The sequence below is a fragment of the Pleurodeles waltl genome, chromosome 6 (assembly GCF_031143425.1).
Source record: "Pleurodeles waltl isolate 20211129_DDA chromosome 6, aPleWal1.hap1.20221129, whole genome shotgun sequence".
Lineage (NCBI taxonomy): Eukaryota > Metazoa > Chordata > Amphibia > Caudata > Salamandridae > Pleurodeles > Pleurodeles waltl.
Window position 1 is genome coordinate 401669626 of NC_090445.1, and position 144179 is coordinate 401813804.

The window sequence follows — 144179 nt, forward strand, 5'->3', positions numbered from 1 at the left end:
TTCGGGTTGCATGGTTTTCGGATGCCCCGGGGGCAATGCAGAGAAATTCGGGGTGTGCAGGACGAAGTCACAGGGGCTGTGTCGCTCCGCTGGGCAATGCGTTGAAATTTCGGTCACGCAGCAGGCACTGTGTCGATTCCTCTCGCAGGAAGTCAGGCTGCGTCAGTCCAGCTCAGCATTGCATTGATCCAGTAGGCCGTGCGTCAAAGTTCCAGTCACAATGCTGGCACTACGTCGATCTCCTCTCAGGGATCTGGGCTGCGTCATTCCGGTTCGACGTGCGGTGATTTTCTCACTGCGATGCAGGCTGTCCGTCGTTTCTTGCAGGCTATGCATCGAATTTTCACAGCACAAGGAGTTCTTTTGCAGGATGAAGTCTGTTTGGTCCTGAGACTTCAAGGAACAGGAGACAAGCTCTATCCAAACCCTTGGAAAGCACTTCTCGGCAGAGCCAGAGAGCAGCATGGCAGCAGGGCAACAGCAGGGCAACAGTCCTTTGCAGACAAACAGTCAGGTGAGTCCTTTCGGCAGCCAGGCAGTTCCCCTTGGCAGAGTGCAGGGTCTGGTTCAGAGTTTCTTCACCAGTTGTATCTTGTCCAGAGGTGTCTGGTTTGGTTGGGTCAGAGGCCCGGTTAAAATAACCAAATGTGCCTTTGAAGTGGGGGAAACTTCAAATAATGGTATAGAAGTGCACCAGGTCCACTTTCAGTTCCATCCTGTCTACCAGGGTCTCAGTAGGGGGTTTTGCAGTCCATTGTGTCAGAGCAGGCCACTTTCCTTTGACATTTAAGTGTCAGGCCCTCCAGCCTGGTAGTGGGAAGGCAAAACGTTTGGGGGTGACTCTGCAGAAAGGCCATTTCCAACACTATCTATCTATCTATCTATCTATCTATCTATCTATCTATCTATCTATCTATCTATCTATCTATCTCACAAAAACTCTATTTATATCCGTCTAACAATTATGTCTACATCTTTTTTAGCAACTGTACCTTTCTGTCTATCTATATTTGCAACCATATCTGTCTGTCCAATCATACCTGTCTGGCTGGTTATTAAGCTGTCTACCTATCTGACTAGGTATCTACCTCTCTATCTCTCTGCCTGTCTATCTATCTAGGTGCTTATCTATGTTATGTTATATTAAAATATTTGTAGATCGCATAGATGCCACAAAGTAGGGACTTCCCAGTGTTGGCCTATACTAAACACACTGCTGAATCTACCTGTCTACTAACCTTCCTATCTACCTGTCTACTTGTCAGTCTATCTACCTACATATATATATATCTATCTATCTATCTATCTATCTATCTATCTATCTATCTATCTATCTATCTATCTATCTATCTATCTATCTATCTATCTATCTATCTATCTATTTTAGCCACCCTCTCTCACCATCATAGCAACCCTATCCTATCTATATCTATTGTAACAACACTATCTTTGCAACCCTATCTATCTGTATCTGTCTTTGCAGCTCTATCCATTTCCATCTTTGCAATTCCATCTATTTATATATATCTGTTATTACAACCACATCTACCTCTATCTTTGCAAACCTATCTGTCTGTCTAGCTATGTGCCAGTCATGTCTGTCCATCTACCTATCTGTTTATCTACCTTGCTGTCCATCTATCTGTCTACCAACAAAGCTAGCTACCTATCAGTCTGTTTACGTATCTGTCTATATACCACTTCAGATATTGGCTAACTCTACTGTGAGCTATGGCATGCTGCCCTTTCACATAGAGCATATCCACACACAAAGTATTTTCCTTCAGTGCCAGGGACTATTTTGGTAATGTGTGCTTTTTTGACAACAAAAACATTTTTGCCTTTGGACAACGTTTTTAAGACTATTGATGGCCCATCAGTTTCCCCAACAATAAAGTTTTGCAAATACCTGGGAGAGCAAAATAAGACAAAAGGCTGGGAGCCCGTTCCAGACCTACTGGTTTTGCCAATGCTTGTTTTGAACAGGTTGTGTTGTTTCACACAACAGATTTAGGACCATGCACATTTACATTTTGAGCATTCCGTCCTATGTAAAATGTTATGATTAATTAAGGGAGGTTTTACCTGTAGTGTTAGTGCACGCTAAACTATAAATTGTCTGCTCCTCCAATATCTTCAGAGCTAGGAATTGCTGAGTCAAAGTCTAGTTACGTCTTTTATGAATTGCCTGTGCTTCCTGCACTCGAAACTGTTGAAGGCTACCAATTTTCCACTCTCGGTTCCTCTTTTTCTTCTTTGGATCTCAGGGCGTTGTAGCCCTCAGCTAAAGCATTAAAGTCAAAAGAAATTTTGCTGCAAGCTATTTCACAAAGAGGTAAACATGTGGCCCAGCTTATTTTTAGTGCTCCATGCATTAATGATTCACAGTCACATATTATTTGATAAATAAACTGATCTGTGTGTACTGTATAAATTAAGTTAACAATAAGTGGCTGCATATATTTTAGTGACAGTCACGCATTTATTTGAAATGTAATTGTAAGCCATTTTCTCATGTTAATTGCACAAGTTTGGAAACTATTTTTTGATGCTAAGGTAGCTTAAAGTGTGACCAGGTAGGAGTAACCAGAATTTCATTTTAATAAATGTTGTGGCAGTGTTTTTTTTCTCTCTTCTGCAGCTGTCCTATTGTAAAATTAGAAAATTATTGCATGAGACATATAGGCAACTTGATCAGTATAGGGAAAGGTGCGGAAGACATTGTGACACGAAGGGTTAATTGGCTTGAACAGTGTAGATGAGCGTGATGCCTCCTGAAACCTGAACAACGTGGAAAAGTCCACGATGTCGTTTTTAAGTTTGTTTCCCAACATTCCATAGATAAAATTATTCGCAGCTGCATGTGTAAGAAACAGGACGTGTAGGAGAGAAAGACAGAGGTCATCTCAACCTTGAGTACAGGAAAAAGATGGAATAAAAACAATGGCTAGGGAATGGCAGAGCAGCCAAGGGACACGTGCTGATAACATAGCTAGAAAATGCGAGAAAGGGATAGAATCCAAGCTTCAGGTGATTTAAGCACGGAAGTGCGGGTGAGGGGATTGAAGCTCGCGGATGGGTTTATGAAAGCTGCAATCGGCAGGCCCACAGTGCTGCCTCCCTGGTTTTGCTGTTCAGAGACCGTGACGCTCGAAGGCGAGAGAGGTCCAAGCGGGCGGTAGAGGGCTTCCCAGCATTTTGTGGATTAAGTTAAGTTCCACCCAGGGATAAAAGGCCTTTGTTTCTCTGCTCTATTATCATGATTGATTATTATGCTTGCACTATGTTTATATACTGAATGTTGGAAAATGGGTTATTGGTAGGGCAGGTAGGTACCTACACCTAGCAACAAGCCACTAACCTCCACATAGGTACAGTTAGGTCTCAGTAAATTAATCCCAGCTCAACCCTTGGTAGCTTGGCAACGAGCGTCAAGGCTTAACTTAGGAGACAAAGTGTAAACAGTTTAAAAATCCAAAACCAATTAATAAAAATAGTTTATATTTTTATCTTTAAAATGACACAAAAACGATTAAAATCGGTTCAGGGGAACCGGAGATATGAATTTTTAAAGAATTATTACTTTTCTAGCGCTTAGAAACAAAAAGCGCCCATCGGGTCATCTGGTTGCACCTCGACCGGGGCAAAGTCAAACTTTCAGGCCGACCGCGATGGAGCCCTGCTCGGCTACAGGTCGCGGGAGGCCTCGGTTAAAAAGTTACCTTCTGACTTAGTCTTTATTTTGAAGTTTTTCTTCACCGGGACGAACCTGCCAGTTGAATCCGACCTCCTGGAGCCCTTGTCCGGATACGCGATGTGGGTTTCCTCGGTGGAGACTTTTACCTTCGGACTTAGTCATTTTTTCGAGATGAAAATCCTTCGACCGGGGTAAACCTGGATCTTGATCCGACGTCCATGGAGCCCTTCTCGGATACGATGGCTGGGAGGTCCCAGTCAACTTTTTACGTTCGGACTTAGTCTCTTTTTTGGATGTTTTTCTTTACCGGGACGAACCACGAAGTCAGGCCGGGTCGCGGTTGAGGCAAGCCGGCTAGAATTTCCGCGGTGGGTCGGTCCCTCTCTGGAGCTTTTTTCCAAAAATTCTCAAATCTTTTCCAAACTTCTGGGGCTTCACCCAGATGTTCTTTTAAGGTTCTTTTGGGGTCCACAGCTCACCCTAAGGGTCCAGAAGTTCTGTGATGGTCCTTGGGGGGTGCGGACTTCAACTCCCAGAATGCACCTGGCGCAAACTCCTTTTTGGCCACTGGACAGTGGTCAGCTGGTCGCTTTCTTCAGGAGTTGGTGTAGGGGACTCTGGTTTAGCAATTTTTCACATGTAGCAAACAGGGAGTCCCTCCTTGAACCAGTTGAAGCCAGGCAAAGTCCTTCTTGTGGTGAAGCCCAAGTGTGCAGATGGTGCAGTCCTTCTGAGTGCAGGGTCCAGGTGCAGGCCAGGGGTCCAGCAGGGCAGTCCTTCTTCTTCTTTAGTTCCTTTCTTGTTGAATTCTGGAGGGGATCTGAGGCGTGGGTGCAGGTCTGCCAGTTTTATCCTTGCTCCTGGGTGAAAAGCAGGGGGGCCCTGGTTCTCCAATCAGGGACAGGGTCGTCCCCCTGTGATGACCACTTCCTGGGAAGTTTGGCAAAAATCCATCCCAGAAGGCAACAGTCTCTAAAAATCCAACATGGATGAATCTGATGTTTGGAGGTTACATCTGGCTGAGTCAACCCACTGGTGTGGCTAAAAATCATAAACACACCCCTCTCCTAATCTAATCAAGGGGGCACCTAATTGTCTGGGGTTGCAGGATGTGGGGGTGTTGCTGGGTGCTGCAAATGTCCTTCTCTGTCTTTGAAGACCAGTTTGGCAGCCCTCCCCCTTCCTGCCTCACCATCTGCTGAGGGGAGATTCTCTCCCCCAAGCACATTCCTTTGTGTGAAGCCAGGCCACTTCACACCTAATCAAGGCAGCCTGGCAGAAGCTGCTGCAGGCTGGCCAATCAGAGCACAGCAGCAAAAACAATGCAGAGCTGAAATTGGCAACTTTTTAGGTAAAGTCTAAACTTTTTACCTGAACAAGTTATATTAAATCCAACAACTGGAAGTTGTGGGATTTATTACAACAATTAATTTGATACCAAATTCTTGGTATGTAACATTTAAGGAGACTTTAAAATTTAAAATAAAGTCTGCCCATTCTAGCCTATGAAGGCCATTTACTTCAATGAGGGAAAAACGAATTTGGCTGTTTTTACCTCACCAGGGCTTATAAATCTATTTTTATAAAGTCCCTGCTTATAGTTACATGGCACCCAGCCCTAGGGGCACATAGGGCACACCTTAGGGGTGACTTATATGTAAAAATAAGGTAGTTTAAGACTTTGGAAGTACCTTTAATTCCAAAGTCGAATTTGCAAATAACTTTAATTTAAAAGCAGCCAGCAAGGCAGGCTTGCTTTTAAAATGACACTGGGCACCTCAGCAGTGCACCTAGGTGTGCACCACCTATGCTGTGGTCCCTAAACTTACATGCCCTACCATATACTAGGGACTTATAGGTAGGTTAACTTAGCCAATTATAATTAGCCTAATTAGCATATCCATTTTACACAGAGCACAGGCCCTGGGACTGGTTAGCAGTACCCAGGGCACCATCAAAGTCAGGAAAACACCAGCAAAAAGAGGGAAATGGGGGCAAAAAGTTATGGGGCCTCTGCAATCAGCCCTGTTTTCCCACACAACCCCCCCCCCCCAGCCCACACGCCCAGGAGACTCAGCCCAACCCTGGGAGAGTCTTCCTGGCTTGTTAGGCGAGGAAGACAGTGAAGAAAACTGGCTGTCCCTTTGCAGGGCCTACTCTGCCTTACATCCTCCTGTCATGGTCACTCCCTCTGGGTAGTGAAGCCATCCCAACAGTGAAAGGACCCATCTCAAACTGAAACTTCCCTCTAGGGGGGTCTTCCTCCTCTCTCTCTGCCAACTTGAGTAGTGAGGTGCCCACCTCCCCAACTTTGCTAGGGCAACACCTAGCTTACCCAAAGAGGTTACCCAACACTTGAGCAACCCCACCATGACCAATAGGGTCAGGGGGCCTACTTTGCTATTGGCCCTGGGGTCTGCCTCCCAGGCCAAGTACAGTGCTGCCAGGAAGGCTAGCACCCAGCAGATGCTACTGACAGCTGTCAGTACCCAGAACCACACCCTAAGCTCTCCACTGACAGGTGGCTGAGCTGCTTTAGGGACATCTCTGGGGTCCTGGCACCCCTCTTGCTGTCTAGAGTGGGGGGCTACCACCTCCTGTGGCAGACACCCTCCTTCCACTCTCCCTTCTGTCAGTTCAGGGGCAACACCTTGCATCTGGACAGCTGCCTGACTACTCAGGACTTCCTTGGGGTCAGGGGAGGCCTCACGAGTGCCAACTCTGGGCTCCCCCCCTACTGGGGCAGAAGGCCTTTGGCTCCCTGGAACTCTTTTTAAGAGTGGCCTACCCTTCCTTTTCTTCTTTCCTTTTCTTGGGGACCCCTGTCCCCTAACTGTAGGGACTGACTCCCCAGGACTTTGGTTTGGGGGGGCGCCCTGGGCGACCACCCCATCTGGGACCAGACCCACCTCTGGGAGGTCATTGCCCAGGATACAATCTAGGGGGAGGTCAGCACTGACTACCACCCTAAACCAGTCAAGGATACCCTCCCTCTCTAGGGGCACTATGGCTACAGGTTTGGTGGTGACCTCCCCTGTGGCTATCCTGACTTTCTTTGTCTCTCCTGGGACATACATGTCTGGGGTCACTAACCGGTCACTCACTATAGTGTGACTGGCGCAGGTGTCTCTCAGGCCAGTGGTAGGGATCCCATTCACTTGAATGTGGTGGAAGTGCCTACTCCCACCCTCAGGGATCACCAGCTTACCATCTGGTCCTGTCTCCCAGCTCAATGCTAAGAGGACTTCATCATCTGAGGAATCCTCCTCTATGGCTACACTGGACAGCCCAGTGTTAACCACCTTCTTTGGACAGGCTGCATCTCCTCTGAAGTGACCTGTCTGCTGACAGTCAAAGCAAGCCCTACTGTCCAAGAGCTTTTTTAACCCTGGGTCTAACTGTCTCTGCATATGTCAGAGTGGGATTTACTCTCCTCCTTCTTAGGGTTCTGGGGTACAGAGGGAGTCTCTGTGGTGGGCTTACCACCTCCCTCCTTAGGTTTTTGGGGACCTGTCCCCCCCTTCTTGGAGTCTCCCCCCTGGGACTTGACAACCACCCTGGTTCTCAACCACTCATCAGCTGCCTCCCCTAGCTCTCTAGGGTTGGTCTGCTTAGAGTCCACTAGATGCTGGCGTAACCTTTCTTGGGTACAATTGGTCAAGATGTGCTCTCTCATGATCAGATTGTATAACCCCTCATAAGTATCTACTTTGTTACCAATAATCCAGCCCTCTAGTGCCTTTAGTGAAATGTCCACAAAGTCAACCCAAGACTGGGTACTGACCTTCTGGGTGTCCCTGAACTTCATTCTATATTGCTCTGGGGTCAGACCAAACTTCTTGGCTAAGCACCTCTTCATACTAGGGTATGAATCTGCCTCCTACCCCCTTAAGGTCAGAAGCCTATCCCTCCCTGAGTTGGGGACCAACTCCCACAAAAGGGAACCCCAGTATTGAGGCCTAACCCTTCTCATTTGGAGTGCCCTCTCAAAGGCCCCCAGCCACTTATCTATGTCATCCCCCTCTACATAAGCAGGAACTACCCCCTTGGGTAACCTGGGGCAAACTCCCCCACCCATGGACACCTCAGCTTCTTTATCGCTGCCTCCATCTCTTTTCTCTTTGTATGCCCACTTTTTCTTTTCTAGGGCCAGCTTCTCTGCTTCCAAAGCTATGTATGCTAGCTGGGCCTCCAGCTCTCTTTCTCTGATGGATGGGTTCTCTCCTCCTGAAAGGACCCTCTTCCCACCACTAGCTTTGGGTCTGCCCCTAGTGACTGTATTTACTGAGGACCGTTCTTCCTCATCCTCACTTGGGCTCAGATGCCTTCCCTCCCCTGAGTGGTTAGAGCTTGCATCCTCCCTCCTCTGGAGCTTCTTCTGACTCTACCTCTTGGGCCTCAGCCCATGCTGTCAGGGATGTGATCAGGATTTGCTTCCTGAGATCAGTGGTTGCAGGCAACCCTGTTTCAATACACAACCCCCTAAGCTGGACTACTGTCAGTGTGGGTAGGCTAGCCAGATCAAGCTCCATGGTTCCCTAGTTTTGTGTCAACAAATACTTTTTGCAAAAATTGGAAACAAGAATTTAGAAAAATTTCAAAAATTCAATAATTGAAATTAATCCAAATTAAAAATTAAAAACAATTTTTGCACTAGGACAATTTAAAGGATTTTTAATTTGTTTTACTTAAAACTATAACGTGATATTGAACACAAGTACAGGATCCCTTCGCTGCTTCCAATTATGTTGGAAAATGGGTTATTGGTAGGGCAGGTAGGTACCTACACCTAGCAACAAGCCACTAACCTCCACATAGGTACAGTTAGGTCTCAGTAAATAATCCCAGCTCAACCCTTGGTAGCTTGGCAACGAGCGTCAAGGCTTAACTTAGGAGATAAAGTGTAAAGCATTCAAATATCACAAAACAGTAATTAAATAAAACACAGGAAACAGTTTAAAAATCCAAAACCAATTTATAAAAATAGTTTATATTTTTATCTTTGAAATGACACAAAAACGATTAAAATCGGTTCAGGGGAACCGGAGATAACAATTTTTAAAGAATTATTACTTTTCTAGCGCTTAGAAACAAAAAGCGCCAATCGGGTCATCTGGTTGCACCTCGACCGGGGCAAAGTCAAACTTTCAGGCCGACCGCGATGGAGCCCTGCTCGGCTACAGGTCGCGGGAGGCCTCGGTTAAAAAGTTACCTTCTGACTTAGTCTTTATTTTGAAGTTTTTCTTCACCGGGACGAACCTGCCAGTTGAATCCGACCTCCTGGATCCCTTGTCCGGATACGCGATGTGGGTTTCCTCGGTGGAGACTTTTACCTTCGGACTTAGTCGTTTTTTCGAGATGAAAATCCTTCGACCGGGGTAAACCTGGATCTTGATCCGACGTCCATGGAGCCCTTCTCGGATACGATGGCTGGGAGGTCCCGTTCAACTTTTTACGTTCGGACTTAGTCTCTTTTTTGGATGTTTTTCTTTACCGGGACGAACCACGAAGTCAGGCCGGGTCGCGGTTGAGGCAAGCCGGCTAGAATTTCCGCGGCGGGTCGGTCCCTCTCTGGAGCTTTTTTCCAAAAATTCTCAAATCTTTTCCAAACTTCTGGGGCTTCACCCAGATGTTCTTTTAAGGTTCTTTTGGGGTCCACAGCTCACCCCAAGGGTCCAGAAGTTATGTGATGGTCCTTGGGGGGTGCGGACTTCAACTCCCAGAATGCACCTGGCGCAAACTCCTTTTTGGCCACTGGACAGTGGTCAGCTGGTCGCTTTCTTCAGGAGTTGGTGCAGGGGACTCTGGTTTAGCAATTTTTCACATGTAGCAAACAGGGAGTCCCTCCTTGAACCAGTTGAAGCCAGGCAAAGTCCTTCTTGTGGTGAAGCCCAAGTGTGCAGCTGGTGCAGTCCTTCTGAGTGCAGGGTCCAGGTGCAGGCCAGGGGTCCAGCAGGGCAGTCCTTCTTCTTCTTTAGTTCCTTTCTTGTTGAATTCTGGAGGGGATCTGAGGCGTGGGTGCAGGTCTGCCAGTTTGATCCTTGCTCCTGGGTGAAAAGCAGGGGGGCCCTGGTTCTCCAATCAGGGACAGGGTCGTCCCCCTGTGAGGACCACTTCCTGGGAAGTGTGGCAAAAATCCATCCCAGAAGGCAACAGTCTCTAAAAATCCAACATGGATGAATCTGATTTTTGGAGGTTACATCTGGCTGAGCCCACCCACTGGTGTGGCTAAAAATCATAAACACACCCCTCTCCTGCCCTCTCCTAATCTAATCAAGGGGGCACCTAATTGTCTGGGGTTGCAGGATGTGGGGGTGTTGCTGGGTGCTGCAAATGTCCTTCTCTGTCTTTGAAGACCAGTTTGGCAGCCCTCCCCCTTCCTGCCTCACCATCTGCTGAGGGGAGATTCTCTCCCCCAAGCACATTCCTTTGTGTGAAGCCAGGCCACTTCACACCTAATCAAGGCAGCCTGGCAGAAGCTGCTGCAGGCTGGCCAATCAGAGCACAGCAGCAAAAACAATGCAGAGCTGAAATTGGCAACTTTTTAGGTAAAGTCTAAACTTTTTATCTGAACAAGTTATATTAAATCCAACAACTGGAAGTTGTGGGATTTATTGCAACAATTAATTTGATACCAAATTCTTGGTATGTAACATTTAAGGAGACTTTAAAATTTAAAATAAAGTCTGCCCATTCTAGCCTATGAAGGCCATTTACTTCAATGAGGGAAAAACTAATTTGGCTGTTTTTACCTCACCAGGGCTTATAAATCTATTTTTATAAAGTCCCTGCTTATAGTTACATGGCACCCAGCCCTAGGGGCACATAGGGCACACCTTAGGGGTGACTTATATGTAAAAATAAGGTAGTTTAAGACTTTGGAAGTACCTTTAATTCCAAAGTCGAATTTGCATATAACTTTAATTTAAAAGCAGCCAGCAAGGCAGGCTTGCTTTTAAAATGACACTGGGCACCTCAGCAGTGCACCTAGGTGTGCACCACCTATGCTGTGGTCCCTAAACCTACATGCCCTACCATATACTAGGGACTTATAGGTAGGTTAACTTAGCCAATTATAATTAGCCTAATTAGCATATCCATTTTACACAGAGCACAGGCCCTGGGACTGGTTAGCAGTACCTAGGGCACCATCAAAGTCAGGAAAACACCAGCAAAAAGAGGAAAATGGGGGCAAAAAGTTATGGGGCCTCTGCAATCAGCCCTGTTTTCCCACACTGAAGTATTCAGCTTGTTTATATTTTATATTTTGCTTCCTGAACATCTTAATGTGAGCTTGCTGCAGTAATTGAAATATATGTTTCGTATACAGTTAAACAAAGCGTATATCTGTCAATGAACTCTTTGCTCATATATAAATAGATGTCAATAAACTCTTTGCTCGTATATAAATAGATGCTCTTTATTGCTGTTTTTTTTTGTTTTTTTTATTCTACTTCGTTGATGTGCGAAATGCATACATGAAATTCTAGTAAAGCTAAATTGTGTTCATAATTGGCGTATGGTCCTTCATTGAGTGTCCTTATTGACTTATATTGAACATATCGGGTGTCAATCATTCACCTGGATAAGACACAACTGAACCTTAATTTGAAGTTGGCATCAGATATGGAGACTGAGACGTTGGAGAGATCTGCCTACAGAGATCCTCCTCTACCAGGCAGATAAGACTGATGTTATATTGAAGGTCGCCCAGCTGATTGCTCCTTTGTTGAGAGTTGGGAAATTAGGGAGTCTTCCCAGTTCCAGATAACACCGTTTTTGGGTTGGTTGATCTGGGGAAAAATGATACAGAGAAGTCTTATATAATATGCTTTCAAGTTTTAATTGTGTAATCTTTTAAATAGTACAGCAGACGCTGCCCTGGCTTTGCTGAAAGAAGACTTCTTATCAACTCTGCTGACTTCCTTTGTCCAAAGTGTTGAGCTTTATGCTTCAGCATTCATATTTTCCCTTAGAACTTTAAACTTAGTTAATCTGATTCTGACACTTTCCTCTTGGAATTTCCCTGCTTGATGTGTGTGAGTCTGTTTGCATCTTTTCCTAATAATGTACAAATTCAGATTGCATGATCATTTACATATGTGTGTTCTTAAAATTATTATTTTTACTTGTAACCTGAACTAAATTGTGAATAAAATACCTAAGGCTTAGATACCATCTTCTCTAATTCTTATGGTGTAACACTAGTTTTACTGTACTTGACAAGTATTGTGGATGTTAGCACCTTTCTTATACTTCAAGTCAACAATCAAAGGTCCACATGACCACTGAGGTATTCACTTTGATGATTTTGCTAAGAGATTAAGACTCAAAAAAACCCTCTCTCTATCAAGTGGTACTGACAAGGATGGCTCATCTCTGAATTAAAGGGGGCTACAATACTCTAGAAAAGATATAGAGCATGTACAAGTCCAATCCATGTCCCTAAGATTCATGACCTAGTTAGCAGTATATCCTTTCTTCGGCAGTTCGGAAGGTGGTTGTGGTGGCTGAGAAGTTAGTATAAATAGGGATGGCAAGCACATTTTGTCCATTTGAAGCTTGCGTTGCAGTGTTGATGTGTGTTTTGTAGTGAATCGATGTATTTGGTTTGATTTTGTAAGTGCATATATATGCTTTATGTTGAGCAGCTCAAGTTGTTATCGGGCTCCTCACTGTCCCAGGTTCCTGGATAGATTAGAAATATGTTGTTTTATTAACTGCTAACATTTGTGGTGTCAGTCTGTGAGGTCATATTGGCTGCACAATTAAAATAGGGACCTATTCCTGATTGTTGTGAGTGTATTCATGGTGACTGGTTCTGGTAAAATCTGTTGGGCAGAGGAAAAACCCCATTAGTCAATTTTTTGCTGGTTGAGATTTCACTTGTGTATGTGTGTTAAAATTAGAAAGCGCTATTCACCATTATCCTCTTGAATAAGTGGTTACTTTAAAATGTTTTAGGTGGGGCAGACAAGAGTTATTTGTTAATTGTGCTTCAACTGGTGTTTTTGTAAGTTTGCTGCACAAAGAGAGAGTAAAGGAGGGAGAGCATCTGTGAGGGGCTGTAGTCTACATCATCAGGTGCCGTGCTGATATTGGTTGGTCAGTATAGGTGCCACACTAGCATTGGTTGTTGCAAAAATACAATGTTTTAGGTCACTAAGAGAAGGGTGATGTGAGAGTTCCTTTCTGAGACTGTGAGGAAGCCTGGTGGTGATGGCAGTGCCAACAGTGATGGTAATGGAACTACTGCTCCTGCTAACCAAGATGTAACTCAGCTAGGAGGACCTGTTTCAACAGCCCTAGTTGTGACTATCCCAGCACCAACAGCTATTGTTATGATTGTCCCTCATTCAACTGTCCTATTTGTGAGAAAACTGTGATGATTGCAGAGGCCTCCTAACGTTTTGCCACCATTTTTCACTTTTTGCAGGTGTTCCCCTGACTCTGATGGTGCCCTGGGACTGCTAACCAGTCCCAGGGCCTGTGCTGTGTGTGAAATGAGTACGCAAAAGAGGCTAATTATAATTGGCCAGGTCAACCTACAGATAAGTCCCTAGTCTATAGTAGGGCTTGAAGGTTTAGGGAGTCCAGCATAGGTGGTGCACCCATAGGTCCACTGCTGAGGTGCCCAGGTTCATTTTAAAGGCAGGCCTGCCTTGCTGGCTGCTTTTAAATTAAAGTTACATTCAAATTCAACGTTAGAATTAAAAGTACTTCTAATGTCTTAAACAACCTTCTTTTTACATAAAAGTCACCCCTAAAGTGGCCCTTAGGTGCCCCCAGGGTTGGGTGCAGTGTAACTACCAGCAGGGACCTTATAAATATGTTTTATAAGCCCAGGTGAGGTAGAAAAGCCAAATTTGGTTTTCCCTCATAGTACTGAATTGACTCCTTAGGCTACCATAGGGAGACTTTATTTTATATTAATAAAGTCTCCAGGCTTATTGTTATGATAAATGCAACAACGTGCCATTGTTGAATTTAATATAACTAGTTCAGGGAAAGAGTTTTAGACCTCTACCTGAAAGATGCTAAGTTCAGCTCTGTAGTGCTCTTCTCTGATTGGCCAGCCTCTGGCAGCCAGGCCAGGCTGCCTTGATGAGGTGTGTAGTGGCCTGGGCTGAAGACAACGACTGTGCATGGGGAAGGACATTTGCCTCAGCAGATGGTGAAACAAGATGGTGGGAGAGCAGCCAAACTGGTGTTCTAAGGAGAGAAGGAGCAGGTCAGGGCCTCCTCTATTTCATGCAACCCAAGACAACCAGGTGCCCTCTTGATTAGATTAGGAGAGGGCAGGAAAGAGCTGTGTTAAGGATTTGGAGCCACACCAGTGGGTGGACTCAGCCAGACCTAACCTTCAAAATGCAGTTTCTGCCATTTTGGATTTTTGGGTAATGTTGCTCCCTGGGATTCATTTTTGCCACACTTCCAGGGAAGTGGTCATCCAAGAGGGTAGTGGTCTGTCTGTGATTGGACAGTTGCCCCCCATGCTTTTTACCCTAGGAACAAGGATATATTTGCATAGCTGCATCCAGACCTGAGATCCCTGCTGGAAGAAGATACTGGAGAAGAAGGACTGCCCTCCTGGACCCCTGGCCTGCACTTGGACACTGCAGTCACAAGGACTGCCCAAGCTGCACACTTTGGGCTTCTACAATAAAAGGACTTTGCCTTGCTTCTGAAACTCCAGGAGTGGACTCCCTGTAAGCTACAGGTACAAAGGAGCTGCCCAGAGTCCCCTGCATCAAGTCTTGCAAGAGGAGCCCAGCTCACCAGCATCCAGTGGCCGTTTGAGGATTCTGACCAGGTGCAGTCTGGGAACTGTAGTCTCAACTCCCTAGGAGCAACTCAAATCTTCTGGAACCTTATACCTTATATCAAGTTGTGGACACCTCAAGGACCCACAAAGGACCTCTGGAAAAAGATCCAGAAGTTTGGAGACATTTGGAGCAACTGTTATAAACAGCTCCATAAGTAGAAGAAGTGCATTGTTGGACTTGTAGTCCCAGATCCCATGAGGCAAACCAGATCCTCTGAACCCTTGGCTGGTGCTGTCGGACACTTTTCTGTATCAAGAAAGAATTCTGAAAGTAAGGGTAGCAATGTTACATCATGGTTAGACTGAACTCCTGACTTTGTAATCGTGTCACCTTTTTTTATCCTTTTAGTGCTATTTGTTAATAAGTGCTAGAATTTCTTTTATTCTTTAAAAAGTTCTTATCTCTGGTTCCCTACATTTGATTTTTGTCTTTTGGAGTCATTTTAAAGATACATATATACTCTATTTATGTAAAATGGTGTTGGATTTTTATTGTGTTTTGTGTTTTACTTATTTACTGTTTTGTAATGTTTAAATGATTTACACACTTGTCTCCTTGTTGCCAAGGTACCAAGGGTTGATCTGGGTTTAATTTATTGAGGCCTAACTGGACTTAAGTGGGGATTAGTGGGCTATTGCTAAGTGTAGGTACTTACTTGCCCTTACCAATAATCCACTTTCCAACACTACTGTTTACAGATCAGTTCAGAAAACTGAGGAAAAGTTCTGATTTGCGGTGCACCCAGGTTTACCAATTTGTGAACATTTCAAAAGTGTTGTATGCTGTTATTAACTTCCTTTTCAACATAGTTGGTTCCTAGTCATTTGTAGGCTGTATGTGCAGTGTCAGTGCAGTGGGCAAATGCTGACCATCAGAGAGTGGCTGGAGAAGTGTGCCATCTCCTATAATGATGCAGAATTATGATCAGGTGATATATTTCTTGAAAGGAAACATCCAACAAAAAGAGAATGACTGGTTGCAGGTTAATTAAACTACTCAAGAGGCTAAGGAGTCAGTGCATGCTTGCTATGAGTACTTGTTGCAGGTGTTGAGACAGCATAACGATATTGATAAACCAAAAAAGGGTGATCTGGTAAATGTATGTCACAGTTTGTTCCCAGCTTGCATTCAGAGATCAGCCAGCATATTCAACAGAATGTGAATTACTGGCAAAGCAAGCCTTTGGATGAGATACTTCAATATGCAAAACACTGCAGCAACAAACAAGAAATGAAAAGGTCTGTAGAAAATGTCATGTTTGTTCAAAGTGGACTTGTGAAGAAGGGATTTCAGAATGAACCGTACATGGGAAATGTTGGTGGAATGCAAGGTGTGGGATTTCAAGGAGGAAGACAGATGATGCAAGATCGAAATGGTGTTCCAGAAGGATAGAGAACATGGGGTTCCAGTTGATCTGAGAACATGGATAGAGTTTGCCTGATGGTCTAATTCATGTCATTATTGTAATAAGTTTGAACATTGGAAGTGGGTTTTTCGACTGAATCCTAACCAAATGTCTGGCAATGGGCAAATGCAAAATGTCAATCTTACGCAGATGCAAAACGCACCGATGCAGAGACCTCAAAGTTCTAACATGTCACAAGATCCATTGATGCAAGTTCCCCAAGCACCAATGCCCTGACAAAATATGGTCACATATGTGACCCAGGTTCCTAGAGTTAATCAGAACCCTTCTGCAAATCAAGACACTTTTCAACAGTTCTTAGTTTTTATGCTCCTGATGGTTACAGTTCAGATCAATCACAATTACGTTGCTTGAGAGGGGAGGCATGCTTGAAATGGTACCAAGCATGCCTGAGATAGTTGGCACAGTCTTGGAGGTAGACCAGAGTGATCCATTCATAGAAAGTGAGGTGAAATTCCACCCATGGTCCTTTTTTATAGACACGGGTGCTACCGGTTCAACTATTAGAACAGTGGAAGTCAAAACTCTACCACTCTCTGAAAAACAAATCGAAGTTGTAGGTGCTGTAACTAAACAGATTTTCAACCCTGTGCCAGAAGAGGTCCCAGTCACGATAGGTTCCTTTGAAGGAGACCATTAATTTAGATATGATATTCTAGTCCAGTCAATTTATTAGAATGAGATAATTGTGGAGATTGTTGGGTTGATTCCCCTGATGAATGTGTAAGAGTTAACCTGATCTGAAAGACATTGGGAAGCCTGAAATCAGGAATTTCTCAGGTAAAATATAGGACATGTTAAAGGTGTAGAATGTGTCTAAATTACTGTGAAACCAAATTCTGAATATCCTTGAACACAACCAAATAATTTCACATCAGAAACTATTGCAGGGATTATGGAAGGGCATTATGGAGAATCCATGTAACTCCTGCAGAAACTGAACGTCAAGTATGACATTGTGCAGGACATGCAAAAGATGAATGACATAGCTGTCCAATGTTGTCCTTTGGTGCAGAATCCTGCAGTACCACGGTTTTAGACACCTTTCGAAGCAGAGTGGTCCTTAGGAATTTATCTGTGTCAAACATTCTTTTCTAGCCCCCCTGCACAAAGAGAGACAGTTTCTCTTCAAGTTTCAGTTCCAAAGTAGAACTTTGGCATGGTGCAGAGCTCCACAAGGGTATAGGAAAGTCCCTCAAACCAGATCTTAAACAGGATTTTAATCTCTGAATGTACTGTGTAACTCAGTCATTGTGCAGTATATCAATGATTTGCTGATAGTGTTTATGTTGCAAGAAAAGGCAGACAAGACACAATTGCATCACTTAGCTGGGAATGGATGCAAGTTATACCTGAGTAAAGAATTGTCAGAAAGACGTCCTGTACGTAGAACACCACATTGAGAAGGGAGCATGCAAGGTGTTGCAAGGGAGAAGCTCTGTCATTTTGAAAATGATCCCGCCCACTATGCACGGAGATGTCAGGATGTTTCTGGAAATGTTGAGCTACTGTCATCAGTGGATACCCAACATTTCTATAGCGACCAGACCTCTACGGAAGTTGACACAAGCATCTAACTGATCCAATACCATGGGACAGTGACAGCATGAATGCCTTCCTAAAGTTCAGAAAAACCCTCTGTCAAGCCCCAGCTCTTGGAATTGCACATTAGAGTGAAGAATCCATACTTTATAAAGTGTTAGGGAGGGTGGTGCTCTTATAGTGCTTTCTCAAATGCATGTTGATTCCCAAAGATGTGGGGAATACATTTTGGCTGTACTTGACTGAGTAGCTGCTGGTTGGTGTCAGCATTGAGCAATAGTGAAAATATAGTTAGGGGTTATACTGTTTCAGTGATGGTCCCTCACTCTGTAGAAATATTGCTTGTTTGTACTGAGACCTGTTGTGAGCAGTTCATGCTGGCTGCTGAAAATATAACATTTAAGAGGTGTTGCAGCTTCAATTCTGCTACAATGTTACCCCGGCCTAAATCAGATGCTGAGCGGGTAGATTGAACATGCCTTTTTCAGTGTCACGGAATTGCACATCAAGGCCTAATATTTCTGATGAACCCCTTGCAAAGATCGATTATGTGTTGTTTGTGGACGGATCATGCTTGAGAGATGATGAGGTGAATAGGAGAGCTACTTATGCTGTCTGAACTGGGTTAATCACTGATTCTCAATCCTGGCTAAGAATTTATGTCATAGGTGTGTTGTTTGTCAGAAGTTTAATGATGTGAAAAGAACCCCAGTCACTGTGATTCACATAAGGAGATCAGGTGGACCTTCAACAGAATGCAGTTGTATTTTATTGACATCCCTGTGTGCAATGGGCTGAGATATGCCCTGGTTACAGTGTGCATTTTCTCCTGCTGGATCAAGCATGCCTCACTAGGAGGAATGACAGTCTTACTGTAGCTAAACAACTCTTGCATGAACTGATACCAAGGTCTGGATTCCTGGTTTCTGTGGAGTCAGACCAAAGGAATCATTTCAATATTGAAGTCCTCCAAATTCTGTGTGAAGTTGTGTAGGTAGAAAAACAACTTAACTGTTGTTATTGACCCAAGGTTTCTTGCATTGTCAAACAGATAAATGGGACTCTGAAGTTCTAGTTTGCTAATGTATGCGTAGCTACCTCTTTGGAATGGACAGATATGTTGCCATTGGTGTTGATGAGTCTCCAAATTACTTCTGATCAGAGAACAGAGCTGTCTCCCCATGAGATCCTCAAATCTAGGGCTATGAGGCTGCTCGTTGTGCCTACAAATGAGCTAGTGAATATCACAGATAATAAGGTTTGGACTACTGCAAGGGACAAACTCATATGGTACATTCTTTCTCTCACCAGGTTGAAGCTGCCACTGTTTACCTACATCAGGAACAGTGTCATGACCTCAGTCCGGGACCGGGTCCTCATCAAGAGGCACATCCAAAAGTCCTGCCTGGAGCCCCATTGGAAAGTCCTGTAGCACGTAATGTACCGCCCAACTAAGTACACACCTCCCTTACCCAATGAGTGAGCAGTCTGGAGGAGGAGGTGGCGATATCTGCTACTCATCTGCAACCCCCACCTTGTGATCATGCTGAAGGAGCAGAGGGGAGCTGAAGAAAGCACCCAAGAGTCTTAGAAGCCACTTGTGGTCCATGTTCCAGACGTAATGCAACACTACGGTCAACCTTGGTGGACCGCCCAACTAAGTACACACCTCCCTTACCCAATGAGTGAGCAGTCTGGATGAGGAGGTGGTGATATCTGCTACTGGTCTGCAACCCCCACCTTGTGATCATGCTATAGGAGCAGAGGGGAGCTGAAGAGTGCACTTGAGTGTCTTAGATACCGCTTGTGCTCCAAGTTCCAGACGTAATTCAAGATGAAGTTGAGTGAAGCTCTGAGTCTGTGGTAAGTGATTCAGGAGTTACCACAATGAAGCAGCCTCCTGAGCAGGTAGATGACTACGCTGATCCTGGCAAAGGGCCGAGTAATGTGACCAGGCATAACTAGGGTGGAGGAGAGTAGCCAAAAGGCAGGGAAAGACCAAGACCAAACCTATCAGTTGAACATTTTCCATAGATTGTCACAAAGTTTAGTAGGCTAGCGGACAGTAAAGATGAACAGCCAATACACAGGAGGTCAAAAAGAGCAAGGGTGCTTTGTCAAGGGTACTATAACTCTGTCTATAGTGAACGTTAGATCTGTTAGCCTTTGAGTGGTCTTCCGCCAAACATTTGCCTTTGTCCTACATGTTTTGTTGATCTTGTTTTTGCTGACCTTTGGACTCTGCTCACTGTACCATTGCTAGCCAGGGCTAAAGTGCATGAGCACACTCCTTAAAACATGATAACATTAGTTTACACCCAATTGCATATTGAATTGACTTATAAGTCCCTTGTAAAGTGGTACCAAATAACACATGGCCTGTAAATTAACAGCTACCAATGGGCCTGCAGCACTGATTATGCCACCCACTTAGGTAGCCTTTTTCGATGTTGTCTCAGGCCTGCCACTGCAGGTTTTTGTGCAGTGTTAAACTGCCCATTTGACTTGGCAAATTAAACCTTCTTCTTTAATACATCTAGTATATGCCCTCGACAGCCCAGAGGGCAGGATGCAATGCATTTCAAACATAGGACATACACTTTTAAGTTTTCTATATACTGACTCTTAAATTAGTTTTTCACTACTGCAAGGCCTAATGACCCACCAGGATAACATTGAAGTTATCTTATTACATTTAATAAGCTGTAACTTCCAACTGGGAGCAGGTACTAGTACATGTTTGGTGTCTTTAACAATGTAATGAAAAATCTTCTCTTATGATAAGTTGGACTTTTAGTTACAATTTGAAAATGCCACATTTAGAAAGTTGGCATTTTCCTACCTCTGCTGTTTGGTGCTTGCAGCCTGTCTCCGGTTCACATGACAGGGTGTAGTTGAAATTAAGACTTTGGTGGTCATTCCAACCCTGGCGGTCGGTGTTAAAGCGGCGGCCAACCCGCCAACAAGCAGGCGGTCCAAAAAATTGAATTCTGACCCTGGCGGAAACCGCCAACAGAGACCGCCACTTTAACATTCCGACCGCCACGGCGGGACAAACAAACAGCGCGGCGGTCACCGGCAACAGACAGGCGGGAGACAATGTACCGCCCACCCTATCACAACTCACCAATCCGCCACCTTTTCCGGGGCGGGAGCCCCGCCGATAAAAACACGGCGGAAACAGACTACGAACGGGAAAACGCTCACCTCTACACACTCCACGAGGAATCTAGATAGCATGGAACCCGAACTACACATCCTACCAGCAATTGTCTCCCTGCTCCTCTACCAGGAGCACGAACACCGGCGCAGAAGACATCGGTGACTACTGCACCTACGACACAGGGGAGGGGGAGGAGAAAAGATTACGGGCACACACATACGCGACACCCCCCCCCCAACTACCTACACACCAATGCAGAGCAACAACTCAGAGTGACACCCCCAAGCCCCCCGGAAGAATGCAAAGACAAAAAAATATGATATCGAAATCCAAATATATTGTAAGGCTAAGTAAATAAGTAATTCGAACATCCTATAACTATATACACATATGTAAATTGTCCCGTCAAAATTGTCTTACAGTCATCGTACGTGGGCGAATGGTCCTCAACACATGGGCAAAGCCCACACAGGAGACCCGAATCCATTGGAGAGAACACTGCAGGGGCATCAGATAGGAAAACTACAGGCACCTCAGGGGGAAGGGAAGGGGGGGCACCTCAGCCAGATGAGTCCACGACGCTAGATCCACGAGGGGCCTCCATGGTCACTGTTCAATCCTGGGGAGTGCAAAACCACAGTCTCTCATTTCTCTACAGTGGGTGGCCTGCCCACTGTGCCATCCTGGGGAGTGCAAAGCCACAGTCTCACAAGTCTCTACAGTGGGTGGCCTGCCCAGTGTGCCATCCTGGGGAGTGCAAAGCCACAGTCTCACAAGTCTCTACAGTGGGTGGCCTGCCCACTGTGCCATCCTGGGGAGTGCAAAGCCACAGTCTCACAAGTCTCTACAGTGGGTGGCCTGCCCACTGTGCCATCTGGGGAGTGCAAAGCCACAGTCTCACAAGTCTCTGCAGTGGGTGGCCTGCCCACTGTGCCATCCTGGGGAGTGCAAAGCCACAGTCTCACAAGTCTCTGCAGTGGGTGGTGGCCTGCCCACCGCTTTATCCTGGGGAGTGCAAAGCCACAGTCTCACAAGTCTCTACAGTGGGTGGCATGCCCACTGTGCCATCCTGGGGAGTGCAAAGCCACAGTCTCTCAAGTGGATGACAGACTCCACTGGTACTGGAGGAGTCCTGGTGCCCAGAGTGTATCGTGCAGCCCTGCCCGACACTGATCCGGGCCTGCCCCTTCTGCCAATGGGCCAGCGGTGCTTGAGATGAAGGGCCCAGCGGAGCGGTGCAGAGACGGCGGTGCCCAGCGAAGCGGTGCTTGAGAGGAAGGGCCCAGCGGAGCGGTGCTTGAGAGGAAGGGCCCAGCGGAGCGGTGCAGAGACGGCAGTGTCCAGCGGTGCGGTGCTTGAGAGGAAGGGCCCAGCGGAGCGGTGCTTGAGATGAAGGGCCCAGCGGAGCGGTGCTTGAGACGAAGGGCCCAGCGGAGCGGTGCAGAGATGGCGGTGCCCAGCAGAGCGGTGCTTGAGAGGAAGGGCCCAGCGGAGCGGTGCTTGAGAGGAAGGGCCCAGCGGAGCGGTGCTTGAGAGGAAGGGCCCAGCGGAGCGGTGCTTGAGAGGAAGGGCCCAGCAGGGCGGTGCTTGAGAGGAAGGGCCCAGCGGAGCGGTGCTTGAGATGAAGGGCCCAGCGGAGCGGTGCTTGAGATGAAGGGCCCAGCGGAGCGGTGCGTGAGAAGAAGGGCCCAGCGGATCGGTGCTTGAGAGGAAGGGCCCAGCGGAGCGGTGCTTGAGATGAAGGGCCCAGCGGAGCGGTGCTTGAGATGAAGGGCCCAGCGGAGCGGTGCAGAGACGCCGGTGCCCAGCGGAGCGGTGCTTGAGAGGAAGGGCCCAGCAGAGCGGTGCTTGAGAGGAAGGGCCCAGCAGAGCGGTGCTTGAGATGAAGGGCCCAGCGGAGCGGTGCTTGAGATGAAGGGCCCAGCGGAGCGGTGCTTGAGAGGAAGGGCCCAGCAGAACGGTGCTTGAGATGAAGGGCCCAGCGGAGCGGTGCTTGAGATGAAGGGCCCAGCGGAGCGGTGCAGAGACGGCGGTGCCCTGTTCAGCGGTGCAGCTCTTGAAGGGCCCTGTTCAGCGGTGCAGGTCTTGAAGGGCCCTGTTCGGCGGTGCAGGTCTTGAAGGGCCTGTTCAGCGGTGCAGGTCTTGAAGGGCCCTGTTCAGCGGTGCAGCTCTTGAAGGGCCCTGTTCAGCTGTGCAGCTCTTGAAGGGCCCTGTCCAGCGGTTCTTGTCTTGAAGGGCCCTGTTCAGCGGTGCAGCTCTTGAAGGGCCCTGTTCAGCGGTTCTTGAGACGGTGGTGCCCTGTTCAGCGGTGCAGCTTTTAAAGGGCCCTGTTCAGTGGTGCAGCTCTTGAAGGGCCCTGTTCAGCGGTGCAGCTCTTGAAGAGCCCTGTTCAGCGGTTCTTCACATGTGTCTCCAGGGCACCAGATCCGGATAATAGATGGTGTTCACTCACCATCCGACTTTTCGCTTGCGGGGCCCTCCTGTGCTGGTGTCCCGTGCCCGTGGGTGTCCTCCTTCACCCCAGGAATGGGGCTGGTTGGGCCCTCCTGGGCTGCTCGCCTGCTGCCGGACTTGTCGGCCGTGCTGCCCTTGCCATCCTTCCGTGAGTCTCTGTGGCCCTTGCCTCCCTTTGTAGATGTGCCAGGTGGCACCCCACTTCCTGACGGTGCCAGGGTGGTGGCTGTGGAGGCTGCCGTCTCTGTCCTCTCGCGCCGGGCCTTCCCTTTTTGAGATTTTTTCCCAGGGGGTGGGCTGGCTGTCCCTTTGCTGCTGGCCGATGTGGCTGCCCTCGAAGGTGGTGGACTCCAATATCCCTGGACTATGGTCCTTGTAGGTCCAGGGGTTGTGGTGGCTGAGGTGCTGATTGGACTTTTACGAGATGGAGGGGGTGGGTCAGGTGATGGAAATTAGGTTAATTTTTTAGAGGAAAAACTTTTTAGGAGCAATGGGAAGGGTAGGTGCAGTGGGTATGGGAGTGGAGGAAGAGGATGTGGTTGTAGGAGAGTCAAGTGTGCTGTCTTTGGGTGCAGGTGCTTGTGACGGAGGCTGTCGTGAGGTGGATGGCTGTTGGGTGGGTGGCTGCCTGCGTTTGTGTGGTTTGGATGAGGGGGTGACAGACACAGTGGGAGAGGACACAGGGGACGTGTAAATGGCAGTGGGGGTGGTGACTGCACGTGTGCGGAGTGTTCTGGTGGGTGTGCTGGTGATGGACGTAGTGGATGATGATGTTGTGCAGGCAAGTGTGAGTGGAGACATCACAGGGAGGGAGGAGGGAGACGAGGAGGAGGGGGACACAGAGGAGGCAGTGGCTGTTGTCATGTCTGCATGTGTCTGTTGCTTGTGTGAATGCTTGTGGGATGTGTGGTGCTTACGTCTGGATCAGCTGACCTTGGGTGTTGAGGTGTGTGCAGGCTGGTCTGTAGGTGTGTCTGAGATAGGCAGAGGAACAGGGGAGTGGGACTGGGTGGAGGGAGTTGGAGATGGGAGGCTGGAGACAGGGACAATGGCTGCCGTCAGTGCTGAGGCCAGAGCGTTGAACGATCGGTGATGGGCAGCCTGACCCGAATGAATGCCCTCCAGGTATGCATTGCTCCGATGCACCTCCCTTGCCACCCCCTGGATGGCATTCAAAAGGGTAGACTGCCCAACAATGAGCATCCGGAGGAGGTCAATGACCTCCTTACTGAGGGCAGCAGGGGTAACTGGGGCAGGGCCTGAGGTGCCTGGGCGAAGGAGATGCCCCCCTTGCTGTGCGAGCGGGCACGGGGCGAACGCTGAGGGGCTGCTTGGAGGGCAGAGCTGGTGCGCTGGGTGGCGGCTGTACCTGTTGTTGCGGTGGGCACGGATGTTGCCGCCACCACAAGGGAGCTCCCTTCCGAGGACGTGTCGGTGTCGCTGATGTCTCCACGTGTCCCCGTTGTGGAGCCCCCCTCGCCCTCTGTCTCACTGGTGAAATCAGAGTCCGTTGCATGGCCCTCCGGGGCCATGTGAGATGCAGCTCCCTCGTGCTCCAATGCCACTTCTCCTCCGCCAGATGATGCTAATGCACACATGAACAGGAAGAGCAGACAAAAAAAGGGGGGGAGAGAAATAAAGACATGTTGAGTGCATGCATTGGCAACACAGTTGGCGGAGAGGACAGAAACAGAAGCCCCCTGCACTACGCCGCGCACTTGGGGTACACTACTCAATCAGTGAGCCTTGGCCTACAAGCCAATGGACGACAACTGCACACATAGGTGACACAGGGCCATGGATAGCTATACTTGGCACCCTACAGAGATGGGGGGCGGGGGCACAGGGCCATGCCTTACGGAGGGGCCTAGCCTACAGAAAGCGCCCTGGCCTACGGATACCCACATCCCTTCTCCCCCACCCAGACACCTCCACTGCGCGCTAAGATAGCAGAATGTGCTTGTACTCACCCCCTTGTGTCTGCTGTGATGTCCTCATGCGCCCATCCAAATCTTAGTAGGCCACCGCCAGGATCCGGGACATCAGGGGGGTCAATTGACGACTGGCACCCCTCCTACGTTGGGAGGCCATCCCCAGCAGAGCCTCCGCGGTCTTTCTGCTCCCGCGGCGGATGTCCTCCCACCTCTTGCGTCAGTGGGTGTCCCGTCTGTTGTGGACCCCCAGGGTCCGGACGTCCTTGGCGATGGCACGCCAAATGTCTATTTTCTGATGGGCGCTGCCCTATGTGACATGTACAGGGAGAGAAAATAAAATATCAACATTTTCTGCATGCTCGATGTGAGTGGCCCCCCCTCCCCACCCTTGCCATGTGGCACATGCTCTCATCTGTTGTTTGATGCATGCCTCATTCGCTCCCCTCCACACCGTCGTTCATTCACCCCACTCAACCCAGGCATTGGCCACAAAGCATGGTCCCAGTGTACTAACCTGTTGGTCTGGAGGACCGTAGAGTAGCGCATACTGGGGGAGGACCCCATCCACGAGTTTCTCCAATTCTTCAGAAGTGAAGGCAGGGGCCCTTTCCCCAGTCGCAGCAGCCATTGTCTCTTCCAGACCGAGGTCACAGCAGCACTTCAGTATAGGTCCTCTCCTGTGGATGATCAGGTCTCGAGTGATTAATCAGATAGAAAATGGCGGTCACGCCCGCGGCGGTGCGTACCGTGGCGGTGCGTACCGCGACCGCCGGCGCACTTCGTCATTGGCTCCTGAAACCCATAGGGTTCAATGTTAACCAATGCGGCTTTGCACCGCGGTCTTCAACCGCCTACCACCACGGTGTGCTACGCCAGCGCATTGACCTCACATCCCATTGTCACACTTCACAGGTCAGGGAGCCACCATTTCAAGGGCCCATATGGCTTAATTCCTACTGCGTCACACAGGCCTAGGCCTTGCATTGCCACTCATACAAGCCATTCAATGCATAGAGAATCGTGTACTGTGCAAGCTATGGGAACGTACCTGTGGGTTGCTTGACTCTGTCCTCCATGTTGTCCTTCCTAGTCACCGTCCGCTGGGACTTGCGAGGAGATGGAGGAATGTTCCTGTGTACAGACCGCTGGTGGACCTGCCGACAATGGAAGAAAGACATGTCATACTGACATACAGACTTGACCGAGCCACTTTACAGGAACTGTGTGCCCAGCTGGAGCCAGACCTGATGTCACCCATCCGCCAACCCACAGGGATCCCCCCTCTAGTGCAGGTTCTGTCAGTACTCCATTTTTTGGCAAGTGGGTCATTTCAATCTACAGTGGCCATTTCATCAGGGATGTCTCAGCCTATGTTTTCAAAGGTGTTGTCCAGAGTGTTGTCTGCCCTGATGAAATACATGCGGAGCTACATTGTTTTCCCTGAGGTGGGCGATTTGGCTACAGTGAAGGGTGATTTCTATGCCCTTGGACATATTCCCAACATCATTGGTGCCATTGATGGGACCCATGTGGCTTTGGTTCCCCCCAGAGAAAGTGAACAGGTGTGCAGGAACCGAAAAAGTTATCATTCGATGAATGTCCAGGTGGTCTGTTTGGCTGACCAGTACATCTCCCATGTAAATGCCAAGTTCCCTGGGTCAGTGCATGACGCCTATATCATGCGAAATAGCAGCATCCCTTATGTGATGGAACAGCTACAGAGACACCGTGTGTGGCTAATTGGTGACTCTGGTTACCCCAACCTGTCTTGGCTACTGACCCCAGTGAGGAATTCCCGGACCAGGGCAGAGGAACGCTACAATGAGGCACATGGGCGTACTAGGAGGGTGATCGAGCGGACCTTCGGCCTCCTGAAGGCCAGGTTTAGGTGCCTGCATATGACAGGTGGATCCCTAATGTACTCACCGAAGAAGGTATGTCATATCATCGTGGCCTGCTGTATGCTTCACAACCTGGCTTTGCGACGCCAGGTGCCTTTCCTGCAGGAGGATGGGCCAGATGGTGGTGTTGTGGCAGCGGTGGAACCTGTGGAGAGTGAAGAGGAGGAAGACGACGGGGACGACACAGAAAACAGTGACAGAGTGATACTACAGTATTTTCAATAACACACAGGTAAGAATCAACACCGGCATTTTACAATTACTTACAGTCTCCTGCCTCTCTACTGTCTGGCCTATTCCGCCAGTGTATGTTAACTGAGTTGTGACTTTCCCTTCAAATTTCAGAGATGTGGGCCCCACTGCGTGACCTCTGCTTTGTTTCCCCATGGACTACAGCTGTGTGACAGTGGTATGTTCTCTTCACTATGTAACTGGACATTTTGGCAGCGTTAGGTCTAATACAATTGTTCACAATACAGGCAGACTCCTGATTATTTTTGTTCAATAAGTGATTTTATTAAAGTGCTGAATTTAGGGACATGGTTGAAATTCGGTGATGGGTGATGGTGGAGGAATGTCCATGGCAGAGTCTAGATTTTCAGTCTCACAGGTGCATTGTCCATATGCCTGTGGAAGGATGGAGCAGGGGCAGTTTAAGGTTGGACAGGGTGACAATGTGGGACAGTGGGATGACATCAGGGGGTATCCTTTGCTGGCGGGTGTCTTGGCATCCTACTCTGTCTTCTTTTGAGATCTCAGGCCCCGCTTGCGGGGTGGTTCTTCTTCTGCAGGGGGTGGGGTTCTGGTGGCCTGTTGTTGTTTGGGGGCCTCCTGTCCACTAGCGCCGGCGGAGGTGGTAGCCTGTTCTTGGTCCATGCTAGTGACAGGGGCCCTTTGTGGTGCCACATGGTCCCGCAATGTGGTGACAATCTGGTTGAGTGCCCCGACGATGGTGCCCATTGCGGAACTGATGCTTCGGAGTTCTTCCCTGAACCCCATGTACTGTTGCTCCTGCATGACCTGGATCTCCTGGAACCTGGCCAGTACCGTCGCCATTGTCTCCTGGGAGTGGTGGTATGCTTCCATGATGGAGGAGAGAGCCTCGTGGAGAGTGGGTTCCCTGGGCCTGTCCCCCCCCTGTCGCTCAGCAGCCCTCCCAGTTCACCTGTTTCCCTGGGCCTCTGTCCCCTGGACCGTGTGCCCACTACCACTGCCCCCAGGTCCCTGTTGTTGTTGTGGTAGTGGGTTAACCTGGGTGCCCTGTAGTGGTGGACACACCGCTGATTGACGTGTCCTGGAGACAGAGGCATGGGCCCGCTGGGTGGGAGCTGTGCTGGTGTTCCCAGAGGGGGTTAGGTCTGCTGTGGCCTGAGGCTGTGTGAGGGGAACCGACTGTCCCGAGGTCCCCGATGGGCCGGGCTGGTCATCTGGGTCCAGGGAGACAGAGCTGCTGTCATCACTGGTGGCCTCTTCTGGGGGTGGGATGAACATTTCTGGACCCTCCTGGGCGGTGTGGTGGTGTTCGGGTCCTGCAGGGGTATAGAAGTATGGTTATTGCTTCAGTGTGTGCCATATCGTGCAATGGGTGGGTGCCCGTGTACCCCAGGGCTGGCATTCCTGTGTGGGGGCTTTTGTGAGGGTGGCTTGTGGGTGAGATGTGTATGTGCAGTGGGCATGCTTTGGTGATGGGTGTCCATGCTTTGTGGACGCATGCAGGGCTAGGTGTTTGGATGGGTAGGTTGTGATGGTGAGCCATTTGCAAGGAGTTGGGGTGATGGAGGTGGGGGTGAGGGTGGGGGTATGATTTGGCATGCAGGTGGGGTGGGGGGAATGAAGTGGTGAAGATGAGACTTACCAGAGTCCATTCCTCCAGGTACTCCTGCGAGGCCTTCAGGATGCAGGATGTGCAAGACTTGCTCCTCCCATGCTGTAAATTCTGGTGGAGTAGGTGGGGGTCCGCCGCCAGTCTTCTGCACCGCGATGTTGTGCGTTGATACCATGGAACGCACCTTCCCCCGTAGGTCGTTCCACCGCTTCCTGATGTCGTCCCGATTTCGTGGATGCTGTCCCACAGCGTTGACCCTGTCCACTTTTCTTTGCCATAGCTCCATCTTCCTGGCAATGGTGGTGTGCTGCACCTGTGTCCCGAAGAGCTGGGGCTCTACCCGAACTATTTCCTCCACCATGACCCGGAGTTCAGCGTCTGAGAACCGGGTGTCTTTGGGGTGCCATGGGGTGGTGTGGATGAGGTGTGGGGTGGTGTATGTGTTGTAGAGTGTGGTGAGTGTGGTGATGTGTGGTGTTTTGTGTGGATATTGTGTGGGTGATGGTGTGGTTTGCCTCTGTGTGATGGTGTTCTCTATTCTGTGCTCTCTCTCACTGGCTTTCTGTCGGGTTTTTTGGTCGTAGGGGTTTGTGGGTGATGTGGGTGTGTGTTTTATATAGTTTTGGGTGTGTGGGAGTGTTGTGTGTATGTGTATCAGGTGTTTGTATTTTAAATTGTCCAATGTGGCTGTGTTTTGAATATGTGTGTGTATTTTGACCGCAGCGGTGTGTACCGCCAATGGAATACCGCGGTTGAAAGACCGCCGCGTGGATTCGTGGGTCGTAATGGAATGGGCGTATTTCTGTTGGCGTGGCGGTGGAGGTTTGGTCATCGCCAGTTTTACGCTGGCCTTTGGTGTGGCGGACTTTTGTGTATGTCGGGTTTCTGGTGGTTTGCCAGTTGCGGGTCAGAATGACCGTGGCGGTTTACCGCGCCCGCGGCGGTGGTATGGCGGTCTTCTGACCGGCGGTAAGCGCCTTTTACCGCCGAGGTCAGAATGACCCCCTTTATCTTTCTTCTAGACAGCCACACACAATAGAGAGCGTAGGTGTACCTGCACAGGCCATCACTGGCAGGATGGGATGGAGGAGCTGGGCACTACCCTCCTTATACTTGAATAGGCTTTGTCCTGCCCTGCACAAAGGTATGCATATCCAGTTTAGTTAGTTTTAAGCCAGGAAAACAGGACACCAGTGTATTTCAGAGTGGAATGTCTAGAAGCTTCTCCCTCTTCAAAGGCAGAACTGGGTATAAGTGTTGGCCCCCAGACACCAACTCTTTAGTACACAGCTTGGAAAATAGATACTCTGCTAGTAAGAAGAATGTCTGGGCTGCTGAGATGACTGCCACCTTGCTGGACTGCTTCTCTGAAGGGACTGCTGCCTTGCTTTGGTGACCTGCTTCCCTCCTACTTGGATGAGAAGGACTGGACCTGTATCTGTTGAACCCAGGACAATAAAGTGGCTCCAAGGGCTATTTGGCTGGCCTCTTGTATTGAGCCCCAGGAACATATGCTCCAACAACACTGAACCCAGCATCTGGACTCTGACATCTATGAGACTACCCTGCTAATTGTTGTCAGCCTGGCTGTGGATCCTTGGAAGTGGGCCTAAGGTGCTTTGCCAACCTCTGTGGATCCAGCAGGTATGTGACGCACTGTCCTCTGCTGCACAGCGCAAACCTGAGCGAGACCGGCACATTGTCATTACTGCATGGATTGTCTCCTTGGCAAAGTCCCACAGAGCATTGCAGTCTGTTGCCTCATTGGAACTGGCACTGCACAATGCATCCTTGCTGCAGGCCCTCTCTCATTGGGGACAGCATCAACAATGACACCGGATATCCCCTTGGAACAGATGTTTAGTCTCAACTGTGCAACTCATCCTTGCCAATGGACTTTGTATCACAAGCACTCATTGATGGGATCCTTGACGATGATGCAGGAACTTGCACTGCAGCCTCACTGCATCTTAGATCCAATACTGTGCTTTGGCTGCATGATAGATCTTCAACATGGACCCTTGCAATCCTCCTCAAACTAGGATTTAAGGTAATTTGTTCAGCGGGTTGAACAGGGTCCCTTTAACCAGCCCGCTCTCCATCACAGTTGGTTTGAACTTGTGACTTTAACTAGGACTGGCCAAAAAGATATCCATAGTTATTGCTTTGTGCTTTTCATTGCCATTTTCCCTGAAACCTTTGAACTAGCATATCTCTGGTTCTACTGATTGGATTTTGTTCATTTTTGTTTTGTTTTATTTATTCAAAATAACCTGTTGTCTAACATGGTATGGGATCCTCTTGTGTTGTATTAGAGCAGGTCCAGCAGATAGTGTTGGGATATATTTGGAGAGAGCGAGAAGAGTTGAAAAAAGCATATGATAAACATAGTAGATAGTTTGCGTAGTGCTAGCATTGCAAGAGGTGTTGTGTATTTTTGACCAAATATAATTCCATGTTTAGACAGAAAAACAACAATGGAGATCAGATTCCCATATAAATTCTATTTTATGATTGGGGTGAATTGGGAGTTGATAGTGAAGATATTTACATATATGAGAGGCTCTTATTGCAGTAGAAGAAGGGAATTGCAAAGAAATTGAAGTTGGGGTGAGACATTAGTTCTGTGATAAATATTTTTGTGTAAGAAAAGTACTTAAAGATGGTATTTTAACACGTAGGTGGCTGTCAGATTAAGTTTAGATTGGAATTCAGAAGAAGAGAGAGGTTGCATGCTGTGAAATAATTGTTTGACTTGTAAAATTCCTTTAGCTACCCATTCTTTCCATAAAAGAGTACAATTGGATCATTTAATAGTTTTATTGTAAGGAGTCTAGAAAAGTATGTAAAGATGATAAAGGTTTAGTAAAAAATGGGAAGATGAACGAGGTAGAATGCATGACAGTGGGAGATGTAAACTATATCACCGGGAGCATCATAATTTTAATTCAATCCAACCTACCCCACCAGGGTAATTAAAGACCATTTATCTGACATATTTCAAATTTTTTTAAGAAGATCATCCAAATTAATCTGAATAGTTGTTGAGACTGAAGAAGTGTATTTTATATATTTGGAATTCCATTTAAAGTTCTGGCAAACATATATTTGAGAAAAAATGTATTCAAGCTAAGTACTTCAGTTTAGTTTCTAGCCTGAAATATTAGAGTATGTGTTTAAAAGACCTACAGATGCGGGTAACAATGTCTGTGGGTTAGAAACATATACAATTATGTCATCTGCATAAGTAGTACATTTAATGTGCAAATCTTTATGTATAAAACCAGTAAATGAAGGAGAATATTTCAGAGAATATTAAAGGGGTTCCAAAGATAAGATGAATAATACCAGTGATAATGAACATCCCTGCCTGGTACCTCAATGAAGGGAAAAATAAGAAGATTGGATACCATATAAACAGATGGAAGTTAATGGGGAAGAATAAAGTATGTTTATGTATTTTAAGATTCTGGGGCCAAATCCACGCCATTTAACGGCTTGCATCATAAAAAGCCAGTTAAAGTGATCTAATGTTTTTTTAGCACCCAATGTGATAGAAGCCAAAGGGGTGGAACTTTTAGAAGCTAAATGCAAAATATTTAATAAGGCTCTGGAAGTATCGGTAATCACTATGCCTTTAACAAAACCAGTTTGTTCTGCACCTATTATATCAGGAATAATCTGATTAATGCAAATCTAAGTTAATCAAACAAATTGGTCGATTTTTGGTGCAGAAGGAAAGACCTTTGTCCTTTTTGGGAATGAGGCAGAGCATTGTTACAGAAAATGTGCCTTGAGCTTTACCACTATGAAGAAAATTATAGTATAACGAGTGTAATTGTGGAGTAAGGATGTGGGAAAAGTGGAGATAAAATTAATTGGTAAAATTGTCCCAGCCTGGATCTTTATCATTAGGTAGCTTTTTCAAAGCCATCTTGATATTCTGCAGAGATATTTCTTTATCAAATTAAGAAACTTCCTGTAATTGGATTCAGAGAAGGAGTCAAGGATTGCTTTTGATGGGGAGGATTCGGGTGTGTAAGGATTTCAGTAAAAATCTGAAAAGCTTTGTAAGATATCCTCATCTTTGAAATTAATAATACCTTTTTCATATTTTATTTTTGAAATTTTCGACTTTTGGGATTTAACTTTGAGATAATTTGCAAGCAATTTGCCAGTATTATTATGCCCACCATAGAACTTTGAATTAACCCTCAAAAGTGTGCCAGAGGGTTCCTCAGTAGCTTTCTTATTAAAATCCAGTTTGGCTTGGATAAGAAGTTTAAAATGTTCAGAATTACTTGAAGTATAATATTTATGTTCAAGATTTTTAATAGATGATAAAAGCAGTGCAGAGTCTTTAAGAATTGTTTTCTTCATTGTAGCCACATAATCAATAATAAAACGCCTAGGAGTGGCTTTGAAAGCATTCCAAATGACATGGAACTGTAAAGTTGGGGTAAGGTTGAATTCAAAATATTCTCAAGGAATTTTTCAAATATTTAGATTAAATTCTGATATTTCAAATGCTAATCATTAAAACACAATTTCCTCGATCTGTAAGGTTCAGATATGTCAATAAATATAGGTTTGTGATCAGATATTAATATAGAACCAATTTCAGCATGCACTAGAGCTGTGAGTAAGTGGGGTGTCAAAAATATGTAATCAATCCTAGATTTAGATGTGTGTGGATTATGTATTCTCCAAGCATCAGTTAAACCTCTGGAATAAATGGTGTTCTTGAATATATTTTTGTATTTTATTAGGAACATATCTGGTGAGCAAGCCTTCCAAGATACAGTACACATAACATGAACCATATGATATGATAATGAAGAAATATTCTAATGACATTATCTTCAATTTAGCAAGTTTTACATGACAACAAATAAAGAACCACTGGATCATAGAGTACAATGCCCTTTATATAATGGTAAGGTAGAATTTAGTTAAGTAGGAGAGAAAAAGAGATGGAAAAAAGAAAACGTGAAGAAATGTGATACAGGATATGAACAAAATAGATAGCTATAAGCCAAATGGCTTAAACTATAATTAAACAAGGCAAATCAAGTGTGAAACAATAAACAGGGGGAAGTGGGACCACACAAAAGAAGAAAAGATGGGCAGCGAACCGGAACCTCACAAAAAGGGGTGACAAGAAGTCACTGAGACAATAAGTGAACAAATATGAAAAAGGGCATTTACAATAACACAGTTGACTAATACACAACATTTACCAACAAATGAGAACATATTGGCGAAAATAGGTCAGTGACAAAAGGCATTAAAGCGACATACATCTGGGATAAGAAATCAGAGTAGGTGCAAAATATCTGTAAAGAAGAAGAAATGGTTATTAAACACTATAGGATACTCTACAGCAGTGGTTCCCAGCCTTTTGACTTCTGTGGACCCCCACTTTATCATTAATGGAACCCCGGGACCCCCACTGAATCATTATTGGAATCCAGGGACTCCTCACTAAGTCATTAATGAAAGCTGTGGGCCTAATCTGTTAATATCATTTAATTTTCTAAGCAGTCGCGGACCCCCTGAGGAGGCTTCGCGGACCCCCAGGGGTCCCCAGACCACAGGTTGGGAACCACTGCTCTACAGCATCATTAAATCCTTATGCAACACAACAATATGTATGTACTCATTATATAAGAAGTCTATTGGGCAACAAAAATGCAAACAAATAAACTGTCAAGATTTTCCAAGCTCCATTTCTTCACCCTTGCTTTGGCCAATGAACTTTCTCAAGTCTGCAGGAGAAGAAAATGAAAAAGACCTTTCTTTATAAGTCACCTTCAAAGAGCAAGGATGTACATGCAAAGACCCTAGCTCAGGAAGAAATGAAAGGAATTCCTTGCATCAAGTGTGCTGAAGTGTGCACCACATCTTGTGAGAAGAAGACTCCATGGCCAGAGAATAACATTTGTTTCCTTTGTTTAGCCGCAGATAAGACCATAAGTAGTTCAGTACACTTCAGGAAATGAACTATCATGCCTCTTGGGTGGTCGCACGAAGAAGTACCAGATTCTGTGGGTCACAAATAATGAGCATATTGTAGAATGAGAGCAGTACCATCCTGAAGACCAACTATCTTAGGAATGTGTGTTTTAAGAAAAGCAATAATTTTGTTGTCCTCAGCTCCCTCAGGAATTCCATAAATTCTAAGGTTGTTGAACCTATTATGATTTTTCAAATCTTCAGTTTGCTGTTTCAGAAGCAAAATTTCTTTGGACATATTATCTATCTTGGTTGCTGTATCCTGTTGATTACTTATCCTTTGCTCAGCCTCTATGATACTAGATTTCAAATTAGACCACTTTTCAAGTTGTAAGCAAGAAGAATGCCGATATGCTCAGTGAAAGCACCTCCTGAGTTCCTAAATTGTATGAGGTACTAACAACAGTTGCTTAATGCCTGCAAAAATTAACAATATCGCAGTGTTTCAGTCTATGTTGCTATAATAAATGTAGAAACAAAAATGGTTGTGAAAGGTGCCCAAAAAAAGGATACATTATTGAGTAGAAGGCCCTCAAAATTTATATGTAACAAAAAGAAATGTTGAAATGAATGACATTCTGTTAGTAAATCCAAAATGGCGGCTGCAACCACCAGGAGTGAGGAGAGCCTTTGCAGGGGGAAAAAAAATCAATATAATAGGTACAAAAGACAATTAAAAAATGAAATACCTGTTTCCCCTGTGCTTCCATCACTCTACATCCCAAAACAAAGCTTTATAATGCTCATAAAACTGGCAAAATCTTGATAAAAGCTCTGTGATAATGCAGAGGCTTAATGGACTGCAGGCGCCCCGACCACGCCCCCTTAAAGTCTTGCTTTGATATACTCCAAACACATCTGCCTTCTTTGCCTTTTAGTAAAATCAAGCACAGCCACAGCATTTATTTTTTCAGGAAAACTGTGGCTCATTTTTGTTGTGTTCCCTGCATGATTTTTAAACTATATAGTTTCAAATTCAAAGGCAAAACATTTGAATATTCTAATTTTTCCAAGTTAATGATTCATAATATTATTTGTTGGACACTATATAATAATGAAAGAAAAGTATTGAAATCTGGTATGGTAATGAACTAATATTTTCACACTCAATAATTAATAATTGATTTCAAATTAATATTACTAAAATACCCTTGTATATTCTGCAACCCACAGTAACAATGTGATAGTTTGTTTAAACATATAAACACATAACTCAAAACATTGAATAATAAACATGCTAAATGCCTAGTTTTGAGTTTTAAGTAAAGGAAACACTTTGTTAAGTGAATATTTAAAGTTAATACATATTTTCATTGTAACACTGCATACCCAATCCCCAATAAACACTGCATTCCAAAACGGATTCTGGTATTGCAATATTTGCATTAGTTTCAAATCAAAGCTTACAAAAAAGACTTTACACAATTTCACACTCCATTCTACAGTAACAAAAGGTCAAAATCACATTTCATCAGTCATGATGAAGCACTTGTATAAAATTCAATTTCTGAGGTCAAGTACATTCCAAAGGAGATTCCTGCTCCTGAATTTCAGAAGTTCTACTCTGAAACTCAACCACAATTGATATTGATAGTATATTTAGAGTGTGTGATTGCCTGCATGCGTCCTGGCGCTAATGTCAGTTATATGTCATCAAATGTTCAGCTAGTTGAATAGTGAAGATGTAAAAAGCCAGTTTTTAAGTTGTTTTCTGAAGCAAAGATGATTGGTCTGATTTCTGAGATGCAAGGGCATTTTGGTCCAAAGTTTACAGGTGGTGAAGGTAAAACTTCGATCACCCCAAGATGCTTTTTTTAAATGGGGAATTACAACTGTTCTTGATGTGGCAGAATGGAGGGCTCAACTGGGGATGTCCCTTTTGTATTTAGTTTTAAGATACTTAAGGCCTATGTGATGATTTGATTTGTGGGCAGTGTATAATGCCATAAAGGTAATTCATTTCCTCATGGGAAGTAAATGCAACTGCAATAGCTCTTCTGAGGCTGACCACAAGAACACAGATCATGCAACCACTGGATTTAGCTGGTGCTAAAAACCTTCAGTGCCTCTCTTTTGATGCTCAACAGTGTTACACCTCTGGTTTTCCTCTGGTTTTCCTTTAAAGAGAACGGTCTGATTTGATTTTTTTTCACTTTGTCTTAACACCGTGTGATGTCACTAAAGCAGGAAGACTCATGTGAAATATTACAGCAGTCAACTTTGCTCTACTAATATGTAAAGAGCAGGCTACCATTGATTGTGTGTAGATCGACCTTTGACCCTGTCACCAGGCAGGTCGCTCCCCGCATCTGCCACGCAGCCCCCTGTGGGTTGAACCTCCGTTGCCACTTTTGCCGCCTGACTACTCGCTCCCTTTTTTCTATTCCCCTGAGCTTGTGCTTCTGTGCCACTTGTTTTTTCCATTCTGTGCCCCTGTGTTTTGCTTTCTGTACCCCTGTGCTCTGTTGTTCCTCTCCCGCCGTCTTTTCCCGCCGTTTTTTCCCCGGGTTTTCCCCTGGGTTTTTCCCCGGGTTTTTCCCTTGCTGCTGAGCCCCTGCTGCCCCGCCCCTTTCACTCCCATTGGCCACCCCGCTCCCACCTCCCAGCTGCTCCTCCCTCCCTCTGCCCTCATATGGAGGCCGCGAAACGGTGGTAGAGAGCGACCTTTGACCCTGTCACCAGGCAGGTCGCTCCCCCCATCTGCCACGCAGCCCCCTGTGGGTTGAACCTCCGTTGCCACTTTTGCCGCCTGACTACTCGCTCCATTTTTTCTATTCCCCTGAGCTTGTGCTTCTGTGCCACTTGTTTTTTCCATTCTGTGCCCCTGTGTTTTGCTTTCTGTACCCCTGTGCTCTGTTGTCCCTCTCCCGCCGTCTTTTCCCGCTGTTTTTTCCCTGGGTTTTCCCCAGGGTTTTTCCCCGGGTTTTTCCCTTGCTGCTGAGCCCCTGCTGCCCCGCCCCTTTCACTCCCATTGGCCACCCCGCTCCCACCTCCCAGCTGCTCCTCCCTCCCTCTGCCCTCATATGGAGGCCGCGAAGCGGGCGCGCCACTGGCGCGCCAAAGGCGCACCTAAGGCAGCCCATCTGCGCCCGTCCGCGCCTGGACCGCTCCCAGCACCAGAACCCCTGGAACCCGCACCCCCGCAATGTCAGACTGCACTACGACGCAAGCACCCTCCACGCACTCAACACCAGACGAGACCACCCCTGCTACCGGGCCACACCGAAACGCACCCAGGAGCCTTTCACCTGCCGGAACTGCAGATTCACCAGCATCCAACCCTCCACACCACCAGCCAGAGAACCCAACCACCTCCGCTGCATCCTCCTCAACACCCGCTCCGCTCGCAAGCACGCCATCGAACTTTGGGACCTCCTAGACTCCACTGCCCCTGACGTTGCCTTCCTGACGGAGACCTGGCTGAACGGCACCTCAGCACCAGACATTGCCATAGCCATCCCACAGGGCTACAAGATCTCCTGCAGAGACCGCACCAACGGAGTGGGAGGAGGAATCGCCATCATCCACAAAGACTCCATCAAAATCTCAACGAACACCGATGACACCCTCACCACCGCCGAGCACATGCACTTCCAGATCCACACCGACCCCAACACCACCCTCAGAGGAACTCTCATCTACAGACCTCCCGGACCCCGCCCACAGTTCAGTGACACCATCGCTGACCTCATCAGCACCCACGCCCTCGCTTCCATGGACTACATCCTCCTCGGGGACCTGAACTTCCACCTCGAGAACAACAACAACGCCAACTCCACCGCCCTGATCGACAACCTCGCCAACCTCGGACTCAAACACCTAGTAACGACACCCACTCACGCCGCTGGACACACGCTTGACCCCATCTTCTCCGCAAGCCCCCACGTCTCCTTCAACCACACCACCGAACCAGACTGGACCGACCACAGATGCGTCCACTTCACCTTCAGAAAACCCACCACACACCACCGCACCCAACAGCTACCACGCCGCTGCTGGGGCAAGGTCACCGGGGACCAACTGACTACTGCCCTCGCCCTGAGACCACCCACCGACCCCACCGACCCAGACACTGCTGCGACCAACCTCACACAGTGGATCAACGACTGCGCCAACACCCTCGCCCCTCTCAAGACCTTTACAACCAACCACACCAACAAGAAAGCCGCCTGGTTCACCGAGGACCTCCGGATCTCCAAGCACACCTGTCGGAAGCTGGAGAAGAAATGGCTCCACGACCGAACACCAGACAACCACACAGCCCTCAAGAGCGCCACCCGCAGACATCACCAACTCATCAGGACCGCCAAGAAGACCGCCTTCAAGGACCGCCTAGACAACAACGCACACAACACCAAAGAGCTCTTCAGCATCGTGAAAGAACTCTCCAACCCCAGCTCCATCACCAACGTCATCCCGCCATCTCAAGACCTGTGCGACTCCCTGGCCACCTTCTTCCACCGCAAGATCACCGACATCCACGACAGCTTCAACCCCGACCCCCCCTCACCCACCACCGAGTCCACCACCCCTGCGACTACCACTCGCACCAGTCGCCTGACCGTCTGGTCCAGCGTCAGCGACGAAGACACCATCAAAACCATGAACTCCATCCACTCCGGATCCCCATCGGACCCCTGCCCTCACCACGACTTCAACAAAGCCAGCGCAGCCATCGCGCCCCACCTCCGGAAAACAATCAACTCTTCCTTCGAGACAGCAACCTTCCCAGAAAGCTGGAAGCAAGCCGAGATCCACGCCCTTCTGAAGAAACCCAAGGCGGACCCCAAGGACCTCAAGATCTTCCGTCCCATCTCCCTGCTCCCTTTCCCAGCAAAAGTGACCGAGAAGATTGTCAACAAACAGCTGACCCGCTACCTCGAAGTTAACAACATCCTGGACCCGTCCCAATCTGGTTTTCGCAGTAACCACAGCACCAAGACCGCCCTCATCGCCGCCACTGACGACATCCGGACCCTGATGGACAAAGGAGAAACAGCTGCCCTCATCCTCCTGGACCTATCAGCAGTCTTTGACACGGTCTGCCACCGCACCCTATCAGCATGCCTCCATGACGCCGGTATCCAAGAGAAGGCCCTGGCCTGGACCACATCCTTCCTCTCCGGCAGAACCCAGAGCGTCCGCCTCCCACCCTTCCGCTCCAAAACCACTGAGATCATCTGCGGCGTCCCACAGGGATCCTCCCTCAGCCCGACACTGTTCAATATCTACATGGCCCCCCTCGCCCACGTCGCACGACAACACAACCTCAACATCATCTCCTACGCCGACGACACCCAGCTGATCATATCCCTCACCGAAGATCCCGACGCCGCCAAAGCTAACCTCCACCGAGGAATGAAGGCCATAGCCGACTGGATGAAGGACAGCAGACTGAAGCTGAACTCAGACAAGACGGAGGTCCTCATTCTCGGACCCACCCCATCAGCCTGGGACGACTCTTGGTGGCCCACGTCACTAGGCACAGCCCCGGTACCCACGGACCACGCACGCAACCTGGGGGTCATCCTCGACTCCACTCTCTCCATGACCAGGCAAGTCAACGCCGTCTCCGCGTCCTGCTTCAACACCCTCCGTATGCTCCGCAGGATCTTCAAATGCATCCCCCTCGACACGAGAAAAACCGTTACCCAGGCCCTCATCACCAACAGACTCGACTACGGGAACGCCCTCTACTCAGGAACTACAAACAAGCTCCTGAGACGACTCCAACGCATCCAGAACACCTCGGCCCGACTCATCCTCGATGTCCCCCGCCGCAGCCACATCACACTCCACCTGAGAGGCCTGCACTGGCTCCCCATCAACAAAAGGATCACCTTCAAGCTCCTGATCCACGCACACAAAGCACTGCCCAACACCAGACCCACCTACCTCAACAACCGACTCAGCTTCCACCCCCCCACCCGAAGCCTCTGCTCAGCCAACCTCGCCCTCGCCACAGTCCCCCGCATCCGAAAAACCACCGCCGGCGGCAGATCCTTCTCCTACCTCGCCGCCAAGACCTGGAACACTCTCCCCACCATCCTATGACAGACCCAGGACCTGCTGGCCTTCAGAAGACTCCTCAAGACCTGGCTCTTCGACCAGTAGCACCCCCCCTCCCCAGCGCCTTAAGACCCTTGCGGGTATGTAGCGCGCTTTACAAATGCAGTGATTGATTGATTGATTGATTGATTGATAGATGAGATGATTGTTTCTAATGTGAAAGTACTATTCATTCATTGCAAGGTATGAAGATTATGGAAAAAAAACCAGTTAATTTGCATATATATTGCTACTTTAAAGAGAACCTTAAGGAGGAATCAAGTCTGCTATGAAGCAGGAACTGCTTAATGAGCATTCAATCTTTAGGACTGCAATGCGTTATGTGTCTACAAGTTTTGCAAATGAATCACAGAGGCAGTCATTTTGTTTTTTTTAATACAATCACTCAAGGAACTGAGTGGAGGCTCAACAAAGGCCAGGTAGACACCAACCAGCCTGTCACTCTCTGCATTATTACTTGTCTTTAGTCCAAGAAAGAGAGTGTACCAGTACCCTCATTTATAGGTGGCTTACATCATGCTGGTTGGCTGACATCTAAATCAGCCACCTTCTATTGGCTGATATTTTCAGCTGGGCGGGCTCAGCTTGGGCAGGATAAGCACACATGTTTGTCTGTCTGCTGGTGCAGAGGTTAGTTATCCTTCATCCTAAGTGCTTTAAGTTAAGACTCCAGAATGGGCATGTCACAAAGCCAACAATCTTCCACATTCCACAACTACATGAGCAAAAGCAGTAGACATACTCAGGCTGTTATTCTGCTAGTCTGAACTTCCTCTGCACTGGCATTGTTTTCCATGGCAAACACCAAACATCGGTGGCTTCCAAAGGACTTTGTATTAATGGCTCTAGGTAGGTAAAGTAACAAACAAAAAAAATGAGTGACAGTGACTGCTTATTATAAATGGGTGCTGCACAAAAGAAGGTAAATGTGTGGCACACCAGCAAGCCCCATTGTCATGCACCTAGTCACTGCTATCAAGAGGACAAACCGATCCGTGGGGCTGATACTTTCATAGCAAGACGTAGGCTTGTCCTTGGTCAGCTAGAACTTGCCTTCTCCCACCAGCTAGAGTTCAGAGTTTTGGGTTTCTTGTGTTCTGGTTTGGAGGGGCCTGGCTTAGCAGTTCGGGTTGGACTGTTCCTATTGGAGCAGGATGAGAGTGATTAAGATAGGGCTGTGTTGAATCTGAGGTGGCATGGTAGACAAGAGCGCCATTGCCAGTGGATAGACAAACTGCAAACATTCATACCATCACATTTTGTGTCTGAGAATTCAGTGCTTCACGTTGTCTGACCTTTTAATGTACAAATTAAAATATCAAAAAACATGCATCACAAATTTCTTTCAGCTCACTGTTTATAATGTATTATAGATCAAATGATGACATTTGTTGGGGTTATGTACCTGAAAACCAAGGTGTAGCACTTGCACCTTCTATGTCATCATGGTGTAAAATGTAATCCATTTATTGGTCAGATAAGCTAATACAGGTACAATTATTATTTCTGAGTCACATCTCATAAAAAAAAATACAATGTAGACACGTATGTTTGTCTCTCCGTTTTGTGCTAGACCCTAAAACAGAAATCAGTTAGTTTATAAGGGATTCATAACATTTGTGTCAAGGATAACATTGCTTAAGTATTTAAGTTTCTAAGTAAACCACACAAATGTGGCTTGGTATGCATACCACATTTCTTCTGCCCCTGACCGATGCATATATTTATGTGGGAAAAATAACTAGTTACAGATCCATGAATAGAACAATTAATGTGATACTAAATTGTCTGAAGGCCTACATTACTTGTATGTGCATTTATTTTTTCATTTGTATTTATTAAACACATGTTAAATTAAGTTTCTTGGTGCTGAGACATACTCAAATATGAGAAATGACAAGCACAACACCTAAACCTATAGCTTAAAGAGGTTGTTTTTTAAACGTTTAGGACATACAAGGAGTGCCGATGAAGAGCAAAGGTCAATAGGGAGTTTGTTCCACTACCTGACTGTGATCATAGAAAAAGTTAAGATCCATATGTATGAAGTACCATATTTACAATGACCAAATAGCGATTTTTATTGAATCACTGTTTGGAATTCGCAAAATGTTTTGTAACAAGGTAATCAAAAAATATTTTGTGATTACCAAAAAATCACAGTCGCAAATAACAATAACCAAATAGTGATTCAGTAAAATACTGAATCACTATTTGGTAATCGCAAATTGCAATTTTTGCGTTCTGGAGCAGCTTTATGGCATTACAACCAGGAAGTGAGTCAGTGCATGCTGTTTCCAGAAGCCTAAGCCACAGGTGGAGAAAGACATAGGGCCTCATTGCGAATCTGGAGGTCACTAGACTGCCAGACTTGCTGATGGCAGTCGAACCTCCGCCATTGAGGTGATCTGAACAACACATTACAACCCTGAGGGTCAGGCCACCATGGAATTGGCAGCTCTATCAGGATCAGAGATCCCGGCAGTTTGGAGATGGGTGGCAATCCTAATACACCAGGGCAGCACTGCAAGCAGCGCTGCTTTGGGGATGAAGACCTCATTCCCCACCAGCCTTTTCACGGCAGTAGCACTTCCATGAAAGGTTGGCAGAGAACAGGCGCAGGGGGACCCTGCACTGCCCATGCACCTGGCATGGGCAGTTCAAGGGAACACCTGGCCAGCACCATTGTAATCTTCACTGTCTGCTGGTGCATCCTGCAGGCTACAGCATTGCAGCTGGCTCGATTACGAGCTGGAGATAATGCTGTAGCCAGTTTATCACTAGGCCAGGGGATGGAAGCTCAGGTTTCTGCCTATTGACCTAGGGGTAAACTCTTAATCACTCCGGAGGGGAGGTTTTTATCACTTACATAAAAAATAATTGTGCAGAATCTCTGCATGTCTTTGTCTAACTCCTGCTGCCCTGGAGCCATCTGTTGGGTCTGTGGGTGGTAATGAATTGTCATCCTCATCTGACTCTGTATCTGTGGGCTCCAGGGGTACAACTCTTGAAATTAGGATATTGTGCAGCATAGCATATGTAGCCACAATCTTGCAGCAGGTCTCAGCACTGTATTGTGGTACCTCACTACTTTTGTGCAAGCACCAGAAGTGACTCTTCAGCAGGCCAAAGATCCTCTCAATGACACTTTGCGTCCTCCTATGTGTTGCATTGTAAAGCTGTTCACTTGGTATGGCTGGATTGAGGTATGATATAAGGATGAACGACCCCACTACATATTCACGGTCTCCTACAATGACAGAAGTGAATACTGTACACTATGCTAAATTGTTCTGTGTAAAATTACCAAGTAGCTATCCTTCTCAAAACTCTCCACCAAGTAGCCATGTGTATATTACACTATGCCTGAAGATATAGGAGTCATGTGTGCTATCAGGGAATCTGCCCACTAAATCTGGGATGATATGTGAGTCATTGCCGATGACCTGTATGATCATGGAATGTCTATTTTTCCTATTTCTGTAGATATACTTATTGTCAGATTGTAGACAGTTTGCAACATGTATCCCACCAATGCAGGCAATGATGTGGGAATTGGGCTACCTGATAAAAAAATTATTTTGTGAGCTGCAAATCCTGTGGGGTGTTCGGGAATTTGATATACTCATTGATTTTTGATAATATTACATTCAGGAATACATGAAAGAAGCGTGATAGTGCCTTTTGGGACACACCTCAAGCTGCTGCTATTACCCCCTGAAAGCTTCCTGAGGCTAGGAGGTACAGGGAGCATAACACCTACACATGAGTTGGTATAGTATTGGCTCTGTGTATGTGTCACTGCAGTTGTGGTTGTAAATCTGCTATTAGGTCTAATATCATGGCAGAATTCAACCTATACTTGTCATAAATTGCTTCATCTGTTTGTTCAAAAGAAGTAACGTGCACTCTGAAAATGAGCTCCTGTCTCCTCCTCCCTCTCCTCAAACCTGCCAGGATGATTATCCTCCTCTCCATGACGTAGTGTGTAGAAATTGTTTAAAAGGGGTGATGCACTCTGGGCCTCTTGATATAGGTTGCACCTGATTACCATCTGATTTGATATGGTGGTAATTGCACATGCAAAATCCCCATCCCCATCAACCATTTTGCATACATTCGCAATTTGCAAATGGTTCAGACAATGATTTTGTGATTACCTATTTGCGAATCGGAATTTGCAATTCGCAGAAGGGAGTCACAATTTTAGGGAATCACTCTTCTGCGATTCTTTAAAAATGCACTGAGAATGCCTGCAAATGCAAAACACTTTGATACATCCAGTCCGTTCACAAATTCTTTGATCTGAGTTTTTGGGTTGAACTAGCTGAAAATGGCCACGTCAGTAGAGTCTTGTTGGTGGATTGTGGTTTGTTTAGTGCCGGTGCACAACCATGGATTACTCACTGTAAAATAACCAATGACATAAAAAGAGTAATTTTCTAAATGGGTAGCTAGTACAGATGTTTAAGAACAGGAGAAATGTGATCTATACAGTGTTACGAGAGATGAGACGAGCAGCTGTATTTTTGAACTAGCAGCAGGTGTTTAAAGAGTTTGTCTGGGAGCCCCAAGTATGAGGCGTTTTCGCAGTCCAGGTGGATTGCACCAATGCTAGGTTACAGGAATATGATACTGTTGATGTGCGGCAAATATTTTTCAACAATTTTTATTGCCAGAAGCAAGTCCAATGAATAAGTTACACTCCAATCTACCATCCTTTAGAGAATGGGCCTATGGTTTTGATCTGGATCGATGTGTGCAAATTAGGCACATAATTTCTGGAAATCATTAATTCCATTTTTGAAGGGTTCTGTATCAAAAAATTGTAGCCATCCAATGGCAGACTGTAGTAACAATATGGTCCGAATGGAACTTGTCAAGCGCTGAGGCTGTTTTGGAGCTTTTTGACTGCTAGAGTTTAAACATTAATTATGTATCTTTTCTATACATTTCGAAACAAGAACCCATAGTGTATAAAAGTAGTTTTGTAGGATCAAATAGATATTAGGAAGCAGCAGACATTGGCCCTCATTACGACTTTGGTGTTTTTTTCCGAAGACCACAGCGGTGACGGCTGCGGCTGCCAAAAGACTGCCATGTTGGTGGTCATCCGACTGCCGTATTAAGAGTCACACACTGAAGACTGCCAGAAAACAGCCACAAATCCGACACCACCAGGACACAAGACTGCAGAAGACACCATCCTTGCATCGCATTTCTGTATATGTTAGTCATGTACGACACATATCACATGTGTAATGTACCATATGTGGCAGCCTGAGCTGTCTTGCACTGATCAAAAGAATAGTTATGTGCCTTCAGGTATCTAAACATGCCCATCATCAGAGATACTACCACATCACATCACTGTGTCATGTATGTCATATTTATTAGCACTACTGTGAAGGCACAGCATAGGCTTACTCGGCGATTTGGGTGAATATGGGTATGGTGCACTCAACTTGACACATCAATGCATTATGGCGGTCATTCTGACCCTGGCGGTCAAAGACCGCCAGGGCGGAGGACCGCGGGAGCACCGCCGACAGGCCGGCGGTGCTCCAATGGGGATTCCGACCGCGGCGGTAAAGCCGCGGTCGGACCGGCAACACTGGCGGTCTCCCGCCAGTGTACCGCTGCCCCATTGAATCCTCCAAGGCGGCGCAGCTTGCTGCGCCGCCGAGGGGATTCCGACCCCCCCTACCGCCATCCAGATCCCGGCGGTCGGACCGCCGGGAACCGGATGGCGGTAGGGGGGGTCGCGGGGCCCCTGGGGGCCCCTGCAGTGCCCATGCCACTGGCATGGGCATTGCAGGGGCCCCCGTAAGAGGGCCCCTACAAGTATTTCACTGTCTGCTTGGCAGACAGTGAAATACGCGACGGGTGCAACTGCACCCGTCGCACAGCTTCCACTCCGCCGGCTCGATTCCGAGCCGGCTTCATCGTGGAAGCCTCTTTCCCGCTGGGCTGGCGGGCGGCCTGAAGGCGGCCGCCCGCCAGCCCAGCGGGAATGTCAGAATTACCGCCGCGGTCTTTCGACCGCGGAACGGTAACCTGACGGCGGGACTTTGGCGGGCGGCCTCCGCCGCCCGCCAAGGTCAGAATGAGTGCCTATATGTGCACAAAACGGCAGCTAACTGCCGTACTGACCTGGACAGTTGGAAGTGACCTAAGTCTGCCGGCATATGTCATCATGGCGGTAGGCAGTCACAACTGCCATGCTACGTGTCATTGGTCAACATTGCTGGATATGGACTGGGGCCAATGGCGATGACCGCCTGCGGTGACGGTCCTGTACCTGTGGCAGTGACTGCCATTTTCTGCAGCCTTGCTCACTTGAGTCCTGACACTGTTGTTAGGAAGACCTCAACGACCTGAGCTGCTGTGTACTGTCTCTGGGACCCATCATGCCACATCCTGCAGGTGACAGGGCCCTAGCCTTCATCCCAGAAGAGCTGGAGAAGCTTGTGGAGGAGGTCCTACCAGTCAATGGACTGCTATTTGGGGCACCAGTGGAGCAGGTGGGTCCAATGCCATAGTCATGTGCGATAGGGGTTATGTGTGATGATGAATCGGTCAAGTGTACTGGTGAGGGAGTATATGCATGCAGAGGACATAAAGTGAAGGCGTGAGAGCAGAAAAGATGGACATGTGTGGGCACTTGTTGAGTCAGATGTGTATAAGCCACTCCTGTTTGTATGGTGCCAGTGTACATGACTTTCCTTTGTCTGTGTCACCATGCAGGTGAACGCCCATCAGAAGAAAGGGACCTAGCACGCCATTGCCAACCAAATGCGGACCCTGGGGGTCCCCAGCCAGCAGAAAGCCCATTGTCGCAAGCGGTGGGAGGACCTGACACCCTGGGCCTGGAAGACTACGGAGGCCCAGCTAAGGATGTCCTCCCAACGAGGGAGGGGTGCCCATTGAACCCTGACCTCTCTAATGGCCCACATGTTGGCAGTGGCCTAACCTGAGGTGGATAGGCGTTTGAGGACAGCATAGCAGCCACAAGGGGGTGAGTACTGGCTGTATCCTGGGACTTGGCTTGGGTTGTATGGGATTAGCCTCCTCATTGTAGCTTATCTGGCAATGTAGTCAATGCAACATGTAAGTAGACTAGTGGGAATGGGTAGTAATCACCCAGCCTGAGTATAAGTTGCAGATGGGTTTAGATGGTTTGCTGTCAGTGGATGTAGATCTCCCATATCAAGACTTCTCCATGTCTGCATTGTGGAGATGGTCTAATGACATTGGCACATATGTGACTCCATCAGACATTTTCTATGGATATGAGGTTGTGTATCACCCAACCCAATGAGTATGCCATGCTCCATCCATCTGCATTTGAGCATTTGTGGCTCTAAGGTGTCAGTCCACTTCAATCTGTCTACCACGCCTATATAAGGAACTGTGTACTCCGGTTTTATCACAGGTACTATATACATTAGGTATTGGTATTGACTCCATGTGAGGCAGCCATTACATTTCTACCACACATATGGCCTGTATAGGACTGGACTAATGGCTTGATAGTTGTATCCCCATATATTGGTCATTGTGAGAAAGTAGCCTCTTTCTAGCATAGTTACCCCCATGTTTGACCTGTTTGTCAGTGTGTTTGACTGTGACACTTGGATCCTGCCAACCAGAATCCCAGTGCATATGATGTTTGGCATGTTTGGCAGTATGTTTGACTGTGTCACTGGAATCCTGCTAACCAGGACACCAGTGGTTATGCTCTCCCCCTTTACATTTGGTTGATGGATACTATTAACACAGTATTCCACTCATAATTGGCATACTGGTGCCCCCTTAAAAGTCCCTGGTATATGTTACCTAGGTATTGAGGGCATTGGGTTGCAAAGGGATGCCATTTTACACATGCACTAGACATAGGTCAATACCTATGTGCAGCTTCACAATGGTAACTCTGAATATGGCCATGTAAGGTGTCTAACATCTTGGGATTATACCCCAATGCTGATTCTAACATTGGTTGTATAATTCCATACACTCTGGGGGCTCCACAATGGACCCCTAGTACTGCAATACCAACCCTCTGAGGTTTTCCAGGCAGCCCCACCTGCTGCCACCTCACAGACAGGTTTCGGCTCTCCTGTTGCTCAAGAAGCTCGAGCCCAGGATGCCTATTCTGTGTCTATGGGAAAAAGTGTTCGTACATATGGCCCTAAGTGTTGAAGGCATAGAGGGGTAGCCTCCCAGAGCCTCTGGAAATGCTTTGAAGGGCACAGATGGTGCCCTCCTTGCATAATCCAGTCTACATCGCTTCACGGACCCCCAGTCCCTGCTCTGGTGAGAAACTGGACAAAGGAAAGGAGAGTGACCACTCCCCTGTCCATCATCACCCCAGGGGTGGTGCTCAGAGCTCATTCAGAGTGTCCCTGGATTTTTCCATCTTGGATTCCAAGTTGGCAGGGCACTCTGGGACCATCTGAGTGGCCAGTGCCAGCAGGTGCCGTCAGAGCCCTCCCCTGATAGGTGCCTACATGTTTAGTTGACCAATACCCCCTTTCAGGGCTATTTAGGGTGTTTCTCTTGAGTGTTTCCTCAAATTCAAATTGCAAGACTCCAGCAGAATCCTCTGCATCCTTTATTGCACCTTCTACCGACAAAACTATATCAGGACTCTCCAGGAACTCTACAAACTGCAACAAAGAAGCAAAGACGACTTCAGCAACATTTAATCGTCAGCTCCTACCAGCAACTGTAAACTGTTTCCAGGTCGTGCATCCTCTGAGGACGGCCTGTCTTCAACCTGCACCAGAAGAACAAAGGAATCTCCCTTGAAGTGAAGGAGTCACTTCCTTGCTTCTGCAAACACGCCTTTGCAGTGACGACCGGTGGCATGGGTCCCCTCTCCTGACGAAGTGTGTGGATCGAGGGTCACATGTGGTGGACTGAAGTGGTCCAGAGGGTCCTAAGGTCCAGCTGTCCAACTTTGGTGGAAATAAGAGCTTGCCTCCTCATGCAAGTGTTTTGCAGTTGCCAAGGCTTGTGTGCAACCTTACACAAAGTTCTTCATGCACAGCTCCAGCCCCCTGTGTTCTCCTGTGGCGTGGGATCCCTTTATGTAGTGCTGTTTGGACCTCCATTTGCACCTTCTTTGTCCCCATGCAGTGGGACTCCTGTGCATGCTGCCTGGCCTACTGAGGGCTCTCTGAGTTGCTGAGAGCCCCCTCTTCCTCCCCCTCCTGGAAAGAGGCCACCAGGTCCCTCCTGGTCCCGGGCAGTGCCATTTTCCACCAACTGCGAGCTTTATGTGTGCCAAGGCTTGTTGATGGAATTCAGCGCTGCAAACCGGACTGAAATCATCCATCCGGGACATCGCCTGCACCAACCAGGAACCCGCATCTGTCTTCTTGGGTGCAGTACTAACTGTTCTTCTTCACCGGTGGTTCTTCTTTTGCACCATCATCCGGGTTAGCAGGGGCTTGTGTTCTCCCTGGAGTCTTCAGTGCAGCTTGGACTTGGTCCTCTACTTCAACAGGTCTTCAGGTCCAGGAATCCATCATTGGTGTCTTGCAAAATTTTCTATCACGTGTTCTTGTGTGTTCTAGGAAAGTTACTGATTTACTCCTGCTTTCCTGGTCTTGCAGGTGGATTCTATTAGTTACCTCTGGTGTTTTCTAATACTCCCAGAGACCCTCTGCACACTACACTTGCCTAGGTGGGAAACCGACTTTCAACTTCCACTATTTTAGTATATGGTTTCTGTTCCCCCTAGGCCCATTTGTAAATATTGTGATTTTCACTATCTGCATTCAAGTGTATATAATGTGTATATTACTTACCTCCTAAGGGAGAATCGTCTCTAAGGTATTTTTGGCATTTGTGTCACCAAAGTAAAGTACCTTTGTTTTTGTAACACTGAGTATTTTTTTTCATGTGTGTGAGTACTATGTAACTACAGTGGTATTGCATGAGCTTTGCATGTCTCCTAGTTAGGCCTTGGCTGCTCATCAACAGTCCCCCTAGAAATCCTAGCTTCTAGACACTGACTACATTTCACTAATAAGGGATAACTTGTCCTGGAATAAGGTGTAAGTACCTTAGGTACCCACTACAAACCACACCAGCCTCCTATATTGGTTATGCAGCGGTGGGATAAGTACTTACAATTGCCTTATCACTCTGTCACCAGTGCTTTCCACAGGAAAGTATACTCTATACCTAGAGCTATACATACTTATACCTAGTACAGGATCTAGTTTCTTACTTTCCTTTCTAAGAGACTAGGGGTTAGGTAAAGTATATTTTTCTTTTCACTTACTCTACTATAACACTCACTACACTATGGCCCTCATTCTGACCCTGGCGGTCTTTGACCGCCAGGGCGGAGGACCGCGGGAGCACCGGCGACAAGCCGGCGGTGCTTCAATGGGGATTCCGACCGCGGCGGTAAAGCCGCGGTCGGACCGGCACCACTGGCGGGGTCCCGCCAGTGTACCGCGGCCCCATTGAATCCTCCGCGGCGGCGCAGCTTGCTGCACCGCCGCGGGGATTCTGACCCCCCCTACCGCCATCCAGATCCCGGCGGTCGGACCACCGAGATCCGGATGGCGGTAGGGGGGGTCGCGGGGCCCCTGGGGGCCCCTGCAGTGCCCATGCCACTGGCATGGGCATTGCAGGGGCCCCCGTAAGAGGGCCCCTACATGTATTTCACTGTCTGCTGCGCAGACAGTGAAATACGCGACGGGTGCAACTGCACCCGTCGCACAGCTTCCACTCCGCCGGCTCGATTCCGAGCCGGCTTCATCGTGGAAGCCTCTTTCCCGCTGGGCTGGCTGGCGGTCTGAAGGAGACCGCCCGCCAGCCCAGCGGGAAAGTCAGAATTACCGCCGCGGTCTTTCGACCGCGGAACGGTAACCTGACGGCGGGACTTTGGCGGGCGGCCTCCGCCGCCCGCCAAGGTCAGAATGAGGGCCTATGTCTACTGCTGGGCCTAGCTCTGAGGTCATGGGTATTCCTTATAAGGGCATGCCCTTCAAAGAACTCAAAGGGCTTTGCTCAGAGAGGATCTTAGATGTAGGGAAGAACCCTAACAAGAATTTGCTTTTGAGTCTCCTTCTTCAGGGTGACCAGGAACAGACTGGAAACCAGGAGGAGGAGGAGGGAGATTCTAACTATTTAGAATCACAGGATTATCCTGAAGATTCAGAGGAGGGCTCTTCAAAGTATCTTCCTCCCAGCAAATCATCTATTGTAGCTGGCAGTGGGAGGGGTAGTCACTGTGAGAGGGCTTCCTTCACACCTAGAGGTCAGGTTACTAGGGTAACTAAGGTTAGGGAAAGATCTACCTCTGCTTACTCTCATAGCACCTCAGTTTCTGAGGGATCCCATGATTCAGTTCCAGGGGATGACTCCATAGATAGGGAGCTCAGAAAACTGAGAGTGGAAGAGGCCAGGATGAGGCTGCAGCAGCAACAGCTAGCCCTAGATGGGGAGGTTTTGGCTGTGGAGAGAGAGAAGCAGGGGTTGGGAATAGTACCCCATGGTGGCAGCAGCTGTTTCAAGAGTTATAGGATCAGGGAGGACACCATTGACTCTAGAAACCTACATACAATTGTTCCCCATACAAGATGGGGGATGGCACCCAAAAGTGGTTTGCTGCACTTGAGAGGGCCTGTAAAGTTCAGAGGGTCCCAGACTCCTCACTGTCAGAGAGGAGGACTCAGACAACTATGGAAATCTTAAAAATGCATTCATAGATGGGTTTCGGCTCACCACAGAACAGTACAGAGTAAAGTTTAGAGAAACCAAAAAGGAATCCTCGCAGGATTGGGTTGACTTTGTGGACTGTTCTGTCAAGGCTTTAGAAGGCTGGTTACATGGCAGCAAAGTGTCTGACTATGAGCGTCTATATAATCTGCTATTGAGAGAGCATATTTTGAATAACTGTGTGTCTGTAATGTTGCACCAGTACTTGGTAGAGTCAGATCTGACCTCTCCCCAAGAATTGGGAAAGAAGGCAGACAAATAGGGTCAGAACAAAAGTGAGCAGAAAAGCTCGTGCAGGGGGCAACAAAGAAAAGAAGGAAAGATGGTAAAGAATCACAGCACAAGCATGGGGACAAACATAAACATAAAGATTCCTCTTCAGGTCCACACCACTCCTCTGGGGGTGGAGATAAAACCTCTTCTTTTTCCTCTTCTACATACAATAAAAAGCCTTGGTGCTATGTGTGCAGAGGTAAAGGCCAGAGGCCAAGGGACAGGTCCTGCCCAGGTAAAGCCCCTGAGACTACCACCACTACTACACACACTTAAATGTCTAGTGCACCTAGTAGTAGTAGTAATAGTGGTGGGTCTATAGTCAAAGTAAACATGTGGTTGGGTTTACCTTTGGGTCCATCATAGAAACTGGTGTAGAAACCCCCAAGACAGTTTCTGTCTCACCTGGTGGCATTGGCCTTGCCCCCTTGGCTGCTTGTCCCTTTAACATGGATAAGTACAAGCAGTCAATTGAAATAAATTGTCTTGAGGCCCAGGCCTACAGGTACACAGGTGCTAGTATCACTTTAGTGACAGAAAGTTTGGTGTCACCTGTACAACACCTCCTTGGACAGAAGTACCAGGTTACTGATGTCAACAACTCCACTCAGTCTCCACCCTTAACTGCAGTGCAACTTAGTTGGGGTGCAGTTACTGGCCCTAAGCAGGTGGTGGAGTCATCTAGCTTGCCTGTAGACTGTCTCATAGATAATGACCTAGAGGCCTCAGGTCGGGCTGAAGTAAAGTTCAGGACCCATGCATCCATGCTGGGTATCCCTAAGGAATTGCTTCCTTTAATCTCAGGTGGGATGAAAAAGCAAAGAAGAGAAGGAGTCCTGAAGTTAAAAAGAGTATCAAAGTATCCCCTACCAACCCTACCACTAAGAATACTATTCCTGTAGTGGGAGATACCTCTCCTAGGGTGGAACCTATATCAAAGGAGTCAACAGCTACTACAGCTGAACTCCCTGAGATAAAAGTCCCTCTCTCTGGAAATACTAAAACAGACAAGCCTACCTGCCCTGTCTTAGTAGATTTGGAGCAACCCTCCAGCCCTCCCAAAGAAACTTTAGTGCTGCACCCCTACACTACCTCTAAAAACATAGGGCAGCAGCTCTGTCCTTATGTGGAGCCTTTAGGACAGCAACCCTGTCCTGTTCCAACCCAAGAGGGACAGCAACCCTCTCCTCTCTTAGAGCCATGGGGACAATGTTTTGCCCTGCTCTGGCCTTCCTAAGACAGCATCCCTGTCCAGCAGTGCAATCCTTAGGACAGCAGCCCTCTCTTGACATAGGATCCCAGGGAGAGTCACCCTCCCCCACTTAAAAACCTCTCAATAACGTCACAAATAGGGAATCTCAGAGTTCACACTTGCACTGTTCTCTAGCTACAAATCTCCAAAGAGGGTGGTTCCCCTCCCCACAGGGAAGGGACTACATAGTGGATGATAAAGGGAGTAACCACTCTTGCCGATCTACTCTCCACTAATTACCACTTAGACAATAAAGGCCCTCATTACATCGCTGGCGGTCGGTGTTAAAGCGGCAGTAATACCACCAACAGGCCGGCAGTTAAAAAAATGGAATCACGACCATGGGGGAAACTGCCAACATAGACAGCCACTTTAACAGTTCGACCGCCACGGCGGTAGAAACAAACACCGCAGCGGTCACTGCCAACAGACAGGCAGAACACAATGTACTGCCACTGTATTACAACAGGCCTATCTGCCACCTTTTCCGGGGCGGTACCAAGCCATCAAAAGCACGGCGGAAACAGGACTTGGAATGGAAACCACTCCCTCTCGACACCCAACGAGGAACCAGGACGCCATGGAGCCCGAGTTACAGGTCCTGCCCATGTTGGTTTACCGGCGACGACCACGGTGAGAACTGCACCTAGCACACAGGGGAGGGGGGGAGAAAGAGAGAGTGACAAACACGCACTCAACACGCAACACCCCCGCCCCCACCCTCACCCACAACAACATACACACAAATACATGCAGCAACATGACATTTACACCCCATCACCCCCTGGAAGAACGCATGGACAAAATAAAATGATTGTAACGAGTGTTATCATCGAAAAATCAGTTAGGCCAAGATAACTTAAAATCATTAGTATATACAAATATGTACAGCAACTACACAAGTCTGGATAGTGTTGCAATCATTGTCCGTGGACCAGTGGTCCCAAAATGCATGGGCGAAGCCCACACATGATACCTGACTCGAAACGGAGAGAACACTGCTGTGTCATCAGATCGAAAATAAACAGGCACCTCAGGTGGAGGAGGGGGGGGGGGCACCTCAGCCAGATTAACTGACCACACCACTGCTCCACGAGGGCGCTCCATGCCCACTGATTGGTCCTGGGGAGTGCAAATCCACAGTCGCTCAAGTCTTTCAAGTGGGTGGGTTTCCCACTGATTGGTCCTGGGGATTGCAAAGCCACAGTCTCTCAAGTCTCTCAAGTGGGTGGTTTGCCCACTGATTGGTCCTGGGGAGTGCAAAGCCACAGTCTCTTAAGTCTCTCAAGTGGGTGGTTTGCCCACTGATTGGTCCTGGGGAGTACAAAGCTGCAGTCTCTCAAGTGGGTGACTTCTTCCACTGGTTCTGGAGGGGGCTTTGTGCCCAGAGTGCTTCATCCTGCCAAGGAGTGGGGTAGTGGATGCTGTTCTCCACTGGTTCTGGAGGGGGCCTGGTGCCCAGAGTGCTTCACTCTGCCAAGGACTGGGGTAGTGGATGCTGTTCTCCACTGGTTCTGGAGGGAGCATGGTGCCCAGAGTGCTTCATCCTGCAAAGGACTGGGGTAGTGGATGCTGTTCTCCACTGGTTCTGGAGGGGGCCTGGAGGCCTATGGGAACCTACAGCCCACTTTCCCCACCCATACACCTTGTAAAGCATGCGGGGTCAGCTGAATGAGACTGTACTCATCCCCTTGTGGATGCTGTGATGCCCTCAAGCGCCCATCCAACTCAGTATATGCCACCGCAAGGATCCGGTACATCAAGGGGGTCTTGGTGCAACGGGCACCCCTTCCACGTTGGGAGCCCATCCCCGGCTGGGCCTCCGCAGTCTCCATCGGCGCAGGTCCTCCCATCTTTTCCGGTAGTGGGTGCTCAATCTATGGTAGACACCGATGGTCCGGACTTCCTTGTCGATGGCACGCCAAATACCATTCTGCTGGTGGGCGCTGACCTAGAGGAATAGTGAAGTAAAAATGGATGTTACTCCCCCGTCCGGTTCTTCTCACTCATTGCCCACTAATCTCCCACCTTCGATCAGAAAAACATACACTCACCATCCTCACATGCTGGCCTGTGCCCCCTGTCTCTTCCATCCACAACACTCGATACAATCATGTGCCATCCACCATGCACACAGTTTACTCACCTGTTTGTCTGGTGGACCGTAGAGTAGCGTGTGCTGGGAGAGGACCCCATCCACCAGTTTATCCAATTTCTCCACAGTGAAGGCAGGAAGCCTTTCCCCGGTTGCTCGAGCCATTGTTGCTTGCAGACTGAGGTCACAGCAGCACTTGCAGTGTAGGTTCTCTCCTGTTGTAGGTCAGGTACCAAGTGAGTGAACAGATAGGAAATGGTGGTCACGTACGCGGCAGTGCGTACAGTCACCGCCGGCGTACATCGTCATTGGCCCCTGGAACTCATAAGGCCCAATGATAACCAATGTTGAATTGCACAGCGGTCTTCAACCGCCTACCGCGACATTGCAGAACACCAGAGCAGTTACCTCATTTCCCCTTGTCCCTCCTTACAGGTCAGACAGCTGCCATTTCAGGCGGCCACATGGCAGGCCAACTAACTGCGTCACAGCACTTTTGGCCAGGAATACGGACAGACAAAGGCACACAACGAGTAGATCATGATTGTGCTAAACAGCCTTGTGAAACCTATGTGGTGTATGACCCTCTGCTCACCCTTCTCCTCCATAGGGCACGTCCGCTGGGGCAGGTGATGAGATGGCGGTATCCTCTGGTGTACAGACCCCTGGTGGACCTGTCGACAATGGAAGACAGACACATAATTATTACCTAAAGAATTGATTGTGCCACAATCCAGGAACTGTGTGCCCAGTTGGAGCCAGACCTGATGTCAGCTATCCGCCAACCCACAGGAACCCCCCCTCTAGTGCAGGTCCTCTCAGTGCTCCATTTCCTGGCCAGTGGTTCCTTTCAAACAAAGGTGGCCATGGCATCAGGGATATCACAGCCAACATTCTCTAACGTGTTGTCCAGAGTGTTATTTGCCCTGCTGAAACACATGTGCAGCTACATCGTGTTCCCTCAGGTGGAGGATTTGCCCACAGTGAAAGGTGACTTCTATGCCCTGGGACATATCCCCAACATTATTGGTGCCATTGACGGTATACATGTGGCATTTGTCTCCCCCTCGAAGGAATGAACAGGTGTACAGAAACCGCAAAAGCTACCATTCTATGAATGTGCAGATGGTGTGTTTGGCAGATGAGTACATCTCCCACGTGAATGCCAAGAATCCTGGCTCTTTGCATGACGCTTACATTTTGAGGAATAGCAGCATCCCTTATGTGATGAGCCAACTCCAGAGGCACTGTGTGTAGCTAATAGGTGAGCCTAATACCCCTACACAGTTGACATAGTTGTCTGGGTATGGGAGAGTCCCTAAGGGTTGGAGGATGTCTAACAGTTGTCCCTTGATATTTGCAGGTGACTCTAGTTACCCCAACCTGTCATGGCTACTGACCCCAGTGAGGAATCCCAGGACAAGGGCAGAGGAACGCTACAATGAGGCACATGGGTGTACAAAGAGGATAACAGGGCGCACCTTTGGCCTCCTGAAGGCCAGATTCCAGTGCCTCCATTTGACAGGTGGCTCCTTATACTACTCAGCGAAGAAGGTGTGCCAGATCATCGTGGCATGCTGTATGTTGCACACCCTTGCTTTGCGGTGCCAGGTGCCTTTTCTGCAGGAGGATGGGCCTGATGCTGGTCTTGTGGCAGCTGTGGAGCCTGTGTACAGTGAAGAAGAGGAGGCATAAAAAGAAGATATAGACAACCAAAACAACATCATCATGCAATACTTCCAGTGAGACACAGGTAAGAGGATGGCACTGCTTCTCACATCTCATACTACTGTAGGACATAGCATTAATCTGCCTTTTTATCTCTGTGTATGGACCCTGACATGTCACTTTGCCTTTCCATTTCACAGATCTGGGTCCCACTTTGTGCCCTCTGCTATGTTTACTGCTGCCCAACAAATGTGTGACATTGGTATGTGAACAAGAACATTGGCATTGCTATATTTCTGAGAGGTTGCAATAATGCATTTGTGAAAGTACAGACTGACTCCAGATTGATTTGTGATTCAAAGGTGTTTATTTCTGTGCTAATAAGTGGAGGGGGGGTGTGCAATGGGCTGGGGTGATAGTGGAGGAATGTCCATGGTAGAGATCAGTGTCTTGGTCTCACAGGTGTATTGTCCAGGAGGGCATAGGAAGTGGAGTAATGACAGGTCAAAGTTGTCAGGGTGACAAAGTGGGACAAAAGGGTGACAATCAGGAGAGTCTTATTTCCTGGCAGGGGTCTTGGCAATGTTCTGTCACATAGCAGTCCTCCCAGCTTCCCTGTTATCCAGTGCCTCTGTCCCCTGAACTGGTTGCCCACTGCAACTGACCCCAGGTCCCTGATTGTCTTGGGTTGGTGGGTTTGCCTGGGGTCCCTGTTGTGGTGGACACACTGCTGATTGACGTGTCCTGGGGACAGAGGTATGGGCCCGCTGGGTCGGTGCTGTGGTGGTGTCTCCTGAGGGGGGATGCTCTGTGGTGGTTTGTGACAGTGGCCGGGGAATCGACTGTCCAGAGGTCCCTGATGGGCTGGGCTGGTCATCTTGATCCCGGCGTGCAGAGCTGGGGTCATCACTGTGGACCTCTTCTGGGGGGGGTGATTGGATATGTCTGGCATCTCCTGTCCGGTGACATTGTGTATGGGTCCTGTTGGGGTGTAAATGCATAGTTATTGTATCTGTTTGTGCCATCTTGTGCATTGAGTGAGTGACCCTCTACTCCTGTGCTTGCATTGTTGTGTTTGCCATTGTGTCATTAGTGTTTTGGGGTCTGTGTGGGTATCTGTACTGGGCATGCTTTGGTAATAGGTGTCCATGCTTTGGTGTTGCATGCAGGGCTTGGTATTGGGATGGCTGGGTTATGATAGTGGGGCATATGTGAGGTGTTGGAGTGATGGGGGTGAAGGGGAGGGGGAGGGTATGTGATGGCATTCAGGTAGGACATTGGGGATATAATAGTAAAGATATGACTTACCAGAGTCCATTCCTCCTGATACTCCTGTGAGGCCCTCAGGATACAGTATTGCCAATACTTGCTCCTCCCACCGCCAGTCCTCTGTAAAGCAATTTGGTGTCTGGATACCACTGAATGCACCTTCCCCTGTAGGTCATTCCACATCTTCCTGATGTCGTCCCGTGTTCTTGGATGCTGTCCCACTGCATTGACCCTGTCGACGATTCTCTGCCATAGCTCCATCTTCCTAGCAATGGAGGTGTGCTGCACCTGTGATCCGAAAAGCTGTGGCTCTACCCGGATGATTTCCTCCACCATGACCCTGAGCTCTTCCTCAGAAAACCTGGGGTGTCTTTGAGGTGCCATGATGTGGTGTGGGTGATGTGTGAGGTGATGTTTGTTGTGCTGTGTGAAATGTTGTGTTGGTGTGTGTTCTTTGAGGTGCGTGGATGTTGTATGAGTGATGGTGTGGTGCGCTTGTGGATGCGGGTGTAGTGTTAGCTATTCTCTCTTTCTGCTTTTTCACAAAAATGTCATTGTAAGGGTTTGTGGGTAATGTGTGTGTGTGTTTTATAGTGGTGGGGGTGTGGGGGTGTGGTGTGTGTATGTGTATCAGGGTTGTGTATTTCTATTTGTCCAATGTGGTTGTGTGTAGTAAATGTGAGTGTATTTTGAGTGCAGCAGTATGTACCGCCAATGGATTACCGCGGTTGAAAGACCACCGCGTTGATTCGCTGGTCGTGATAGTGTGGGCATATTCTTGTTGGCGTGACAGTGTGGGTTTTCCTATCACCAGTTTATCACTGATCTTTGGTGTGGCGGACTTGTGTGGGTGTCTGTATTGTGGTGGATTACGAGATGTGGGTCGTAATACCTGTAGCAGATTTCCGCCTTGGCCACGGTATGTTGGCGGCCTTCAGCAAGTCGGTAAGTGGGATTTACCTCCAAGGTTGTAATGAGGGCCAAAGTCTTTACTGGCCAAGGTTAATCTTATTGTCCTTTGTTTGGGGGGGGGGTTTGTGTGAGAAAGTAGCCTCTTTCTAGCATGGTTGCTCTAATTTTTGGCCTGTTTGTCAGTGTGTTTGACTGTGTCACTGGGATCCTGCTAACCAAGATCCCAGTGCTTATGATGTTTGGCCTGTTTGTCAGTATGTTTGACTGTGTCTCTGGAATCCTGCTAGCCAGGACCCCAGTGCTTATGCTCTCTCCCATTTAAATTTGTTTGTTGGATACTGTTAACACAGTATTCTACTCATAATTGGCATACTGGTGCCCCCTTATAAGTCCCTATTATATGTTACCTAGGTACTGAGGGCACTGGGGTTCTAGGGTGTTGGAAAATGGGTTATTGGTAAGGGCAGGTAAGTACCTACACTTAGCAATAGGCCACTAACCTCCACTTAGGTCCAGGTAGGTCTCAGTAAATTAAACCTAGCTCAACCCTTGGTAGCTTGGCAAAGAGCGACAAGGTTTAACTTAGGAGACAAAGCGTAAAACATTTGAATATCAGAAAAAAGTAATTAAGTAAAACACAGAAAACAGTTTAAAAATCAAAAATCAATTTATGAAAATAGGAAATATATTTAGCTTTAAAATAACACCAAAACAAATAAAATCGGATAAGGGGAACCGGAGATACGATTTTTTAAAGAATTAATGCTTTCTAGCGCATAGAAACAAAAAGCGCCAATCTGGTGATCTGGTCGCACCTTGACCGGGGCAAAGTCAAAGATTAAGGCCAACCGCGATGGAGCGTGGCTTGGCTACAGCCTGCGGGAGGCCTCGGTCAAAATTATACCCTAGGACTTAGTAGTTTTTCTGGAGATTTTCTTCAGCGGAACGAACCTGCCAGTCCAATCCGACCTCCTGGAACTCTTCCTCGGATACGTGTTGCGGGAGCCCTCGGTGGAGATTTTTACCTTCAGACTTAGTTGTTTTTTCGAGGTGCAATCCTTCGACTAGGGCAAACCTTAATCTTGATCCGACGTCCTTGGGGCCCACTTCGGATACACTGCCCGGGAGGACCTGCAAGTCAGGCCGGGTCGAAATTGAGGCAAGTCAGCTAGAGTTGCCGCTGCGGGTCGGTCCCTCTGTGGAGCTTTTTTCCAAAACTTCTCCAAACTTCTCCAAACTTCTGGATCTTCTTCCAGTTGTTCTTTTAGGGTTCTTTTGAGGTCCACAGTTCACCCCAAAGTTCCAGAAGGTCTGAGATGCTCCTTGAGGGTGCAGACTACAACTCCCAGAATGCACCTAGCACAAACACCTTTTTGGCCACTAGACAGTGGTCAGCTGGTTAGTTTCTTCAGGAGTTGGTGCAGGGGACTCTGGTTAGCAAGTTTTCACGTGTAGCGAACAGGGAGTCCCTCCTTGAACCAGTTGAAGCCAGGCAAAGTCCTTCTTGTGGTGAAGTCCAAGTGTACAGCTGGTGCAGTCCTTTAGAGTGCAGTGTCCAGGTGCAGGCCAGGAGTCCAGCAGGGCAGTCTTTCTTCTTCTGTAGTTCTTCCTTGTTGGAATCTGTTGGGGATCTGGTGGGGAACTGAGGTGTGGGTGCAGGTCTGCCAGTTTTATCCTTGCTCCCGGGTGAAAAACAGTGGGGTCCTGGTTCTCCAGTCAGGGGCAGTGTCCTTCCCCCTGTGATGACCACTTCCTGGGAAGTGTGGCAAAAGCAATCCCAGGGATCAACATTCCTCAAAAATCCATCATGGCTGAAAGTGATTTTTGGGGGTTACATCTGGCTGAGCCCACCCACTGGTGTGGCTAAAAATCCTGAATACACCTCTCCTGCCCTCTCCTATTCTAATCAAAGGGGCACCTAATTGTCTGGGTTTGACAGATGTGAGGGTGCTATTGGGTTGCTCCAAATGTCCCTGCCTTTAAAAACCAGTTTGGCAGCCCTCCCCCTTCCTGCTTCCCCATCTGCTGAGTGAAGATCTCCTCCCTCAGGCACATCTCTTTGTGTTGTGCCAGGCTGCCAGAGGCTGGCCAATCAGAGCAAAGCAGCAAAAACACTCCAGGGCTGAAGTTGGCAACTTTTCAGGTAAAGTTTGAAACACCTGACCTTAACAAGTTATATTAAATCCCACAACTGGAAGTTGTGGGATTTATTATAACAATTAATTTGATACAAAACTTGTGGTATTTGTTACTTAAGGGGACTTAAAAATTTAAATAAAGTCTCCCCATTCTAGCCTATGGGGGCCATTCACTACAACTAGGGAAAAACAAATTTGGCTGTTTTACCTCACCAGGGCTTGTAAAACTATTTTTATAAGGTCCATTCTTATAGTTACATGGCACCCAGCCTTAGGGGCACATGGGGCACACCTTAGAGGTGACTTATATGTAAAAATAAGGTAATATAAGGTTTTGGAACTACTTTTAATTCCAAAGTCGAATTTGCATGTAACCTTACTTTAAAAGTAGCCAGCAAGGCAGGCCTGCCTTCAAAATGACACAGGGTACCTCAACAGTGCCCCTATGGGTGCGCTACCTATCCCTAAACCTACACACCCTACCTTAGACTAGCGACTTATAGGTAGGTTTACTTAGCCAATTATACTTAGCCTAATTTGCATACTGGTTTTACACAGAGCACATGCCCTGGGACTGGTTAGCAGTACGCAGGGCACCATCAGATTCAGGAAAATACCAGAAAAAAGTGACAAATGGGGGCAGAAAGTTAGGGGGCCTCTGCAATCAGCCCTGTTTTTTTCATACAGGGGATCCCTATGGGCTGCAGTTTTACTTTAGCCACCCGTAGGGAGCTGCAGCATTACTTTTGCCAACCATAGGGAGTCCATACAAAGGATTCTACAGGACTGACATTGCAGCCTGTGTGAAATGGTGCATGCACCATTTCACAGCCATTTGCACTGTACCAGGTCACTTATAAGTCACCCATATACCAGGCCTTCCAATCCTGAAGGCTGGGTGCAAAGTACCTGTGTGTGAGGGCACCCCTGCACTAGTAGAGGTGCCCCCACATCATCCTGGACTATTTACCCAGACTTTGTGAGTGTGGGGACGTCATTCTATCTGTGCACTGGGTATAGGTCAATACCTATCTCCAGCTTGACAATGATAACTCCTAATATGGCCATGTAAGGTGCCTAACATCATTGAATTATAGCCCACTGCTGATTCTAACATTGGTTGCAGGCACTCTGGAGCTCCACAGTCGAACCCCAGTATTGCCATACCAGACATCTGAGGTTTTCCAGGCAGCCCCAGCTGCTGCCACTTCACAGACAGGTTTATGCCCTCCTATTGATCAAGCAGCTCAAGTCAATGAAAGCATAACAAAGGATTTCCTTTGGGAGAGGGGTGTTATACCCTCTTCCTTTGGAAATAAGTGTTACAGGCATGGGAGGGGTAGCCTCCCAGAGCCTCTGGAAATGCTTTGAAGTGCACAGATGGTGCCCTCCTTGCATAATCCAGTCCACACCGCTTCAGGGACCCCAACTCCCTGATCTGGAATGAAACTGAACAAAGGAAAGGAGAGTGACCACTCCCCTGTCTATCACCACCCCAGGGGTGGTGCTCAGAGCTCCTCCAGAGTGTCCCTGGGTTTTGCCATCTTTGATTCCAAGTTGGCAGGACACTCTGGGAGCATCTGAATGGCCAGTGCTAGCAGGTGACGGCAGAGCCCTCCATTGATAGGTGCTTACCTGTTTAGCTGACCAATATCCCTTTCAGGGCTATTTAGGGTCTCTCTCTTGGGTGTTTCCTCAGATTCAGATTGCAAGACTCCAGGAGGAATCCTCTGCATCTTTACTTGACCCTCTACTCACGAAACAGTATCTGGACCCTCCAGGAACTCTAAAAACTGCAACAAAGAAGCAAAGACGACTTCTGCAACATTGTATCTTCAGCTCCTGTAAGCAACTGCAACTGTTTCCAGGTCTGGCATCCTCCGAGGACTGCCTGTCTTCAACCTGCACCAGAAAAAAGAAGACATCTCCCTTGAAGTGAAGGAGTCACTTCCTTGCTTCCGCAGGTACCCCTCTGAAGCGATGACTGGTGGCGTGGGTCCCCTCTCCTGATAAAGTGAATGAATCCAGCAACACAGGTGGTGGACTGAAGTCATCCCGATTGTCCTAAGGTCTAGCTGTCAAACTTTGGTGGAGGTAAGAGCTTGCCTCCCCATGCAAGACAGTACCCCCGTGCACCATGTGTTTTGCAGTTGCCAAGGCTTATATGTGATCTTCCACGAAGTTCTTCATGTACAGCACTCCTTCCTGTGAAGCACAGGTTCCTGAGTGGTTCTCGGGCAGTGTGGGATCCCTCTGTGTAGCCTGCTACCTCGAGAGCCATGAGCTCCCACATCCCACCCAAATGGGCTTTAGAGCCCTGCAAAGCACCGAGTTAGCCCTTCTCACAGTAACTGAGTCGGCTCGTCAGCTTCTGGTTCAAGGGACTCATGTGGCTATTATTCTACTTGACCTGAGCGCAGCCTTCGACACGGTCGATCACGATCTTCTCTGCTGCAGACTCTCAGTAATAGGGATAAGAGGATCTTCCCTGTCCTGGTTTTCTTCTTTTCTTAAAGGTAGATCCTTTCAAGTTCTGGATCGTACCTTTTTCTCTAAAATTCTTCCACTGACCTGTGGAGTTCCAGGGCTCTTCTCTCAGCCCAACTCTTTTTAATGTCTATCTGTCCCCGTTAGCCAAAGTGATTGCTCCCCACAACCTCTCACTGGTCACTTATGCTGACGACACTCAAGTAGTGGTGTCCCTCTCCAGCCTTGGAGATTTGTCTGCTGCTAAACTCTCCTGCTGCATGAAGGATATCGGCGACTGGATGATTAAATCCAAACTTAAATTCAACAATGGGAAGTCGGAAGTTATGGTCCTAGGCAATGGCCCCCCTGCTTTTCCCCTTTCGTCATTTTCAGAAACATTTAACAACCTTCCCCCTCCCAAAACACATGTTAAAAGTCTTGGCTTTTGGCTGGATCCTCAGCCTACCATGGATATTCAAGCTAACAAAGTCTCCTCCATTTGTTTTGGTCTCCTAAGAGCTCTCAGGAAGATTCTTAGGCCCTCATTCTGACCTTGGCGGGCGGCGGAGGCCGCCCGCCAAAGTCCCGCCGTCAGGTTACCGTTCCGCGGTCGAAAGACCGCGGCGGTAATTCTGACTTTCCCGCTGGGCTGGCGGGCGGTCGCCTTCAGACCGCCCGCCAGCCCAGCGGGAAAGAGGCTTCCACGATGAAGCCGGCTCGGAATCGAGCCGGCGGAGTGGAAGCTGTGCGACGGGTGCAGTTGCACCCGTCGCGTATTTCACTGTCTGCGCAGCAGACAGTGAAATACATGTAGGGGCCCTCTTACGGGGGCCCCTGCAATGCCCATGCCATGCCCCGCGACCCCCCCTACCGCCATCCGGATCCCGGCGGTCGGACCGCCGGGATCTGGATGGCGGTAGGGGGGGTCGGAATCCCCGCGGCGGTGCAGCAAGCTGCGCCTCCGTGGAGGATTCAATGGGGCGGCGGTACACTGGCGGGAGCCCGCCAGTGGTGCCGGTCCGACCGCGGCTTTACCGCCGCGGTCGGAATCCCCATTGGAGCACCGCCGGCCTGTCGGCGGTGCTCCCGCGGTCCTCCGCCCTGGCGGTCTTTGACCGCCAGGGTCAGAATGAGGGCCTTAATCTTCTACCCTCCACAGCCAGAAGAATTCTTATTCAAACCTTAATTCTCTCCTGGCTTGACTACGGGAATTCTCTGTTTCTTGGGGCCAGATGTAGCAAAGGTTTGCGACTCGCAAACGGGCAGAATCGCAATTTGCGACAGTGCAAAATCGGAAATGGGATGCAAAAAGCCCATTTCCGACTCGCAAAAATCGATGGGACCCGTTTGCGAGTCGCATCCGTTGCGACCCCATTTTGCGACCCGCAAATAGCAAGTCGCAATTTGCGAGTCGCAAACCTTATGCAATTGCAACTCGCAAATTGCGACTAGTCGCAAAAAGCCCAGTTTGCATGTCCCATTTACCACTAACTCAGAGCAGGTGGTAACCATTACCAAAGTATAAAAGGGGACCCAGAAGCCATCTGGGTTACTCAAGATGGCGGAGATATACCTGATAGCAGTGAGGAGGAGAGTCTACGCAGCCCAGCAGAGGAGGAGGAGGGGCCACAGACAGGAGAAGATATATAGAACCAGGCAGACTCTTTTTCAGCAAACTGAAAAGGAGATCTATGACAAATACCGCCTTAACAGCGCAGCCATTCTAGAATTAATAGATTTACTCAAACCACAGCTAGAACACCAGACTCTGCGTGGCTGCGCCAATCCTACGCATGTGCAAGCACTATGCTCACTGCACCTCTTGGCCTCAGGGAGCTATCAGTGGGTCATTGCTGTGGCAGGTGGGGTATCCCAAAGTGCAGTGTCAAGGTTCCTCAGGGCCTTCCTAGATGCCTTAGTAACGCACATGTCTCACTTCATATACTTACCAAGGAATGAGGCAGAAATGAACAGCACCAAGCTGGACTTTTACCACATTGCCCACTTTCCCCATGTCATAGGGTGTGTAGATGGGACACACATTCAAATATGCCCCCCTGCTAATCTGGAACACATTTTCCGCAACAGGAAGTGTACCCACTCACTCAACATACAGGTTGTTTGTGATGCCCATTATGTCATCACCGACATCGTAGCTAAGTTTCCAGGCAGTACCCATGACTCATACATTTTTAGGCATAGTGGGATACATCAACGCCTGGAAGGTGGGGAATTCGGAGACGGTTACCTCCTAGGTAGAGCCACAGACACTTGCAGACATACACACAGGTCACTGTGCACGACTATCTGGACTTCCTAACAGTGTACTTTTGTGCCCAACAGGTGACAGTGCATATGCTCTCAGGCCTTGGATCATGACTCCGTTTTTAACACCCAGAACTGAATCAGAGAGGCAATACAACAGTGCGCATAAGAGGACCAGGAACCTCATCGAGCGCACCTTCGGACTCCTGAAGGCAAGATTCAGATGCCTCCACCGCAGTTGAGGCGCCCTCCAATACACCCCCATTACCGCATTCAAAATTGTGGTCGCATGCGCCATCCTCCACAACATAGCCACCCGACGTGGGCTACCTCTCACCCCTGCAGACCCAGATCCTGATGATGAAGAGCAAGAACAACCACATCGCCATCATGGGGATCGGAGTCTAGCTAATCAAGGCAGACTGAGACGGGACCACATTGCAACACAATATTTTGGACGGTACGTGTCAACTCCCACCATACTCACCTATTAACCAAAAACTCCATTTGTTAAGTGGAACAAAAATAACTGTTTTATTACTGTAATTAAGAAACTATATACAAGTCGAAATTGTCCATGGGCAGGAAAATGCCAACCAGTCATGTGGCACATTAACGCCATGTGCCACATTTAATGGTCCTGGGTGTTATCTATGATCTCCTGCCCCTCCTGCCAGCCTGGCTGGTCCCTGCTGCGTCCGTGGTGCTCTGCCTACCACTCCTCAGCACCCTGCGGTCAGTGGCAGAGACACTGCTCACTGTTGAGCCCTCTTCACTGTCTTGGGGGGTTTCCCCTGTGGCCCTTGACATTTCCTGTGTCTCCATAAGTTCAATTATGTGGGTGAGACGTCCCAGGCCCCTGGCAACATCCACAGCAAAATGGCCCATCTCTACTTGCAGCCCAACTGTCCTCCTCGACAGGCCTGTTGTATTAATGGCGAGCCTGCCGATCGATGTGGCCATCCTGTCCAGTCGTTGCATTATCTGGCGATCGCTGCGCCGCCTAGCCTCTGCCTGGGCCAGCAGTCCTCCCGCCAGTTCCCTAATGGCAAGGGCAAGGTCCCCAGTGTTCTGACACATCATGTCTATGCGTCTGTTGAGGTGCTGCATGCTTGCATGGTTGTTTCGCACAAAACGGTGCAGCACACCACTAATCCTGCCCAATATTCTGTTCTGCAGGCGCTGACCACGCAGCAGATGTGCCTCACTGGTTGTTGGAGGAAGTATCCAGGATGCAGACTGCAGCCCAGATGGTCTTGCCCTGCGACGCCTGCGCAGCGGTGGCTGCCCTGTGCTCCCACCTGTGTCCTCCCTGCCTGTTGCTGGGGCAGCTTCTGGCGTGATTGTTGCAGCAGGTGTTACTACTGCAGGGATGCTGCTGACCGTGAAGGTGGGGGTGCTGGCGGGTCCTGGGGTGTCCTCCTGGGCCTGGGTGCTTGGGGTGTTGGGGGTGTCTTGCTGGAGACCTGTGGGACATGGGGAACAGACTGTCAGTGTCTACTATCTATTGCACACATCCTAATAAACATTTGCCTATGAACTGCCTATTTGACTACATTTCCCACAATGCATCATTCTGGCAATTTCTACCCTGAAATGGAGCTATTTTGGTTGTGCATGCACCTGTGTACATGGTGGCTGGGGTATGACATTGATAGGGGTACAGGCTTATCACATGGTACTCACCGGTTGATGTGCTGCGCTCTGAGGTGTCCAGGTCCCCAAATCCACACACTGCCTCCTGCTCAAATGTTTCTTCCACCCTTTCTTCCAGGGGTGTGGGTGGTGGCACAGATGATGGTCCCCCTCCAGTGCCTCTCATCTCCCGGAGCCTTTCAGCCACCCTCTCCTTGGTCCGGGAGCAGAGGTCATACCACCTCTTCTTAATGTCCTCGATTGTCCTGTGGCTCACACCCAGGGAATTGATTTTATCTTGAATGTCCTGCCAGAGTTTTTTTTTTGTGGCCTCAGGAACATTGAGGGCTGCTCTCCCAAAAAGCTCATCATGGTGCTGACAGCATTCCTCTGTCAGCACCTCCAGCTCCCTCTCTGAAAATTTGAGTGTTCTTTTTCGTGGGGTTCCCTCCATGGCAGCTGCTGTCTGTTCTGTGTGAAGACTGGCAGTTATAAAAGGGTGTGGTCCTCCCTCCTCCCAGGTGTATTTGTAAACTTACTGGCTGTGATGTCATCATCATGTGCCAGGAAGTGTTTCCAGGGTGTTCTGGTGTGTTTTCTGGAGTGTTCTGCTGCACCTGCAAGCAATTTTTAAGGTAATCGCAATTTGCGACACCTACTCGCTAATTGCGAGTTCGTTTTTTGCACACTCGCAAAAAGCGACCTCGCAATCTGCGGACTCGCACACTGCGTTGCGAGTCCGGCTGCGAGTCGCAAAATCGGTTCGGTTTTTTTTCTGGCATTACAAATTGCGACTCGCATTTTGCGAGTCGCATCAACTCGCAAAATGCGAGTCGCAATTTTTCATTTTGCTACATCTGGCCCCTAGTTCCCCGCTTTACGTAATAAAGAAGCTGCAGAGAGTGCAAAATGCAGCAGCCAGGCTTCTCATTCAGTTACCAAAATATTCTTCTGCAAAGCCGGCTATCTCGACTCTTCACTGGCACCCTATTAAGGAGCGGATCCACTTTAAATCACTCTGCATTGTTCACAGGGCCCTACACGGTAGGGGTCCAATCTTTTTCAGAAAACGGATTTTCCTCTATATTCCATCTAGGAGCTTGCGGTCATCTTCTCTTCAGAATGTTCATAATTTCCGGCCCAAGAGAGCCTGGGGAAGTAATTCCTTCTCCAGTAAGGCTGCCCGCCTCTGGAATGCTCTTCCCTCTGAGCTCCGCCATGAATCCTCAGAACGACTTTTCAGAAAAAAACTTAAAACCATTCTTTTCTGCAACTAACTCACTCCTCTTCTTCCCTTACGAAGCTCATGCTGTTGTCAGCACTGGGATGACCTTGGGTAACTATGCGCTCTATAAATCTATTAAACTGAGCTAACCTAAACTGTTTGGGCCTCCATTTGCACCTTATTTGTCCCCATGCTGTGGGACTCCTGTGCATGCTGCCTGGTCTTCTGAGGGCTCTCTGGGTTGTTGAGAGCACCCTCTGTCTCCCCTTACTGGGGAGAGACCACAAGCTCCATCCTGTTCCTAGGCAGTGCCATTTTCCAGTAACCGTGAGCTTTGCATGTGCCAAGGCTTGTTGGCAGAATCCAGCGACACAAACCAGACTGCAATCATCCATCCGGCGTGGGACATCACCTGCACCAACCAAGAGCCTGCATCTGTCTTCTTGAGTACAGTAGTGACTGTTCTTCTTCACCAGTAGTTCTTCATTTGCACCCTCATCCAGGTTAGTAGGGGCTCCTGTTCTCCCTGGACTCTTCAGTGCTTCTTGGACTTGGTCCCCTTCTTCCACAGGTCTTGAAGTCCAGGAATCCATCATTGGTGTCTTGCAGTCTCTTCTGGATCTTGACAAATCTTCTATCATGTGTTCTTGTGTGTTCTAGGAAAGTTACTGTGGCTTACTCCTGCTTTCCTGGGGTCTGGGGTGGATTCTATTACTTACCTTTGGTGTTTTCTAATACTACCAGCGCTCCTCTACACACTACACTTGCCTTGGTGGGAAACCGACTTTCGCATTCCACTATTTTAATATGTGGTTTGTGTTCCCCCAGGCCCATTTATAAATATTGTGATTTTCACTATTTGCACTGTTTTCTAACAGTTTTTACAGCTATTTCTACATTCTAGTGTATATACTGTAAATATTACTTACCTCCTAAGGGAGAATAGTCTCTAAGGTATTTTTGGTATTTGTGTCACCAAAATAAAGAACATTTATTTTTTGTAACACTGAGTATTTTCTTTCATATGTGTGAGTACTGTCTGACTACAGTGGTATTGCATGAGGTTTGCATGTCTCCTAGTTAGGCCTTGGCTGCTCATCCACACTACCCCTAGAGAGCCTGGTTTCTAGATACTGACTACATATCACTAATAAGGAATAACTGTACCTGGTACGAGGTGTAAGTACCTTAGGTACCCACTGCAAACCAGGCCAACCTCCTACAGTCATCTGCTATCTATAGTGTGTCTGAAGGTTGCTAAAGTAGTATATTTTGAAATGCATGTTTGATGTGGTCTGATTTTAATCATAATGCATTTCTAAATGCTAGAGTTGTGGGGATGAAATCTTGAACCACATGGGTTAGTATTAGAGGTAGTAAGTGCCTGGGCAGACCCCCTCATTGTCAATATGTAATGTAATTGCCATGTATGACAATGCCATAGCAATTATAGTGCAATATAACTTAGTTACTGCCTACATCATGCCTTAATGGTTACTTGGTGGCACATCTGATGGAGTGGAACAATGTCTGCAACCCTTGGCCTGGCTGAAGTGGGTGATTAGAATAGGATTGTGTATTGTGTGACTTATGTGATGTTAATGTGAAATAAATGTTGTATTTTCTCTCTTGAGGCTGCCCTACGTAATAGTGGGATGTGTTGTCAGTGCAAAGGCAGTGGTGTAGGTCCATGTGTGCATAATGCTTAAATGTATTTACCGTCTGAGAAGTGTGTTGACTGGACTTAGGTACAGGTATTCACAATTCTGAAATGGTGTGAATGAAGGTGATATTATGTTGTGAAGTCCTACTGGTAAAACTGCATGTGTGGTGGTATACTGTATGTGGACAATTATGTCATATGTGTGTTCCTGAAGTTCATCAATTGTGACACTGCATTCAGTGATTGAGTATGGATATATGATATGTGCAATATGGGCCATTGTAGGTGCCCTTAGATATATGATTAGTTGTCATATATATGTGTTTGGTGTCTGCAGATCTTGCTCTGTGCTGGGTCAGACTAATCACATGCATGTACCCCAGACTTGTATTGTACACATCAGTTGTCACCAGTATGGGTGTCTAACTTGTAGTGGCCAAATCAGTTATTGGTTCTATATTGACATTACTGTACAGAGTGTTAGGTCAGCCATGTAATGTGACAGGCAGATGTGTGGTGTGTGAGTAGAGTAGTCTTCACTGTCATGGATATTTAACAAAGGACATGGACTGATCAGCTGATGTAACTGAACAGGCCTGCTGTGTTTTGTTCAGTCAGCTGCACTTCCAATAGGTGATAGGAGTATGGCGAGGTATGATGTGAAATCGGGGAGTCATTTGTACTTCATTCTGGGCATGATGTGCATTCAAAAATACCTTTGGTGGTGATCATGTAGATGACTCTGGTCGTGCTGACCTACTTGGATTTAAATGTAGATGTGAGGATTGGCATGCAAGGCTCGGTATGAGTGACATGTTGTGACATGTTGAAGGAAATGTGTATTCTCACAGATGTGCATGTTTACACGTGTGTATGTGAGGTATATGTTAACCCTCTATCTCCTCATCTCCCTCTCTTCCTCCCTCTCTTTCTCTATTTGTGTGCACCAGCATATGGAGGCAAAGGAGAAGGGGCACAGGCGAGTGGGGATTCTGCAGGCACAGGCCCAGAGCACTGCTATCAATGACACCAAGGGACCCAGTGGCACGGAGGGTGAGGGGAGTGCCACAGGGGAGATCGGATCTTCCATTTCATCTTTGGAATCCTTCTCCAGTGGACACTCCCTGGCGGTGGTGCACCCTTCTGGGACCACCCCAACACCATCTCAGTCTGCCACCCCCTTACTACCACTGCCATTCCTGTAGCTCCCCACCTAGTTACCCGTGCCTACTCACCCAAGAGGGTGGGCATCTCCTTCGCTGCTGGCATCTCTGCCCCTGCCCCATTCAACCCTGCTGCTCTCCGTGAGGAGGCTATTGACCACCTAAGTTAGATCTCTGTGGGTCATTTGACCACTGTGAATGTCATCCAGGGACTAGCAGCTCAAGTCCAGCAGAGCAATGCGTTCCTGGAGGTCATTCATGGTGCACTGGCTGGCCTAAAGAAATCCTTTCAGGCTGTGGCCTCCACAGTGATGGCAGCCAGTCACCCTTTGTCTACCGTAATCCCCTCCACCTACCTCTTAACAATCCCAAACCTGTCTTCCTAAACCCAGCCAAAGCACACACAAGCATGCATCCACCTTAACATCCAAGGGAGGCGCAGACAAACACAAGCACTACAAGACCCATCACCAGCACGCACACAAACAGCACCCACCTGAAGATACACCAACATCCACTACCAGCACTGACTCCCCCACCACCCTCACCTTCACAAACACTATACCAGACACACATGCAGCCACCACACCAATATTCACTGATCCAGCCACAACTCCTATTTTACTCACAGAAAGCAAAATATCAGACCCACAGACATGCACCCCAGTCACCACAGACATCACAACCACCACATCCACATGCAGCACATCTACAATACCTGTAGACACCAATCCAACAGACAGTCACCCATCCAGCATGGCATATCCCAGCACCCCCTCCCAAGACACATAAATGCCCACACTCACCCACCCAGCCCCCCAGCCCCCCAAAGCATTCCTTGCATGCACATGCACCCAAGACATCCATCAATGCACTGCCTGCAACCACTCCCTCCACTCCTAAACCTTTTTGCCATGACTGTTCCGTGTGTCTAAGAAGCATTTATGCTCAGAGTTTTCCCTGTTCCATACTCCTCTCCCACCCTGTGATACTCCAAAATGATCTGTGTCCCTACCCAAGTCCAGCCCTTTGAAGTCCAAGTTCTCCCCTGTCCCCCTGCTATTACCCATGCCCCTCCCCCTGCCAAGAAGTTGACCCCTCCCAAGAGTTCCCAGCCCTCCCCTATAGCTTGCCATAAGCACTCCCTCCCAAGCTCAAGCACAAAGACCCCCCTCCAAAACCTATACCCAAACCACTCAACCTCCCCCAATCACTGAGGTGCCTGCCTGCTCCTACCCTGTGGAGGTCATATAGCAATCAGGAGTCATGTAGGGGCACACAGAAATGGCATTTGAACCGTTAGCAATTTGAACTTTGGACTGGGCAATGGCCTTCTCTCCGTACAAAGGTATTTATTTACTGTCATACATATTTATTTAATAATATATCTGGGCTAACCAGTTGTTGGTTTGATGGTAACATATTTGTCCTGCCTTTCTTTCCACATGGCTGTTTTGTTTTTAGCTGCTTTGGTTTGTGTGTGTGAGACAGATGTGTGTGTGTATTGGTTGTGCTAGCTATTGTTTCTGGGCAGCATGTGTTGGTGTGGCCCTGCCATTTGTCCCACTGTGATGGCTATGTGTTGTGTGTAGGATATATTTGTGTTTGGAACTTGCATGTATGTTGATTATTTGTCATGTGTAATGGTGGTATGCCCTTGTGTGGTTGTTGTGTGTGCGTGCATGTGTGTGGTGATGGGTATGTCAAAAGCGTTCTTTGTTGTTTTAGAGTGGTATGACACATGCTCAATTGTATGGCTATGTGATTGTGTATATGGGTTGTCAGGTGTTGTTACGTGTTGTTGTATCTACAAGGTGTCATGTGAAGGTGTGTAATGTGTTTGCTTGCCAAAGTGTTTGTGTTGTTGCAGTTGTGGTGTAGTTGTGTAATCAGTGGTGTTGTGCATTGTTGTGTTGAACTGTGTCTGTGCCGTGTGTCTGTGGATTGGTGTGTGTATTATATGTTTGTGTTGCCCATGGTGTGTGTAGTATGGGTGTGCCTGTATGTGTATGGGTGTGTGTGTGTGTATGGGTGTGCGGTTACGTGTGGATTGTGCAGTCGCCAGCCATCCCGGATGTGTATGTTATGTGTGTGTGTACTTTGGCTTTCCCTACAGTATCAGGTAGGTGTGTGTACTCATGGTTGTGGTGGTCGTCAATGGTTCTGGAGTCATTATGCGAGCAGGAGCAGTGGGAGGACATGCAGTTCAGGTTCCATGGCGTCTCCAGACAGGTATGTTTTCCAGAAGGTGAGTATCTCCTTTTATTGAGTTGGTTTCCACCAAGGTTTCCGTGGTGGTGCAACTACGATGGAAACCTTGGCAGTGTGCAGCCTCTTAATATGTCCAGCAGAAACATGGTGTCTGCCGGCCTGAAGGTAGCTACCGCCGTCCGGTGGTACTGCCGGTGGTTTGGCTATCTTCTGTTGGGAAGACCGCCATGGTCATAATTTGACAGTCTTAGTCAACAGCCCATTGGTGGTATGACCGCCTCCGCCAACATGACGGTCTTGGTTCCGCCAAACTCGTAATGACCCCCTAATTATGAACCTTGTGGTATCTTACAAGATGACAAAATAAAAGCATTGAGGGTCATAAACCAGTTTCTTTTTAATCTGGAGAGAAGATGGCACGATCAATTGTGTTGAGTATTCTGACATCTCGAGTAAAACCAGAACATCTATATCTCCATTGTCTACACTGCCTCTACGATCTGTAGTACTTACTCCTCTGAAGGCAACTTACAACTGATTGAGGTTATTAGATTCAATGGTTGGAATGGATTGAACACCAGTTTTTATGCATGTTAGCAAGGAATGGTGAAAGGCTGATGGGGCAAAACATAGGATCTCTAGGGAAGAGCATGGGCTTCTTTAGGAGAGTTTTTTCCATGGCTGATTTCCAATTATCCAGTGGCATGCCGTATTTAAACAGAAGATTGAACAATAATGTGAAATCTATAGTGAAACAGCAAGCACGTTGTTTCATAACTTAAGAAGGACATGGGTCTAGAGGGAGTCAGGGGGTTTAGGACTACATATAACCCTCAGGGCTTTCAATGCTGAGGTTTTTCTGATGGAGAAACTGCTGCGTAAAATATCAATGGGCGCCATCCGAATTCTGCTGCACCACCATATTAGTTTCAGCATGAGCGAGAGGATATTTCAAAATTGTCTTCTTGATCTTAGTGATCTTGTCAATAGAAGAATCTAAGAGGAACCGACAAAGATATGCAAAACTGGAAATTTAGCCCGTTTTGCCCCTGGGGCTGCAAGATCATTATTAACCTTCAAGAAACTTGGAGGATCCGGTGTGAGTAATATTTCTGTATGGCCAGCTAAATCTCCTGAGCTAGAGCATTGGTTAAACAGTTATCTTTATATAGAAAGGGAGTCTCTGCATCACTGGCATTTGACGCTTCTTGCATAGAAACTAATGTTTGAATACTGGGTGATTAAATGCATACAGACAAATGTGATTTATTGGGCTATATTTTCAATGTACAATTGTGGCATGCACCAAGGCCACTAGGGGTCGCTTGCAGCTGGCTGTTGAGGAAGAAGCCATGTACAAGATAACAGGATTCGTCCAACAAAGATTGCTGGTGGGGTTATGATTTGGATTTGTAAATTAGGGATTTCTACACTAAAGGAACTGTGAGCCCCACCACATACCTTAGGGGCTATCATGATCACATTCTGAGTATTACACAGATACAGAAGGCATCCTTGATTTTATTTCCAAAGCTTTGCTGTCAACAGCATGTATCTTGATCTAAAAATCTAGGGCTACACCCAAAAAGAAATGCCACTGGAGGCTGATGAGAACATCTAACCGCACAGCATGTACATAGCTATCATAGCATTTCACAGGGTAGTGTCAGAAAAAACGTGATGGTAAGCACTTTTCTATTAAACCTATATCAAATATATCAAGTGTCAGAGAGTACACCTTTTTGCAGCAGCAAATCTGTTATAGCAGGATGTTGTGGAGAAGGAATACAGCTTTAGTACAGCCCTTTTCAGCTACAGTTAGCAGCCTTGCCTGGTTGGAGAAATCCGAGTTCAACTTCACTTACATGTGTCAGAGAAGGGCTGTGTAATGTGCCTAAACAATCATTTTGAATATCAATGTCACCTCTGATTTAAAATGCCTTTTTTAATGGTCACCCCCATTTTTCCTGGACTGATTCTGCTTTTAACTCTGCACAATAGGACACTGCTAACCAGAGCCCTGTGCATGTGCCCTGACCCCTAAATCATTTCAAATGTTGCTACCCTAATGATTGGGATATTTAACAATGAACTGCTGTACATATTGAGCCATCACTAGAGTGATAATGCAAGGCATGCCTTCAGGACTTCCTTTACTGAAGGCTGTGTATGTCGTTTTAAAATTACCAATTCAAGCTGGCAAAATAAAACTTTTGTGAAGACTAAACCTTCCTTTTTGATACTTATAGGCCACCCTTAGTACCCAATGTGTGAAGTGCATCGTACTTAAAAAGAAGGAAATGTGTGTTTTATATTTTACATATCCACATAGTGAAAAACCCATAAGACGTGTTTCAATGTGGCCAGGATGACTCTCCCATAGGAAAGCACTGGGTTACATTATGAAATCTTATAATGATTATTTCAGTTTGGGAGTAGCTACAAAAAATGATTCAAGGACTCATTTTCAATGATCACTGGTTGTTAGGAGCTACTTGGTTGCTGCCAGGATCATAAGAACTAATACCTCTAGGCTGGTGGTACTTACTGTTGCAAGATACCTCCAGGCAGCATGGATTTGGTGCTCCAAGTGTACTTGTGCTACTGATGTTAGAACACCTTACAACATTCCCCCTGAATACATTTCTTAAATTACAGAATCCTATTCTAGTTTTTTTAAACCCCATTTATTCTGTGTTTTATAGATTGTATTTTAGGAACCTATTCAGAACACTGCTTGATCTGCTGAAGGCTTAAGATGGACTGCACCTCCTCTTGTGACGTGTGAGGAGAACCCTAAAGGATGGCCCTGCTCACGCATACCTCAAACCAGGAAGTGCACTCCAAGTGTCAGTTGGCTGATCTCCTGTTAAGTAACAGGAACACAAAATCTGCAAAAATAACACTTTCCTGAAAAACCTAGCTGGCCAGTTCCCTCTGGTTGCTTCTACTGGAGTGAGTCTTGACACCCTAAGTAGTATTCCTTGGGCTCCTACATAAGTGTCAGAGTGTTGTCCTCCTGCCTAACTCTATAGACTTGGACGTAGCTAACTTCTTCAAGACTTTTTGTGAGGAGACCCAACAAAGGACTGGAACAAATCTGCCAAGTCAATCCAACAAAGGCACGGTAATGCTGGGCGAAAGATTCAGGTTGTTCCTGCCCATAGGCTTTCTGCAGCAGCAAATCCATTATAGCAGGGTGTTGTGGGGAAGGTATACAGCTTCAAAGAACTCTTTTAAGATACAGTTTGCAGCCTTTCCTGTTTGGAGAAATTGGAGCCCCAAAAAGTGACTAAGTCCTAAGGTAGAAATCAACACTGGACGAAGATACCAAAAGTATCTAGTCAGAAAAAGGACCTTCCTTGAGCATGAATTTTGAATCTCTCCAACTCAAAGCCAAACATCAATTGCTTCTTCTGACAGCTATCTGGCCTTGCGAATCCCATCTAGGTCACAGCCTGCTGCCTTGCCCTGGTGAGGACTTTTGTCTTCTATTTCAGAGACCAAGGCCTACATGTACAAAATCCGGGATTCACAATTTCCAAATTGCAAATCTGTAGAAATCGCTACTTGGGAATCTCAAATCAGTAGGTATGTACCCGCCTATTCTGCAACTAGTGATTTCTACAGATTCACATTTACAAATAGGTAATCACAAATTAGGAAAATGTAAAATTGAGATTTCCTAATAGGAAATCGCAAATTAGGAAATCAGAGCTTTCTGGATGCAAAATGATGATGACAGACTAGGAAGTCCATAAGTATAGGGTATGGCCACACACCAGAGGCCCAGGAAGATAATGCAAGCAAGGAGTGCCCCTGCATCATTACTGACAGTTCATTACACCGTCTCCAATGGAGACCATGCCTGCTGAAGAGAGGAAGAAGGACTAAGGGAGCAGTAAGAGAAAGGTGAACTTCTTTGAGAGGGAGCTTGAAGTCCTGATAAATGAATGTGTCTTCCACATGAACCAACTCCTCAAGAACACCTATTTCACAGTACTTAAGGCACAAAAAACATAGATCTGGACCAGCATCCTGGTCAAATTCCCAGTAGTCACCCAGACGACCATCCCAGAGATCTACAAGAGATGGTACGACCTGAGGTCCTGTACAAAGGAGAAGGTAGCCAGCAGAATAGTAGAGGGACGTGGTACTGGTGGAGGACCCTCACAACATCTCCCTCCGACTCCCATGAAGAGCCTCTTGGAGGGGACCTTGGAACCCAAGAGTGTGGCAGGAGTAGGAGACATTGACACCTCAAATCCAAAAGGCACTTGCCAGGGTAAGTCATCTTCAATTTATGTACCATTTATAACATAATGTTAATCCACATATCATAAGTCATAGCATAAATTACTCAATTGAGATGCTTGATCAACCCAGTCAATGCATCATGAGAGTTGTAGTACACATCATTATCACGCTAACAATAACATTAAAAATGCTAATGACTACACCAGACATATCTGTACAACACAGACATATCCCAAACACACACAGCAGTGTAAAACAATATTGTAAACATTTAGTTAAACTAACTATATTCATATGTTTCTACAAATCACAGTCTGGATGTGTCAGGACTTGTGGCAGCCAAAGGGGCTACTGACAGCGTGGTGCTTGATGTCACAAAACCTCCATCCCCACAACCCATGACCCCAACTCCAACTGGCAGGAGACCCACCATTGCACCTCTGCCATAATTTTAAGACAGTGGTGAGGGACAGTCATAGAGCAGGGACCCCATAATATTCAAGACCAGGACACAGCAAAGGCATAGAGGCCAAACCTCAGCAGGCTGTCTAGAGACTGTGTCAAATGCACATCCTGTGTATAGTGGCCTGGAGAGGTCAGTCATCTGAACAAAGTCACAGCACCTGAAGACAAGGCAAATATGCACAGTCAGTAGTCACAGTCAGTAGACACATGCAACACATGTCCCAGTCACTGCAGAACATGGAGAAAGGGCAGGAACTAGCAGCAACGGAGAGGGAGCACAGTGTGCAGTATCAGAGGCCCAGGCAGTACCTGTCACCGTTTGACGCATTCCTTTGACCAATTAACTCGCTGACAGCCGCAACCTCGATGTTGGCAAGGCTTGTCTGATGCCAGTGCAGACTGTGTGCATTCCCATGGTGCTGGGCAGAGGGACCCCCGCGCTGCCCATGCAATAAGCATGGGCAGTGCAGGGCACCCTTTTGTCCCTGGCACTGGCTTTCCACCAGCCTTTTCATGGCAGGGTCCCCGCCATGGAAAGACTGGCGGAAAGCTGAGTTATAATCAGCCAGGCAGCACTGAGTTTTTCAACTCACCTGATGGACTGTCATGAACTGTGTACACACACTCAGGTAATCCCAACATCTCCAGGTGAGTCCTGAGCTCCACCTCCTGCCAGATAGTGTGTTCTAAGTTATCCTCCAAAAGACAGTCTACAGGCATTGATGGACTTACAGGTACTTGCAGAAAACCTGAGATCCCACCCCACTCAAGGTAACCAAAGCCGTAGGGCTTCCCTGTCTGCTGTCTCTGTCAGTGAACTACATTAGGGATAAACTACTTGGAAAACTTCAGATGTCATGATCCAGTAGTCATGCTGGTGACTGTGGTGCTCTCATAGCCTCCATCCTCCGCCCATTGAAGATGAGTCACTGCCTGTGCTTCTTAGTTTTGTTAGGCATGTGAGTTGTAGTCACCATCTATTTGTCATCCAGGGACACTAGGGTGACCTCTGCACTACTAGTGTAACCTATGCACTACCTCCCAAGCTAACTGGGCAACCTCATTTCCCAGGGCTACATTGACAATACCCAAGGTATGCCCCCAAGATGGTGGGCTGTTTCTTCCTAGGATAGATTGCATCTATTTTCTTGTGCCCTGACTGATAACAATCATAGCATTTGGGCTAGTAAAATCCCTGGGGTTTCATTTCACTAAAACATCCAATCTTGTGGCTACAGTAGGACTTGGAATCCTTCCCCTGGAAACTCTTTTTTGGGCCTTTAGCAAACTTAATTTTCCCTGTTCCCCCACAACCTTCTTTTGTGGGGGGCCCAAATCACCTTTCTTGTGGTCTCCCCAGGAACCTTCCTGGACATTCTGGTACTGGTTGAGAAGTTAGGGCCTGATTCTAACTTTGGAGGACGGTGTTAAACCGTCCCAAAAGTGGCGGATATACCACCTACCGTATTACGAGTCCATTATATCCTATGGAACTCGTAATACGGTAGGTGGTATATCCGCCACTTTTGGGACGGTTTAACACCGTCCTCCAAAGTTAGAATCAGGCCCTTAGTCTCTTCCCTAAGCTGTCTGGCTGCACATATCTTGGAATCAATTAGTTGTTGGTGCAACTCTGTCAACTAATTAATCAAGATGTGCTCCATAATCATCAATTTATAAAACCTGTTTTAATTACTCCTTTACTGCTTTTCACCCACTATCTGGTGCCTTAATTGATGAGCCCACAAAATCAATCTCGGACTAATGTGACTGCTTGTGGCTGCTTGTGGCTCTTCCTGAACCTCAGACAATATTTCTCAGGAAGTCAGATCAAACCTTTTGATAAGGGTATATGCCATCTGGTCAGCTACTTCAAGGGTCAAACAAGTATTCCTGCCCAGAATTAATATATGATGCCAGCGACTAGCACCCAGCCCTTCTTTGGGATTCTATGCATACACAGAACCACCTGATGTACTGCTGCAAACCCCTTATCTTATCAAAATCATCCCCACCACATAGCTAGGGATCAACTTTTGGAATGTGAATTCTTTAACCTCTCTGTTACTGGGCTGGGCACCCTCTGATGTGTGTGGTCTGTGATGAATCTGCGTATGCAGAGACTCTTTCACTGTGTCTACAACACTACTGGAATGTTCTTTTAACAATGTCCTGGTTTTCTTCTTGTCCCCTTTATTTTCTCAGACTGGCTGGGCTCCTTTGCTCCTTCCGTGTCTTGTCACGTCCTGCGTCTTCTTTCCCTGTGGCTCCTGGCATCTTCTGCTCCTCTGCTTCCCACCTCTTCAGCTGGTTGCTCATTTTTGGCATCCTCTAGATCCTTCACCCCTTCTCTTGAACTTGGACTCACCCGGATGTTCTCAGGACGTCCGGGTGATGGTTGTTTTGGCATCCCTGGGGCTACTTCAAAGTGCTTTCACCATCGGGAACTGCAACTGCGACCCTGCGACAGTACCCCTCATCCCGGCACTGCCAAGTGGGCCATGAGGACACCTGTGTCCAAGAAAGGTAGACCAAAGTCATCTGAAACTTGCGAGGAAGATGGAGTGTCTGAAAAGCAGAGGGTTGTGGAGCTAGAAAACCACGTAGAATCCTGGTTTTAGTGTTCTTATTACACAAAGTTAAGGGGGCATGGTCTGAGAACAGGTTAAAGGATCAGCCCAGTAGATAATACTGGAGCAATTTGACAGCTGTCTTAATCTGATAACTTTTCCTGGTTCATTATGGATGTCATGTTGTTTTTCCAGCTGTCTTGGAGAAGATGTCCTTGTTGTGTTCAACCAAATCTTTTACTTGCTTTCTCTGTTTCTCCATTAAATTGTTGCCCAAAGTGGGTATTAGTTCTAATTTCCTCTCCTTTTGGGGTGGTAATGTCAAGGAGTTGGTTTTTAGTGATGAAAAGGGCAGACTGAGGCTGAGGAGGTGAATTGTTTCATGGTCCAACACTTCTTTTCAATTTAACAAATGCCCATATTCATAAGACTGTGGGTCACCAAATGAGGCGTGGACCACATTTCCTCAGATACGTTCCTTGTATCAGGAAGAGATAGGCAAACCCACCCGGTCCAGGCAAAAATAATCAAATTATAAAGGCAGTCTTTCAGTCAATAAGCTGAACCAAATTGGTAATCCAATGGTATTTTATTTCAGAAGCTTAAAAAACAACAGCCATCACCCAAAGTGCAAGATTACCGAGCTGACCAAGGAACTATCAACCTGTGTTGGGAATGATGATTTAGACGATATGGCCTAAGAGAATAAATCTAGGAAGATGAAGGACCTTCACCCAGTGCTGATCACAAAGTGGTACACAAAAAAGGGAGAGTCAAAAGTCCTAAAGTGTCAAAAGTACAGAGGTGTAATTATTAGTGATAAAAAGGGCAGACTGAGGCTGTGGAGGTGTTGCTTCTGTCACCTTCCACTCCTTTAACAGATTAATGTGGCCTCTCTGTCCATCTTTACGGGCATGTGGGACTGCAACCCTATAGGTGATTGGTGTGACCTGGGATGTGACTTCAACAGGGCCCAGCCATTTTGCGAGGATGTCCCCAGTGAGGACAGTAACTCTGGACATCTAGATCTGTATGAACTTCCTGGCGCATCAGGGACCACTGGTCAGTCGGACATCCCAGCCCACTCCCAGTCCACCACAGAGCCTCCTCCTCAGTATCCAACTCAACATCACCCACCCAACGCCCCAACACCTCTGTCCCCAGGAAACGTCAATCAGCAGTGTGCCCACCTGCACAGGGACCCCAGTCCACATCTCACAGCCAAGAAAATCAGGGCCCTTGGGTCAGTGACAATGGCAGTGGGCACTCCATTCAAGGGACATAGGCACAGGGGGACAGGGACACTCGGAGGACAGCTGTGCACCAGGGGGAGGACAGGCTCAGGAAACTGACTGTCCTGGAGGCAGTCAATAAAGTCCTGGGGTCCTACCAACAATCCCAGGACAAGATGAGCCAGATTCTTGACATCATGCAGGAGAACCAGCGGCTGCAAGAGGTGCACCATCAGGAGATCGGGAAAGATTTGCTGTCCCTCAACGCCACCATGGTCTCCTTAGCAGGGTTGCTGGCTGATATGGCCAACATCATGAGGGAATATACAGCAAACCAGCAGGCCCCTTCCACTAGCCAAACATCTGCTGCAGCCAGTGGACAGGTGGCCCTGCAACAAGACCCACAGGCCACCAGCACCCCTCCCTCTGTTGCCCCCACCTCCAGCAGAAGGCATGTAGGCCACCCTCCAGGGACTGCTGTACAAGGAGCCCCCTCCAGGGCAAGTTACCCACTTCAGAGGCTATGGCCTTGCACTCCCGGCAAAGACAGATGGTCATGGAGCCCCCTCCAAAATCATTGGGCAAGTTCCCCACTTCAGAGACTGTGGCCTTGCACTCCCCGGCAAAGACAGATAGGCATGGAGCCCCCTCCAGAACCAGTGGGCAAGTTCCCCACTTCAGAGACTGTGGCCTTGCACACCCCGGCAAAGACAGATGGACATGGAGTCCCCACTTCAGCTGAGGTGCACCCGTGCCCCCCACACCTCCCCGTGAGGTGCCTGCCTATTTCCAACATGATGCCCCTGAACAGTGGATTCCGAAGTGTGTCAGGAGTCAAGTTGGGCCTTGGACTCTGTCCTGTAGCCATGTGGCCCTTTTGTACTTTGGACTGGCCATTGGCCCATTCAGCACATTTTTACCTGCATTTATATTTATATGGACAATATGGTGGATGTTGGCATAAAATGACCGTGTTTGTTGATAATCATTGTCATCCTTGTTTCATTGTGACGTGTATCCTGTGACCTTAGTTTAACTTTGAAGGTGGTTCTGTGTATGGTGTTTATGTGAATGGTGTGTGTTGTTCGTGTGTGTGCCACTCTCCTTTTCCTCCCTCCCTCCCTTGTGTGCTAGGTGGCTGTACTAACCATCATCATCTTCATCGGCGTTGGTGTTCCAGGAAAGCCATAGCATAGAAGAACATCAGAAAGACTTGAGGTTCCGGTTCCCTTGGTGGTGGTGGACTCTTCTGAGTACTTCTTGGTGAGTCTTTTGTTTTCTGTGCTCTGTTTCCGCCAGGCTTTTGGCTGGTACCTCCTTAGGGTTGTAATTTCCCAATGTGTTGCCTGCCTCCCTCCACTTTTCAGACACTGTTTTTGCTGGTTTTACGACTCTGCTTACTTTACCACTGCTAATCAGTGCTAAAGTGCACATGCTCTCTCCCTTGAACCATGGTAACATTGGCTCATACTCAATTGGCATATTTGATCTACTTGTAAGTCCCTAGTAAAGTACACTACATGTGCCCAGGGCCTTTAGATTGAATGCTACCAGTGGGCCTGCAGCACTGGTTGTGCCACCCAAATAAGTAGACCCTTAACCATGTCTCAGGCCTGATATTGCAAGGCCTGTGTGTGCGGTTTCACTGCCACTTCTACTTGGCATTTAAAAGTACTTTCCAAGCCTTAAACTCCCCTTTTTCTACATATAAGTCACCCATAAGTTATGCCCTAGGTAACCAATAGGGCAGGGGGCAGTGTAGTTAAAAGGCAGGACATATAGCGATGTGCTTTATATGTCCTGGTAGGGGAAAACTCCTAAATATGTTTTCCACTACTGTGAGGCCTGCTCCTTTCACAGGCCACCCTCATATACTGTTTGAGTGGTAGATTCTGATCAGAAAGGAGTAAACATGTTTAGTATGGCCAAAATGGTAATAAGAAATCCTGCTTTTTGGTGAGGTTGGATTTTATATTATTTTAGAAATGCCACTTTTAGAAAGTGAGCTTTTCTCTGCACTTAAAATCCATCTGTGCCTTACAGCCTGTCTTCAATCCACATCTGGTTTGGTCTAGTTGACAGCACCCTTGTGCATTTCACCCAGACAACCACAAACACAGGATACTCAGTCACACCTGCACTCATTTGCATACTGAATGGGTCTTCCTGGGCTGGAAAGGTGGAGGGGCCTGACACTTACATTTCAAAGACTAGTTGCCTGCCCTCACACAATGGACTGCCAAACCCCCTACTGGGACCCTGGCAGACAGACCTGCACTGAAAGGGGACTGCGTGCACTTCAAAACCACTCTTTGAAGTCTACCCCACTTCAAAGGCACTTTTGGGTGTATAAACTGGGTGCCTGACCCCACCAACTCAGACACTTCTTGGGACAGACACTCTAAACTAGATGCTACAACATGCCAAGAGGAGCTGCCTGGCTGCCCAAAGGTCTCAACTGGACTGCTTTGCTGTGAAGGACTGCTGCCTTGCTGTTGTCCTGCTGCTTTGCTGGACTCTGGCTCTGCTCAGAAGTGCTCTCCAAGAGCTTGGATTGAGCTTGCCTCCTGTTCCTGAAGTCTCAGGGCCAAAAATAATTTTCCTCTTCAAGGAAACTCCTTTTGTGGTGAAAATCAACACAGCCTGGTGGAAATGATGCACAGCCTGCCCAGCATTGAAAGAATCGCCGCAACGCTGAACCGAACCAGGCTACCCAACTAGAGGTCAACACAGTGCATGTGTTGGGACCGGAACTTCGACGCACAGCCATACCGGATCGACGCGTCGTCGAACCAGATTGACACAGCCCAACTTCCAGCATGAGGATTCAACTCAGTGCCTGCCATGCGACAGAAACTCTGACACACCGCCATACCAGATTGACGCAGCACCTGTGACTTTGTCCTGCACGCTCAGGATTTCCACTTATCGTCCCTGGGTGTCAAAAGACCCCGCTTCGGAGTGAGGATCCAAGACTGCACGCCAGAAATTGACGTAAAGCCCTTGCAGCGTGGGAAGAATCAACACATCGTCTGTACGCATCAGGAAATCCAATGCACACCTTCCTTTCTCCATGCAACTCCTCCTCTGTGGTCTTTGTGCGTTGAATTTTGATCCATACTAGGTTGTTTGTGCACGCAAGAGACATTTGTTGATTTCTAAAGACTTAAGACTCTTCTTATCATTGCAAAAGTGATATTTTTATCCAATCTTGGTCATTTTGACCTTAATTTATTCAGATAAATATCTTATATTTTTCTAAACCTGTATGGTGTATTTTTGTGGTGTTTTCACTGTGTTATTGCATGGTTTATTGCACAAATAGTTTACACATTGCCTTCTATTTGGATTGAATGTGACTTACCCTGACTAGGATTGTGGTCCCCACTTGGACAAGGGTGAATACCTCTGCCAACTATAGACCCCATTTATAACACAGGCTTTCTAGCATGCTCTAGTACACCTCTTTTTTACACCTCTCTGCAAGCTTCAGCTCTCCTTACACAGCTTTGTCAGCTATGCTATGCTGAGGCTTTCACTAATTCTCAGATCTACTTCCAATCTATCAAAAATCACAGCTGAAAAATGGAAGGGTAGCAATAATATGTAGGAAAAATCAAAATATGGCCAGTTAAAACCAAAAGCAAATTTGAAAAAATAAAATGTAATTTTGATGTCTCAACACGAAGAGCATTTTGACTTAAATCACGGGGTGGTACTAAAAAACACAAGTCGTATATTCCACCACTCATCACAAATGTATGGGCAAGTTCCCACCTCAAGTTATTACCTCAGCCCTCGTCAGGGTGAACTCTTAAAGTCACTAATTAACCTGAGCTAAACCCATGGTAGCCATGGTGCAGAGCAGATAGGATTGACTTAGAGGAAATGTGAAAAGTGTGTATTAATTCCAAAACAGTAATAAAGTCAAAACCCAACCCAAGAAAAAGATCTCAAACCAATTTAGAAAAAGAGAGTCAATCTTAGTAATAAAATGATACCAATATGACTAAAAAACTTTAAGGGAAACCAGAGTCTTGAATTTTAAGATTCAAAATAGAGCAAGAAACATTAACCGCTAACCATGGTCATCTGGTTGCACTTCACAATGTCTAGGTGAAAGTTACTAAAGTTAAGGGGGTCGGATACAGAAACCAGGTTCAACTGGGTCAGAAGATTTAACCTTCAGACTTAGGCCCTGATTACAACCCTGGCGGTCGGTGTTAAAGCGGCGGTAATACCGTCAACAGGCCAGCGATTAAAAAAATGTAATCACATCCATGGCGGAAACCGGCAACACAGACAGCCACTTTAACACTCCGACCGTCACGGCGGTAGCAACAAACACCGCGGCGGTAACCGCCAACACCCAGGCGGAAGACAATGTACTGCCCACTGTATTTCAAGGTACCAATCCACCACCTTTTCCGGGGCGGTACCAACGGCATCAAAAGCACGGTGGAAACAGGACTTGGAACGGAAACCACTCGCCTCTCGACACCCAAAGAGGAACCAGGACGCCAGGGAGCCCAAGTTACAGGTGCTACCAAATGTTGGTTTACTTCCTCTTGTACCAGGAGCAGCAAAGACGGTGTCAACAACCACAGTGAGTACTGCACCTAATACACAGGTGAGAGGGGAGGAAAAAGAGAGTGACAAACACACACGCAACACCCCCACCCCCACCCCCACCCACAACACCATACACACAAATACATGCCGCAACATTACAAATACACTCCGTAACCCTCTGGAAGAACGCAAGGACAAATGGAAATGATTGTAACAAGTGTAATCATCTAAAATTCAGATATGGAAACAGGTCCGTAACAGATCAGTATTTACAAATATGTACAGCAACTACACAAGTCAGGATAGTCATCCATTCATTGTCCGTGGACCAGTGGTCCCAAAATGCATGGGCGAAGCCCACACATGATACCTGCCTCTAATCGGAGAGAACACTGCTGGGGCATCAGGTCGAATATAAACAGGCACCTCAGCGGCAAGGGGAGGGGGACACCTCAGCCGGATGAAGGGGCGACGCCACTGCGCCACGAGGGGGCTCCATTCCCACTGTTTGGTCCTGGGGAGTGCAAAGCCGCAGTCTCACAAGTCTCTCAAGTGGGGGGTTTGCCTACTGCTTGGTCCTGGGGAGTGCAAAGCCACAGCCTCACAAGTCTTTCAAGTGGGTGGTTTGCCCACTGCTTGGTCCTGGGGAGTGCAAAGCCAAAGTCACAGTCTCACAAGTCTCTCAAGTGGGTTTTCTGCCCACTGATTGGTCCTGGGGAGTGCAAAGCCACAGTCTCACAAGTCTCTCAAGTGGTTGGTTTGCCCACTGCTTGGTCCTGGGGAGTGCAAAGCCACAGTCACTTTAGTGGATCCTTTTCTCCACTGGTTGTGGAAGGGTCTTAGTGTCCAGAGTTCTTCATCCTGCTAAGGAATGGGGTAGTGGATGCTGTTCTCCACTGGTTGACTGGGGTAGTGGATGCTGTTCTCCACTGGTTCTGGAGGGGGCTTAATGCCCAGAGTGCTTCTTCCTGCAAAGGACTGGGGTAGTGAATGCTGTTCTCCACTGGTTCTGGAGGGGGCTTTGTGCCCAGAGTGCTTCACATGGTGTGTGGCAGTTCCCATTCCCACACATGGGTGTCAGAGCCATGAGATTTCCTGGGAACAGGTAGCATGATACTCCATGGAGGAAGAGACTCACTCCACCTTGCAGCGACTCAGCCTGCTAACTGCTGGTACTGCCAGTGCTGGTTGTGGTGCCTCATGTACGCTGTGCAGGGTCCCGGACGTCTCCTGAAGCCTCAGACGACTTCCCACTGGGGATGATGTCCATGTCAGCTGTGGTGGCACAGTCTGAGTACGTCACAGGGCAGGTGGCGGTGGTTACGGCGGTGTCAGCAGCGAACATGCTGGCAGTGGTGCATGTGTCAGCACCTGTGGAGGGAGACACCAGGACGTCTCCTGCAGCCTCGGACGACTGCCCACTGGGGATGATGCTGGGGACTGGAGCAGAGTCAGCAGGCGTGCAGGCGGCAGTGCAGGTGGCGGTTTGCAGGTGGCGGTGCTTGCGGCAGTGTCCACAGTAGTACAAGTTGCTGTTCTGACCTGCAGAAGGGGTGTAACCAGTCCCTCATCCTGAGGCTCCGTGCCCTGAGCTGCCTTCCCTTTAGCCTTGTGTCCCTTCCCCACCTTGGAAGTCGCTGCTGGGACCTTGGCACTGTCCTCTTTTGTCTTGGAGGAGGCCTTGCTGCTTGGTTGGTGCGGCTTGTCCTTACGGCATGTTGTCCCCTTCTTCACCTTGGCAGGTGACGAAATAGGGTGATCTTTGGCCTCATTAGGTGGCACACTGGCAGCTCTGATGGGTGCGGCCTGCGATGTTGCAGGACTTGCAGGGACCACAGGGCTGGAGGATGTCGTGGCTGAGGTGCTGGGCTGGGATCTGGACATCTTGGCCCTGGGGAAGGACGGGGGAGGTGGAGGGAAGGGGTCAAAGTTAGCGAGGAAAAGTTTTTAAGACACACTCGGACGGGAAGATGGAGGGGGTTTCGGAGTCGAGAAAGAGGTACTGGTTGTAGGAGGTGTACGTCTGCTGAACTTGGGTAAGGGTGCATGGGCTGGAGGCTGTTGTGAGGTAGATGGCTGTTGAGTGGGTGTGTTCCTGCGTTTGTGTACTTTGGGAGGAGGGCTCACAGACACACTGGGAGAGGACACAGAGGACGTGTGAATGGCAGTGGGGGTGGTGATTGCACATGAACGGTGTGAGGTGATGGGCTTGCTGGTGATGGAGGTAGTGGCTTATGATGTAGTGCATGCAGATGTGAGTGGAGACAAGACTGGGAGGGAAGTGGAGGATGCGGAGGAGGGGATCACAGTCGAGGCAGTGGATGTTGCGGTGTCTGCATGGGGATGGTGCTTGTGTGAGTGCCTGTGGGCTGTGTGGTGCTTATGTTTGCCACGTCCACTCTTGTGTGTTGATGAGTGCGCATGCTGGTCTGATGGTGTGCTTGGGATAGACTGAAGTACAGGGGATTGGGTCTGGGTAGTGGAAGTTGGAGGGGGGAGGCTGGACACAGGGACAATGGCTGCCATCAGTGCTGAGGCAAGAGCCTGAAATGCTCCCTTTTGGGCCACCACACCAGAATGAATGCCCTCCAGGTATGCATTTGTTGCTGCAAATGCCTCTCGAAACCCTAGATGGCATTCAAAATGGTTAATTGCCTAGCAGTGAGTGATCTCAGGAGGTCAATAGCCTCCTCACTGAGGGCAGCCGGGCTGACTGGAGCAGGGCCTGAGGTGCCTGGGGCGAAGGCGATGCCCACCCTGCTGGGTGAGCGGGCACTGGAAACTCGATGAGGGTCTGCTGGGAGGGTGGCGCTGGTAGGGGGGGTGGTGGCTGTATCTGTTGTTGCGGTGGGTACAGAGGTGCACGCCACCGCAATGGAACTCCCATCAGAGGAGGAGTCGCTATCTCTGGTGTCTCCTCCTGTCCCCGTTGTGGAGCTCCCCTCACCCTCCATACCACTGGTACCTTCAGACTCCATATATTCATCCTCCAGGGCCATGTGGGTTGCAGCTCCCTCCTGCTCCGGTGCCACTGCTCCTCCACCAGATGATGCTAATGCACACACGGACAGGGTGACAAAACAAAAAGGAGGGGAAAGACAGAGGAGAGACATGATCAGTGCCTGCAACAACACCACCATTGGTAGACACAACACACAGGGAGCAGCCCTATGCACTAGGCCATGCACTAACAGTTCAGGGGAAAATCACATGCTCATAATGGACTGTGCCTATACCCATTTGATGCACAGCTGGAACCCACAGGAGCCTGCTAGGTGTAGAGGGCCACTACCACTTGTGGGGTTGGACTGGCACTGAGCCTGCCTAACAATGGATCTACCCTGGCACGCTTGCCCTGCCCTGACGGAACCCACAGCCCTCTTCCCACACCCAGAAACCTCATAAAGCGCACAGAGTCAGCTGCATGAGACAGTACTCACCCACTTGTGGCTGCTATGATGCCCTCAAGCACCCAACCAACTCCAGATATGCCACCGCCAGGATCCGGTACATCAGGGGGGTCATGGTGCGACGGGCACCCCTTCCACGTTGGGAGGCCATCCCCAACTGGGCCGCCGCCATCTTCGTGGTCCAGCGGCGCAGGTCCTCCCAACGTTTGCGGCAGTGGGTGCTCCGTCTCTGGTAGACTCCCAGGGTCCGCACTTCCTTGGCGATGGCACGCCAAATACCCTTCTTCTGGTGGGCGCTTACTTAGAGGAAGTGTCAAGTATGAATGGATTTTACTCCCCCAGTGGGTTCATCTTACTCATTGGCCACAACCACTCACCCTAGCCCACAAACACATCCACTGACGATCCTCTCATGCTGGCCTCTGCCCACCCCCCACCTGTATCTTCCATCAACGCCACTCCATACAATCATGTCCCAGCCATCATGCTCACAGTGTACTCACCTGTTTGTCTGGTGGACCGTAGAGTTGCGTGTACTGGGGGAGGACCCCGTCCAACTCATCCGCAGTGAAGGCAGGGGCCCTTTCCCCAGTGACACAGCAGCAGTTGCAATGTAGGTCCTCTCCTGTTGAAGGTCAGGTATCAAGTAAGTGAACAGATAAAAAATGGCAGTCACGTCTGCATTGGCAGGCCAACTAACTGCTTCACAGCAGTTTTGTGCAGGAATACAGACATACAGCACTAAACACAGATTACATCACATTTGTTCTAAACATCCTGGTGAAACCTATGTAGTGTAAGACCCTCTGCTCACCCTTCTCCTCCATAGGCCACGTCCGCTGAGGCAGATGATGAGATGGTGTCATCCTCCGGTATACAGACCCCTGGTGGGCCTGTCAACAATGGAAGACAGACACATCATCATCACCTACAGACTTGATTGTGCCACAATCTATGAACTGTATGCCCAGTTGCAGCCCGAACTGATGCCAGCTATCCGCAATCCCACAGGAATACCCCCTCTAGTGCAGGTCCTGTCAGTACTCCATTTCCTGGCCAGTGGGTCCTTTCAAACAACAGTGGCCATAGCATCAGGGATGTCACAGCCAATGTTCTCTAACGTGTTGTCCAGAGTGTTGTCTGCCCTGCTGAAACATATGCGCAGCTACATCGTATTCCCCCAGGTGGAGGATTTGCCCACAGTGAAAGGTGACTTCTATGCCCTGGGACATTTATCCTCCCCCAGCAGAAATGAACAGGTGTACAGAAACCGCAAAAGCTACCATTCAATGAATGTGCAGATGGTGTGTTTGGCAGACCATTACATCTCCCATGTGAATGCCAAGTATCCTGGCTCAGTGCATGACGCTTACATTTTGAGGAATAGCAGCATCCCTTCTGTGATGGGCCAACTCCAGAGGCACTGGGTGTGGCTAATAGGTGAGCCCAAGTTCCCAACACAGATTACATAGGTGTCTGGCTATGGTAGAGTCCCTCATTGTTGGTGAATGTCTCACAGTTGTCGCTCTATATTTGCAGGTGACTCTGGTTACCCCAACCTGTCATGGCTACTGACCCCAGTGAGGAATCCCAGGACAAGGGCAGAGGAACGCTACAATGAGGCACATTGGCAGACTAGTGCTCCATCTGACAGGTGGCTCCCTATACTACTCACCGAAGAAGGTGTGCCAGATCATCGTGGCATGCTATATGTTGCACAACCTGGCTTTGCGAAGCCAGGTGCCTTTTTTTCTGCAGGAGGATGAGCCTGATGTTGGGCTTGTGGCAGCTGTGGAACCTGTGGACAGTGAAGAAGAGGAGGCAGAAGAAGAAGATATTGACAACCGAAACATCATCATCATGCAATACTTCCAGTGAGACACAGGTAAGAGACTGACACTGCTCCTCTCATATCAGACTACTGTAGGACATTGCATGATTCTGCATTTTTGCCTCTGTGTATGGACCCTGACAGTTCACTTTGGCTTTCCATTTTACAGATCTGTGTACCACTTTCTGCCTTCTGCTATGTTTACTGCTGCCCAACAAATGTCTAACATTGGTATGTGAAAATGAACATTGACATTGCTATTTTTCTGAAAGTTTGCAATAACACATTTGTGAAAGTGCAGACTGACTCCAGATTGATTTGTGATTCAAGGGTGTTTATTTCTGTGCTAAAAAGTGGAGGGGGCAGTGCAATGGGCTGGGGTGATGGTGGAGGACTGTCCATGGTAGAGTCCAGTCTATTGGCATCACAGGTGCATTGTCCAAGGGGGCATAAGAAGTCGAGTAATGGCAGCTGAAAGTGGATAGGGTAACAGAGTGGGACAGAAGGGTGACTATCAGGAGAGTCCCATTTCTTGGCGGGGATCTTGGCAATGTTCTCTGTCTTGTGGCTGGATTGCAGGGACCGTTTGCAGAGTGCTTCTCCTTCTGCAGGGGATGGGGTGTTGGTGGTCTGTTGTTCCTGTGGTGGGACCTCCTGTCCACTAGCGCCGGCGGAGGTGGAGGTACATCGTTCAGGCTAGTGTCAGGGGCCCGATGTTGTGCCACTGTGTCCCTCTTGGAGTTGGCCCTTTCTGCCAGCACCCCTGCAATGGTGACCAGGGTGTTATTAATGGCCTTCAAGTCCTCCCTGATCCCCAGGTAGTGTTCCTCCTGCAGCCGCTGGGTCCCCTGAAACTTGGCCAGTACCGTGCCCATGGTCTCCTGGGAATGATGGTATGCTCCCATGAAGTTGGAGAGTGCCTCGTGGAGAGTCGGTTCCCTGGGCCTGTCCTCCCCCTGTCACACAGCAGTTCTCCCAGCTTCCCTGTTGTCCTGTGCCTCTGTCCCCTGAACCGTGTGCCCATTGCTACTGACCCCAGGTCCCTGAATATCTTGGGTTAGTGGGTTTGCCTGGGGTCCCTGTAGTGGTGGACACACTGCTGCTTGACGTGTCCTGGGGACAGTGGCATGGGCCGCTGGGTGGGTGCTGTGGTGGTGTTTCCTGAGGGAGGAGGTTCTGTGGTTGTTTGTGACAGTGGCAGGGAACCGACTGTCCCGAGGTCCCTGATGGGCCTCCCTGATGTGCCAGGCTGGTCCTCTTGATCCAGGCGTGCAGAGCTGCTATCATCACTGGCCCCCTTCTGTGGGGGAACTGGATATGTCTGGCACCTCCTGTCCGGTGACGATGGGTAGGGATCCTGTTGGGGGGGTAAATGCATAGTTATTGTATCTGTTTGTGCACTCTTGTCCAATGTGTAAGTTACCCTCTAATCCTGTGGTTGGCTTATTGTCTTTGGCCTTCTGTGAATGGTGATTTTAGGACCTGGGTGTGTATCTGTACTGGGCATGCTTTGGTGATGGGTGTCCATGCATTGGTGTGACATGCAGGCCATGGGATTGGGATGTGTGGGTTGTGATAGTGGGGTATCTGTGGGGTGTTTGGGTGATGGGTGTGAGGGTAGGGGTAGGAGTTTGTGATGGCATGCAGGTAGGGATGGGGGGATTTAGTAGTAAAAATATGACTTACCAAAGTCCAGTCCTCCTGCTACTCCTGCAACGCCCTTAGGATGCATTATTGCCAATACTTGTTCCTCCCTTATTGTTAGTTGTGGGGGAGGAGGTGGGGGTCCACCGCCAGTCCTCTTTACTGCTACCTAGTGTCTGGATACCACAGAATGCACCTTCCCCCGTAGGTCGTTCTACCTCTTCCTGATGTCATCCCTGGTTCTTGGATGCTGTCTCACTGCATTGACCCTGTCGACAATTCTCCGCCATCCCTCCATCTTCCTTGCAATGTATGTCTGCTGCACCTGTGATCCGAATAGCTGTGGCTCTACCCAGATGATTTCCTCCACCATGACACTGAGCTCCTCCTCAGAGAACCTGGGGTGTCTTTGAGGTACCATGATGTGGTGTTGGTGATGTGTGAGGTGCTGTCTGTTGTGATGTGTGGGGGGATGTGTTGGGGCGTGATGTTTGAGCTGCGTGAATGTTGTATGAGTGATGGTGTTGTGTGCCTGTGGATGCTGGTGTTGTGTTTGATATTTTCTCTCTCTGGGCTTCTTCCAAACAGGTCGTTGTAAGGGGTTGTGGGTAATGTATGTGTGTGTTTAATAGTGGTGTGTGGGTGTGGTGTGTGTATGAGTATCAGGTGTGTGTAGGTTGAATTGTCCAATGTGGTGTTGCTTTGTTAGTGTGTGTGTATTTTGAACGTGGTGGTGTGTACCGCCAATGGATTACCGCGGTTGACAGACCGCTGCGTTGATTCGTGGGTCATGATAGTGTGGGCGTAGTTCTGTTGGCGTGACGGTGTGGGTTTTGCTATCACCAGTTTATCACTGACCTTTGGTGTGGCAGACTTGTGTGGGTGTCTGTATTGTGGCGGATTTCTAGATGTGGGTCGTAATATCTGTAGTGGATTTCCACCATGGCCACGGTATCTTGACGGGCGTCAGCACGGCGGTAAGCGGGAATTACCACCAGGGTTGTAATGAGGGCATTAGTCTTCGAAATGTGATCCAAAGAGTGCTTCACATCATAGGATAGTCTCTGGACAAGGTCTCAGTGAAACCATCTTGAATGTCATGCCCAGAGAAGGTCCCGCTGAGTCACATTTGTTGGTGTGGAAAAGCTCATAGCAGGAGATACCTTTTACCCTGTTGTTTTCTCAAGGAGTTTGAATCTAACAGGGGCAACAAGTTGTATCTGCCTACATGGATGCCATATAAAGTGAGTGGGAGATAGCCTACTATATCTCCAACCCCTACCATTTCTTGACAAATAGGCTTATTGGGAGATTTAACAATAGCCTGAAGGGTGTGGGTATGGGCCTGTCTGAGCTCCTGACATGTATATTGTGTGTTCTGTTACCATAACTTCTCTTTGCCTACAGGGAAGTTTCCCAGAAGTGAGTGAGTTGTAGCCCCTTTGAGCTCCTGTTTGGCCACCTTGTAAGATGATCTCTTAATATTGTCAAGGAGGGCTGGGAGTAAGTTCCCAGGAACCCCCCATAAGATGTAGTAAGCTACATGTTAGCCCTCAGTGTTTAGATGAAATGCTTCAGGAAGGAAGCCACTGAGAACCTTGAGGCAAGCCAGGAGATGATGAAGCACTAGTAGGACTGGAAGGCCACTCTTGTAGAATACCACCCTGACCAATCAAGTATTGGTCATGGAGTATGTGGAGCCCTAAGCCCTATGAGGTCAAGGAGAAAAAGTGTGAGGTTGTCTTTTTGGTAGACCTGCAGACATCCTGGAACCCCTTAAGGGAACTACAAGTGAATTGTGTCAAACCTCACTTTGAGAGGTCTGAGTTAACAATGCTTTAGGTGACAACTGATGTCCTGTCTTCTTGATAGGTCAGTGGAGGGAGTTGTCCTCTCTCTCAACCTGACAGCAGAGCAACATTGGGAATGTTGACAATAACTAGGACAGTTCTCATGTTTTTCCTTCCTTACTGTTGTGCTTACCGATTGATTTCTAAGATATTGACACCAGGAACAGCATGATGGTTAAAAACATAATGCAAAGACTGGCAGGTTAGATGAGATACAACAGTAAGGAAGAGTTTCCAAAATGCTGGACCTTTGGGTGATCGTGCCCTCCTGTCTTCCTTGATCCAGCCTACTGATATTGGTACTAAAGGATGTCCACCCCATCCCACAAGCAGCCCACCAGCACTCAGGTTCTGAATGGATTACTGGTGATCTCAATTCAGTTATCAAGACTGATGCTAAGTACATTCCCGGAGCTGCTGAGCTCATTGGCCTAGTAAGGGTGGCCAAAGTCCTCAGTACATTTGATTTGACATCAGGCTATTAGCACATTTCCCTAACTCAGGGGGTTAAGGAGAGGTCAGCATTCTCCACCTAAAATGGGCACTTCCAATTCAGAAAGATGACCTTGCACTTTTCAGAGGTTAGTCAAAGCTGCCTACATGGATGACATAGCTGGAATGACCACCTATATCACCTCAAAGAAGTAATTCAGACACTGCAGCAGTCATACCTGACTATTAAGGCTAGTAAGGGCTCTGTGGTTTTCTTGGGCCACCAAGATAGCGGAGGTGAGGAAAATCTTCTCCAGTCCAAGGATTAGACCAATATGATTTGGGAGCCTCCCAAAACCTGAGCCATGTGAGGACTTCTCGGGCCTCACTGGATACTACAGGAGATTTGTCAAGGGATATGCCAGCCTTTTTACCCCCTTGACTAAGCTGATGTCCAAGAAGCAGCCAAAAAAGGAATCTAGACAGAGGCATGCCAAAAAGTCTTTGAAACCATGAAGAAAGCCAATGGTTAAGCACTAGTACTTAAGGCATTGGACTTCAGTGAGAAATTCCTCTGCAGACAGATGCTTTAAAGCACAGTATTGGGGCTGTTCTGTCACAACTAAATTAGGAGGTCCAGGACAAACATGTAGCCTTCATAAGCACAGAACTACTATGTAGGGAACAAAGTAGCAAAATTGAAGAGGAAGCATTTGCTGATGTTCAGACACTGGAGAAACTGAGACCATAGCTGTTTGGGGCTCATTTTCAGGGTTCAGGCAGACTATAGGCCCCTTAGATGGCTCATGCAAATGTGGTGTGAGAATCCTAAATGGTTGAGGTAATACATTTCCATACAGGATATAGATGTGGTAGAAAATCCCCTTGGGACTGACCATGATAATGCTGATTTTCTTTTTAGGTTTTTACATGTTATAGGGGTGGGTAATTCTCCCTGCCTTCTTCTTGGTTAGTCCTGTTTTGGAAATTACCATCTTTTCTATACAACACTCCCATCTTTTTGACTTGACTATTTTTGTTGGCTGTAGAACTCTGTGTACTTTACCTCTGCTGTCCAAGTGTTGTGTTCCCCCTTTCTTCATGATGATACTGGCCTGCCCTTGATTGGCAAATGTAACCTATCTATAAGGCTATAGAATATGGTGTGAAAACTATGCCCAGTGCCTGTAAGTTAAATGCCACAATTGGACTGTAGAGCCCATTGTGCCATCCACTACAGAGACAGTGTAAGCATCACTGCAGGCTTGCCAGGAGTAGCCTGATTGGGCAAGTCTAAACTGCAAATAGTGACCTATCAAAATGAGCCTTTTTGACAGGCTTAAACTTTTGCCTTTAAACAATAATAACTCACCCCAAAGTAGGCCTTACTGCCCATAAGGCAGGGTATATGTTATTTAAAAATAGAACATGTAAAAGGTTAATGCTAAACATGTCCCTGTAGAGAAAGATGTGAAAAGCTATTTCAAATGTATGAGGGTTTACCCCAAAAGCAGTGATGGGTAGTCTGTAAGATGGTTCAAAAGCTTGCAAGTCATGAATTTTTTCCCGATCTAGGACCCCAGCTTTGGAACCCACCTGTCGGCAACAGTGATAATCATCCCTTTACAGGTGATGGCATCAGAGTGGTTTGTGTTAGACAGCTTGTCTCTGACTTCTTGGATACTCTGTAAAATATTCAAATATTTTTTCAAGTCAAATTTATCATCGTCCCCCATCTTCCCAGAATTATCTAAGCCAGGCACATAAATAGGAACTTCGAAGAGAATCTCATATGGAATGTGTCCTTCCATTACTTTACTATGCAAGTTATTTAATGCTCTCTGAACTCCATACAGGATAGGTACCAACTGAGACCTGAACTTAGCACCCAACAGTGAAAGCTTGTTTAATCATGTCATTTGATTCATCTTAAAATGGCTTGTTAAATTACAGACAAACTTCCAGGGCCAGTATGGACTCCCTATAAGCCTTACAGGCAAATGCAGGGCCACTATCTGAATTAACTGCTCCCAATGACACTAGGCAATGCAACTCATTTACTACTGCTGAAGCACTTGCATTTCTCTGTGGCCAATCACATAGGAATCAAGAAAATGAATCAATTGATACCAATAGTTACTTATATCAGTTAGCTGAATGGAGGAAACCGATGTGATGTAAATAATTCACCCAAAAGTGGATGTTTGATATCATGAGGGAAGTTGTTGAGGATCGTTTGACAGTATAAGGTTCGATCTGCCGACAAATGTCACACAGCCTAACATGGTCTCTAGCCTGTTTATATAAAATAGGTCACCAATAGCATTGCTGTAGTATAGCTAAGGTTGTGTTAATTCCTGCATGTGCAGATGCCAACCCTCATGGGCTTCTTTGATTAAATGTAATTTAGACAGACTATTAGGTATTCATCTGTCTCCCACCTCTGGTATTGTAACTATAAGAATGTTAACTGAATCAAGGGTGTAGGAGTATTTGGGAAGAAAGTCTGCAGGAGGTTTCCAACTTTGCTTGATTACATTTATGGCTATTAAAACATCTGTGTTGATCTTCATTTGAGATCTGGTAACTGCTACTTTGTCTGAATTGCAGCCTTGTCTTTTAGGTCAGCTAGACAGTTGCCTTTAGAGTGAATGCCAGCATGTTAATGGTCCAAAGTGTGCCTCAATTAGGCCAACAGGAGCTTCTCCTGTTAGATAGTTATCTTTCCCCCACAGCTGTTAATTTGTTTTAGGTTTTCCCTTTGAATCATTGAATCTCTTTAACTGCCAAATCTGCAAATAGACATTATAAACTTGCCCACAGAAGGATGAGTCAGACACAATAAGTGTGGTAACTGATGAGTCAGTCTTCTGTAATGCAAGTAGCAGGGTACGTAATTCACTATACCGTGTACTACCATGCAGGCTGCTGTGTATTTGTATTTTGTTCCTACCGGAGGTTGGGCAAAGCCATCTGTATAGAAGATGCTATGGTAAGACCCTATAGATAAAGTAGCTGGAGGCACGACAACATCCTATTCCTATTGGAAAACGATTTGTGTACAAAGTATGACTCTGATAACTAGGTTGGATTTGTTGTCCCTAGTTTATAAATATTTAGTTTCAAGCATGTCTGCTTGCAGAGTACACAATATATCAGTATGCGTGTTCAACCACTTCAGCAATTGTTTGATTGTGAATGTATGAGAAATCAGGTTATATAAGGGCTTCAATCTTCAACATAGAGAGGCAAATAAGTATGCCCAAAGTTATGAAATCCTGGAAGGGACTGGAACTTTTTTCAGTATGCCAAGAGGCTACAAGGAAGTACACTTTTGAAGGCTATCTGGGGCTAAGCCCTTGCCCTCACTGGACAACTAATATCCCAGGTAGGCATTTTTTGATTTTTTTAAAATTAATTTTGTAACTATGTGATGTCAATATACTCACTACTTTGTCTACCTTGGTCAGGTGTAGATTCAAATCATTATCAGTAAGATTGATAGGACTTGGCCTGCAGTTCGGGCTGGGCTGTTCCCATGGTGTGCAGGGTCAATGCTGATTTTGCATATGGCTTATTCCAAACTGGAATGACAGAGCGGGTCATTCCGACCCTGGCGGTCGGTGGCCGCCAGGGCCACCGACCACGGGAGCACCGCCAACAGGCTGGCGGTGCTCCTACGAGCATTCTGACCGCGGCGGTTTAGCCGCGGTCAGACGCGGAAAGCCAGCGGTCTCCCGCTGACTTTCCGCCGCTCGTAGGAATCCTCCATGGCTGCGGAGCGCGTTCCGCAGCCATGGAGGATTCCGACTCCCCCTCCCGCCATCCAGTTCCTGGCGGTTCTCCCGCCGGGAACCGGATGGCGGGAGGGGGAGTCGCGGGGCCCCTGGGGGCCCCTGCCGTGCCCATGCCTATGGCATGGGCACGGCAGGGGCCCCCGTAAGAGGGCCCCTAAAAGTATTTCAGTGTCTGCAAAGCAGACACTGAAATACGCGACGGGTGCAACTGCACCCGTCGCACCTTCCCACTCCGCCGGCTCTATTACGAGCCGGCGTCATCGTGGGAAGGGAGTTTTCCCCTGGGCTGGCGGGCGGTCTTGCGAAGACCGCCCGCCAGCCCAGGGGAAAACTCGGAATACCCTCCGCGGTCTTTCGACCGCGGAGCAGTATTTCGGAGGGGGGAAGTCTGGCGGGTGGCCTCCGCCGCCCGTCAGACTCAGAATTAGGGCCATAGTGTGCAAAACAAAACAATGAATTTTACAAAGATCTGTGACTGGGGGTGAAAGTTTGATTTGTTCAGCATTATGTCCATCTTCTGTTCCTTTTGCATTTGTTGCCGTAAGTAGGATGGCTATGCCCAGACATGGGTCTTGTGCTTGCCATCCCGCCGGATTCAAGCTTGCCTAGCTGATGAGGGGTGATACCCCAAAACAAGTACAGGATGCTTGTTTCTGGTCGAGGGAGAACCTGGCCTGGCAGTTCAGGCTGGACTGCTTCCATGGGGAGCAGGCTCAAGACTGATTTGCACATGGGTGGGTCTAAACTGGACTGCCATGATGTGCAAAAAACACTGGATTTAACCCAGATCTGTTAAAGAGGGTGAATTTTAATTTCAACATTCCACCCTTCATCTGTTCCTTTTGCATGGGCATTTTGTGTGGCATAAGTCCATGTGTGTAAATTCAAATTTCTATACCCTAAGACTTCTCTATGGGAGCTGTCTGGTTTGGAGGCGGGCAGAGGGGGTAGGTTAATTGGTGAAAGACAACGGACTATAATGCCCAAGTTCCATAGCTGATCTAATAGTGTGTTCTGGTTGTGGTTCACTGCAAAAGGGAATGACATGTGGACTAGAGTGTTCGCCCCACCCCACTTGGTTTCTGTAAAAGGCTAGAGCTTGTCTTACAGCCCATTCACTGGCATAAATTTCCCGGACATCCTCAGGTACTATGCAAGAGAAGGCTACCCATATGACTTCCTCCCCCAGGTGCTTCCTGAATTAAGGCTGGAGGGCAATCTTCTTCTGCTATAATTATGTCATAATCATCAGATAATTGCATTCAGAAGACTGCTTCAACAAGATGTGGTATAAGCCTTCAATTTGTATGTTTATATTGTAAACCGTATCAGGAGGATTTAAATGTTGATCTGAAGTCTCGATCCGTAAAATGTAATCACTTGGATTCATATCCAGAAACCTCTGTAGCATTTGATGTACTATTGTGACTTCTGCAGCGCTGTCTAGGAACGCTCTCACCCAAGTCCTGTTTCACAGGACTCGTACCTGGATTGGCATGTTTCTTAGAAAGTCATGCTACTTTCTTCTTTCTTGCTGCTGTTTTAAAGTTCAATGCTTTCTCTTCCCGCTGACATCAGTCTTGCATGCTCCTTTACTTTTTCTGCTGTACTCCTCTTTCTTTTTTCTTCAGTAATCAGATCTTGTCCCCCTCTCTGATCTTTCTCTTCAGTATCATGAAAAGAACACGAAGAGCAGAATACTAATTTCAGTCAGTGTTTTTTTTATTTTCTCATGGTCTCTTAAGTTATAACCACCTTTGTTGGAATCCCAAGAAGCAGGTGTTCCATTCTGTCTTTTATCTTTTATACTTTTGTTTTTTCTTCCCTTCCTATGTAGATTTCCATTTTACAGAACCCTCAGTGTCATATTTAGGTTTTAAGTTTGTAATAATGGTTTGGATACCAAGTTATCTCTAACTACACAGGTATAAACCTATGTGATTTTTTGGGAATTTCAAATTCACAATCTTTAACTGGAACTACTTCCAGTCTCTGACATACAGCCAGAACTAAAGCCTCTCTTACTTTTGCTCAGGATGATAGACAGACTATAGAGAAGTTTCCCATTAACTTCTTTCCTTAGTCTGAGATGGCGCAACTGCTTGCTCATTTTATACCTGTCTAAATACATCAGGGAGGACTACCATTGAAGGCAAATCATGTGCGCTGGTGTAAATGCATGCAAAAGTGCTTACCTAGGTGTAGCACGCCTCTACAGGAGGAACCATCCCAAAAGGGAAACACATACAATATTCGGTATTTATCATGGAGATGGTGTATAAATTCACTGTTTCTAACTGATTGATCTTACGAGCAATCCAAAAAGCCATTTCATCACACTTAGTAGGCACTTTCCCCATGATAGTGTTTATAGTCAATGGACTAATAATGTGTATTTGTGAGGGAGTGGCAGGACCTGCTGTAACAGTATGTTGTACAAACTGTACCAGTCTCATGTATAAAGCAAGTATGTATGTTTACACATCTACCACCTCAGCCTGTGTTAAGTTGTCAGGGTGAGGAACAAGAGTGGAGCCAGCCAAGACTAACTACAAAGCCCATTCATTAGTCAGAGGCCCCAAATGGGAAATTCTGTGCGTACATGGCAACTGACCATCAAACCAATTCTGGTGTTCTTGGTAAGTTAAAGGGATTTCCAAGTCCTGGTAGGCCCTGTAGTGTACCGGTGGATTTAGCACTGTATAGTCTTGAAAATGCCTTGAGGGGCACCAATAGGCTCAAAATCCACTGATACATAAAATCTCTTAATGGCATAAGCTAGATGTGCAGCTGTTACAAAAAAACTGCCCTGCCCCCAGTGGGGAGACCTCGAGATTTGAGATGTTGAATAACCGCTTCCCTACAATTGCCCCCTATAACAATAGGTGATGCCATAATGAATGGATTCAATTGAAAATTGAAATCAAAGAATTAGAAAACCCACAAAATGGGAACTAAACATCTTTGAGTCACGATTGACAAACCTACAAAAATAGATGCTCCCTTATCCCCAGTAGGAGGTAACCATGATTTCTATTAATGTCTCCGTAATGATGGTTCACATGGTTGTGAAAAGTGAAAAAGTATTCAAGGCATAAAAAATACACACCCTATTTTGGGGACCAACTGTTACATAAGTAACAACTTTGGCATACATTTACAAGGTGTGCTTTACCACCCAAGGGTTACATGAGTAAACATGGTTCAATGCACCAGCTATGAATGTAAAACACTGCTTATTATACCCCTGCAAAACACTATCTAATGTGCATAGGAGAGTCATTGCTTTTGGGTTACTAACAATCCCAAAAAGGGATCAAGGGCACCATGGTGACAGTCACAAAATTATGTTGTTATTTACAGTATCACACACACAGTACTAAGAAGAATGGATACTTTTGAATAAAATTATTTGTTATTCAGTACGACAATCTGTTTCTCTGTACATCCAACATATCTACAAAGAATATTATAAAAATGGCAAGAAGACGCATTATAAACTAGAATAAACTGAACATTCCTAGCATGTTTAAATGTCAATTATAACCTAACACCCTATTGCCTATTGCTATGTGCTACATTAGGAGATCATGGAAGTCTGAGAAACGTGCAGTCTAGAGTTTCTTAGGAAGAAGAGATGCACTGCATACCTTGTTGACAGCAAAGTTGTCTTTACCAACCAAAGGCATGAAAACAGCGTTCCCTTTGGAAGGCAAACAAAGGCTGCTGTAGCAGTCAGTTGGTCTTCTTCCAGGATTTTGCTTTAACAGCTTCAGGCTTCAGGCAAGATGTAGCATATGTGAAGTGTGAAGTGTGTTGACAGTAGGTGAGACCGAATCTGGCAGATTCTATGGCGATAATCTGGGCAAAGGGTCTGTTTTGACAAGTTGTCAAATGGTAGTCCTTATATGCTAAATCTGATTAGAAATTGGAATTTCTGACATAAGTTCAGGAATGTCTGACATTCATTATTTGCTTCAAGGTGTGCGTCCTAGACGTTTCTTTATGTGCATATAAGGGAAAAGGACGTCATTTCGGATCACATCATTTTAGTTATATGTCTTTATGTGTTCTTGTTTAACTTTGTCACCTTGTGTGTGTTATCTATGTCATCAACAGAATGGCTTGATGCTTTCACAGTTCTGAGAAAGCTAATGTCAGGCGATGTATTTTTCTAACAGCAGACATGACAATGATTCCATACAAATGGGGAAAGATGGTTACCTCCATTGTTTGAATGCGAAGAAGGTGACCTCCGATAGTCAAGATGGAGTAGGGGCCTAAATACGATGAAGTCGGAACCTAGGGGTTTACATACATTTTTTGAAAGAATAAAGAATAATGTCCGCTATAGGGCTGTGCACTTCTGACGCAGTCCTGCACCAAACAGTAAAATGCATTAAGAGGAACTGCTGTGATAGCAGTTCCTGCAAGTGCCTTTATAAATTATGCCTCCTTGGTGGTCATTTATAACTTAGTGGGTGACCTCTCCATCATGGGGATAGAGTAATTTACTCTGTCCCCATGGGGCAATGGCTGTCCGCCCCCCTAAATACAAATCAGGCCCATAGTATATTTTTTGGAAGTCAAAAATCCCCAGCTGGGTGAGAGGTAGGCAAGGGCGCAGTTTGCGTAGCCACACTACGCAGAAGTCAGCAAAGTAAAAAAAAAAACTCTGTCATGCTACGCAGAGTTCTGCTAGTGGACGGAGTTTCCTTCTGCGCCTGTTCGCGTGACATTTAACGTCACTGGCAACACAAAGTATATGCGGGCATCTTGTTTTTTTTGCTTGTTACGGTGCTGAGGCCTACTTTTCTATCCCTCTGTATCTCTCCCATCCCTGTGTTTTAAAACCTATTTTCCCCTAGTTTCTTTCCATTATATTACCTTTTCTCTTTCACATTTTATATTTGAACTTTTTCCTAATGTTTTTGTTTTTTTTGCAACTTTTTTACTTTTTCATTTTTTGCTTTACTTTTTTCTCCCTTCCTTTTTCCTAATCCTTTCTTATCTCGTCCTTCTCCAAGTCCCCAGCACCATGGCACAGCAGGGGAGCAGTAGCGCCATGCCCCCAATCACAAACTTCAGCTGCCTTCCTTGGGGGTGACGTCAAGGGGTGCAGCCCTATGCCATATTTTTCAAGATGGAGGTGGCTTCCTTGGTGTTCTATGTGCAGAGCCACCTCCCATCCACCTTGGCAGCAGATGGGTTGTCGGGGTCTGGGTAGGGCCTCCTAGAACAACAGCCACGCTGGGAGAGGGTGTGCTGGGCTGTGCGCCGCAGCTCTGGGGTCCAGTGCACCCAGCAACACCTGATGCACTGGTGGGCTGACATCCAAGATCGGGAGACAGACCTGCTCGACCTTCAGGGATCGGTGAGTAATGATTCATTATAAGTTGTGTTGTATGCTAATAGTTTCTTCCCAAATAGCAAGCATGCTGCTCACACACAACGTTATGTAACAAATATAATATTATGTGATCATCATCTAGACAGGTGCTCGGTGCTACCTAATTGTACTTGTTTTTGTCATTTGCCTGGGCTGATTAAGAAGTAATGCAGAGACTTCTCCTGTGCCCTGTCTAAGATAGTCATAATTAATATTAGTATTAGTGAGTTTGCATGTTCTCTCTTCTCTGTGCCTTTATTTTTTGTAGCTCGTACAGAACCAACTGCCAAGGAGTTGCATGCATGAATCCAATCTATGCATTGAGAGATTGAGAAAGAGATGAGAACTGTAGAAATCATTAATTGCAATGTATTGGTAATTCACAAATGTAGTTTATGAAATTTGAAATAGGGCTAGGAAATTCGGAATAGGATGGTCCATGATACCAGTATTATTATTATACATGAGCTCTGAAACTCTTATGTAGAAATGTTACTGCATTTGCCTTTTCCTTTGAAAACAAATGATATTATTAGAGAGATTATTTAATAACAGTAGTGCTAATCTTTTCAAATTTTTTTTTCATTTTACATCATCCAGCGTCCAGGGGCAGGAGGAGGTGGTGGTGTCAAGGTGGCGAGGCAGCTGATGGTGGCCCCCCCACAAATGCCATGCAGATGGCTCCGCTAGCCATAGTAAGTCCTGCTGTTGTTGTTAATATTAACATTTATTTCCCTAACTTTTACCTCTCCACACTTGGAATTATTTTCTGCGTTTTTCTGTACCTGTCTCCTACTTTTTTTCCAACTCCACTTTGATTTATCTCTTTCATAAATTCTTCTTATCCCTGCATTATCCTATTTACTTTTTTTCTATATTTTAGGTTTCCTTACTTCAAACTGTCTGGCTGTACTAGTCTGGCTGTAGCTGACTTTCTTCTGCTTGGTCAGTGACCTTTCCTGCACCCCTTATGTTTCTTATATTGTGGAGTGGTGGCAAGGCTCAAAGAACACATCTACTGAAGATTGACTGCCCATGTAGGGTATTCTACATATGTTTCGTGAGAAGGCTTTGTTTTTATTGCTCCAGTCTCCAGCTCAATCGTTTAAAAAAAGGGACATGTAAATGTTTGTACCCTTCAATGCTGTGTATGTATTATTAGTATACTAGCAGTTGATGACCATGAACCATGGTTGGAAGTATGAGGAGGATCACCCCATTGCATTAGCCAAGCAAGACCATGTGTGCTTCATTGACTAATTCTTTCAACCTTTTAGTTCTCTTAAAAAAACTCAGATGCATCAATAGATAGTTCTGCCCCTCCATTACCGATTTTATTTTCTTACTTGACTACCTGGCTTTCACAAAATTGCCAACCAACAAAATTTCCACCGATATTTTGACCAGAGAGAATTTGTAACTGAAATGATGTTGATGTATTGCAGTTGTATTTTGGTATTACAAAAAAAAAACAATGGGAGAGGCATATGTGGTGTCAAAATTGTGTAATGTCTTTTTCTAGCTGCACCGACCACCAGTGCCAGTGCCTGCAGCGACAGCACCAGTGCCAGTGCCTGCAGCGACAGCACCAGTGCCAATGCAGCTGCGGGAGCGGATGAGGAGGGAGTCTCTGGGGCGGCAGTGGCGGGTGGTGGTAAGTCCTATTGCTTGCTTATTGACAATTAATAATAAAGTCACTACAAAGGTGTACTAGTGTTGTTGACTCACTCATCAACACCCTGATTTAGCAGATGCAGCAGGAGTTAAGTAAGTATCAATGGCCTCTTCTATCTGCAACTCAGCATACTTAGGTTTTTAAAATGAACTTGAACTAAGATGTGTTTTGGAAAATTGACAGACGTATGGAAGTAGAATGGATGGGTGAAAGCAAAGCGTGTAAAGAAATCAGAGACGATTCATCTGCCTTTTGCTTACAAGACTCTAAAACAGTCCAGTCTATCTTTTTAGGGGGAATAATCGTTTTTAACTTCACTAATATGGCTGCGGGAAGATCTAGAATCGACTGATACAGCTTTTTTTGCAGGTTCCCTATCCCTGTCCACCTGTTCTAAATCTTTACATGACGCCCCAAAAACTACACGATCATCAACTTTACGAACAGTTCTCTACATATCTGGTGGTACTATCAATCCGAAAAATAAATCAATGTCAGCCAAAGTCATAGTACAAGAACTAATTGCTCCCTCAACTTCCTCATAAAAGGCGGCTGGATTTTTCCGCGGGTCAGGTAATGCTGTTTTAAGTGCCATTACATCTGCCCTATTCCAAGGAGTATACACCCAATTATAAATAAAATAACCCTTAGCATCAACAGAAGTTTTGTCATCACTTGTATCCGATCCTTTAGGAGGAACATACAAAGACGCGGCCTCCCGCATTGCTTTCGCATGAACTATCATAGTCTTATCTGTTCCAAAGATGGAAGCTTGCCCCCCGCCGGTCTGAGATGTTCGTGCAAGAGGTGAGCGTTTTCCCTTTGAAAAACCTGTTTCCGCCGTGTTTTTATCCACGGTGAATCCGCCCCGGAAAAGGTGTCGGATTGGTGGATTGTGATACTGTGGGCGGTACATTGTCCCAGCCTGTCTGTTGGCGGTGACCGCCAAGCTGTTTGTTTGTACCGCCGTGGCGGTCGGAGTGTTAAAGTGGCTGTCTTTGTTGGCGGTTTACGCCACGGTCATAATTCCAAAATTTTTACCGCCGGCCTGTTGGCTGTTTTACCGCCGCTTTAACACCATCCGCCAGGGTTGTAATGACCCCCAAAGTTTGTTAAACCGCAAGAGGTGGTACTACAGTTCAAACAGCACCCTTCGGCAATGTTTGAAGTAGCACACTGAACTAAGAGAGCATGGTCCTTTTATACCCACGCAGGGGCTAAAAAGAAGGTGGTACAATTATAGAAGCAAGACTTACATACATATAAGGTCATATGGAAATGCACAGTCAACAGGTAGGAGGGGCTAACAGTTTTCAAGGACTAGTTGACACATTACTGTCTGTTACTAATTACTAACAGCTGCAGATTTTACTGGGCATGTGCGGAAGCGGGAGATGCTAAATATAACTTGTCACTAGACAGATTTTCAAGAGTAGTTAACAGGAAGGTAGGACAGAGCACATGGCGAGCACATGGCAGCATGTGGCAGAGATAATGGCTGCCATGAATACAAATGGATTCTGCGAAATGTTCAGAATAGTTGCTAAATACAAGATGTCTTCTGCTAATGCTTAATCTAATCACTACTAAATTACAACAAGAGTATGAGCCCAACGGCAGAACCTCGGTCACCGACTCCTGACGTCATCGATTCACCCCTGGCATCTCCTGTAGCTCCTAAATTCTCCTGCATCTGAAGTTTTAGTGCCTTGTCATGACTTTTTATTAGGGTCTCCCAGTCCATCCCCCTAATTCCTAATTCGTCAGTCAGTCAGCAGATATGTCTTTAACCTATGGTATTTGTTTACCACATTTACCAATTTTAATATCAGTTCATTCACAAGATGCGAATTGGTCCGCTATACGATGTCCTCATCTTCCGGCTCTTTAGGTTTCAAAATTGTTGCATGTTCCTCTTCAGTCAGTGCCTTCATTGTTCAAGTCCTGGGAAAGTACATAATTGTATCAAATTGTCTTCATCATCTCCTGTCCACCGGTACATTGCAAAAAATCCTAGCTAAGCAACTTTAACATCAGGTGAGTCAAGGACAGTTCGTAGCAGCTTCTTTGCAAACGTGGTTATTGTTTCTGCTTTCTGTGTGCAAGGCCTAGGAAGACTGGGCTTAAATTCAGCTAAGTTAACACTACAAATTAAAGTAAAACATAGGTTATATGTTTCAATATGGCATATTACTACATCTTTCTCATATATTTTCTCGTACATGTGGCTGCCATGCCCCGAGGGCACATTTTCGAACGTGCATATTAGTTTCTCTACGAATAATTTCTCTACACATTTTTCATTATTAAACACATAAACATTATTAATAATTTTCTTAATTAGCATATCTGCTTCAACACTGGTGTGGTTTAGTGGCCTGAGTTTCCGACAATGATTGGGTGCTACTTTGAAAAAGAGATAAGTTTAATTCAAAGTCACTGCTCGTCGGCATTCCAGTGATTAGAGAGGCTGCCTCTGTGCCATACATGGGCTTAGGCCTAGTTTGGAATGAGGACACTGATGCGGGAGCGCTGCTCCCAGCTTGCTCCTCATAGGCTGGCGTAGCAGACACAAGTTTTTGCCCCAAAAAGGTCTAGGGCAGAGGTCTTCAAACTGGGGGGGTGGGCCCCCCTAGGGGGGCCTCAAGTGATCCCATACGGGGTGCCAGACTCTAGCCAAAAGAAGCATTGTACGATAACAAGCCTTTGTTTTAAGCAGAAACATGTTATTGCATTTTTAAAAAGATAACAATCCTTAACTGCAATGTTTAAATAGGTCTAGACATATTTAAACATTGCCATCTTTATAAAATAATTGTGAAAAATTCTGAGGGGGGGGCTCAATGATTTTTATTTTTCAACTGGGGGGGAGGCAGCATTACAAAGTTTGGAGACCACTGGTCTAGGACAACATACCAGTAGTGGGAAGCTCCTTTTTATCACTGACCACTTTCTTGAAATCAGCTTTCTTTAGGGGCATACTGAAGCTGTCAGTTGGCAGTAGGACTTAGTTTCACAAGCTGAAGAGAGGTCCGTGTGATTGTGAGTGTGGTTACGCGTGACGTCGTGCACAGGTCTTCTATCTGGCAGTACTGTGGGTAAAGGAAAAAAAAAAATACAAAAAAAAAAATATTAACTTTTTTTTTTTAATTTTTAGGCCAAGAAAAAATATATATATATATTTAAATAAGATTAGAATTGTACTATTATTATAAAATTGAATAAAATAAAGTTTGAGAAACAAATTAAAAATATGTATATATCATTTGTTGATGTACTACAGGAAGGGGGCTACCATGAAAAACAACAGACATTTGAGAAGCAAGGAGTGGTGGAACTGAAATGTGCAAAAAAAAGTATATAAGAAAATATTTTAAAAAATGCTCATACAATACATTTAGTAATGAGTATTGACCTACTATGCCTAGATAAGACACAAAATGGCCACCAGCCACATTGTCAAACAACAAGCAACAAGGACGCACGGCCACCACAACAAAGGAGAACACATGCACGCCTAAAGCACAATGACTGCATACACAAAATTGCCACCAGCCACATGGTCAAACAATAACCAGCAAGGAGGCATGGCCACCACAGCAAAGAAGAACACATGCAGGCCTAAAGCACACAGGCTGCCTACATACAATGGCGTAAATGTGAGTAAAAAATCCTAGAATTAGGGTGAGTACAATAATAACAACATTCCGCCAATGCATGTCCCATGGCTTACCTACACAGATGAACTGCATATGAATACCTGTTATAATGTGTGTATCCATTCACATCCAGATTGTCACATGTACTGCTCTATGGTGTTGGTAGATAGCTTATGGGATTCCATTGCCAATCTAACTGGTACTTGCCCTTAGGGAAATCACCTAGTCACACAAGTTGCCAAGTACTGCCAGCAAGCCAAAGTTATGTACCTAACATACCCTGAGCAGACAGACTAACTTCTAGACAGTAATCATGAAACCATGAATTTGTTACTAAAACTGCCTACGCTACCAAACCTAACTATCCTACCCTAACATATAACTACCTTATACTAATTAATACCTACAACTATCTCAACTTAACCTAACTTATGCTATACATTTAATGCCACATCTTAAACAACAACCTCCCATCTGTCCTTAAAGCACATCTTCAGACAAGGGCAACAGTAACTACAGCTAAACATAAACTAGCTAAACATATAGGGCTAAAGAAAGATAGATATATTTGTATTTTTATATTTTTTTGTATTTTTTAATTTTCTAGAAACATATACCTTAATCATCAACCCCTCATCCACTAAAGACACCTAATAAAACCCAACCCTTAAAAATGTACCCAACCCTTATGAAAACTAAAAGTTACTACAACTAACCTACACTACACTAACATATCTAAACTAAGCTATCTAAAAAAAAACAAAATAAAAACAGCTCTCTACAAGGGGAAGGAATGAAGGGGTCCATTTGACTCATCTTCCTCCTCATGGTCCATGTACCGCCAGAGCAGGATGAGCATGGTGTCCATTTTATGCTCAAGGTTGGTTACACTGTATCCAAAATCAGCCACGTCATTCCTTTTGTCCTGCTCAAAGTCATTTGACAGTACTTATTGGTTGCCAAGGGATAACATTTGGACTGTGTGACTGGTGGTGGAGTTGAGTGGACCTGCTCTTGAACACTGACCTTTGTCTGCGGCCCGAGACCTTGCTGGTGGTTGCTGCTCCCAATATGTGAATCCCTTGGGGAAAGGCACTTTAGGACCACAATGCTTTATTCTTTTCAAAGGTCTTTGCCATCCTATTATAGGCCTTGCACACTTGGATGTGGCGATACCTTTCTTCCCTTAGCTCATGCTTTTTATTCTGGGCTGGGGTCATGTTCCCTGTATAATCATATAGAAAACATGTCATACAAAGGTTAAAATGGTAAATGGACATCAACCATACCATATAAATACCATCTTCATTACATGTGGCACTACATAAATCCCAAATACATGTTGAAGGTCAAAGTGAACATATATCTGCACAATATCCATAATTTCTCATGTTATTGTGATCGAGGTACCAAGGCTAAGCTAATTTTGCATAACAGCAATACCCCGTATTGGGACCTTTTTCCATGACCATGTTAGAAGGATGCTTAAGAACAATTCTGTTTTGTGACCATGGTATGACACACTCATCATCTGAATTGATCATCAATGTCCCTTCTGCTTTCTGCAATGCCTGTCATTCCAAAGCAATTTGAGAAAGGACTGCAAGTTACATGTATTGTTTCACAATATTATGTGCTCAATATGGCAAGGACAAATATCTTGACACATTGCTATATGGAATCTACATATGTGATACTGAAGGATGAATAGCTCACTCTCATTGCACAGAGATGTATGAAATAACTCCTATATCAACTCCTGTCAGTACAGGGTGGGCTGTGCCAAGTCTTTTTCCATACTCCCCAAGTAACTGGATGTGTCCCACTATGTAGCCCATTGTTTATACATATGTCTCCAATATTCATGCCATCATGTTACACACCGGCAATCAGCACAACCATTTGATGGGCATGTGCATGCATGCCCTACATCTCATCTGCACAGTGATCTTGGGATGGCAATGGCTAATGCTGTTCATTCTATGTTACTGTTTGCATCACATTTAGAAGACTATAATGGACAGCACTATCTGAAGATGGAGTGAGCATTGTCATATCGTATGACAATTGTTAGACCTGGAATCATTAGCGTGGTATCCCCTGTCTTTTTTTCCTCTGCTTCCCGTGTTTTGACTGTCTGTTGTTTTTGGTACTATGGGCACTTTACCACTGCTGACCAGTGCTAAAGTACAAGAGCTCCCTGTGTAAATTGTATGTGTAATTGGCTTTTCCATGGTTGGCATATTTGATTTACTAGTAAGTCCCTAGTAAAGTGTACTAGCGGAACCCAGGGCCTGTTAAAGCACTGGTTGTGCCACCCACATGAGTAGCCTTGTAAACATGGCTCAGACGTGACACTGCAGTGTCTGTGTGTGCAGTTTCAGACTGCCAATTCCGCAAGTGTACCCACTTGCCAAGCCCAAACGTTCCCTTTTTATAGATGTAAGGCACCCCTAAGGTAGGCCCTCTGTAGCCCCACTGGTAGGGTGCAGTGTATGTTAAAGGTGGAATGTGTACTGATGTGTTTTACATGTCCTAACAGTGAAATACTGCCAAATTTGTTTTTCATTGTTGAAAGGAATATCTCTCTCATAGGTTAAGATGGTGGCTGCCTTTACAGTAGTAAAGCTGTTTTAAATTGTCAGTTTGGAAATTACACTTTTAGAAAGTAGGCATTTTCTTGCTTAAACCATTCTGTGACTCTGTCTGCTTGTGTATTCCGTGTTTGGGTCAGATTGACAGTTGTCCCCTCTAGACTGTGGCACAAAGAGAGCTGGGTTGTGGCGTGAATATCCTGATGGGCCGTCTGGGCTAGAATGGAGGGAGGAGTGTTCACTTACACCTGAAAGGGCTGTGCCTACCCTCACACAATGCAGTCTCCAGCCCCCTGGTGTGAGTCTGAAGCCAGACCTGAGCAAGGGAGGATCTTGTGAACAACAGAGACCTTCCTTTGAAGTTTGCCTATTTAAAAAGTAGAAAGAGATATGAGTAGTGGACCCACAAACCCTGATTTTCAGATTACTCCTGGATTCAAGAGCAATCTCTGCCAAGGAGAAGAGCTGGAGGAGAACTACTGTCGCTTTGCCTGTGACTGTGCATTGACTGGTTGGCCTGCAGTTGCTGCTTCTGCCTAAAAGAAGACAAAGACTGGACATTGTGGTATATTCCTGCTTGTGAAGAGTCTCCAAGGGCTTGGACTAAGGGTGCCCCCTGTTTTGAAGTCGAGGGGCCATTAAAGACCTTCTCTTCCAGTACTGGGACTCTCTGCTCTGCCCTATCCAGTTCCTGGGCCCTTGAAAGGTGAAGCTGGTAGACTAAGGACTGAAATCCATGCACAGAAAGCTGTGCTGGGAAAATTTTGATGTGGAGTTTGGTTGTAAAAATGACACGCCACGTGCCTTGAGGCTGAAATCGACACCCCACCTGCATCGCTGCTGGGAAATCGATGCATTACCTGCATTGTGGTGGGAGAAACGACAGGACACCCACTTGAGGCTTCTGAAAACAACAAAATCCCCAACCAAAGTGTTTTTCCATCACCATGCGGCCGGATTTTGCACGCATCATCTCTGGGTGTCAAAATCATGGTGAACCTGTGTGGCACCAAGGTGCCCCGTCTGGAAATGTATGCATCGCTCTCTTGCGGGAGAGAAAAATAACACTCTGCCTAACCGACTGGAGAAGAAACAACTTACGACCTTACTTCCAAGTAAGGAATCGATGTATCGCTGACTTTTCAGATGCACGCTTCCCCATGAGGCTTTATTTTTGACGCAAGCCAGGTACTTTGTGCAAGAACAACATTTATATTGTTTTCTATGGAGTAAGACTCTTTTTATTTGAAAAATTCAAATCTTGACTTGTGTATGTTGGATTTTGGTCATTTTGGTCTTGTTTGATTTAGATAAATATTAAATGTTTTTCTAAACTGGTGTGGTGTCCATTTTGTAGCATTTTTACAGTATTACTATGTGTGTTGGTACTAATACTTTACACATTGTCTTTGAGATAAGCCTGACTGATTGTGCCAAGCTACCGAGGGGATGAGCAGGTGTTGTCTTAGGAGTGTAACTCCCTTACTCTGACTAGAGTGAGGGTCCCAGCTTGGACAGAGTGAAAACTGACTGCCAACTAGAGACCCCATTTCTAACAAAAATACTGTATAGGCATTCCTATGGTGCATTCTACATTGCCAGACCTGGGAATTTGACAGGGGATAGCAATGTTGATCAATCCAACATTGAGTATTGGGCATCACACCACGTCAGTGACCAATTCAACTACAGTTCCAAGAGTGGAATGTTGACCTCTGTCCTACTGCACTTATGGCCTTATTCACAAGTCCCTCAGTCCTGGAAGAACATGATTTTTAGTGACATTCCTGTGGCACACAGCAGGAATATAGGACTCTGTAAATCTGATACCTGTCCTTACTGTCATCACTGTGATGTGGCTCATCCCTTCTGTGTGAGCTACCCATACATATTGGACATAGATTGCACTGTGAGTAACAACAGGCTGTCTGTGCATCTGAAATGCATTTGTTAGGTATGTCATCCTGTGCCATGTTCAACTGTGAACCAACCACCTCATGTGATCAAAGATCCGGGCACTGTGGTCATTGCTGTTTGTTCATACCGGCAAGAATGTGGGCCCTCGGTGATAGCAATCAGATCCTCCTTGACATTAGTTAAATGCAAATGCACATCCTGGAAACAACCACTACCTTACTGTTCATATTCCTGTATAACATATGGAGTTTGAATTAGTATGCATGCATTTTGAACATGGCATTGCACACAGCATACAACACTACACACAGTCCTTGCACTACCCATTAGACATACAGGATGACACTCACTGGTAGCATCAGGGTCGATGAAGCACTCAATCGATCCAGTGGTACAGTATAAGGCTCGGGTCCACCTGCAAGACATAACATGAGACATAACACTGTGATCAAATATTGCACATTACACATGACTTGCAAATGGTCATAGAACTCTTCTGGTTGCAACAACTCAGCCCATTTGACACATCTCAATGACATACATTGGTAGGCCAGGCTGACATGTACACACAAATGATGAAACCATACATATATGTCTTTTGGACATGTCTTTCAAATGACTCACTACCCCAATATTGTGTGAGGCTAGCAGAGCCTAAAGGGAATGTACACCTAAATGACTCATGGAACATACTAAGCCAGGACTAGCAATACCCCTGCCTTACTTTTTCCATCACATGTACATGACTACGCTACATACCACACTAGTTAGACACCTGTGTACACTCATTTGATCAACATCAGTATATGTCATTGCTGCATAGTCATAGACACTGAACCTACATGTCGTCCATCCCCAAACCTCAACATTTTTAAATCAGATACAAACATGTGTGTGTGACCTATACAGATGTATGACAGTCTGCATGTCAGAACTATGTACATAGTCACATACATCATGCCTCATCTACATGAGACATAAGCAAATGAAGTGTCTCAAAATAGGATAGCTTCTGTTAAAGCACATCTCCCACGGTGCACAAGTTAGCAAAAATCCTGGCAGCAGCCCATTTTATTGTGAACATGCCCACTTCCTCAGGTTTCCCACAGCACATCTGTTGATGTGTGCACCGTGGTGCTAACAGTGAAAGTGTCCAACAGGTATGATAGGAACACTGTTCAGTGTGGGAGCATGACAGTCCAGTGTTCGGAATCCTTTGTGTCATGCTTTTTCTCTGAAAACACTTTTTTTGGGATGTGATGGCATTTGTGCCCTGACATATGTGAAGCACTGGAACTATTGGCTCATTTACAAGCCCAAGTGTCACCCTGCACCACCGGAGCAACATTTTTGTGAAGTTTCTGTGGCACAGTGTGAGGGACCATGACCAGAAGACTGAAAATGTGTCAGATTAAAAGACCACCTCAGGGATAGTGTCACAGGGTCCCAATGGAAATTAAATACATGATTTCCCCCAAGTTTTCATCTTCCTATGTGTGCTGCTATCTACAGCTCACATCGACACAGGAAATGCCATTAGTGATTGTGTATGTGCAGGAAGGATCTCCTGTCATCACTGTCAACCATGCACCCTTGCGCCATGGTACAAGGATGCCTGCATTGGGGCTCGGCAGCAGTTTGTGCACCAGCGCAAGGGATAAGGACAGGAATGTGCCATATGTCATAGTTACAGCACATTACTGCACTTGTTATGGATGCAGGTCAGCTCAGCAACCTGACTTGTGGCTCTTCCCTGAGTCCACACTTGGTAAAGAAGGTCAATATCCACCATACATCTAAATGCAAGTGCAATCCAAAGATTCATTCACAAAGAATGTGTACTTGCCAACAGTTACACTGACTTCTATCCCAGGGTTGTACAGGAGATCACGTTCCCTGTTTTATGACGTCTGCCCAGTGATGTTTGAGCTGGTGGTCTGTCTGCTCCACCTCGAAGATCCGCTGCATGTGGAAGCGGACCTTCTCTCACCACAGCTAGAGTGCCTCTGTCTTATAGCCCTGGATTGCATGTCCTCCCATGGCCATCATGTTCAGCAAGCAGTGGGTCACCAGCCAGAGGAACCCTCCAAACTCCTGTACACTCATATTCTTGGCCCTTTCCTGACATGTCACACCTAGACTCACAATTAGCAATCTAAACGAGCCCCAACTACACCTAAGAAGTAATCCTCGAAAAGACAAATGCCTGACAATGCACAGTAAAATATGATACAACATACAAATACAAAGGACACATTTGACATCAGGGACACAACAGGGTTAGATGACACCAAAACAGACTCAGAAATTAGCACTCCTATCCACCAATAGCAAAACACAACCTCTCCCAAGCATAGACACAAGGACTGTAGTGTGCATGATGCCTCCATATTCCGGCAGTCCATCATCAGTCAACAATTCCAGGATGGACAATATGGAAATGGCCTAGTTGTAGGTAGGCAAATAGCAAATACCTAACAGACACAATAACAAATTGATATGGTGGACACAATACACAAATCACTTTCTCCCTACACAGATAGGGACGGCAGGATGAGGGCCATTACACATACGCACACCATGCTTCACTTTGCATATGTAATGTAAATCAACCAGACATACATGTGAATACATCTCAAGCCAGTCTTGCAGATGTTGCATGTAAGGAAATGCCTCCTTGACATGGTTACCCCCTGACTTTTTGCCTTTGCTGATGCTATGTTTTGAATTGAAAGTGTACTGAGGCCTGCTAACCAGGCCCCAGCACCAGTGTTCTTTCCCTAACCTGTACTTTTGTATCCAGAATTGGCACACCCTGGCACCCAGGTAAGTTCCTTGTAACTGGTACCTCTGGTACCAAGGGCCCTGATGCCAGGGAAGGTCTCTAAGGGCTGCAGCATGTCTTATGCCACCCTGGGGACCCCTCACTCAGCACAGACACACTGCTTGCCAGCTTGTGTGTGCTGGTGAGAACAAAATGAGTAAGTCGACATGGCACTCCCCTCAGGGTGCCATGCCAGCCTCTCACTGCCTATGCAAGTATAGATAAGTCACCCCTCTAGCAGGCCTTACAGCCCTAAGGCAGGGTGCACTATACCATAGGTGAGGGCACCAGTGCATGAGCACTGTGCCCCTACAGTGTCTAAGCCAAACCTTAGACATTGTAAGTGCAGGGTAGCCTAAGAGTATATGGTCTGGGAGTTTGTCAACCACGAACTCCACAGCACCATAATGGTTACACTGAAAACTGGGAAGTTTGGTATCAAACTTCTCAGCACAATAAATGCACACTGATGCCAGTGTACATTTTATTGTGAAATACACCCCAGAGGGCACCTTAGAGGTGCCCCCTGAAACCCTAACCGACTATCTGTGTAGGCTGACTGGTTCCAGCAGCCTGCCACACTAGAGACATGTTGCTGGCCCCATGGGGAGAGTGCCTTTGTCACTCTGAGGCCAGTAACAAAGCCTGCACTGGGTGGAGATGCGAACACCTCCCCCAGGCAGGAGCTGTAACACCTGGCGGTGAGCCTCAAAGGCTCACCCCTTTGTTCTAGCACCGCAGGACACTCCAGCTAGTGGAGTTGCCCGCCCCCTCCGGCCACGGCCCCCACTTTTGGCGGCAAGGCCGGAGAAAATAATGAGAACAACAAGGAGGAGTCACTGGCCAGTCAGGACAGCCCCTAAGGTGTCCTGAGCTGAAGTGACTCTAACTTTTAGAAATCCTCCATCTTGCAGATGGAGGATTCCCCCAATAGGATTAGGGATGTGCCCCCCTCCCCTTGGGAGGAGGCACAAAGAGGGTGTACTCAACCTCAGGGCTAGTAGCCATTGGCTACTAACCCCCCAGACCTAAACACGCCCTTAAGTTTAGTTTTTAAGGGCTTCCCTGAACCTAAAACTTTAGATTCCTGAAACTACAAGAAGAAGAGGACTGCTGAGCTGAAAAACCACTGCAGAAGAAGAACAGAAGACACCAACTGCTTTGGCCCCAGTCTTACCGGCCTGTCTCCTGCCTTCCAAAGAAACCTGCTCCAGCGACGCTTTCCAAAGGACCAACGACCTCTGAATCCTCAGAGGACTGCCCTGCTTCAAGAAAGACAAGAAACTCCCGAGGACAGCGGCACTGCTCCAAAAGAACTGCAACTTTGTTACAGAGGAGCAGATTTAAAGACCCCTGCAAATCCCCGCAAGAAGCGTGAGACTTGCAACACTGCACCCGGCGACCCCGACTCGACTGGTGGAGAACTAACACCTCAAGGAGGACCCTCTGGCGACTCCAAGACCGTGAGTAAACAAAGGTGTCCCCCCTGAGCCCCCACAGTGACGCCTGCAGAGGGAATCCCGAGGCTCCCCCTGACTGCGACTGCCTGAACTCTAATTTCCCGACGGCTGGAAAAGACCCTGCACCGGCAGCCCCCAGCACCTGAAGGAACGGAACTTCTGTGCAGGAGTGACCCCCAGGAGGCCCTCTCCCTTGCCCAGGTGGTGGCTACTCCGAGGAGCCCCCCCCCTTGCCTGCCTGCACCGCTGAAGAGACCCCTTGGTCTCCCATTGAAACCTACAGAGAACCCGACGCTTGTTTGCACACTGCACCCGGCCGCCCCCGCGCTGCTGAGGGTATACTTTTTGTGTGGACTTGTGTCCCCCCCGGTGCCCTACAAAACCCCCCTGGTCTGCCCTCCGAAGACGCGGGTACTTACCTGTTGGCAGACTGGAACCGGGGCACCCCCTTCTCTCCATTGAAGCCTATGTGTTTTGGGCACCTCTTTGACCTCTGCACCTGACCGGCCCTGAGCTGCTGGTGTGGTAACTTTGGGGTTGCTCTGAACCCCCAACGGTGGGATACCTTGGACCCAAAACTGAGACCTGTAAGTGATTTATTTACCTGCTAAAAATAACAATACTTTACCTCCCCCAGGAACTGTGAAAATTGCAGTGTCCACTTTTAAAACAGCTATTTGTGTTTTATGTGAAAAGTATATATGCTACTGTAATTATTCAAAGTTCCTAAAAGTACTTACCTGCAATACCTTTCAAATGAGATATTACATGTAGAATTTGAACCTGTGGTTCTTAAAATAAACTAAGAAAATATATTTTTCTATAACAAAACCTATTGGCTGGATTTGTCTCTGAGTGTGTGTTCCTCATTTATTGCCTGTGTGTATGTACAACAAATGCTTAACACTACTCCTTTGATAAGCCTACTGCTCGACCACACTACCACAAAATAGAGCATTAGTATTATCTCTTTTTGCCACTATCTTACCTCTAAGGGGAACCCTTGGACTCTGTGCATGCTATTCCTTACTTTGAAATAGCACATACAGAGCCAACTTCCTACATTGCATGATTAAAGTCAGGAAATCTGTCCAACATCTCTGTGTACAAAGGAGGTGTACCATGTCCACTTGGGGGTGTCTGCATGCAAAACACATGGGCCCTCAGCCATGTTATGGCTAGCACACCAGGGATTAGGTATAATCTGACAAATCATGGCCCATGGGCAGGTGACATGTAACTGTACAAATCTAAAATAAAATGCAAAATGTCATGTGTGATTTGTGATGTTACACACTTTCACCACTCACCATGTCTCTGAGACATGAGACTTGGCTGGAAGGTGCTCCAACACACACAAATACCATCTTGAAAGCAAAGAAGAACTCCTATAACCCGTGCTGCAAGAGTGAATGTGTACTTGCTAGTCAACCTGTGTGCAAGTCTAGTTTGAAGGAACCAGAAAATGCAGGAGTCCCCAAGTATTGTGCACTAGTTGCCCTTCTCAGACACATTGGGGCTCATTCTGAGCCCGGCGGGCGGCGGGAGCCGCCTGCCTGGAGGGAGCCGCCAAATGACCGCACCGCGGTCAAAAGACCGCGGCGGCCATTCAGACATTTCCTCTGGGCCGGCGGGCGCTCTCCAAAAGAGCGCCCGCCGGCCCAGAGGAAATGCCCCTGCAACGAGGACGCCGGCTCAGAATTGAGCCGGCGTAGTTGCAGGGGTGCGACGGGTGCAGTTTGCACCCGTTGCGTATTTCAGTGTCTGCATTGCAGACACTGAAATACACAGTGGGGCCCTCTTACGGGGGCCCCTGCAGTGCCCATGCCATTGGCATGGGCACTGCAGGGGCCCCCAGGGGCCCCGCGGCACCCCCTACCGCCATCCTGTTCCTGGCGGGCGAACCGCCAGGAACAGGATGGCGGTAGGGGGTGTCAGAATCCCCCATGGCGGCGCAGCAAGCTGCGCCGCCATGGGGGATTCCAAGGGCAGCGGAAAACCGGCGGGAGACCGCCGGTTTTCCTTGTCTGACCGCGGCCGAACCGCCGCGGTCAGAATGCCCTGCGGGGCACCGCCGGTCTGTCGGCGGTGCTCCCGCCGACCCTGGCCCCGGCGGTCTGAGACCGCCGGGGTCAGAATGACCCCCATTGTACTGTGCAGGAAGTTGTGCACCTGGATTACAGAGGACCAACCACATATCTTCAGGATCCATGTTTTGTATGCACAAATTGGGCACAATGCCCTCACATATGTACACAGTGTTCCCCCACTGTGACATGCAACCATGGATTGCAAAATGGCAGTTATGACATCATTACATCATGTCACTCCGTTGGTATGTGGGAGTCCATACTGTGTGGATGGCATCACATCAACTACCCTGGACTATATTGGGCAATCAAAGGCATGGGCAAATGTAATGTAGCCCAACACCAACATCTGGGGATGGATGACCATGGGTCCATGCACATGTCTGTGTCAGCCATGTCTAGTATGTTACCACCTACCTAGACTGGACCTACAAAAAAGATTCATATCCACTTTCTGTCTCTCCGCACATGTAGTGTGAACACCTAATATTGAGTGGACTAGAACAATGGGAATCAGCCGCCAAGAGGTACTGCATAACTATGACAGTCAGGATGTTAAATAGTATGATGTATCAGCTTATGCAATGCATTTGACATCACATAGAATGAGGAAATAGGCCTCTGTAAATGTGAGTACACTGGCATGATTGATGCATGTGCATTACAATACCATTACACATAACACACATGAACAGGACTTTGCCAAATAAAGTAATTATAAACAATGACACTGTCTCTATTTTACGTTTAAGCTGACAAAGAATATGGGAGCCAGCAGTGGGTAATGACACCATTTGCCAACCCACAGAACAAGTCAGAAAAGGCCTACAACCAGGAACATAGTTGAGCGGAAGTTTGGCTTGCTCAAGGCCCAGTTTCACTGCCTAAACCTTTCTGGGTGTAGACTGTTGTATTTCCCACCACCTGGTCTGCAAAATTATTTTGGCACGTGCTGTACTGCACCATATATATTTTTGTGCGGACAACTGTCCCATAGGTCGAACAACTGGAGGACCCAAGGAAAGAGGAGGAGGATGAGCCAGCACATGAATATACAACACTGCTGTAGGTGCAAATAGACGTGCCCACATTGTTCAGAATTTCTTTTCATGAGTACATGTGACCGAAGGTATGATATTGCCAATCATATAAATAAATTATCTAATTTAACATATGTCTTGGAGTTTATGGCACAGTCCCAATAAAAAAAAATAAAAAACACTCATCTACATCCACGAAACCATAAGGAGGAAACAGCAGTCATCAATCAAGTGTGATCCAGCAGTGGTTAATGACACTATTTGCCAACCCACTGACCAAGGCAGAAAAGGCCTATAATCAGGAACGTAGTTGAGCAGAACATTTTCCTGCTCACGGCCCAGTTTCACTGCCTGGACATTTCAGGGTGTAGACTGTTGTTTTTCCCAACCTCTCTTCCAGCCTGCAAACTAATTTTGGCATGTCCAATGTCCCATGGGAAGAGGAGGATGAGCCAGCACATTAACACAAAACACTGCTGCAGGTGCACGTAAAGGTGCCCACATTGTTCAGAATTTCTTTTCATGAGTACATGTGACTGAAGGTATGATATTGCCAATCATGTCAATACATGATCTAATTTAACATATGTCTTGGAGTTTATGTCACAGTCCCAATAAAGAACAACTCACCCACATACAGGAAACCATAAGTAGGCCACAATAGTTGTCAATTAAGTGTGAACACTTTCATCATTCTCAAAGTACCAGACATAATGCACTAATCCCTGCAAAGTGTGGTACGTAATGTTTGCATTGGCTTTCGAACAAACATGTTGAACTGAAAACACTCATATAAGCTAAATAACCGTTGGTACAAAAGAAAAACAGACAGATCGAAATCACTAAGGGATGCATTAGGCTCAAACTGTATGCTAATGCTAGAAAATAGTAGTACTAAACTGCAAAAATAGATCAGTGTGAGATATGTCACAACTCAATGGCCCAAAAATTCATTTCACTGGTGACAGCTCACCACATCCATGTCATTTGCAACTCACATGTATTACAAATAGTAAGTGTATGAGAGAGGACAGCACACCTGTATGTGTAGCACAGTGGCTGTCAAATCAGTGATCATCCTGCAGATATGCCAGACAATGCCATAGCTCGTCTTATATTGTTGGCAAAGTGCATGAGTTGACCAGGACACAAAGGGGGTCATTCTGACCCCGGCAGTAAAATGCACTTACCGCCTGTCATAAATCCTCCATAATCCCGCCGCGGTCGCGGAAACCCGCCACGGTCATTCTGACCCGCAGAAGGCAAACCTCCGAAAATCCGACAGCCACAACCGACCGCCAGACCAGCGGTCGGCGGAAAAGTGGAGGTGACAAAACCTCCCCCGCCACGCCAACAGAAATACGCCCATGCCATTACGACCCACGAATCCACGCGGCGGTCATTCAAACGCGGTATTCCATTGGCGGGACACACCGCCGCGGTCAGAATACACACAAACGAACAAAACTCAGCCACATTGGACGATTTGAATCCCACACACCTGATACACATACACACACCACTCCCACACACACAATACAATATAAAACACACACCCACATCACCCACAAACCCCTACGCAAAAAAATTCTGAAAGAAGGCCAGAGCGAGACACCACCATCCACAAACTAGCAGCCACAGCCACGCCACACCATCACCCACACACTATCCACACACAAAACAACACACACCACCACACTCAACACACTTAAATACACATACTCCACCCCACACATCATACACACCACCCATGGCACCCCAAAGACAACCCCGCTTCACAGACGAAGAACTCAGGGTCATGGTGGAGGAAATCGTTCGGGTAGAGCCCCAGCTGTTCGGCACACAGGTCCAATACACCAGCATTGCCCGGAGGACGGAGCTATGGCAGAGGATTGTCGACAGGGTCAACGCTGTGGGACAGCACCCCAGAAATCGGGAAGACATCAGGAAGCGATGGAACGACCTACGGGGGAAGGTGCGTTCCATGGTATCCAGGCACAACATCGCCGTGCAGAAGACTGGCGGAGGACCCCCACCTCAACCCCCACAATTTACATCATGGGAGGAGGAAGTCTTGAACATCCTGCATCCTGACGGCCTCGCAGGAGTCGGCGGAGGAATGGATACTGGTAAGTTGAAGCTTCACTACTGCTTCCCCCCCACTTGCATGCCAAATCATACCCCAACCCTCACCCCCATCCTCGAACCCCACCCTCACCCCCACCCCCACCACCATCCTCACCCCCACCACCATCCTCACCCCCACCCTCACCCCCACCACCATCCTCACCCCCACCACCATCCTCACCCCCACCCCCAGCACACCTATTCCCCGCCAATGTCTCACCATCACAACCCACACATCCCAAAACCTAGGCCTGCATGCGTCCACTAAGCATGGACACCCATCACCAAAGCATGCCCAATGCATATACACATCCCCCCCACAAGCCACCCTCACCAAAGCCCCCACACACGAATGCCAGCACTTGGGGACACGGGAACCCACAGATACACCCATATGCCACACATTGAAACTATAACCATACCTCTATACCCCTGCAGGACCCGACCGTCAACACACCGCCGCGGAGGGCCCAGAATTCTCCACACCCCCACCCAAGAGGCCGTCAGCGATGACAGCAGCTCTGTCGACCTGGACACCGATGACCAGCCCGGACCATCGGGGACCTCTGGACAGTCGGTTCCCCTCACACAGGCCCAGGCCACTACAGACCCAAACCCCTCTGGGAACACCAGCACAGCTCCCACCCAGCGGGCCCATGCCTCTGTCTCCAGGGCGCGTCAATCTGCGGTGTGTCTACCACTACAGGGCACCCAGGATAACCCACCACCCCAACAACAACAAGGACCTGGGGGCAGTGGTAGTGGGCACACCGGCCAGGGGGCAGAGGCCCAGGGAAACAGGGCAACTCGGAGGGCAGCTGTGCGACAGGGGGGGGACGGGCCCAGGGAACCCACTCTCCACGAGGTCCTCACCACCATCATGGGAGCATACAACCGCTCCCAGGAGACGATGGCGACGGTACTGGCCCGGTTCCAGGAGATCCAGGTGCTGCAGGAGGAACACTATCGGGGGTACAGGGAGGACATCAGAGCCCTCACCTCCACCCTGGTTACCATGGTAGGGCTGCTGCAGGACCTCGTCAACACCAGGGCGGACACTCAACAACACCCAAGGGCCCCTGCCACTAGCCTGGACCAAGAACAGCCAACCACCTCCGCCGGCGCTAGTGGACAGGAGGCCCCCGCACAGCAGCAGCCCACCAGACCCCCACCTCCTGCAGGAGAAGAACCACCCCGCAAGAGGGCCCTGAGATCTCGCAAGAAGACAGAGTAGGATGTCAAGACCCCCGCCAGCAATGGATACCACCTGATGTCATCCCACTGTCCCACATTGTCACCCTGTCCATCCTTGAACTGCCCATGCTCCATCTCTCCACAGGCCTCTGGACAATGCACCTGTGTGACTGTTACTCTGGACTCTGCCATGGACATTCCTTCACCATAGCCCCCACCCACTTGAAACCACCCATCCCATTTTGAGCACTTCAATAAACACCTATTTTGCACAAAACTATCTGGAGTCTGGCTGTGATTTCAATATATTGTAATTGACATGACAGTGCAAATATGTCCTTGTACATGGTGAAGTCAACAAACAGCTGCCACAAAGCTGTAGTCCATGGGGAAACGAAGCACAGGACTCGTAGTGGGGACCCCAGATCTGAAATAGGGAGGGAAAAGCCACAACTCAGTCATCATACACTGGGGCAAATAGACAGGCAGCAGAGATGCAGGAGAGTAGTTCACATTTACTAAATTATCTTTGAATTGTTACCTGTGTCCTATTGGAAGTACTGTTCAATGATTCTGTCCCTGTTGTCTGTTTCAGCCCCGTCGTCTTCCTCCTCGTCACTCTCCTCAGGTTCCACCGCTGCCACAACACCACCGTCTCGACCATCCTCCTGCAGGAAAGGCACCTGGCGGCGCAAAGCCAGGTTGTGAAGCATGCAGCAGGCCACGATGATGTGACACACCTTCTTAGGTGAGTACATTAGGGATCCACCTGTCATATGCAGGCACCGAAACCTGGCCTTCAGGAGGCCAAAGGTGCGTTCGATCACCCTCCTAGTACGCCCATGGGCCTCATTGTACCGTTCCTCTGCCCTTGTCCGGGGATTCCTTACTGGGGTCAGTAGCCACGACAGGTTGGGGTACCCAGAGTCACCCACTAGCCATACACGGTGTCTCTCTAGCTGTTCCATCACGTAAGGGATGCTGCTATTCCTTAGGATGTAGGCGTCATGCACTGACCCTGGGAATTTGGCATTTACATGCGAGATGTACTGGTCAGCCAAACACACCACCTGGATGTTCATTGAATGGTAACTTTTTCTGTTCCTGTACACCTGCTCCCTGTCTCTTGGGGGAACCAAAGCCACATGGGTCCCATCAATGGCACCAATGACGTTGGGAATATGTCCAAGGGCGTAGAAATCACCCTTCACTGTAGCCAATTCGCCCACCTCAGGGAAAATTATGTAGCTCCTCACGGATTTCATCAGGGCAGACAACACTCTGGATAACACCTTCGAAAACATGGGCTGAGACATCCCAGAAGCAATTCCCACTGTTGTCTGAAATGACCCACTTGCCAAGAAATGGAGTACTGACATGACCTGCACCAGATGGGGAATCCCTGTGGGTTGGCGGATGGGGGACATCAGGTCGGGCTCCAGCTGGGCACACAGTTCATGTATAGTGGCACGGTTAAGACGGTAGGTCAGGATAATGTGGCGTTCTTCCATTGTCGACAGGTCCACCAGCGGTCGGTACACAGGAGGATTCATCCGTCTCCTCGCCAAACCCAGCGGACGGTGCCTAGGAAGGACAACATGGAGCACACAGTCAAGCAACCCACAGGTACGTACTCACAGCTAGCACAGTAAAAGATTCTCTATGCAGTGAATGGCGTGTCTGAGTGGCTATGCAAGGCCTAGGCCTGTGTGACGCAGTTGAAATAGAGCCATGTGGGCCCTGGAAATGGCGGCTGCCTGACCTGTGAAGTGTGACAGTGGGATGTGAGGTCAATGCGCTGGCGTGGCACACCGCGGCGGGCGGCGGGCGAAGACCGCGGCGCGAAGCCGCATTGGTTAACATTGAAGCCTATGGGTTTCAGGAGCCAATGGCGAAGGGCGCCGGCGGTGGCGGGACGCACCGCCGCGGTACGCACCGCCGCGGACGTGACCGCCATTTTCTATCTACTAATCCACTTGCGACTTGAACTTTCACAGGAGAGGACCTATACTGCAAGTGTTGCTGTGACCTCGGTCTGGAAGGGACAATGGCTGCTGCGCCTGGGGAAAGGGCCCCTGCCTTCACTGGAGAGGAGTTGGAGAAACTTGTGGATGGGGTCCTCCCCCACTATGCGCTACTCTACGGTCCTCCAGACCAACAAGTGAGTTTAATTCAATCTGGATTTGGGGCCACTGGCTGGCTTGGGGGCCTGGCGGGGGGCCTGGCGGGGGGCCTGGCGGGGATGGGGGGCATGTTGGGCCTGGCGGGGGGCATGGCGGGGGGCATGGCGGGGATGGGGGGCATGTTGGGCCTGGCGGGGGGCATGGCGGGGGGCCTGGCGGGGATGGGGGGCATGTTGGGCCTGGCGGGGGGCATGGCGGGGGCATGGCGGGGATGGGGGGCATGTTGGGCCTGGCGGGGGGCATGGCGGGGGGCCTGGCGGGGATGGGGGGCATGTTGGGCCTGGCGGGGGGCATGGCGGGGGGCCTGGCGGGGATGGGGGGCATGTTGGGCCTGGCGGGGGGCATGGCGGGGGGCATGGCGGGGATGGGGGGCATGTTGTGCCTGGCGGCGGGCATGGCGGGGGGCCTGGCGGGGATGGGGGGCGTTGGGCTACTGGCAGGGAAAATGCAGACAAACTTGAACGTGGTATTTCTCCCTCCCTGTACGTGTCACATAGGTCCGCGCCCATGAGAAGATCGGGATTTGGCGTGCCATCGCCAAGGGAGTCCGGACCCTGGGGGTCCACCATCGACGGGGCACCCACTGCCGCAAGAGGTGGGAGGACATCCGCCGCGGGACCAAGAAGACCGCCGAGTCTCTGCTGGGGATGGCCTCCCAACGTAGGCGGGGTGCCTGCCGTCAACTGACCCCCCTGATGTTCCGGATCCTGGCGGTGGCCTACCCTGATTTGGATGGGCGCGTGAGGGCAGCACAGCAGACACAAGGGGGTGAGTACAAGCATTATCTACTCTGTTGTCGCGCAGTGGAGGTGTCTGGGTGGGGGAGGAGGGCTGTGGGTCCCCCTAGGCCAGGGCGATATCTGTAGGCTGGGCACCCCCGTAAGCCCCTGTGTCCCCAGCCACCACCCTCAGTAGTTTGTCAGTACAGCCATCCCTAGGTCGTGTCATCCATGGGTGCAGTTGTCAACTCTAGGCGTGTAGGGCATGTTCCACGGAATGCGTAGCAGACCACAAGTGCGCAACTTAGTGCAGGGGGCATCTGTGTCTGTCATGTCCGCTAACTGTACCGGAGATCCATGTACTCAATATCCCTTTATTTCTCTCTCCCCCCCCCTTTTTGTTTGTCTTTCTGTGCTTGTGTGCATCAGCATCATCAGGCGGAGGAGAAGTGGCATCGGGGCAGGAGGGAGCTGCATCTCACATGGCCCAGGAGGGCCATGCCACAGAGTCAGACTGGACCAGTGAGACGGAGGGCGAGGGGAGCTCCACGACGGGGACGACTGGACCCTGCAGCGACACGGACACGTCCTCGGAAGGGAGCTCCCTTGCGGGGGTGGCACCATCCGTGCCCCCCGCCATTACAGGTACAGCCGCCACCCAGCGCAACATCTCCGCCCTCCCAGCAGCCCCTCAGCGTTCGCCCCGTGCCCGCTCTGCCAGGAAGCCGGGCATCTCCTTCGCCCCAGGCACCTCAGGCCCTGCCCCTGTTACCCCCGCTGCCCTCAGTGAGGAGGTCATTGACCTCCTCCGAATGCTCATTGTTGGGCAGACTACCCTTTTGAATGCCATCCAGGGGGTGGAGAGGGAGGTTCATCGCAGCAATGCGTACCTGGAGGGCATTCATTTGGGTCAGGCTGCCCATCAGCGATCGTTCCAGGCTCTGGCCTCAGCACTGACGGCAGCCATTGTCCCTGTCTCCTGCCTCCCTCTACTAACTCCCTCCTCCCAGTCTCCTGTTCCTCTGCCTGTCCCACCCACACCATCAGACCAGCCTGCACACACCTCAACACCCAAGAGAAGCTCATCCAAACATAAGCACCACAGATCACGCAGACATTCACACACGCAACATTCCGATGCAGACATGCCAACAGTCACTACCACCTCTGTGACCCCCACCTCCTCGTCTCCCTCCTCCCTCCCTGTGACGTCTACACTCACACCTCCATTCACCTCACCATCAGCCAGTGTTTCCATCACCAGCACACCCTCCACTCCAGTCCGCACACGTGCAGTCACCACCCCCACTGCCATTTACACGTCCCCTGTGTCCTCTCCCACTGTGTCTGTCACCCCCTCTTCCACACCACACAAACGCAGCCACCCACCCACCCAACAGCCATCCACCTCACGACAGCCTATCCCTCCTGCACCTGCACCCAAAGACAGCAAACGTGACTCACCTACAACCACATCCTCTCCCTCCACTCCCATTCCCACTGTACCTCCCACTCTCCATTGTCCCAAGAAACTCTTCCTCGTCACTGCTAACTTCTTTCCTGACCCTGAGCCCCCCCCTCCTTCTCGTCGGGGTAAGAAGAGCACCTCAGCCACCACCAGCCCTGCAGCCCCCTTGACAAGGGTGCAGGGGTATTGGAGCCCGCCAGCCCGCATGTCTGGATCTTCGCCCAGCAGCAAGGGGACAGCCAGCCCACCCCCTGGGAAGAGGAGCAGAAGGCGGAAGGGGCGCCGCAGGAGCCCGCCTTCTACATCCCCCCCGGACACCACCCAGAGACAGTCACCAGCCACAGCTCCAAAGGGAGGAAAGGGCCACAGACTCACGACTAAGGAGGGCAAGGGCAGCAAGTCGGAGAGGTCAGGCAGCAGGCATGCTGCCCAGGAGGAGCCCACAACCCCCATAGCCGCTGCCCCGGGAGGAACCGGCACAGCTGCCCCGGGAGAGCCCACCACCCCCATAGCCGCTGCCCAGGGAGGACCCAGCCCAGCTGGCCAGGAGGGCCCCACCACCCACAGCCCAGGTGGGCATTGAAGGAGCACCATCCCCGCTGCCCAGGAGGGCACCACCAGGCAATGAGCAGTTGGCCATAGACCGGCCGCCGTCTCAAGCACCGCTCCGCTGGGCCCCGCCGTCTCGAGCACCGCTCCGCTGGGCCCCGCCGTCTCAAGCACCGCTCCGCTGGGCCCCGCCGTCTCAAGAACCGCTGAACTGGGCCCCGCCGTCTCAAGCACCGCTCCGCTGGGCCCCGCCGTCTCAAGAACCGCTGAACTGGGCCCCGCCGTCTCAAGCACCGCTCCGCTGGGCCCCGCCGTCTCAAGAACCGCTGAACTGGGCCCCGCCGTCTCAAGAACCGCTGAACTGGGCCCCGCCGTCTCAAGAACCGCTGAACTGGGCCCCGCCGTCTCGAGCACCGCTCCGCTGGGCCCCGCCGTCTCAAGAACCGCTGAACTGGGCCCCGCCGTCTCGAGCACCGCTCCGCTGGGCCCCGCCGTCTCAAGAACCGCTGAACTGGGCCCCGCCGTCTCAAGAACCGCTGAACTGGGCCCCGCCGTCTCAAGAACCGCTGAACTGGGCCCCGCCGTCTCAAGAACCGCTGAACTGGGCCCCGCCGTCTCGAGCACCGCTCCGCTGGGCCCCGCCGTCTCAAGAACCGCTGAACTGGGCCCCGCCGTCTCAAGAACCGCTGAACTGGGCCCCGCCGTCTCGAGCACCGCTCCGCTGGGCCCCGCCGTCTCAAGAACAGCTGAACTGGGCCCCGCCGTCTCGAGCACCGCTCCGCTGGGCCCCGCCGTCTCAAGAACCGCTGAACTGGGCCCCGCCGTCTCGAGCACCGCTCCGCTGGGCCCCGCCGTCTCAAGAACCGCTGAACTGGGCCCCGCCGTCTCAAGCACCGCTCCGCTGGGCCCCGCCGTCTCAAGAACCGCTGAACTGGGCCCCGCCGTCTCAAGAACCGCTGAACTGGGCCCCGCCGTCTCAAGCACCGCTCCGCTGGGCCCCGCCGTCTCAAGAACCGCTGAACTGGGCCCCGCCGTCTCAAGCACCGCTCCGCTGGGCCCCGCCGTCTCAAGAACCGCTGAACTGGGCCCCGACGTCTCAAGCACCGCTCCGCTGGGCCCCGCCGTCTCAAGAACCGCTGAACTGGGCCCCGCCGTCTCAAGAACCGCTGAACTGGGCCCCGCCGTCTCAAGAACCGCTGAACTGGGCCCCGCCGTCTCGAGCACCGCTCCGCTGGGCCCCGCCGTCTCAAGAACCGCTGAACTGGGCCCCGCCGTCTCAAGAACCGCTGAACTGGGCCCCACCGTCTCAAGCACCGCTCCGCTGGGCCCCGCCGTCTCAAGAACCGCTGAACTGGGCCCCGCCGTCTCAAGCACCGCTCCGCTGGGCCCCGCTGTCTCAAGAACCGCTGAACTGGGCCCGCCGTCTCAAGAACCGCTGAACTGGGCCCCGCCGTCTCGAGCACCGCTCCGCTGGGCCCCGCCGTCTCAAGAACCGCTGAACTGGGCCCCGCCGTCTCAAGCACCGCTCCGCTGGGCCCCGCCGTCTCAAGAACCGCTGAACTGGGCCCCGCCGTCTCAAGAACCGCTGAACTGGGCCCCGCCGTCTCAAGAACCGCTGAACTGGGCCCCGCCGTCTCAAGCACCGCTGAACTGGGCCCCGCCGTCTCAAGAACAGCTGAACTGGGCCCCGCCGTCTCGAGCACCGCTCCGCTGGGCCCCGCCGTCTCAAGAACCGCTGAACTGGGCCCCGCCGTCTCAAGCACCGCTCCGCTGGGCCCCGCCGTCTCAAGAACCGCTGAACTGGGCCCCGCCGTCTCAAGAACCGCTGAACTGGGCCCCGCCGTCTCAAGAACCGCTGAACTGGGCCCCGCCGTCTCAAGCACCGCTCCGCTGGGCCCCGCCGTCTCAAGAACCGCTGAACTGGGCCCCGCCGTCTCAAGCACCGGTCCGCTGGGCCCCGCCGTCTCAAGAACCGCTGAACTGGGCCCCGCCGTCTCAAGAACAGCTGAACTGGGCCCCGCCGTCTCGAGCACCGCTCCGCTGGGCCCCGCCGTCTCAAGAACCGCTGAACTGGGCCCTGCCGTCTCAAGCACCGCTCCGCTGGGCCCCGCCGTCTCAAGAACCGCTGAACTGGGCCCCGCCGTCTCAAGAACCGCTGAACTGGGCCCCGCCGTCTCAAGCACCGCTCCGCTGGGCCCCGCCGTCTCAAGAACCGCTGAACTGGGCCCTTCAAGGCAAGACCCGCTGAACTGGGCCCTTCAAGGCATGAGGCGCTGAACTGGGCCCTTCCAGGCAAGAACCGCTGGCCCTTTGGCAGACGTGGCAGGGCAGGATCTATCTCGGGCAGGGCTGCAGGATGTCCTCTGGCCAACATGCCTCCTCCAGTGGCAGTGGGGTCTGTTATGGACTGTATGGACTGTGGCTTTGCACTCCCCAGGATGGCCCAGTGGGCAGGCCACCCACTGTATGGACTGTATGGACTGTGGCTTTGCACTCCCCAGGATGGCCCAGTGGGCAGGCCACCCACTGTATGGACTGTTTGGACTGTGGCTTTGCACTCCCCAGGATGGCCCAGTGGGCAGGCCACCCACTGTATGGACTGTATGGACTGTGGCTTTGCACTCCCCAGGATGGCCCAGTGGGCAAGCCACCCACTGTATGGACTGTTTGGACTGTGGCTTTGCACTCCCCAGGATGGCCCAGTGGGCAGGCCACCCACTGTATGGACTGTTTGGACTGTGGCTTTGCACTCCCCAGGATGGCCCAGTGGGCAGGCCACCCACTGTATGGACTGTATGGACTGTGGCTTTGCACTCCCCAGGATGGCCCAGTGGTCATGGAGTCCCCTCGTGGATCTGGCGTCGTGTACTCAAGTGGCTGAGGTGCCCCCCCTTCCCTTCCCCCTGAGGTGCCTGTCCTATTTTCTTTCTGATGCCCCTGCAGTGTTCTCTCCGTGGAGTTCTTGTCGTGGGACTGGGCCTTGCCCCTTTGCACAGGACCCCTGTGGTCCACGGACAGTGGTTGGACTACATTTAGTAGCTGTGTATATTTTGTACATAGTTTATTTATTTATTGGGATTACTGGTGTCCATATTTCAATATATCTGCCCGTTTATGATCTCTTCTTTTGGTCTTTGCATTATTTCGGAGGGGGGGGTTTGTGGGTTGTGACAGTGATCTGTGGGAATGCATTGATGTGTGTGTTGTAGTGGGTATGGGTGGGTGGGTGTGTGCCGGTAATCTTTTCCCTCCCCTGTGTTGTAGGTGCAGTACTCACCGATGTCTTCCGCGCCGCCGGGCGTGCTCCTGGTATATGAGCAGGTATAGGAGTGCGGGGATGACCTGCAACTCTGGTTCCATACTGCCGGAATCTCGCGTGGAGTGCGTAGAGGTGAGCGTTTTCCCGTTCGTAGTCTGTTTCCGCCGTGTTTTTATCGGCGGTGCTCCCGCCCCGGAAAAGGTGGCGGATTGGTGGGTCGTGATAGGGTGGGCGGTACATTGTCTGCCGCCTGGCTGTTGGCGGGGACCGCCGCGCTGTTTGTTTGTACCGCCGTGGCGGTCGGAGTGTTAATGCGGCGGGCTGTGTTGGCGGTTCCCGCCAGGGTCAGAATTGCATATTTTGGACCGCCGGCCTGTTGGCGGCTTGGCCGCCGCTTTATCACCGACCGCCAGGGTCAGAATGAGGGCCAAAATTATTTGTGTATGGATGTGGGGCCATTAGCTGTTGTGACCATTCCCCCAATCCACCTCTACTTACTGTGCAGCTGACAGAGGATATTGTTTGCAGCTGTGGGTGAGTACTCCGAACAAACACACCCATTCAGAAGCCCAGCTGAGCCACATTCATGTCCTAAACAGGACCTGTTACATTGTGGAGGGGACTTCCAAAATACACATGTACTACTTCAGAAGTAGGATATGTATGAGGGCTAATTACTCTACTTGCCAATAATGGTAACTAAACAAATACTAGTGTCCTGCTTTTTGCAAAATATATGTGCAGGGCATAATCTCCCATGGTCCGATGACAATGAGGAGCAGGAAGTACTGGATGATGAGTATGGGGAAGATGAGGAGCAAGCACAAAATGTACAGTCAATAGCAGCAACCTTGCTGATGTACCATATACCAGTAATATGTGTGGTACATAAGTGAATGACTCTCACATCAGAAGAGTATGACAACAAGAATCATTGTACCTATATAAAACAACACATATAGGCACAGCCATTGTGTAAGCAATTTACCTGCTCAGTTACAGTGTGAGAAAGCCATTCTGTTAGCATGTTGACTCACATTTGTATGACTGATACTAGTGGTGACTGACCCTAACAGTAATCCTGGGGTTTGGTAACCAGGCCCACAGCCACTCCTCTGGTTAAAAGGTACATGGTAAAGTGGAACAATTACAATGCCAATGACAGACTCCTGTAAGTCCCTAGTAGATAATAGGGCAAGGGGGAATCAAACTACCTAAATGTCCCTAGTATATAATAGGGCAGGGATGTTTAGAGGCCCAGTAGAGTTTCTGCACTGGGGTATGCACTGCTATGTTGCCTGTTGTCATTTTTTAAGTCAGCCCTGCCCTGCAGACTTTCTTCAAAAAGTTACATGGGTGCAAAACTCGACTTTGGAAGAAAATGTACTTACAAAGTGTAAATCCACCATAATCTTATAAACAATTCACACCTAGGGTCTCCACTAGGTGCCCCAAGGATGGTTTGCAACGTAACTATAAGGTGGGCCATTTAAAAAGATTTTCAATATGCCCTGGTGAGGGGAAACTGCACATCAAAGTGTATCCGCTTAGTACCAACGTAGCTCCAGAGGCTAACATGGAAATATATGACATAAGCCCAAATATTGCTAGGAAGCAGCTACATTTGTCATGCCAGGACTCCAAATATTGGCAATGAAAAAGCCAACAACCTGCCACTGAAGACTTCTTCATAACTAATACCAGAAAGACGTAATAAGACGTCTTACCTGTAATCCAAAACCAAGCTGCTAGTGGTCTTTCCTAAGATAGCAAGTCATAAAGATATGAGCCTAGGCACCACAGTCCGATGAAGCTGGTGTCACTTCTCCGATGGACCATCCGGTGACACGAGCCTCTCAACAATATTCATGAGGCCATGTAAAGTCCAACTGTGTGGAACATCATGGATTCATAGCCACAAAGTAAAAGAATGTACCCCAAGAAGCTCACAAGTGTCACTCAGTGTAATGGGTACTGTTAGACCTGACAGCCTTACAGTGGTCACCCCTAACTTTTTGCCTGCCTCCCTCCATTTTTTGGACACTGTTTTTGCTGTTTTAGGACTCTGCGCACTTTACCACTGCTAACCAGTGCTAAGGGGCATATGCTCTCTCCCTTAAAACATGATGACAATGGATTATACCCAATTGGCTTATTAAATCTACTTGTATGTCCCTAGTAAAGTGCACTATATGTTCCCAGGGCCTGTAGATTAAATGCTACTAGTGGGCCTGTAGCATGGATTGTGCAACCCACTTAAGTAGCCCCTTACCCATGTCTCAGGCCTGCCATCGCAAGGCCTGTGTGTGCAGTTTCACTGCCAATTCGACTTGGCATTTAAAAGTAATTGCCAAGCCTAAAACTCCCCTTTTTCTACACATTAAGTCACCCCTAAGATAGGCCCTAGGTAATCCCTAGGGCAGGGTGCTGTGTAGACAAAATGCAGGACAGGTACCTGTGTAGTTTACATGTCCTGGTAGTGTAAAAATCCTAAATTTGTTTTGCACTGCTCCTGCTTTGGTCTGCTCCTTTCATAGGCTAACATTAGGGCTGCCCTCATAGACTGTGTGAGCGGTGGCTGCTGATCTGAAAGGAGTAGAAAGGTCATAATTAGTATGGACAGAATCGTAATACAAAATCCTGCTGTCTGGTGAAGTTGGATTTAATATTACTATTTTAGAAATGCCACTTTTAGAAAGTGAGCATTTCTCTGCACTTCTGTGCCTTACAATCCATGTCTGGCTAGATTCAGTTGACAACTCCCTTGTGCATTCACGCAGACAAACCGCAAACAAAGGATTCTCAGCCTCACTTGCATACATCTACATATTGAATGGGTCTTCCCGGGCTGGGAGGGTGGCGGACCTGACACTTACATGTCAAAGGACGGTAGCCTGCCCTCACACAAAGGATTGCCACACCTCTTACTGGAACCCTGGAAGACAGAATTGAACTGAAAGGGGACCTTGTGCACTTCTAAACCACTCTTTAAAGTCTCCCCCACTTCAAAGGCACATTTGGGTATTTAAACAGGGCCTCTGCCCCTACCAACTTAGACACTTCCTGGAGAAGAATCTGAACTAGAACCTGCAACCTGCCAAAAGGAACTGCCTGGCTGCCCAAAGGACTCACCTGACTGCTTTTATATGAAGGACTGCTGCCTTTCTGATGCCCTGCTACCCTGCTGCTCTCTGTCTGTGCTGAGAAGTGCTCTCCAAGGGCTTGGATAGAGTGTGCCTCCTGTTCCCTGACGTCTCAGGACCAAAAAGACTTTATTCCCATAAGAAGAACTCCATGTGCGGTGGAAATTGATGCACAGCCTGCAGAAAATGATGCACAGCCTTCATCGTGGTAAAAAATTCACCACACGTCGAACAGGAACAGCTCAGCCTGACTTCGCAAGGAGAAGATTGACGTAGCGACAGCGTAGCGACCAGAAATTCGACGCACAGCCCACTGGATCAACGAAAAGCCGAACTGGAATGACACAGCCCAACTTCCTGAGAGGAATCGACGCAGCACCTGCCGTACAGTAGAAATTTCCACACAACGCCCACCGGATCGAGGCAGCCCCTGTGACTTCGTTTGAAAGTGCCTGATTTCAATGCATCGTCCTTAGGTCGTCTGAAAACCCCACAACCCGAAGAGGATCCAAAACCGAGTGTGGGAAATCGACGCAAAGCCTTCCCTGCGTGGAAAATAAATGACGCATCGCTGTGTGCGGCCCGACAAATCAATGCACACCTCCCTGTTTTCCACACATCTCCTCCTCTGCGGTTCCTTGCAGAGATTTTGAAAGGAAACCAGGTACTTTTTGCTTGCAAGAGACATTTGTTGCTTTTAAGAGACTAAAGACACTTTATATCATTTCTATAGTGATATTTTCAATATATACTTATTACATCTTAATTGTTTTGACCTGCATTTATCAGTAAATATTATATGTGATTCTAAACACTACGGCCCTCATTATGACATTGGCTGTAAATCCCACTTAACGTCACGCTGACTGCCGCCAACTTACCGCCGCCGCCACCACGCGGATATCCATCCACTAAATTAGGACACACATATACTAATCCGTCAATATTCAGCCACAGCCACAATTTCGCCACTCCAAACGTCAATGATAGAGTGGCAGTATCAAAACCCACACAGAACAACGCCCACCACAGTATGACCCACGAATCACCACAGCGGACATTCAATGGCGGTAAACCATTGACGGCACATACCGCCGTGCTCAAAATCAACAACATTACATTGGTCAATTTAACTAACACACAACTGACACCCATACACACACCACACCCACACACCCACACCACAATAAAACACACACCCACATTACCCACAACCCTTTACAACTACAAACCATTAGCACAAGACAGACACCAAGACCACACACAAAACCAGAGACACACACTACTTACACATATACACCACCACGCACCCCACATCACACACCCCAACACATCAGCCTACACACCCTCACCTACATACCTCACACAACACCCATGGCACCACAACGACACCCCTGATTCACAGAGGAGGAGCTAAGGGTCATGGAGGAGGAAATCATCAGGGTAGAGCCACAGCTATTTGGAGCACAGGTGCAGCAGATATCAATAGCTAGGAAGATGAAGCTATGCCAGAAAATCGTGGACAGGGTCAATGCCGTGGGACAGCACCCAAGAACTAGGGATGACATCAGGAAGAGGTGGAACGCCCTACAGAGAAATGTATGTTCCATTGCAGCAAGACACCAACTTGCTGTACAGAGAACTGGCGGTGGACCCCTACCTACTACCCCACAACTCACAGCATGGGAGAAGCAAGCCTTGGTAATCATGCATCCTGGAAGCCTGGCCAGAGTAGGCGGAGGACTGGACTCTGGTAAGTCAACTCTCTACTATTACTTCTCCCCTACCTGCATGCCATCACATACCCTCACCCTCACTCCCATCATTCCACTACATTCCACACACTCCACCATCACATCTCACTTATCCCAGTGCCAAGGCCAGCATGCCATATCAATGCATGGACATCACTCACAGCCCTGCATGGACACCTATCACTAAATCATGCACACTAGAGAGAATCAGCTACCCCACCATTTACCAACTTACACAATTGAAAGCTGCCGGGACAAATACAACCAAAGAGGGCAAGCCACGGATGCATAATATGTGAGACACAGAAACAATAACACATCATTTACATCTCCATAGGTACCTCAGCCAATGTCAGCGGAGAGGAGGTGCCAGCAGTATCTAGTTTCCCAACAGAAGAGGCCCACAGTGATGACAGCAACTCTGGTCTTCAGGATCTGGATGATTAACCTGGTCCATCAGAGACCCCTGGACAGCCGGTTACCAAGTCCCAGTCACACACCACCACAGAGCCTCCCCCATCAGGAAACACCACCACAGCACCCACCCAGCGTACCTGTACCTCTGTCCCCAGGACACGTCAATCAGCAGTGGGTCCACCTCTACAGGGACACCAGGGCACAACTCACCACCAAGACAATCAGGGACCTGGGGTCAGTGGCAGTGGGCACACGGTTCAGAGGCACAGGCCACCAGGGACACTGGGAGGACTGCTGTGTGCCAATGGAACCGACTCTCCAGGAGGCACTTGCAGAGATCCTGGGAGCATGTCAACATTCCCAGCACGCGATGGGCCAGATCCTGGACAATGTGCAGGAGAACAGGCGGCTGCAGGAGGGACAGTACCCGGGGATCAGGGAGGACTTGCAGGCCATTAACAACACCCTGGTATCCATAGCAGGGATGCTGGCAGACATGGCCAATATTATGAGGGAGGCAGTCACACAACAGCCGGCCCCTGCACTAGCCAGATATCCGAACAGCCTTCCACCTCTGCTGCCGCTAGTGGCCAGGAGGCATTGCCACAGGACCAACAGGCCACCAGCACCCCTCCCCCTGCAGAAGGTGAACCACCCCACACACGCTCCCTGCAATCCAGACAGAAGCCAGAGACACTTGCCAAGACGCCCACCAGGAAATAAGACTCTTCTGATTGTCACCCTTGTGTCCCACCCTGTCACCCTGTCCACCTTGAACTGCCATTGCTCCCATTCCTATGTCCCCTTGGACAATGCACCTGTGCTACAAACAGACAGGAACAATACCATGGACTTTCCTCCATCATCACCCCATCCCATTGCACTAGGCAATATTTTAGCACTTCAATAAACACCCTTGGGAAAAAAAGAAGTATGGAGTATGCCAAATTTTTTAAGTATGTATTCTTTTCAACAGGCACAGACATTGCAATTCAACTATACAGAAAATGAGCATAGGTTTATGACTTGTAGCTGGCTGCAGAGATCACACCAGGAGCATATGTGAGATCACCAACATCTGTAAAATGAATTGTCAAAGGGTATAGTAAGTGGGCATAGAAGTGGGAAATAACAGCATGCCAGTGCCACAGAAATTCCCAAAAATGTGAAGTAACAGAACCTGTGTGCCATTGGAAGTATTGTCTGAGGACTGATGCTCTGGTGTCCTCATCCTCATCCTCTGCCTCCTCATCCTCACTGTCCACAGGGTCCACTGCTGCCACACGGACAAATATAGCCTCCTCCTTCTGCAGAAATGCACATGGCATCTCAGGGCAAGGTTGTGCAACATGCAGCATGCCACTATTATCTGGCAGACCTTCTTGGGTGAGTGGCACAGGGATCCACCTGTTAGATGGAGGGACCTGAACCTTGCCTTCAGGAGGCCAAAGGTCCTTTCTATTATCCTTCTGGTTCACCCATGGGCCTCATTATAACGTTCTTCTGCCCTTGTCCTGGCATTCCTGAAAGGGGTCAGCAGCAATGATAGGTTGGGGTAATCAGAGTCACCTGCAATATTGAGGGACACCATTTAGCCACAAACTATTCCATATGGCCCACACCATACCCATACACCAACATGTACTGGGTGGGAACCATGGCTCACCTATTACCCACACCCTGTGCCTCTGTAGTTGGGACATTACCTTTGGGATGCTGCTATTCCTTGGGACAAAGGCATCATGCACCGACCCAGGATACTTAGCATTGACGTGGGAGATGTACTGGTCCGCCAAGCACACTATCTGTGCATTCATAGAGTGGAAACTCTTTCAAGTTCTGAACACCTGTTCATTTTGACAGGGGGGACAATTGCAATATGTGTTCCATCAATCGTCCCAATTATGTTGGGGATATGTCCCATTGCACAGAGCTCGGCCTTCACTGTGGCCAAATCTTCTACATGGGGAAATACAATGTAGCTGCACATGTGTTTAATTAAGGCAGACAAAACTCTGGTCAGCACTACTGAGAACATTGGCTGTGACATTCCTGCTGCCAAGCCCACTGTCACTTTGAAAGAACCAGTTGCCAGGAAATGGAGCTTGCACAAGAGGGGGGATCCCAGTGGGGTGACGGATAGCAGATATCGGGTCAGGCTTCAATTGGGCACACAGCTCTGCGATTGTGGCCCTGTCAAGTCTATAGGTGAGGATGATGTGCCTTTCCTTCATTGTTGCCAAGTCCACCAGGGATCTGTACACTGGGTTATGTCTCCATCTCCTATTTATTCGCAGTGGTAGCAATCTATGGGAAGAAAAAGTGAGGAGCCAGTCACAAACTGAGCAATAGGGCTACAACAGAACTTTGCATGCTGTTAACTTGTAATGGGACAGTGTGAATTGTCCAGTATGTCCTAATTTCACCAATGACACAGCAAATATCCAGGGCCTATTCCCCCCTGAAATGGTGTCCGCCTGTCCTGTGCGGAGGGACAGGTGGAAGTGAGCTAATTCCGCTGATGTTGTGCGCTGTTGCGGGAGGCAGGGGAGACCTCCATGCAACTCCTCATTGGATGACATTGGGCCCTATGGCTTACAGTGGCCAATGGTGATCTACGCCCATGGTGATGGTATGCACCGCCGCGGATGTGACCGCCATTTTCTATCTCATCACTCACTTGCTACCTGATCTTAAACAGGAGAGGAACTACACTGCATGTGCTGCTGTGACCTGTGTCTGGAACCTACCATGGCCCGTGTGACTGGGGAAAGGGCCACAGCCTTCACTTCGGAGGAGATGGAGACACTGGTGGATGGGGTCCTACCCCAGTATGGACTGCTGTATTGGCCTCCAGACCAACAGTCCACTGTGGGCACGATGCATGTGGCATAGATGCATGGAGTGGTGTGTGAAGGCCTCATGTAAGGGGGGTGGGTGGATGTCCTCTGGGCGGCGTATTGGTTGTGTGCTGTTCCATGTGTGTGGAAATGGTGATATGAAGGGGTATGGTGGGCCATAAGTGTAACAGGCAGAACTGTTTGACTAATACTATTTTCCTGTGTGTATTTCCTCTGCAGGTCAGCGGCCATCAAATTGCCAAAGACGTGTGGACCCTGAGGGTCTACGGCAGGCAGGGCACCCACTGTCAGAAACGGTGGGAGGGCCTGAGATGCTGGGCACAGAAGACAGCGGTGGCCCAGCCTATCCAGAGCTGGATGGGTGCTTGAGGGCATCACAGCAACCACAAGGGGGTGAGTACAGTGCCCATCATTACAACTTACGCATGTTAGGGTGGTTTTCGGGTGGGGGATGTGTGTCAGTGGGTGCCCCTAGTTCAGGCCTGGCATTGCAGCATAGGTCCCTTGGTGGCTAGGGTTCTGAAGGGATAATCCTGCTACCTAGCTCTTAGGCATCGACTACTGGTCAGGGCTGCGTGAGTCCCAGGTGTGCTGCATTTGCCGGTGTGTACCCCTTCCATGCCTTGGTGGCTAGCAATATTACTGGTAGTGCAATGCATAGTGCATATGCCTGTTCCCTGTGTGTGAGGGTGCTGTGTACACCAACAGTGGTGTTGGTGCAGCCATTGACCAAGTGTATCCTTTGTCTATCCCCCCCTTATTGTTTTGTCACCCTGTCCTTATGTGCATTAGCATCAACTGGCGGAGAAGCAGTCGCACTGGCGATGGAGCATCCCACAGGACCCAGGAGGCAGAGTCCATCAACGCTTAGGGCACCAGTGGGACGGAGGGCGAGGGAAGCACCGTGGCAGAGACTGGAGGGGACAGTTCTGACACAGATACCTCCTCCGATGGAAGCTCCCTGG